At 59.2% G+C, this 120,167-nt stretch overlaps 1 protein-coding gene across 1 annotated transcript; it reads left to right on the forward strand.

Moving 5' to 3' along the window:
- Positions 1-28,162: 28,162 nt before the first annotated feature.
- ADGRD1 (adhesion G protein-coupled receptor D1) lies at positions 28,163-92,163 on the forward strand. Its single transcript, XM_036276826.1, has 26 exons — positions 28,163-28,281; positions 28,364-28,400; positions 35,436-35,519; positions 37,413-37,508; positions 39,440-39,562; positions 43,882-44,061; positions 44,878-45,132; positions 46,725-46,789; positions 47,455-47,610; positions 48,724-48,783; positions 49,378-49,495; positions 49,721-49,831; positions 51,452-51,527; positions 53,470-53,611; positions 67,654-67,727; positions 71,448-71,571; positions 75,596-75,699; positions 76,738-76,849; positions 78,248-78,401; positions 80,491-80,557; positions 82,489-82,555; positions 88,026-88,117; positions 88,727-88,853; positions 89,131-89,172; positions 90,115-90,207; positions 91,832-92,163. Exons 1-26 carry the CDS (start codon positions 28,219-28,221, stop codon positions 91,925-91,927), a joined length of 2,718 nt encoding a protein of 905 aa, XP_036132719.1. The 5' UTR covers positions 28,163-28,218; the 3' UTR covers positions 91,928-92,163.
- Positions 92,164-120,167: the final 28,004 nt, after the last annotated feature.

Consider the following 120,167-nt stretch of genomic DNA (forward strand, 5'->3'; position numbering starts at 1 on the left):
GTTGTTTTTCCTATGCCCTGTCTGCATCCTCCGGCAACCTCGTTGTCTTTCCTCTCCTTTTCATTTCTTAGTGGCTTGAAACAAACGCACTGTCTTGCGGACCTTGAGGTCAGAAGTCACAAGCAGGGGCAGCAGGGCCGGTTCCCTCGGCAGGCTCCGGAGTGATTCCGTTCCTTGCCCTTCTCAGCGCCCAGAGGCGCCCGATTCCTTGGCTGGTGGCCCTGTCCTCCGAGCCCTGCAAGCTCTACCCCCGTCATCAGGTCTTCTCCTCTGACCCTGACCTGGGGCGACACGGGCCACCTGGGTGGTGGGATGCTGTCCCACCTGCATGGCCTGGGAGGCAGCACCTCACAGATTCGGGTCAGGACGGGGATACCTTTGGGGGCTGTGACTCAGCAGGCCATGGCGGGGCGCCTGCCCTGCACCCTTCTGTGCCCACCTGTGCTGATAGGATAGTGCCACCAAACCCCCTCCCTCATGGTCTGCTTCTTCGCAATCCCAGCCGAGCCCCGTGACTCTGGTCCAGCGTGGTGTCACCCCCACCCTGGTCCCGCTCTGCCATAGCAGCCTCGAACGATGAGTTCACCAGCCCTACTCTCTTTTCTGTTTATTTCCATTCATCCCTTTAATACACGTGACCAAGAGCCTGCCCGGCCCTGTTCCCGGTGCTCGGGACCCTTCCCGGGGGACTTGCCTGCCAGGTGTGCCTTCTGCTCATTCCAAACATTACAGACCACTAGCCGGACCTTCGTGGGCACAGGGACCCCACCCACCTCTCCTCTGCGCAGTCCCAGAACACAGGCTCACTCGCGGATGGGACGATTCCTCCACACGCCACATGGGGGCAGTCACACTCCATGCTGGTGGCCACCGCGTGTGGGTGAGAATCCGAAAACTGGTCCAAGGTAACCATGCCTCCCGTTCACCTTCTCGAGAAGGGGACACGCAGGAGCCCCTTGTTATTCGTGTGGATCTGTAAGTTGCTAGGGAAGGGAGCCGCACCAGGTGTGTGTCAGGTGGACAGATGAGACCCGGTTACCTTCTCCTGGCTGACGAGACCCTGAGTATTCAGAGCTGCCCAGCTTGGGGTGGGCCGTGGGGGCTGCCGTGTGTGCCCTCAGCCACTGGGTGGTGGCCATCAGTCCGCCCCATGCCACAGCGGGGCAAGTTGTCCAGGAGGCTGTGTGGCTGGGCACCGCGGTCCAGCTGGTGCGGGGCTGTCCCCCGAGCGCCTGGAGTCCCGCGTCCTGTGCAGGGTCTGGGCAGACCGTCAAGCACGCTTGGACCAGAGCCCCGAGGGAGGTGAAACTGCGTCTCTGGCAGACCCGTCCCGAACGTGTACAGGCGGTGAAGCCAGCCGGACTGCTAGGTGCTGCTGAAGCGACATGCTTCTGGCCGCGTCATGGTGGCACCTTCACTGTGGGCACCAGGGAGTCACTGCCAGCCAGGCACCCTCCGCAGTGTCAGGGCGACAGCTCCGTCCAGCGCTGCAGCTCGGGCTCCCTCAGACCCTGCTCAGAACGGGGGCAGGGCAGGGTTTCCGCAGAAGGACCCGGGTGACAGCTGCAGCTCCTTCCTGGTGTTTCGACGCTTCTCCCGGGCCCACAAACACGGGCTCAGCCGGGCGCCTGTCCAGCTGCACCGCGCAGATTCCGCAGGTCAGGGCTGCGGCCGGGGACTCTGCATTTCCAAGCAGCCCTGCCACTCGGCGGCTGCTGCTGGTTCTGCGACCACACTTGGTGCTGAGGTCTCGGCCCATCCGGGGTCACTGAGCGCCCATATCAGGAGGCCCGACTGTCCCGGTGCCGGAGAGAAACGCTGAGTCGAACTGAACCTGGTCCCGGTCCTGCTGAGGCTATTGTCCTAGTTAGGGATAGAAATCATCGTGGGGGTGGGCAGGCGTGGGCTTCCAGTGCCGTGGCCAGGGACTCGCAGGGTGAACGGGGCTGATGGGCTGCAGGAGCCTCCCTGGTGGCGGGTGCAGGCCCTGCGGGGACGACGGAGGCGTGTGTGCAAAGGCCCTGGGCCGGAGGCGGTCGCACTTCCTGGAAGAACAGGAAAGTCCATGTAGCTGGAACAGACAGGAATAATCTGGGGTGTTGGGATCCCCCACCCCGAGTCCCGGGTCATCCTGCCTAGACAGAAAGCACAAGCGGGCTGCATTCCACGGGGACGGGAGCTAACGCCCTCTCTGGTTACAGGAAGTTGGCACGTCTGCCTCTGACTGACAGTCGTGCAGAGCCGAGCTCGGGTCACATGTCCACGGAAGCCGCGCCGGCGCGGAATCTCCACACGGGGGCAGCAGAGCGGAGGGCAGCTGGCTCTGCTGGTGAACCCGCTGAGGGGTTGCCGTGGAATTCGGACACCCATCCGGAGAGCCCGGCAGAAGCTGGAAGCCCACAGTTAGTTCGGCACCACGGGAGGGCGTGCACCTGCCTGGTCCGTGGCCTCACCGAGCCGGACACGGGCTCCCGAGCTGTGGTGCGCGGCGCCAGTGGAGCCTTCAGCCAGGTGCTGGGATGGCCATGGGGACAGGTGGCCACACGCCTCGCGTGGTGGTTCATCCCGTCTTAGAGGCGGCAGGCTGGCCGTCGCTCTGGGACGGTCCCGTCCTGTCCACACTTGGAGAAAGGCACTGACGGCCAGCAGACCCCCAAAGAGAAGGAGACAGGCTTCAGGTACAACTTACTGCCAGCGACCAACCTTCACTGTCAAGGGGACTGTCGGAACCAGGGTGCTATCTCAGGCCCCTTCAGAAGGGACATGTTTGTCCTGTGAGCAGTGTGGGGTGACTGATGCGACCCACACCGTACAGTTACAGTTACCGCACATACAAGGGGTCTCAGTGATTGGCAGCCCAGTGGGTGTGTCTGCAGCAGCGCCAGCAGACACACGTTTTGCTACATTGTTACCATGGCCACCATGTCCCAAGGCATCATTTTTCAGCTCCCTTGGTATCCTGGGTCTGGCTTTGACCGAAACAATGTTAGGCAGCGTGTAACTAGTTGTTTTCTTCTGTTTGCTGGCGGAGGTAGAGATACCAGAGGCTTTACTTTCCCCTTAATCTCAGCTCCGAGGGCCGGTGTGGAGGCCACCACACCAACATCCCACGGTTCATTGTTTTGGTGCCTAAAAAAACATGCCTGTGTTTCCTTGGCTGAAATGGGAGCGGCCCCACACCTCTCATCTGGCCTCCGGAGAGGACAAGCGGACACCTGAAACACCAGTCCCATCCGGTCCCTCCGTCTCCAGGCCCGGCCCTGGCTGGGTGAAGTGTGGAGACGGCTGTTTGCGGGATTTGCTCACTCCGGCCGGGGATCTCCATGTGGCGGGGTCGCTGTTGGCCCCTGCTTCCCCTTCTTGGTGGCCACAGGGTTTCATACCTGGCCTCTCGGGGTAGCAGCCCTGTGGAAGGTGAGTAGAAGTGACATGTGACACGTCCGGTCCTGGCCTGTGGATCTCCCCGTGGACCAGCAGCCGTTTCCCGGTCTTTCCCGCGGGCTCGATGTAGACGAGCTTTTCGGAGGGTCCCGGTGCCTGGATCTGGTGAGTAGGAGCCCTGTTTGGGGAGCCCTGAACTAGGAATACAATCTGTCTGTGTATTTGGGGCTTGCTTGTTATAGCATCTGGCGTGGTCCCCACCTAAACACACGGGTAGCTTTTCGCTTGTAAATGAAACTTGCTTTCAGTTACAGTGGGTGTCGTGGTTCGTCCCAGCGGGCGGCACTGTGAGCGGACAGTTACGCGGGGGCGACATGGTCCCAGGGTTTTCCAGCGTCCACCTGGCACCACGCGAGGCGGTGACAGTGTGACCGACCCCGCTCCGGGTGCTGTACTTCACGTCCTGGGACTGTTTTTATAGCTCGTGACTTGTGGAGAGTGAGTGTTCCGTTCAGATTCAGGGACATCAGGAGGAGGGTCAGCCCCGGGCAGCTTGCCCAGGGAGCCGGGTGGACCTGGCCTGGGGGCCACCCTGCAGGGCTGTGGCGTGACACCCTGATTCTTGAGGTTCCCTCCTGAGACGCCGTCTTCAGCGGGTGGCCCCGCTGAAGGCCGCCTGGCCTTGACCTTCATGGAATTCGGCCCCTCCTTCCTGGGTCTTTCTCTGCCAAATACTGACCAGGCCTGGCTGTTCGGCCTGTGCCATAAATTCACAAGTTCACGGAGACCTTGCCAAGGGCGTGCCCCTCGGCCTTGCATCACATCTGGTCGTGGGAGGAGGGGGAGGCGGGGGCGGCCGCTTGGCTGAGAAGAAAGTATGTGCAAACATTTTCTCCCCGAGATCGCAAGCGCCTTAGTCAGGGGCTGTGGACTGACTGAACTTTCGTGCAAGAAGGGAGTTTCTGGAAGGATAGTGAGAGGGTTCACAGAATCACTGGGGGGAGCTGAAGGTCAGATTGAGAAAACAGAACCCACCAAGAGGCTGCGAAGGCTGGACCCCAGGAGGCACAGCTGAGGCCAGGCTGTGATGACATCGCCGTCACCCTCAGAACCCACCTACCCCACCTCCCAGACTGTGCCCACGTGTGTGTGTGGGGGGGTGTTGTCCCCTTCAGCTTCCAGAGCGGGTAGCTTTCAGGAGGCGGGTGGGCACGCGTGTGCTGAGCGGGCAGTGTGCACTGGGCACGTTGCAGTTATACTCTTACTCGTTCCAGCATGACCCTCTGGAGTGGATACTCTTTCCGCTGTACAAACGAGAAAACCCAGGGGCCAGTAGCAGAGGGTGCTCAGGCCCGGGGCTTGCTCATTCCAAAGTCCCTGCCCCCTCCACCTCCTGCCCAGCGGGAGGGTCACTGGGCTCCGGCCTGGCCCGAAATCCACTTCACTTCTCGCTGGGAGGGTCTGGAATGTCCGCAGTTTGGATCGAGATAACCTACAGCCTATAAAAGTAAGCCAAAGGGGTCAGATGTCGGGTTTCCCCACCGGGAGGGGCTTTTGGGAAAAGCTGGAAGGGTTGGGGAACCGGGGAGGGAGGAAGAGGGAAAAAAAATCCTGGCTGAATTTGAGTGGTGACCACCAGCCAACATTTCCCTAATTGCAAACAAATAAAAATAAAAAAATGAAGGAAGGGAGGGATGCCCGGAGCGGGCTGGGCGTCGGCCGTTTGGGCAAAGCCGTCCGGGCCGCAATCACTGCCGGGAGACAGAGGAGCTGCCCCCACTGCAGGCTGGCATCTCTCCGCGTCTTGGGAAACACTGCACTCCGGAGGGGGCCACATCGGCTGGGGACGGGCGGGGGGCTGCCTGCCGACCGCTCTCCCTTGTAAACCCACGTGGCACCTGCCGCATGAGGGCTGAGGCAGCTTTCAGGAAGCCAAGAGCAGCAGCTGTCATTTCTGGAGTCGGGCTCCGTTTCCTGCGTGGAGGAGGGCGGGAGGGCGGGTCGGTGCTCACGGGATGCCGTCTGCTGCCGCGTTAGTAAGACTGACAGCGGAGCTGATCAGACTCAAGACTCTGCTGGGCCCTGGCCGGTTGGGCTCAGCGGTTAGAGCGTCGGCCTGCGGTCCAGAGAGACCCGGGTTCGGTTCCCGCTAAGCGCATGTACCTCTGTTGCAGTTTGTCCCTGGCCCTGGTTGGGGTCGTGCGGGTGGCAGCCATTCGATGTGTCCCTTTCACGTCGATGTTTCTCTCTCTCTCTCTGTTCCTCTCTCTCCCTCCCACTCTACCTGAACAAAAAATGGAAAAATGTCCTCGGGTGAGGATAAAAAAAAAAAAGAAAAAAAGAGAGAGAAAGACTCTGCTGGTGCTAGTCCACGGATGCGTGGACCTGCCGCAAGGTGACACTCAGCTCTCATGAGAGTCAATTAACCTCGGGCGCGGGTGGGGGCGGGGTGATGGCCTTGCGCCGGTCCCTGTGTTCGGCGCTAAACGTCCCCGATGATCTCTGACCCAGGGGGTGTCGTTTCTTGTTCAAACCCCTTTTGTCAACGGGTCAACACAGAGGTTGACAACTGGCCTCCTCTGACCTGGTCCATCTTTTCAGGATGTTTGAATTTGCTGTGAGTATGGAGAAGTCACAATTTTGCTTTACACAAGATTTAGAATTAGCAGCTTCTCTAAAAAAAACCTTGCCCAGAGGGTGTGGCTCAGTGGTTGAGCGTGGACCCTGCACCAAGAGGTCACGGGTCGATTCCCGGTCAGGGCACATGTCCAGGTTGTGGGCCTGATCCCCTGTAAGGGGGCGTGCAGGAGGCGGCCAATCGATGTTCCCTCTCATCGATGTTTCTCTCTCTCTCTCCCTTCCTCTCTCTCTAAAGTCAATAAAGGGAAGAACAAAACAAAACAAAACCTCCCAACAATCAGAACACGTTGCGAGCCCGGAGCCGTCGCTGTGGTCTGGCAGGAAGGACCTCACTCCCTGAGCAGATGCGTCCGCGTCCCTCCAGCGAAGTCCAGCCACGCGGGAGCGTTCACCCTCTCGCCCCCGCCAGCACTGGGGAGGTCGGTTTTGTGGTGAGTGCAGTGGAGAGCATCGCGGCCCTCATTTGCCTTTTCCTAATGACTAACGGCGTTGAGCAATCGGTCATGTGCTGTTGGCCTTTGCAGCTCGTGTCCCCCAAAGCGTCCCCGTCCTGGCCACGGCTCTGTGCCCCCAGCTTTCCAGCTTCTTCCCGAGCTCCCCGACCAGCTTCCGACACCCCTCCTGGGGCACCAGCCCTCGACGGGCAGCCCCTGTCCTCAGAGGGCAGACTCCCCACTCCTGGGGAACCCAACCGCAGCCAGAGGGCACGGCAGCCCTTGCTGAGATGGTCTTCGCAGGTTGGCTTCCTTTGACACCGAGCGCAGGGAAAATACAGCGTCGGGAGTTCGATGCCAGGGGAGCTGTGGGCACAACCTACAGCCTCTAGTGGCCCACTGAGCGTCGGCTCACGTCCGAAAGCAACCCTCTCCCCGTCTGTCATGCGCATACAGATAAGAGCACCCACTGCCCACCCCCACGGCACGCCATCCTCTTCCTCCCACGGATCATTTGCGGGGAGCAGACTTAAGGTGACTGCCCTTTGCCGGAGGCTGCGAATCGCATGCTGCTCCTGCGGCCTTCCTCTCCGTCCCGGGATCCATCCTGCCCCTCCAGCCAGGCGTCACCCGGCTGCCGGTCTGCGTTCCTGCTGGCCCCCAGCAAAGGACGGTGCCCGCGGGGGCCTCGCCTCTGAGAGATGGCCGGGCCCGCGGGTGCCGGCCGGCCCAGAAGTGGCAGCTGTGGTTTCACAGACACAGACGGGCTTCTTGCTGAAGGAGGCGGACGCTGCGGCCGGGCCGCCGGCCGTGCCCTCGACAAGCAGTTATTCATCCAGAGAGCCTCGTGCTAAATATAGAACAAGGTCAGGAGCTGTCCCAGCACAGGGCACCCTCTCATCTGCTATTTTAGTCTTCAAACGGGGACATAATAGCCTTTGTTTTCTGCTTCTGAGCAGCAGTGATGAGCATGTTCGGTTTCTGTGGCCTGGGACGGGCGGCGCTGCTTCTCCACTGAGTGGACTCAGATTCCGGAACGTCCCCAGGGCGAAGCCGTCTGTTCGGAGGCACGGAGACGAGGGGAATTCTCTGCGCGGCGAGCCGTTCCTCGGAATGAGGACCCTCAGGTGTGCGCCAAACATTTATGAAACGGTTTCTGTTTTTTTAACTCTTTATTTATTTATTTTTTTATCCTCACCCGAGGACATTTTTGCGCTTATCTTCAGATAGAGGGGGAGGGAGAGTGGGAGGAAGAGGAAGAGAGAGAGAAACATCGATGTGAGAGAGACACATGGAGTGGTCGCCACCCACAGGACCCCAACCAGGGCTGGGGACAAACTGCAACCGAGGTACGTGCCCTTAGCAGGAACCGAACTCGGGACGCTCTGGTCCCCTGAGCCGAACCGGCCAGGGCTGAAACAGGGTTATGATGAAGACGTGGGCTGTGAAATGTCCCATATGCGGCTGCAGGCGCCCCGACTTCCCGCCCCGCCCTCTGCTTTCCTGGGGCATCTGGGCTCTGACAGCTGCCCCTCCCTCTGCAGCGGCATCTTGGTGGATGGTTCTGAGACCCGGTAGCCACTTCTCAGCGGCTCCCCAGCACCGCAAGGCATGGCGTCCGTCCCAAATTTAGCCACTTCTGAAGCGTGGGGGCAGTAGGGGGGGCCACTCAGGAGACTCGTGGACGCACACAGCTTGACAGCTTGCTTCCGTGACCCGCGGTGAGTAGTCTCAGATTTCTTCACGCTTCCTAAAAACCCCTGTCCGGTTGACGATTTTCACAAAGGCGTCCGTAGCAAGTCGGGGTTCCTTTTTGGGAAAATGGCAGCACTCTGCTGCCCCCCACGCCGCCCTGGGAGCCCCCTCTCTCCTGTGTATTCATTCATTTGCTCAGATTAGTTTGTTGTTATTCCCTCCCAGTTCCTCTCCTTGGTGACTGAGGTGAAAATAATCAGTCACAACGACTCAGAGAGGGACTCCTGGCCGGGAGCTGTTCGCTTCTCCCCGCGTCTTCCACGGGAGAGGGTCTGAGAGCACAGCCGACGCTGGGAGGGCAGAGCTGTGCTCAGGACGGTGTCCGAGCTCCTGGATCCAGCCATGCCTGCAGCCAGATCACCACTGGCCTCTCTTTTCCATGGCCCTGTCCATTCTCCTTTTGTTCCTGTCAAAAGGGGTGGCAGTCTGCGACCCTCGGGGACAGAGCTTCAGCCCGTGTCGTCCCTCTCTCGGTATGTTTCCTTCTGGCTTTGGCTTCCTCCGTGAGCTGCTCCCTTCCTCCTCAATGTCTAGCCTCTCTTCACGCTTTACTTCAACCTTGCAAAAGACCAAAACGGCCAACAGTCTATATATACAGCTGCAGTCACCACTGCCTGACAGCACAGTGGTCGCTACGTGGACCCGGGTGTTAGTTTGTATCTGACCTAGGTGGTGTGGCAACCGGAGTCCCCCTCCCCCGTCTGGCCGGGGTTCTTGTCTCTGCAGCTATTCGGTCGTCTCCACTCCAGCATCCTGGCCAAGTAGCCGACGGAGAAGCCAGCTGCCTCCTCGTTCCACGCACGTGTCCCTGCATTTGTCATTCTTGAGCTGCTGCCAAGAGTCTACATCTAACGGCCTCCGCGTCACACTCTTCCCCTTAAATAAAACCGGCATGCGCCCGTAACCACTGCAAACACTCGCTCGCACCCGTAACCGCTGCAAACACTCGCTCGCACCCGTAACCGCTGCAAATGCTCGCGCCTGTAACCACTGCAAACACTCGCTCGCACGTCGGTTCTGTTTTCCGGCTCCACGTGGACCTGCGGGTTTAAAATCCTTCATCCGATGCCCCTGCCCTGTCTCTGCACAGCGAGGTTGAGTGGTCCCGGGTCTCTCCTAACGAGAAGACCACCGGGCACACACACGGGCCTGGGATGTTCGTGCTTTGTTACTGTGGCCAACAAGAGGGGGTGGCTGTTCCAAGGCTGGAGCAGGGCTGTAGTAGGAAGTGGTGTTTAAAAAAAATAGGATAAAGAGCTCAGCCTGTGTGGCTCAGTGGTTGAGTGTCGACCCTGCACCAAGAGGTTGCAGGTTCGATTCCCGGTCAGGGCACATGTCCAGGTTGTGGGCCCGATCCCCAGTGGGGGGCGTGCAGGAGGCAGCAGATCGATGTTCTCTCTCATCGATGTTTCTCTTTCCCTCTCCCTTCCTCTCTCTCTGAAATCAATAAAGGAGGAGGAGGAGGAGGAGAAGAAGAAAGAAGAAGAAGAAGAAAGAAGAAGAAGAAGAGGAGGAAGAGATGATCTAACCTACATCCACCAGGACTTTGCACTGTCCTACCTGGGAGCTGACCCGGTTGGGGACCTCCTCATTGTGAGGACAGAGACAAAAAATGTCTAAGAGCCAACTGAAAACATGCTTGTTGTTGAGAATCTCGGGAAGGTCGTGGTTCCGGGTCTATTTTCTCATTTTCCAGAACGAACGACGTCATTACTGCGGCCTCTTCAACGGCCCGGAGAGCTTAGAGTCCGTGTCCCCCGAACGCCATCCGGCTTGCTCGGCTGCAAGGTCGCTGTCCACCCGGGAGGAAGACAGGCCGGCTGTGGACACGGCCGTCCCTCCAGGTCTGAGTCAGAGGACAGGTCTGCGCCAGTGAACGTTCATTGGCTTCGCCGGTTTCTGATCAGTGATGCGTTTCTTTCCCACGTCACACCCTCCGGAGAGTTTCCCGCCCCTCCGAAGTGTCTTTGTTCTGATCCGGGAAAGACTTCTCTGGAACCGTCTGGTCAGCGTGTAGACTAGGGAGCCTTGAGCCCTGGGACACACCTCCGCCTTCAAACGGGTGTCGGCCAACCCACCCTCCCGGTGGGAATCGCAGCCCGATCTTCCCAGGACACACGGTTCAGGCATTGAACATCAGCCCTTTATGTAGATTAGAATGGCGTTATTTTCCACGTGCATAACGTTACCCGGCACCCTCTTTGTCTGATGACCCGAGTCCAGGGACAAGTAGGAAGCGTAAAAAGGACCGTTCCCGCCCTTGTGGGAATAATTCAATAAAGGGACAGAAGATGAGGCTCATGGGACACGCGCGCAGAGCATTGGACATGCCCGGGTTCGAGTCGCCTGTAAGAGATCACACTGAGGACGATCGCGTGACACGCGGGCTTGAATGGCTGCGTACACGGCGCGTTTCTCCTCCGCGCTCGGGGGCAACTGGCCCTGGTGAAGTGGAGACAGACGGACGGACGGGTTCAGGGAGTGATCGCTGGGTGCCGGCACACATTCCCCGCATTCCAAGGCGGCCGTTTCTGAGCGCGGGTTACAGACACCCCAAGCGTACCGTCAGGCAGATCCAGTAATGCGACGGAGACATTAACTCCGTGCGTCTCTTCCTTCTCGGAGGCGGGGGGCCCGGCTCTGTGGCAGCCGGGAGAATGTCCCCTCATTAACGTTAGTTGTCACCTGTCATATTTTCTGCGGTCCCTTGGGCGCCAGGCTGTTGAGCACTGTTTCATAAGCACCATTCAAGCGCTGGTATACCCCCCCACTCCCGGTCTCCCGTGTACCCCACACCTGTATGCACACAGTGGGAGCCTTTGGGCTTCGGGCGTGCCCCCCAAACCTCATCAGCAACGTCATGCATTTCACCACTGCATTTCTTCCCTCCAATGGGCGGCGCGTCTGACCCTCCTGGTCGTCTGCGGCACTGGTCACGTCATTTCAGAGACAGGGAGACAACCCGTGTTCTCCGGAATTTTTACGGGACGTCTTTACGGGAAATGAGGCCAATGAGGGTGGAACTGACCAGCCGGGAGCTGGTTACATTCTTCTCTCCCAGGACTGAACGAAGATGTTAGGACCGCAGCGCAGGGAAGCGTTCTACTGTGTCATCGACTAAATTCCATGCAGAACCGTCCTTTCTGCTTTTTCTAAAAATGAAACTGTCTTCTTTGGGATAAAGTGAGAGATTCAGAAACACTCACCCCACCCCCGTGAGGTTTCTGCCAGCCACAGAGGGGGGCTTAACGAGTCCCTCCCTTCCCTGTGGGAGTTGTTGGCTGGAATACCTTCCAATCTGTTGCGTTCCGATGGGGTTCGAAGGCCCCGCGGTTCCTATAGGGTCTCACCGTGCTCTGGGGTCTCCGAAGAAAAGATCAGTCCTGACCTTTGGTTCTGAGAAAACGGAGACAGGAAGGGCAACGAAGCCAGTGCCTCCTCCTTTTTTTTTTTTTCTTTTAAGTTACTACTTTTAAGGAACCGCCGCAGGCCAGCGGCCCCCTTCCGGTGCCGTCCTGGTGCCAGCCAGGCTGAGCTGTGGCCCTGCCGACCGGAGCCAGACCGGCTGTGACCGGGCAGGGGTGCTGGGTGACGTCAGGGGCAGTACACTGTCCTAGGCAGTTGGACAGACAGCAGAGTAAGGACAATAGGCAGGTACAGAAGGTCAGCAGGGCGGGAAGCCCCGGCTGCCTAGCAACAAGCAAAACGGAAAACAAAGACCTCGCCCCCAGGGTGACCTTTCCTCCCCGAGCGCCTGGCTGGTCACGTGGTTCAGACCCCTGACCTTTCCTCCCTGGAGATGACCTCGAGGCCTCACTGTGTCTCAGCTCCAGGCCCAGAAAAGCAGCAAAACCAGAGTCCCGGCGGCCTCAGGACCACGGCACTGACTGATGGCCCCTCCCTGGTGCCCACCCATCAGCGGAGACCTCGGCCCCGAGAGGACACACCTGGAGGGCTGAGGACATGCTACCGGGACCCTCCCTTGGGGCCACCCCTAAAATCTTCATCCTTCAAAGCTTTTAGGGTGGAGAACCCAGGTTGCTCTCCCTCTGGGGGCACAGCCTCCCCTCCCCCTCCCCCACTCTTCCCCCAGGCCTGTTACCTTTTTTTAAAAAAAATTTTTTTCTTTATTGATATTAGAGAAAGAGGGAGAGAGAGAGAGAAACATTGGTGAGCGAGAACATCGACTGGCCGCCTCCTGCACGCCCCCCACTGGGGATCGGGCCCACAGCCTGGGCAGGTACCCTGACAGGGAATCTAACTGGCGACCTCTTGGTGCAGGGTCGGCGCTCAACCACTGAGCCACACCAGCCGGGCCTGTTACCTTTCTTAAAAAGTATGTTTTATTGATTTTTTTGGAGAGAGGGGTAGAAACATTGATGTGAGAGAGAAACATCGATCTGCTGCCTCCTGCATGCCCCACACCGGGGATCTGGCCCACAACCCGGGCATGTGCCCTGACCGGGAATCCCACCGAGACCTCTCGGTCCGTGGGACAGTGTTCAGTCCACCGAGCCGCACCGGCTGGGAGGCCTGTTATTTTGATGCTCCTCTCTCGAGCTCCAAGGGCCCTTTGTTTGCCTCTGTAACTCGTTTCCTGAGCTCATGTCCTCTACCTCTGTGACTTTCTAAATGAACTTTCTCTTACAGTTTGAGTCTTGGTTCTAAATTCTTTCCTAAGAAAAACTCAGCTATCAAGGTTGCTGAACCCAGGTCTGGTCTGACCCCGCCAGTCCAACACCTGGTGCCCTTCTCCGGCCACCAGTGAAAGGGCCTCTTTGTTTCCAAGGGACCCAGGACGGTCAGAGCAGAGGCCCTGGAGCGAAGATGGACACACTTGGAGAGTCAGCTGAGAAGGGGATAGTCCCCCCCTTTTCCATGACTGACCAAAAAGCCAACAAGGACATGCAGCCATGCTAGCAGTTCCTGAGGTGCCCTGCGGGCAGCGCGTGAACCCTCGGGGGCTTCGCCAGCCTGCGATGTGGAGCAGACCGGCCCACTGCCATGTGGGATGCAGCCTTGAGATGTGGGGGCGCCAGGGGACCTACCCCGCCTCACGGCAGGGCTGCTCTGGGGTCCCAGGCAGCCAGGCGGTCCCAGAAGGACATCCACCTGTCCTGACACTCTGACCACCTCCAGTGAATCTCGCCACGTCCCTGCCGCAGGTCTGGGACGTGCCCCGTGTGCCCGGAAGGACCCACAGCTCCTAGCGGTCACCGTGGGAGACCCCGGGGAACAGGGCCACCTTGGAATTTGGTCATCTAATAATTCTGCGCTTCTGTCCCCTTGATTGCAGCCCCCCGGAATCAAGCGTTTCTTTTCAGCTTTGTTCTTCTTAACAAATTGCACCCCGCTGCTCGAACCCAAATCCTGGGAGTCAGTGTTGACCTCTCAGAGTCGCTCCTTGGCCTCGATCAATTCGCCCAGCCCCCCAGCTTTGTCTCCCAAGCCCTGTCTTGAACTGACCTCCTCCTCCCCCTTCCCATGGCCACCGCTGCCCCTTGGTGGACTGTCCTCAAAGCTTCTAGATGTCCACTTGCAGGGGTGCTGTGCTCCCCTGTAGTCTATTATCTGTACAGTGACCAGAGTGACCTTCTCAAAACGGATCAGCTCTCCCTGGCTGTGTGGTTCAGTTGGTTGAGCATCATCCTTACACCTGGAGGTTGCCGGTTAGATTCCCGCTTCCTGGTCAGGGCGCATGCTCGGGTTCCCAGCGTCATCCCCGGTGGGGGGAATGCAGCGGGCAGTGGATGGGTGTTACACTCCGTCGAAAGTTGATATATTCTGGCCTGAGTGGTCTGGGAGCTAATCATCTAATAAGAGAGTTAGATACAAAACCTCGAAAGTCAAGGCAGAACTTAAGCGACCGTAGGGAGGCACCGGTGTGACCCGAGGAGCCAGCCTGTCCGGGTCCAATTTCCTGTTCTCCTTCTTATGACCTGTATGATCTCTGGCAAGTTATATAGTAGCCTGTGCTTCCGTCCCTTTACTTATAAAACATAGAAATGATTAGTCCCCTCACCTCATAAAATTATTAGAAATATTACTCGAAATAATGTATATAAGACATGTTAATATTACATCTTCAATATGTGAGGTTGAGGATAGAGGTGTTTTATCCAAAAGCCAGGTGAGAATGTGAATTTACGAAAAAGATAAGCAAGGACATTTCAAGTGGAGCCATGGGAACCAAGGGAACAGGAAGGGGCAGGGTGGACAGCTGGCCATAGTTAAAATACTCAGTTTGGTTAGGAAAACAGGAAGAAAAAATGATAATGTTGGGAAATAATGGGTAGGGGCATGTTAGTAACCATCCTCTTTGGTGAGTAAGTCTGCCACCAAGGATGTCTAAGCAGAGAAATTCTTGAAATGCCTTAATGTCTGCAACAATTTACCTCCTTAGAAATCTTCAGTAATGTATAATGCCTTAGCAAAATGTATTTCTTCCCTTCTGCTTGATTGGGGTTCATTTTCCTCTTTCTTTTCTAGTTTCTTACCATGAATATTTAGATGATTAATTTGGGGCCTTCTCTTCTTTTACTAGAAGCATCCAGTGCTATACATTTCCCTCTAAACACTGCTTTAGCTATATCCCACACATTTTGATACATTGTATTTTCATTTCCCCTCAGTTCAAAATAGTCCCTAATTTCCCCTGAGTGTTCCTCTTTTATCTATGGATTTGGTTGGGACTATGTGGTTTCATTTCCAAGTGATTGGAAATTTACCTGCTTTTTCTGTTATTGACTTCTAGTTCAATTTGTATGAGTTCACTCCTTTGAATGGGTTAAGGTTTGTTTTATGGCCGAGGACACGGTCGACTGTGGCGAATGTCTCATGTGTACTTAGGGTCTGATCTTGGTGGGTGGAGTGTTTTGTAAATGCCAATTAGATCCAGATGGCCGATTGTGTTGTTCGTTTCTTCTAAATCCCTTGCTAATTATCTGTCTCCTCGTTTTAGCTGTTACAGAGAAAAGAGTGTCAAAGTCTCCATTTCTGTGGATTTGCCTATTTCTCCTTTAAATTCCATCCATTTTTCTTCATGTGTTTAAAAACTCTGTAGTTAGGTACATATACATATGATATTGTTCTGTTTTGTTATGAAGGGACTCTTTTATGGATATATTATTCCTCTCTCTCTTTGGTCATTTTCTTTATTCTGAAGTCTATCTTTTCTCTCTATGAACATAATCAATTCAGTTTTTGTTTTTGGGGGATTAGTGTGTGCATGGTATATCTTTTTCCATGTTCTTACTTTTTGCTTACCTGTCTCGTTATGTCTGAAGTGAGTTTCTTGTGGACGATGTATACCTAGGTTGCCCTATGAAAGTTAATATGACAGTTTCTGTCTTATAATTGATGTGTTGTACATAACTTAAATATTCATAAGTTTGGATTTAGGTCTATCATTTTATTTATTTTTTTGTTTGTTTCATTGTTCTTGTTCCTCTGTTTCCTCTTTTCTGACTTCTTTTGGTTCGTTGGAGTGTATTTTAGCATTTCATTGTATTCATTATTTTGATTTTGACTGTACCTCTGCTTACAGTTTCAATGGTTACTATAGGGATTATCTGATCCATCCTCAGCTTTTCAGTCTATCTGAAATCAACATTTTACTGTTTCCATGTGTGTGTAGAAATGTCACTCGGTATGTCCCTCATGTTCCCTCTTCACACAGAGCTGCCTTACCCTTCACGCCCGCACACGTCAAGACTCCATCAGTTGCCCTGGCCAGTTTGGCTCAGCCTACAGACCAAAGAGTCACGGGTTCGATTCCGGTCAAGGGCACGTGTCTCGGTTGCTGTTCGTCCCCAGCCCTGGTTGGGGTCGTGCAGGAGGCAGCCAGTCCATGTGTCTCTCTCACATCGATGCTTCTCTTCCTCTCCCCCTCCCTCCCACTCTAGCTGAAGATAGATGAAAAAATATCCTCGGGTGAGGATTTTTAAAAACAGAACGCGTGTTGGGATAGGCTGTCCCCGGAACAAATCCTGGGTGTGCAGCTCTGTCCTGGAGGTCTCAGGGAGCACTGTTGCTCTCTGTGATGGGGAGTGAAGTATTAATTCACCGCTCGTTTGTTGACGGTTCAGCGTGACTTCCTAGAGGGTGCGAGATAATTGATTGTCCTTTTCTCCGCTGATTTTACTTCTCAAGGGCAAATCACAGGGTTTGCTGGGTGATCTGTTAATCAAGTAATGATGGCGCAGGTAATGACCAGTGGTGATTACTTAGTGCCTGGCCGTCTGTCAGGGCTCCATCTGTTCATGCTGAGAGCTGTTCATTCCGCAGTTGCAGGCAGATGGAATGAACAACAGACTTGTAGCCCTGGCCAGTGTGGCTCAGTGGTTGAGCGTCATCGCTTGCACCAAAAGGTGGTCGGTTCGACTCCCGGTTGGGGCACATGCCTGGGCTGTGCTCCATCCCCAGTAGGGGGCGTGCAGGAAGCAACTGATAGATTCTTCTCTCTCTCCTTCTCCCTGTCTTTCTCTCTAATATAAATACAACCAAAACACGGACTTGTAAGCAGGGGCCCTGGGACTGTAAGTGCCCAGGTCAGTGTGTCCTACGGTATTGGTTGGACATGATTTTCTGGCACAGGTAACCAAATTCCTGGTGTGTCACCAAAGAGCGGGGCAGGTCTGGCAGTCCCATGATGTCAGCGAGGACCCCAGCTCCTTCTCACCTTTGGCTCTGTGGCGCAGGTTCATTTCGATATAATTCATAGGTAGAATTGGACCCTTTTTGGAGTCCAATTCTATGAGTTTTGACAAACAGAGCATGTCACCACCACCCTACGACGATACAGCTCAGGCCCGGTGCCCCCCAAACGCCCCCCTGACAACCACTGGTCTGTGTCTGTCTCCACGGCCTCATCCCTGTGAGAACACCATGACAGTGACTCACCCAGGGCGCAGAGTCTGAGCTGGGTTCTTTCTCTGGGGACAATGAATTTGAGATTCATGCTGTTGTGTGTATCAGTATCTTATCCTTTGTAGGAAAACTGAGTAGCACTGGACTTTATGGGTCTACCACGGTGTATCAATCCATTTGCTAGTTGAAGGACAATTGGGTTGTTTCCAGTATTTGGAGACAATGAATCAAGCTGTTCTTCAGGTTTTTGTGGGGACGTGTCTCTCTGTCGGGTAAGGGCCCAGGAGAGGGATTGTTGGGTCACAGGGTGGGTGTAGGTTTAGATTCCTGCAAAACTCCATTTATTTAGGGGCTTTTTGCACATACATTGTCAGATTGATAACTATCTTATTTTGGATGCTATTATAAATGATATTTTATCTTTTAGTTCAATTATTCATTGCTAGCATGGCAAAATACAGCACATGTTTTATGTCGACCTTGTTCTTCATGACCTCGATCAAGTCATTAGTTCTAGTCATTTTATACCCTATCAAGTTCATCCAAAGTGTACAATTCAGCGTTTATAGTGTATTGGCTGTTGGCTGACCGTCGCCGGAATCTAATTTGAGAACATTTTCATCCCCCCAAGTGCAGATATCTTTCTTTCCTTTGGATTTCTAGTTTAATTCCACTATGATTAGACAACATACTTTATGTGACTTCAGAATTTCATATGTGTTGACTTCTTTTCATGAGTCAGAAGGTGGTCTGTTTTGTTGAGTGTTTTATGGGCCATAAAGAGGATGTTGTTCTTCTGTTGTGGGCTGTCTCACTCCCGTACTGACTGCGGGTGGGTTGATGGTGTTGGTCAGGTCTCCGCGTTCTTAGCGATTTTCTGTCTGCTCATTTAATTGATTCTGGAAGGAGGCGTCCCCAAACGCGACTGGGCTCTGTCTGTTCCTCCTTCCGGGGACAGCGTTTCACAACGGTGCGTCTTGTAGCTCTGGTCAGCTGTGCGCACATTTAGATCCTTACGCACTGTCGCTGAATCCATCCCATCATCCGAGGGCGGCCACCCTCTCTCTCGGTGGCAAGGTCTCCGTTTTGAAGTCTACTCTGATAACAGAGCCCCGCAGGTTCCTGTTGATTACTGTTCACGCCTCCACCTCTTGTCGACGTACACTTTCGACCCGACTGTGTGTGTGTGTGTGTGTGTGTGTGTGTAAAATGTGTTTCTCGTAGACAGTAGACAGTTGGGTCTTTCTATTTTTGCCCAATCTGGAAGACTCTGTGTTCTATTTGGGGTGTGCAGATCATCTAAATTCAATGCAATAATTGATGGGATTGGAAGGAAACCAGTGTTCTCGCCAATTATTCTGTGTTCCATCTGTCCTTTGCCCTCCCTTTAGCCATTTTATTTATTATTTTTTGCTGCTTTTGGATTATTTCAGAATGTGCCATGATTCCATTTTATATCTCATTATTAGCTTATTACGCATGTCTCTGTAACGTCTTCCCACCGGTTGTCCTAAGGTTTAGCATGTGTTCCCCCCCCCCCACACACACACACAGTGGTCACCGTCCCCAGTGGGGATGTCTCTGGTCAGTCACACTCTACCTCCGAACCCTGTGACAGCGCCTCAGGGCAGGGCAGCCCCCACACAGCATGCTCCACCCCTCGGGGGGGTGACCTTCTCACACCGTCCGTTGTTACAGACCTACGCCAGCGCCCACAGCACCTGCTCCCCTCCACTAGACAATGTTTGCACAGCCGGCGAGAGGAGGTGTCCTCTCTGTGCGCCGCGCCGCCCTGGGCACCTTTACTTCTCCGTGCGGTGAGGTGTCGCCTGGGGACGTGTTTCTCTTTCTTTTTCGTTGAAACATAATTCATGTACCATAACATCCACCTTTCAGAGTGTGAGGTTCAGTGATTTTGAAACCATCACCACGGTCTCATTTCAGAGCCTCTTCACCACCCCCAGAAGGAGCTGGGCGCCACCAGCAGCCGCCCTCCGTCCCTGGAAGCGTCTTCCACACGCGGTGCCCCCGAGGCCGGTCCCCTCCCACCACACTGCCTGCCACTGCGCCTGGGCCCTGCGTGTCCCTCGCTGCCTTCAGGTTCTCGTCTCCGTCTGACTGGTGGCAGTTCGATGACCATGTGTCCAGGTGTGTGTTGTCTGTGTGTTGTGTTGTGTCGTGTTATGTGTGTCTGTGTGTTGTGTTTGCTTGTTGTGTGTGTTGTGTGTGCTGCGTGTTGTGTGTGTGTTGTATATGTGTGTGCTGTGTGTGCTGTGCGGTTGCTGTTTCTCTCCTTGGCCTTGTCCGAGGCTCTGCTGCCTGAGGCTGAACTGACTTCATCATCAGCCGTTCTTGGCCGTTCTCCCTTCCAACATTCCTCCGCCTCATCTCCCTCCTGCGTCTGGAGTTTCAGCTGCACACGTGTGCCTGTGTGTGCCTGTGTGTGTGCCTGTGTGTGCCTGTGTGTGCCTGTGTGTGTGCCTGTGTGTGCCTGTGTGTGCCTGTGTGTGTGCCTGTGTGTGCCTGTGTGTGCCTGTGTGTGCCTGTGTGTGTGCCTGTGTGTGCCTGTGTGTGCCTGTGTGAGTGCCTGTGTGTGCCTGTGTGTGCCTGTGTGAGTGCCTGTGTGTGCCTGTGTGTGTGCCTGTGTGTGCCTGTGTGTGTGCCTGTGTGTGCCTGTGTGTGCCTGTGTGTGTGCCTGTGTGTGCCTGTGTGTGCCTGTGTGTGTGCCTGTGTGTGCCTGTGTGTGTGTGCCTGTGTGTGCCTGTGTGAGTGCCTGTGTGTGCCTTGTGTGCCTGTGTGTGCCTGTGTGTGCCTGTGTGTGTGCCTGTGTGTGCCTGTGTGTGCCTGTGTGTGCCTGTGTGAGTGCCTGTGTGTGCCTGTGTGTGTGCCTGTGTGTGCCTGTGTGTGCCTGTGTGAGTGCCTGTGTGTGCCTGTGTGTGCCTGTGTGTGCCTGTGTGTGTGCCTGTGTGTGTGCCTGTGTGTGCCTGTGTGTGCCTGTGTGTGTGCCTGTGTGTGCCTGTGTGTGTGCCTGTGTGTGCCTGTGTGTGCCTGTGTGTGCCTGTGTGTGTGCCTGTGTGTGTGCCTGTGTGTGTGCCTGTGCAAGGTCACCCGTTGCAGCCACACTGTGCTTTGCTCTCCCTTGTGCTCGGCCTGGGGGACGCCATTGCCCACCGTGAGGCTCACGGACCCCCTGCCTGACAGGCTCCGGGAGGGATCCTGCCTGCCACCTGTTTTGTTCCCAGTGACAGCGTTTCCTCTGCAGAGAGACGCTCCTTCACGCCACTCCCACGTCTCTGCAGACGCCCCTTTGTCTGGGGTGCTGTCGCCTTTTCCCAAGAGCCCCAAACACTGTCTGACTTAGTGTCGTCGTGGCTTTGCCTCTTGACAGTGGAGACTTGGGTAAATGCTGTTCACACCAGGAAATGGACACAGCTCTTTCCTGCTCAGACATTAGTGTGTGCACACAGGTGTGTGTGTGCACAGGCGTGTGTGCTCATGTACGTGTACATGTGTGTGCCTGTGTGTATGTGTGTGCATTTGTGTGCCTGTGTGTGCCTGTGTGTATGTGTGTACACTTGTGTGCCTGTGTGTATGTGTGTACACTTGTGTGCCTGTGTGTGTGCCTGTGTATGTGTGTGCATTTGTGTGCCTGTGTGTGCCTCTGTGTGTGTGCCTTTGTGTGCCTGTGTGTGCCTGTGTGTGTGTGCCTCTGTGTGTGTGTGCCTGTGTGTGCCTCTGTGTGCTTCTGTGTGTGCCTGTGTGTGCCTGTGTGTGTGTGCCTGTGTGTGCCTCTGTGTGTGCCTGTGTGTGCCTCTGTGTGTGCCTGTGTGTGCCTGTGTGTGCTTGTGTGTGTGCCTGTGTGTGCCTGTGTGTGTGTGTATGTAGGTCAGTCCGTCCAGCGTGCGGCTGGGTGTGTCCTGTGGCTACAGTCACCTCCATGAGGTGCTGGCTCCAGCTCCCTGGGCACAGCCAGCACTTTGGGGGCACTGGGCTGGGCAGAGGGTCTCTGTCTTGCCCTGTTTTCAGGCTGGGCCTTTCTCATGTTCCAAATGCCTCCTCACACTCCCCTCCCCCAAGCCAGAATGAGGTTCTTGCTCGTCTGGAAGTGGGGGACAGTGGGGAGTCTGTTTTCCAGGTCTGCTCACTCGTAGGTGACCTGAGTCTTGGGCAGACTTTCCCGGTGGCTCTGCCCCTGTCCCAGTACATGGAGACCTGCCTGCCCCTCCCCTGGGAACGGAGGCTCTGTCTCCTCCAGCTGCAGAGGTTCTTGCCCTGTGCCCGGGGGGCAGGGGTCCTTCTGCCGGTGACTTAAGGACTTTGTTCCTTGGGGAGAAAGGTCAGGCAGGTGCCATGCCTTTGCCCAGTAGAAACACTGCCTTCTCCACCTGTGCCCGCTAAGAGGCTGGCTGCAGGCCCCCTGACTTTATCTTCCCCGAGTCCCTGCTGGGGTCACGAAGCAGGTGTGGGGGGGACAAGGGCTCCCCTGCAGTCACAGTGCCCAGGGCCCTGTGCTCTCTCTCCCTCTAGCCCACGCCAGCCTATCCAACATCACTGCAATTCTTCTGCTGAATTCTTACCTCTCTGGGCCACTTTCCTCCCATGTGGGAGCCAACACGCACGTCCCCTCTCTGCTTAGAGGCGCTGTGTTCCTGGCTGTCAGCTAGGTGGCTCCCCTGAAGCCCTGCTCGCTAATGGGCCCAGAAAAGAGGCGGCTTTGCAGCCAGCTGACTGCTGCTCTTTGAAGGTCGATGCACTTCCGAGCACCTGCACCCTCGGGCGCTCCGAGCCCAGGTCTCGGGCAGCCACCCTAGAGAAGGAAATAGACCTGTGAGGGTGTTTACCGTGTCTGCCACACACGTTCTTGCTCAAACCCCCTCACCAACAGAAACGTTTCTTCCCCCTCCTCTTCGGAGACTGAACGACAGCTGTAGAGTCCCTTCTCCAGGGGCCCCCAGGTGCGTTCAGGCACAGTGGCCTGCAAAATTCAGGGTGACGTCCTTGCCCCCTGCCTGAGCACCCGAGACGCACGGGGCCGACCCTTTAGGTGGGTTCTACCCCAGGCTCCAGAAGCAGAAGGGGGGCAAGGACTTAGTGTACATGGTTCCCCGTGTGTTCCCAGGAGGAACAGGTGGCTGGGGAGTGGCTTCCCCCGATGAAGCGGGGATGGGGACACTCATCCATGGGTCCCGAACCTCACCTGCCAGGTCCCTCCGGGGCATCCAGGTTCCCGCCCCTGTTTCTGGGGGCTTACCTTCACAGCCCTCATGGCATGGCCTCCATGAATTCACCCCTCAAACTGCCCAACCCCGTTCATTTCCACAGTACCCGTGCACCGTCACTGCCCTCCACCCGTGCTCAGGGACCACTGCTTTCCCGGGTCACGTCCACGGGGACCGCTGGACGGCTGCTGCAGCTCGGGAAGCTCCTGGCAGACGTGGTGTTGATGGAGGACACGTGGTCAGGGAGGTGCGGTTGGGGTGGTGAGAACTAGGCATCGGGAACACATCACCCCACAGCTTCTCCCACCTCATCAGCGTCTGGGAGGCCCTACCACTTCCGCAGAGGCTGTCCTGCCCAGCGGCGCGTGAAGAATCCGGGATGCCCCCACCTCCAGCTGCTTCCCACGTCACTGATTCGTCCCTGAAAAAGTCAGTAGAGTAGACACTTATCAGAACTAAGGTCTCTTTCTCTCTCTTTTATTTTTTCAACTTTATTGAGTGGTAATTAATTAAAAAGTAAAATTGAAATATTTAAAGTGCGTAACAGCATGATTTGATATTGAATGAATACCCTGTGTCAGGATTTTCACAATAGACTTAGTTAACACACCTGTCCCCTCTTATCCTCTATTTCTTCCTCCTCCTTCATCTCCTCCTTCTTCATCTCCATCTCCTCCTCCTCCATCTCCATCTCCTCCTCCTTCATCTCCATCTCCTCCTCCTCCATCTCCATCTCCTCCTCCTCCTCCATCTCCATCTCCTCCTCCATCTCCATCTCCTCCTCCTCCATCTCCATCTCCTCCTCCTCCATCTCCATCACCTCCTCCTCCATCTCCATCTCCTTCTCCTCCATCTCCATCTCCTCCTCCTTCATCTCCATTTCCTCCTCCTCCATCTCCATCTCTTCCTCCTCCATCTCCATCTCCTCCTCCTCCATCTCCATCTCCTCCTCCTCCATCTCCATCTCCTCCTCCTCCTCCTCCATCTCCATCTCCTCCTCCTCCATCTCCATCTCCTCCTCCTCCACCTCCATCTCCTCCTCCTCCAGCTCCATCTCCTCCTCCTCCACCTCCATCTCCTCCTCCTCCATCTGCCCTCCTCCTCCATCTCCACCTCCTCCATCTTCATCTCCTCCTCCTCCATCCTCATCTCCCTCCTCCTCCCCTCCTCCTACCTCCATCTCCATCTCCATCTCCTCCTTCTCCTCCATCTCCACCTCCTCCATCTCCATCTCCATCTCCTCCTCCTCCTCCTCCTCCATCTCCATCTCCTCCTCCTCCATCTCCTCCTCCTCCTCCATCTCCATCTCCTCCTTCTCCTCCTCCATCTCCTCCTCCTCCTCCATCTCCATCTCCTCCTCCTCCACCTCCATCTCCTCCTCCATCTCCATCTCCTCCTCCTCCATCTCCATCTCCTCCTCCTCCATCTCCATCTCCTCCTCCTCCATCTCCATCTCCTCCTCCTCCATCTCCATCTCCTCCTCCTCCATCTCCCCCTCCTCCTCCATCTCCACCTCCTCCATCTTCATCTCCTCCTCCTCCATCTCCATCTCCTCCATCTCCATCTCCATCTCCTCCTCCTCCATCTCCTCCTCCTCCTCCATCTCCATCTCCTCCTTCTCCACCTCCATCTCCTCCTCCTCCATCTCCATCTCCTCCTCCTCCATCTCCATCTCCTCCTCCTCCACCTCCATCTCCTCCTCCTCCATCTCCCCCTCCTCCTCCTCCTCCTCCTCCTCCATCTCCGTCTCCTCCATCTCCTCCTCCTCCTCCATCTCCATCTCCTCCTCCTCCATCTCCATCTCCTCCTCCTCCATCTCATCCTCCATCTCCATCTCCTCCTCCTCCTCCTCCATCTCCATCTCCTCCTCCTCCATCTCCGTCTCCTCCATCTCCTCCTCCTCCTCCATCTCCTCCTCCATCTCCATCTCCTCCTCCTCCTCCTCCATCTCCATCTCCTCCTCCTCCATCTCCATCTCCTCCTCCTCCACCTCCATCTCCTCCTCCTCCTCCATCTCCATCTCCTCCTCCTCCACCTCCATCTCCTCCTCCTCCACCTCCATCTCCTCCTCCTCCACCTCCATCTCCTCCTCCTCCACCTCCATCTCCTCCTCCTCCATCTCCATCTCCTCCTCCTCCACCTCCATCTCCTCCTCCTCCATCTCCATCTCCTCCTCCTCCACCTCCATCTCCTCCTCCTCCATCTCCATCTCCTCCTCCTCCTCCATCTCCATCTCCTCCTCCTCCACCTCCATCTCCTCCTCCTCCACCTCCATCTCCTCCTCCTCCACCTCCATCTCCTCCTCCTCCATCTCCATCTCCTCCTCCTCCATCTCCATCTCCTCCTCCTCCACCTCCATCTCCTCCTCCTCCATCTCCATCTCCTCCTCCTCCTCCATCTCCATCTCCTCCTCCTCCATCTCCATCTCCTCCTCCTCCATCTCCATCTCCTCCTCCTCCATCTCCATCTCCTCCTCCTCCATCTCCATCTCCTCCTCCTCCATCTCCATCTCCTCCTCCTCCATCTCCATCCTCCTCCTCCCCTCTCCTCCTCTCCTCCTCTCCTCTCCATCTCCTCCTCCTCACTCCATCTCCTCCCTCCTCCTCCTCCATCCTCCATCTTCCTCCTCCTCCTCCTCCATCTCCATCTCCATCTCCATCTCCTCCTCCTCCATCTCCATCTCCTCCTCCTCCATCTCATCCTCCATCTCCATCTCCTCCTCCTCCATCTCCATCTCCTCCTCCTCCATCTCTATCTCCTCCTCCTCCTCCATCTCCATCTCCTCCTCCTCCATCTCCATCTCCATCTCCATCTCCATCTCCATCTCCTCCTCCTCCATCTCCATCTCCTCCTCCTCCATCTCCATCTCCATCTCCATCTCCTTCTCCTTCATCTCCATCTCCTCTTTCATCTCCATCTCCTCTTCCTTCTTCCTTTGTTGGTGAGAACACTGAAGTTCTACTCTCTCAGCGAGTTTCAGTTATACTATACAGTTTGTCAGCCATAGTCACCATGGTAAACACTAGATTCTCAGACCTATTTACTTTACACCGGGAAGTTTGTCCCTTAACCAACACCTCCTTACTTCCCACCCCAGCTCCTGGCAACCTTTGTTTCTATGAGTTGACTCCTTTTCTTTTGAGATTCCACAAAGAAATGATATTAAGGTCCCATTTTAAATATTTAATGACATCTACCCCAGTACAAACCTGATATACTTAACCAAAGCATAACTGTTTTTTCGGCCCTTAAGTTAAATTCATATGCGCACATTTGAAAAATAGAATTTTGCCCTGGCCGGTTCGGCTCAGTGGTTAGAGCATCTGCCCAAGGGCCTAGGGGTCTTGGGTTCAGTTCTGGTCAAGGGCATGGGTCTGGGTTGCAGGTTGAATTGCTGGCTCAGTGGGGGTTGTGTGGGAGGCGGTCAATCCATGTGTCTCTCTCACATCGATGATTCTCTCTCACTCCTTCCTTTCTACTCTGTCTAAAAGTCAATAGAAACATATCTTCAGGTCAGGATTAACGACAGCAACAACAAAATAGAGTTTGAACATTGCATATTGAACACCTAATAAGCACTTGGCTTTGTCTTAGGGACCCAGGATATAGGGTGAACAAGACAGAGAACCACCTCCCGGCTCCCTGGGGCTTACCTTTTGGTGGGGAGAGATTGGTATGAAGGGCATCAGAGTGCAACGCGACCACTGAGAAGGAAAAGTGGGTCAGGGCTCGGGGGAGGGGACGCCTCAGTGTCCGCCGATACTGGGGACTGACCCGAGATGCGGCTTTGAATGAAGGTGGGCTCATCTGCCGTCAGAGCAAGGAGAAGTGAGGCAGGTACTGGGCGTTAGCACAAGCTCTGCCTGCAGACACCCGGAGGGCGGGCTGGCTCAGTTGGAGGACGTCAGTTTTGTTGCTGCCGCTGGACCAGGGAGCCTCCAGTGTCTGCTACGAACTTGAGTGTGAAAAGAGGAGCCCATTGGCTTTGTTCAGTGCTGGACTTGAGCGAGGTCCACATAGTAACAGTCTGTTTAATTCTTCCTTAGACCTGAACTGAGGAAATCAGCTTCCGAGGCCCCTCCCGGCTCCCTTTCCTCCCCCGGGCGGGCGAGGGGTGGCTGGGGAGAGGGGAGGGATGGGGAACTACAGAGATAAAGGCTGTAATTAGATTTCCCCAAGCTGGGTCATGCACAGGCAACAGGATGAAGGTAGGTGTGAGCCGGCCTGTGATTGGAGTCACGGCTTTCCGAGCGCCTGAGATGAAAGTTCCCGGGACGGCCTGGTACCTGTGCCCCCGCCGCGCAGGTCTGGGGGCCGCGTGGGAACGACAGCTCTCGCTTGGACATCCCGCGCTCTCCTCCCTCGCAGAGACTGGACGCCTTCCTCTTTAGGAAGCCTCCTCGAGCCGGCTCAATTCCCATTTAAAGTCAGGCGCGAGGAGACCATGTTCACTAACGTTTACTGGGTGCCTCTCCTACTTTGTAATCATCATCAGGACTAACATTTATAGAGTGCTACATTTTTTCCAGGCCCGGCTCTGGGAGCCTTATCTGTATCACCGTGTCTCGTTACAGCCCTGTGGAGGAGGACCCCGTGGTGCAGACACAGTTTGAAACAGAGAGGTTCAGGAACCTGCCTAAGAGCACACAGCAAATCAGCACAGAAAGGCCAGCACGAGTTGCCGCACAGGGCAGGCTGCAGCTGTGGTTCTGAGTGCGTGTGTCCATCCACATCCTTGAAGTGGGTCGAATATACTCTTGTCTTTTTTAAAAATATGTTTTTATTGTTTTTTTAGAGAGAGAGGAAGGGAGAGAGAGATAGAAACATCGATGTGAGAGAGACCCGTTGATCCGATGCCTCCTGCACGCCCCCCACAGGGGATCGAGCCTGCAACCCGGGCATGTGCCCCTGACTGAAAATAGAACCAGGACCCCTCAGTCCACGGGACGAGGCGCCATCCCCTGAGCCACACTGGCCGGGCTACACTTTTGTCTTGAGTAAACTGAGGCGTAGGCAGGCGGGGGGTGTGACTGCTGTCACGTCGGGGGCACCGTCCTGCATGCGGTGGGGCCACCCAGGGTCTGCTGCCGCTATGCAGTGTCCCCTGTAAACAGTCCCACAGTTTCCCTTTGCCTCTGGAAGGGTTAAAGAAAGAACTATGGGCAGCACGTCTGTGGCGGGCACGTGGGTGGGGCTTCTCTTCCTTTGCACCCACATATCACCTCTCTCTGTGGGCAAACAGGACGCGGCTCTCCAGAGTTTATGGCTTGTCGTGCCCTGTGTGTTGATTAATATTTACAGTGTCTCGGAGGTGCTGATAAGAGGCAGCCCGGCGTTCTGCAGATCTCCCCTGCTCTGAACAGGCTGGAGTTAGGACCCAGGAAGGAGAGTGCAGCCCAGGATATAAATAGGGGCCAGGACAGAACAAAGTTTGAGGAGGGAGCCTGACATCACCCCTTCTCTCCGCCCGGAGGGCGAGCCGGGGCTGCGAGGTGGGAGCTGAGTCAGACCAGGAGGACTTGGCCGGGCTCGGGACAAAGTTCCTCGGGAAGTCCTCTCGATTCCCAGGCTTGAAGGAAGAAACGTCGGTTCACAGCCCGCACGGAGACGCACGGAGGCTGAGCTCCCTGCAGCGCCGGCAGGGGCTGCCCTCGGCCGGACGGCTCGCCCAGGACCCATCTGGAGCGGGCTCCCCGGGCCTCCGCCGCCGCTCCGGTCTCTGCGATGCGTGGACTGATCACTGGAGACGCAGGAGAACCACGCACCGACTCCCGGGGCTTCAGAAACTTGAGAGAAATCGCGTTTTCTTCTCTCCGGGACCTGTGACGATGTCCCTCTCCCAGGGACGTGAGAGTTAGAGGGACACGTTGTCGCCCACCCTCAGGAACGCCGCACGGCTCACGGGCAGCCTCCCAAGCGCCATGAGGAAGCTGTGCTGCTGGGGTTGGCCCTCCTGGCTGCTGATCCTCTACTGTGCGTTTCAGGTACCGTCCCAGCCACGGGCACCAGGACAGCCGGGTGGTCCCCGCGCCGGGCCTGTGTCTCACACAACTGTTTTCTGTGCAGGTGCGTCCGGCCCTCTCCAGGTCGCAAGCCCATCCAGGTAAGGGAGCTTCCTTCTCGTGCGGGGTGCTACCTCCTCCTGCCTCGTGGGTTTGGGGTGCCGTCTCTTTGTTCATCTGTGGCCGTGGCCAGAGTGGCCCCACTCGGGCCCAGTGGGCTGCCCACTGTCCATGACCCTCCTGGCCACCCCGCTCATCCTCGGGGTCCAGCCTCCATGTCCCTGAGCTGTGGCTGGAGAGTCAGGTGTCACTTGAGACCTTGTGATTAAGAAAAGGGCCCTGGCCGGTTTGGCTCAGCGGTTAGAGCGTCGGCCTGGGGTCCGGAGAGACCCGGGTTCGGTTCCCGCTAGGGGCACGTACTTCGGTTGCAGTTTGTCCCCGGCCCTGGTTGGTCGTGCAGTGGCAGCCACTCGATGTGTCCTTTCATGTCGATGTTTCTCTCTCTCTGTCTCTTCCTCTCTCTCCCTCCCACTCTATCTGTACAAAAAATGGAAAAATGTCCTCGGGTGAGGATAAAAAAAAAAAAAAAAAGAAATGGGAGCGTTCTTGCCCCAGCCGGTTTGGCGCAGCAGTAAAGTGTCGGCCCTGAGACCATTGAGTCACAGGTTCGTTTCAAGTCAAGGGCGTGGACCTTGGTTGCTGTGCGTCCCCGGCCCTGGTCGGGGTCGTGCAGGAGGCAACCAGTTATGTGTCCCTCTCATGTCGATGTTTTTCTCTCTCTCTCTCCCTCCAACTCTATCTGAAGATAAATAGAAAAACATTCTTGCGTGAGGATTAAAAAAAAAAAGAAAATGGCGCATTCTCAGTCTGAACATTGTCGGTCTGTCTCACATTGTGTGTCCAGTGCCGGTTTAGTGGGGTGGACTTAGCGTCTCAGACCTTGCGCCACAGGGTGCTGCCCCCCCCCCCCGTCACCACCAGGCACAGTGCAGTCCCCCTCAGGTCACAGGGCAGCGGGAGGAACCCCCACCCTGCCGGCCTCCGGGCCCCTGTCCTTCGCTGTGCGAGTCCGTGGTCTCCAAGCATCACGGTGAGGACTTTGGGGGCACAGAGAGGCATGCACGCCGGCACTGAGGGCGTGGGGACCACCCGTGCAGATGGAGAGGCACAGGCACGGGAGGAGGGCACACGTGAGTGGCAGGGATTCACTTTGTGGGCACAGCCCCCCGTTTGCTCCCCGGCCAGCACGTGTTTCATGGAGAGGAACCCCACGCTGATGTCCCCAAACCCTTGCTCAGAAGCCCTAAGCACAACCCTGACGTCGGGGGCAGGCCTGTGTCTCAGAGCTGCAGGGGGCCTGGCAGGCTCCCGGTCACTCCCACCGGCCACCTCGCCCCTCTGGGGACCGACTCTCAGTGACCACAGAGGCTGTGGGCAACAGGGCCAGCCCTGCCCGGGACAAAGCCGGGTCCTCGGGCGGAGCCCCATGTGAGGGACGGATGCGCGGGGACCTGGGAGTGAGTCAGCCCCGGTGGGACTCTGCCTCCTTTGCTCTGTGACGCAGACCGGAGCCAGACGTCCTGACCCCTGTCACGGCCTCAGCCTATCGATGCGGAGGCAGAGGGGTGGCCGCTGTCTCCGAACGTCTTGTTAGCACACACCGTGTTTTGTTAAGAAAATGTCATTCCTGCCTTCCACACGGGGATTTCACATTTAAACCCTAGATCTCCGGCTCCTCTTTGTAAGCGGACGGCCTGGCGACATCGGGCCTATCGCCCTCGGCCATCGGGCCTGGCCAGCAGCTGCTCACAGACGGGACACCATCTTTCTTTCTTTCTCTTTTCTTAAATATGCGTTTATTGATTTTTTGGAGAGAGAGAGACACACATCGATGTGAGAGACACATCGATCAGCTGCCTCCTGCACACCCCTCACTGGGGATCGAGCCCGCAACCCGGGCCTGTGCCCTGACCGGGAATGGAACCGGGACCTCTCAGTCCAGGGGACAATGCTCAACCCACTGAGCCACGCCAGCCGGGCAGGACACCACCTTCAATGAGGCACAGCCAGGGTGCGCGTGGGGGGCGACAGTGTCCATGCTGGTCAGTGTGTGCCCCTGCCGTCCAGGTTGGTGGCGGTCCTGGAGAGCACCCCGGCCTCTATCCGGAGAAGTCTCGTGGCCGCTGGCTCCGTGCTATCCCAGATCGCTGCCCTCCCGTGGCTCGCCTCCGGCCACAGACAAGCTCAGTGTGTCTAGGTGCAGACATCGCAGCCAGGCCGTGGGCTGCTCAGCACCCTCTGATGTCCAACCCCCGTTCCCGTCACAGACAGCAGGGCGCGGAGAGCCTGGGGGGTCCTGCTGTGTGGACGACACCCTCCCTTTCTCCCGGCTTTGTCAGTGGACAGGACGGGGACACGGGGCTCACTTTGCGAAGAGGAAGATTCTGAGTCAACATCTGTTCCTTGTAGAACAGATGTTCTTCCCTCTTCTGACTTCTTCTCCCAGATGAATAGAATAACAAGTCAGGGCTGTTTCCTCCCGTCCCAAGAAACAGCCTCAATTTCAGAAAAGAAAAGGCACGGCAGGAGGAGAAGGGGTATTTCTGACATTGACCGTTCAGTTTCCCACTGTTGTGCGACTAGGGTGAGCCCTGCCCGGCGCATGGGGGACCTGGATGTGCGCAGCTGTTCAGTGTCCTGTTGACAAAAAATCAGATATTAGATTGGGGGGAGGGGCTTTAGTTTTCATCTGAAAATTTAGTATGGACATTGCCTATGGGTTATTCTAATTGTAAAGCAAGACTTAAAATACTTTAAAAATAAATATAGGTCCAAGCATTCAAGTAGAACACAGAAGTAACTCAATATAAAATATTACATACACCTCCAATCCCCCAATTTCCTGAGCTCCAAAACAGTGCTTTTGGGGCTCAGTTTGTAGGGTATTCAGCCAACATCTCTCTCTCTCTCCCTTTCTCCCCTCCCCACCCCCTGAACTGCGTGCCACGAAAATGGCTCCTGCGACACACCTGTCTCACCTTGACTTTCTCACTTAGCAGTGTAACTCGAGCTGTCTATACCTGCCCAGCTCTCAGCCCCGTGGTTTCGCCAAACCGCACGCCCGTCCATCACGGGGGCGCTTTGCCTTTGTTCAGCCAGCGCCCGCAGAGAAGCATCCATCCGGGCTGTTTGCAGGATGTTGATACTATGTATGAAAACCTGCTACAGTAGCGTTGCTCACAGGTCTTCTATCCCATGTGTGAGCTGATCCCCAGCGCAGTGATTGTCAAGCTTTTTCATCTCATGGCACATAAACTAACGACTAAAGTTCTGCAGCACACCAAACAGTGTGATATTTTTTTGCTGATCTGGACAAAAAAAAAAAAAATGGGTATAACTTTGATTCACTCCCACCGGACGGCTATTGTTATGTTGGCTGTTGGCATGTTTTACTCGACCGTCCGAGGGGAAGGAGGCCAGCACCCCTGACTAAGTGGTCGGGTATTTGTGGCATGTTTTGCAAACTCCAGGGTGAAGTCCTAGGAGTCAGACTACTAGGTTAAAGGGAACGTGTGGTTCCGATTTACACAGATGTCACCCCATTGCTCCCCGGAAAGGTAGCCCGATGTGAATGAATCCCGCCAAACATGGGGTAGAACTTCATACACCTAACTGTTTTGTTGTGGTTGTTAATCCTCACCCGAGGACATTTTTCCACTGATTTTTTAGAGAGAGAGAGGGAGGGAGAGAGGGGGAGAGAGAGAAACATCGATGTGAGAGAGACACATCGATTGTTTGCCTCTTGCACGACCCCAACCCGGCCTGGGGATCGAACCTGCAGCCCGGGTTCTAACCCCTGAGCCATACTGGTCAGGGCAATCCATCTAACTTTGTGTTTGCCGGTCTGTGACAGGAGTGCTCACTAGTTTCAACACTTTTCAAACCTAGGAGCAAACTTTAACATATTTTCATATATTTAAAAATAATACGTGGCCTGGCCAGTGTGGCTCAGTGGTTGAGCGTGGACCCTGCACCAAGAGGTTGCTGGTTTGCTGCCCAGTCAGGGCACACGCCCAGGTTGTGGGCCTGATCCCCAGGAGGCGACCAGTCGATGTTTTCTCTCATTGATGTTTCTATCTCTCTCTCCCTCTCTCTCTAAAATCAATTAAAAAAAACGCATATTTTAAGTCTTTAAAAGAATAATAATAATTTGCATTTCTTTTTCTTTGAACCGTTTCTGTCCTTTGGGTTGCAATTTTCTTTGTCATAGGAGTTTTACTCGTGTAACAAATGTAACACACCCAAAAGGGAGCCAGAACGTGTCTGTCCCACGTCACGTGACCACTGCTCCCCAGGCCTGTGTAACCTCATTTATTGTTCTGTGCAGACTTTTAAAAGTTTATGCAGCTGCATTTACAACCAGTTTCCCTCGGAAGCTTTTGCGTTTTATTGCGTTTTGCTCGGCTGGAAATGGTCGCGGTCAAGGGCGAAGTCTGTGGTCGGCTAACTTCTGAGACATTTTGTTGAAGAGGTCTCCTCTGGTTTGAAATGCCACCTCGATCATAAACTACATTTTCATATGTGCTTAGGGATGTTCATAGGTGTTTTCCCACAAACCGGTCTAGTTGCGTGTTGCACCAAATCGTATTTGTTACGTGGCTTTTCGACACGTCTTCCTGGGGGCCCGTCTAACCCCTGGTCCTCTCCCGCCCCTCGCTACACTCTCCCATTTCTCTTACTTCTTTATTTTTCTATGTCAGTTCCACAATTAACTTTCACACTCACACACACACAAACTTGGCATCTTTACAACAAATTTCCCAGTATGTACACATCAATGAAAGGATCGTTGGTATTTTTATGGTTCTGTTTCCCTTTCCAAGATTAGATTAAGCCCTTCACTTACACAGGGTTCTTTTACGTCCGCCAGTACTGTTTTCTTCATGAGAACTTGGTGCAGTTCTTACCTTTGGTCCGGGAGTGTTTTCTCTTTATTGGACGTAATTACCCCTGAGAACCTGCCCTCCGTGGTCGCTGGCGTGGCTGTGTGAACACAGGGAGACCCCTTGACGTTTGCCTCTTCAGTCTGCGTCCGCCTCCTCACCAAATTCTTTCATTGTTTGTAACAGCCTTTCACTCACCAAATTCTTTTCTTATTTGTAATGGTTTTTTCGTTTTCATTATTGGACACGCGTCGTTTGAAAATAATGATCCTATTATTTTCTCTTTAAACATTTTTATGACTGGGAATAACACAAAGGTTACTTTATGCAGTTTATCGTCTTCTGTGATCTGGCAGACGTTTGGGGCGCTTGGTGAGTATTTAGTCATCCGGGCCGTTGTTCCCCTTCTGGGAAGTGGTCCCGGAGAGAGATCAGAGGTAGGATCTGGGCTGAGTGTGGGTCAGGCAGCCCTCGGGGCCTGTGACCAAGCTCATCAGGGAGGCTGGAAAAAAGTAACTAAACAGAACAACTCACAGGGCCCGAAGGGAGAACCCTCTAGAAAGGACCCGTGTCTGCACAAAACTGTCTGTGCGAGGCACGAGGACCACGCAGGAAATTGCGAAACAATTACGATGAATGATGATGAACTCTGAGCGCGGAGGACACACAGATAACAGAACAACCGGACCAAACCGAGCGTGTGAGCCGTGTGAGCGTGTGAGCCGTGTGAGCGTGTGAGCGTGTGAGCGTGTGAGCCGTGTGAGCGTGTGAGCGTGTGAGCCGTGTGAGCGTGTGAGCGTGTGAGCCGTGTGAGCCGTGTGAGCCGTGTGAGCTGTGTGTGAGCCGTGTGAGCCGTGTGAGCCGTGTGAGCGTGTGAGCCGTGTGAGCCGTGTGAGCGTGTGAGCGTGTGAGCCGTGTGAGCGTGTGAGAGTGTGAGCGTGTGAGCGTGTGAGCCGTGTGAGCGTGTGAGCGTGTGAGCCGTGTGAGCCGTGTGAGCTGTGTGGTGAGCCGTGTGAGCCGTGTGGTGAGCTGTGTGAGCGTGTGAGCGTGTGAGCGTGTGGCCGTGTGAGCGTGTGAGCCGTGTGAGCGTGTGAGCGTGTGAGCGTGTGAGCCGTGTGAGCGGTGTGAGCGTGTGAGCGTGTGAGCGTGTGAGCGTGTGAGGGTGTGAGGGTGTGAGCCGTGTGAGCGTGTGAGCATGTGAGCCGTGTGAGCGTGTGAGTGTGTGAGCGTGTGAGCGTGTGAGCCGTGCTCGGAGCCTGGCGTGGACGGTGGCCGCGGCAGTGGCCTCGTCACTGCAGATCATACAGGGACCGAGGAGGTTAGTGTCGGGGGACAGAGAAAGGCTTTGCACAGCCTCATACAGCGTCTGGGACACAGGTGTTGGCTGGCCTCCTCCTTCTCCAGCCGTGTCCCACGCTCCGTCTGATTGCATCGGGCACTTCTAAACAACACGAACGGATCACAGGATGAGGGACACGCGTGTGTCTTTCCCGACGTTCGTGGGCGTGCACCCGAAAGGTCTGAGCGGCGGGAGGTCCCGTCCACAGCGCAAGGCCGGCGCAGGGCCAAATGGCTGTACTGCGGGCGCCTGGGCGCGGGCAGGCTGAGCCGAGACGGGCTCAGCCTCGAATCAGGGTTGGGGTGTCGGTTATATACCCCACTTTTAGCTTCCAGTAGTTCCTGCTGACGTACTTTATCCGGCCCGTTGTCCACCTTGCAGCAGGGCTGGTCTGGTACCTCGTCTGCTATCTGCTGGGTTATCTGTTGCCTGGCGGATAATCCGGATAATCCTCACTCCACAGAAGGCTGAGCAAAGGTCAGCACGCAACATGATTTCCACAGTTTCCGCCTTTTGCAAACTGTTACCTTCACCCTTTAAAACATTACTGACCCTCTCAGTACCTGCATCGAATGATTCAATGTGGCGATTCACTTGCTTTGGTTAAAAGGTTTTCAACTACCCCTATTTATCATACTAAAGAAATACTGATGCACTTTTATCTCATTAAGAGTTTTTTTGAAAAACCAGGAGAGAGTATGGAATGTATTCAAACGTCTTTTTGGTATGTCCTGAGGCCACTGGGCGACTTCCACCCCCTCCCCAACCCCACTTGCAGGCCGGTGGCCGGCGCTGCGCGCCCTTGGCCCCCTCCTCCCAAGTGGGGACTCAACATTCTCCTTCTTTGTCCCCAGGGTTCGAGGTCTTGCTCACTGCTTCCTATTACTGGCCCCTGGAGCACGTGGATGGGATCCATGAACTTCAGGAAACAGCTGGAGGTAGACACGGGGGGTGAGAACGCCCGAGGCCGCGGGGTGCGGGTGACTCGGGGATCGGGGCCACCGGGAGGCACGGGGGAGCAGCGTCTGCTCAGAAGCTAGGTCGGTGTGGCCCCCCAGTCATCGCTATTCCAAAGTGTCCGAGTGGATGTTACGTATTTTTATGATCGAAGGTCAGAACTGATGGTCAGAACATGACAACGGTGCCTTCCCGACAGCCTAAAGCCAGAAGCTGTCTTAGCTCTAAGCGGCAGAAGGGTCCAGGTGGGCATTTCCTGGGGACACAGGACAAGCGTCACCCCCGTGCCTGTCCGAAGGGGCCCATCGGAAACAAACCGAGGGCCGACAGCTGAGCCGGCTGAGACGAGCTCACACGTTCGTGGGTCACGGGCTCACTCACCCGCCAGTCACTGCTCCCCCACATCACGGCCCCTCCCCTTGGGAGAGAGCAGCACCTCCTGACACGCTTCCGACGGCCCCTAATTCCGTGGAATGGCCTCTGTCGGACCCAGCTCAGACACTGGCCAGAGGAGGAACCCCAGCCATTCCTGAGCACTTTTTTCTATGCCAAGCAGGACTTTTCAGAGCGTGCACGGTTGGAGTGATTCCGGACGCTTTTACATTTTCCTTTTTGCTTCCTTGATCGCTCTTGAGCGTCAGACGGCTGTGCCCACAGCGGGGCGCTGGGCAGCCGGCCTGGTGCTGCCCGGACCGCGTGTCCACGGGTCTGTGGAGCGCGTTAAAAGCCCCCGTTGCTGATGACCGTGCTCCCCACGCCAGCAGGTGGGTGCTGTCCTGTTCCCGTGACCTACTGTGCTCCACAAATTACCACCTACCGCTCTCGCCCATTTCCCCCAAGATTTGCAAATTGAGAAGCATCCAGCCGGAGTCCGGGCCTCTGGCGTCCTCAGGTGGCCAGCTGGGCGTTTTCTGCAAATAGCAGCTCCACGCTGCGGGACGTCAAACGCCCCATGGATAGTATCCGTCTCGTGGATGATATCCGTCTCGTGGATGATATCCGTCTTGCTTGGCTTCCAGTGAGCCGCTCCCCACTGCTCTGAAGTGATTTTTTCTCAGAGCCTTTATTTTATATATTTTATAGCCTTGGCAAGGGAGCCCTCCGCCAAGTGGAACTGCGTCCTCCAAACAGCTCACTGTTTAGGACTCTGAGGGGTCACGTCACACAAGAGCTCCCCGCCCCTCAGGTCGACTCATTGCTGTGGTCCAACCAGTCCCTTTCCATGTCTGGAAAACTTATACCTACAAAAAAAAAATCCTTCTTAGGAGGTGCCATGGTTCCCAGACACAATGGCACTGTGACCGAAGTGCGCCCGCCTGGTGCGCGCATCCCTGTCAGAGCCCCAGTGGACGGATGCGGGCCCCGAACCTCTCTGCGGACGGAGGTCCCGCTGCGGCTGTGCGTCCGCCCGTTGTGTACGGTGGTTCACACTGGTTACGGGCACAGCCGCGAGACGGCAGCTTCGGCATTCATTGTGGGTCCTCTGTTGTCTGTGCATCTCTCATCACATCACGTCCTTGTCTTCACGCCGTGTTTCTGTCCCATCCGCCCCTGTGACCCCACCGTGCCCCGTCAGGCTGTCGTGTGGGGTTTCCATTCCGTGTCTCTCAACTCGGTGTCCAGGTGGGTGCAGGAGCCAGCTAGCCGGGACCCGAGGGGGTGGCCAGATTCCGCGGCCGTCACGCTCTGGCTCTGGGACCCCACGGGGCCACCGAGTGTGAGCCGTGCCGAGCTGACCCACCAGAGGGGGCCGGCGAGGTCAGCCGGGAAGCCGGAGCGGAGGAGCCCTCCGGGCGGTGATGTTGGAGATTTGTCTGTTGCATCTGTTTCACGTGTCACTCATTTGATGTGCTTTCTCTCTCTTGTCCACCCAGCATGGCGAACCCACAACCTCTCCGTACTTCCCTCCCATAACGCTAGCTTTGTGCCCACCAATGACTCTGCCTACTCAAATTCCTCTGCGACCGTAGGTGAGCTCGCGTCCGCGCCGGCCGCGGCCGTCCGTGGGAGCCTCAGCCAAGGGCAGGGCCCCGGCTGGGCCGTGTGTGTGTTCACTGCATCACGGCCAGCGACACGCCGAGCGGGAAAGACCCGGGGTCTGGACCCTGGCTCCTCAGAGTCTCGGTTGCCGTGTGCAGGAAGGTGTCCGCGATCTCTCCAGGGACGGGGCTTGTCCAGACCAGCTGCTCGTTGTCAGAGCAGAACAGACCTAGGACCAGAGATTGTCTAAAAATAGGCATTGTTTGGGTTTTTACAGGGACTGCTTTCCTGGGGCAGGCAGAGCGAGCCCTGTGCATGGGAAGCCAACGTGGACTCGAAAATACCTCGTAAAACATCCCCGTTGGCTGGATTTTTTTTTTTTTTTTTAAATCATGCGAAGCTGTTTTATAAAACACACACCCACTGGCGTGATGGCGAAACTATTATCTCAGGGAATGACCGCCAGAAACCCTGTGCCTGAACACCGGCCACCGCGGCCAGATGACCTGCCTGTCCTGCTTTGATCTCGTGTCAACAAGGAGCCAATTGCTGCTCAGCTGGGAGCGTTTGGCTTCCAGGATTAACCTCGCCAAGGGCTGGGAGCAGTCGATTCAGTGACTCCCCGCCGGCCGGCAGGCGCATGCGGGGCGCCCGCGAGGTGCCCAGGCGACTTTGGCCCCGGTGACCATAAATGCCTGATCGCCCGGGTTTTAAAGTCCCTGCTTATCGATCTGGAAGCCACGGATGTGCAGCCTCTGCCACCTCACAGCACCTGTAAAGTAATTACTGCAATTCTGCCGCACACCAAAGTGTGTGTTTTTTTTACCCATCTGACCAAAAACAATTTTTTTTGATTCATTCACACCGGACGGCTATTGTTGTGCCGGCTGTGGTCATTTTTTTTTTTTTTTTTTTTTATTGACCGTCTCAGGGAAAGAGGCCCGTGCCCCTGACCAAATCCTCAGGCAGGGCGTGTTGTGGAATCCAGCGGCTCACCGCGAGATGTGGGCCGTCGACGTCACACTCACCCCATCAGGCACAGTGGCCGGAGCAGGGCCTCAGTCCTGCAGGTGGTGAGCCACCCTGGGGCGATTTGCAATGGGACCCTGGGTTTCCCTCTGAGAGTCAGAGAACAATTTTTTTTTTTTTTTATCCTCACCTGAGGACATTTTTGCATTTATCTTCAGATAGAGCAGGAGGGAGAGGGAGGAAGAGAGAGAGAAACATCGATGTGAGAGAGACACATCAACTGGCTGCCACCCACACGACCCCAACCGAGACTGGGGACAAACTGCAACCGAGATACGTGCCCTTAGCAGGAACCGAACCCAGGACTCTCTGGTCCGCGGGCCGATGCTCCAACCACTGAGCCAAACCGGCCAGGGCGAGAACGGATTTTTTAAAAAATCATGGGTTTCCAAGTCTGGGATTAGGGGGCTATCGATTAGAACTCCCAGAAAGATAAAGTTCAGCTGTAGCTTTATAGCCACTCCCGTATGCAGAGGGTCACTCGGGAACGTGACCGGGAGGAGGCCCAGGGAGGGTCCAGGGAGCCGCTGACGGAGTTGAGGTCGGGACCCCATGGATTATATACGGGCTATCACTATATTCTTCCCCGTGACTCAACCACTGGCAAATACAATCATTACAGTATCATTATAGTGTTATACATCGTATATACCAACATAATGTTAACTAAGATCGCTATCAATGGATATTCATGTGTCACTTACTATTCACACCAACGTATCACCCTGTGTAACTTAGTTATTCATAACGAAACACAGAGTGAGGCTGATACATCCCCTGGCCACGTGCACACTCTTCCCGCACGCACACGGACAGGCAGGGGTGTGCATGTGGGTGGTGAGCCCGACCTCGCGAGACCCCTAACGGACGGTGTCGCCTTCCGCTCACGCAGACATCGTCGAGGGCAAGGTGAACAAAGGCATTTACCTCAAGGAGGAGAAGGGAGTGACCCTGCTGTACTACGGGAAGTACAAGACGTCCTGCCTCAGCAACCCGGCCCAGTGTGGCCCCGACGGTGAGTGGGTTTTCTAACCTGTGGCGCCGCCCCTGGGCAGAGGCAGCTGTCACTGGGGTTCCCGGCCGTCGCGAATTAGTGAACGGGCTCGTTTTCACCCTCCGGTGAACGGCAACCGCTGTCTGGTACCTGAGCCTCAGAAACGTCGTCTGCCGTCCCGGGGGCTTCCCGCCGGCAGGTTCCTAAGCAGAAGGAGAATTTGGATTTCCAGGGGGAAGTGAATCCGAGGTGGGCCTCAGCACACTCGGACTTTGCTGTCCTCCGACGGCAGAAAGTTATTTCCGATGCTGAACTAAGTCTGTCCCGAGACACTCCCAGCACCGCTCTGAACACCAGCCCCCCAGGAAAGGCCGCCCCCTCCCCGCCCGTAGACACACCTGCCTGGTTCCCTCCTGTGCCGGGACGTGACCTGGTGTGACCCCGGGAGGCACAGGGGCCCCGGGCAGCAGCGGGATAACCCCAGCGCCACCCTCCCTTCTTGGCTGTGACAGGACTCAGCTCGAAAAGCTGTCAACTAAATGCTGGGGTATCTGCGAGATGCAGTTTCGGGATAGAAACTTCCAGAGGGGTCTGGTGGATGCGGGCGGTAACGGGGGCGCTGGGGAGCATGGGGGACAGGTGGAACCAGAGAGGGGTCATTCGGTGCCCCCACTGTGCAGATGGGGAAACCGAGGCCGCGGATCCCAAAGCCTTGTTCACAGACCAGAGGCCGCAGTGTCAGTTGCGTTAGAAGCAGAACTTCCCGGCCTCCAGCCACAAACGTCTCTGTGGATGGGGCCACGACCTTCAGGGGTCCTCAGGGACCAGGTCTCCGTCCTGCGAGTGTGTTTTGTTTGGTGGCATTTTGTGGGTTCTCACTCCACGTTGTTTTCCACGTGGGGGCTCTCAAAGCCTCACTCACCGTGTTCCCAGAAACAGAGCCTCCCATGGTGTTTTATTTATTTATTTTTTATTTTTTATTTTTTTTATCCTCATCCGAGGACATTTTTTTGTTTTGTTTTTTGTTCAGGTAGAGTGGGAGGGAGAGAGAGGAAGAGAGAGAGAGAAACATCGACGTGAAAGGGACACATCGAGTGGCTGCCACCCGCACGACCAAGCAGGGCCGGGGACAAACTGCCACCGAGGTACATGCCCTTAGCGGGAACCGAACCCGGGTCTCTCTGGACCGCAGGCCGACGCTCCAACCGCTGAGCAACACCGGCCAGGGCTGTCCTGGTGTTTTAGATTCGTATCCAACTCCTATATAAGAGAACATTTTGTTTAAAAAAAGAAAATTCTGAACTTCCCCTGGCCAGGTGGCTCGATTGCCGGAGCATCATCCCACGCGCAGCAAGGGTTGTGGGTTCGATCCCTGGTCGGGGTGAGTGCAGGGAGCCGATCGATGTTCCTCTCACACGTCGATGTTCCTCTTCCTCTCTCCCTCCCTCTCTCTCTACAAATCAATAGAAACATATCCTTAGGTGAAGATTTAAAAAAAATCTATACTGCTGACATCGCTTTAAAAATCAGAAAATCCAGCCCTGGCTGGTTTGGTTCAGCGGTTAGAGCATCGGCCTGCGGACCAAAGAGTCACAGCTCTGTGACAGGTTCGGTCCCGGCCCTGGTTGGGGTCGTGCAGGAGGCAACCAGTTGATGTGTCCCTCTCACATCGATGTTTCTCTCTCCGAAGACAAACAGAAAAATATTCTCGGGTGAGGATGAAAAATGCATATGTCAGAAAATCCAGCAGGACCCCCTGCTCACCTGGCTGCAACTGGTGGAGTAGGGGTGACTGTCCCTCCGAAGGGTGTGTCTTCTCGGGGTCCCTTCAGTCGCCCGCACTCCCTGCTGCCTGGAGAGAAGACAAAGTGGGGAGAGCCCTACAGGACCGGGGGTTTGAAGAAGGGATCAGAGAGCCTTTTCCGAGGCAGGGAGGGTGGACACGAGGCTCTGGTCTTCGGAAGGACATTGCGTGCGGTGAAGGACCCGGCTGGGAAGCCACCGGCATGTCCCAGCCATGGGCGCAGTCTCCCGCCTAGAGGTCTTCAGCGTTCACGGCTCGGTCTTGCACACGCGCGTGTGACCGACACTCCCTGCGCGTCTCTGCCACCACGTCAACTCATCGCTGACCCAGCATCCTTCCTGTCACTATGGCCTCCAGCTCGCCTTCTCCCCGTTTTGCCCTTTGTGGTGTCACTTCTCCCTCCTTCCCGGGCTATTCCCTCCTCTCCTCGGCTGGAAAGATAAACCTAAGGGGGTGCACGGAAGCCTCGCCAGCCCCCAGCTTCCCTGCTCCCCCACATCAGAGCTGGGGAGAACGATGCTCCAGCCGGGAGCTGAGAGGTTCAGTGTCCTCTCCAGGAATGTGGTCTCCGGGGTCCACACGGACCGTCCACGGCCGACGGCTGGTCCTCAGCTGCTCTGTGTCCTTAGGGCGAACGAGAAAGTCTTGGCAGCGTCTGCTTGTGTGTCGTGACGCCTGGGTCTCCTCGGAGTTGAGAACAGATCATGGTGGATGGAAACGTGCTGAGGAAGCCTGTGCCCCCAGACAGCTTCACCCCTGCCCCGTGACACGTGGCTCTGTCCTCCTTGCTCTTCGTCTCGTTGAGAAAGACCTTTCCTCGCTGCTTTAGATGGATCAGGACCCCGTGCGCATAAGAAGAAAACGGTGTTGAATTAATTTGTCAATATCGCACTTGGGAGTTTTCCCCGGAGAGGTTTCCTTTGTATTGACAATCTCAAGTGTCCACAGCAAATTCCCTCACGCCCGGAAGGCTTGTCATCGATCCGTGACCACGCGCGGAGGACGGACGCGGATGTTTAAATAGCGTCCGGTCCCTGGAACAGCACCTGCTCGTGCACACGTGACGAGCTGGGCTCGGGCCCCGCTGTCTGCCGTCGTCCACCTCCTCCTGCACCAAGTTGAATGTTTTATTTTTCTTCCTGGACAGAAAGATGTTTGGCCAAGACGGGGTTGAATGACACGGATTTCTAAACGCAGCCGAGGGTCTGGAAAAAATGACTTCCTCGAATCCCGCGGGGAATTCGTTTCATAACAAACATTTCGCAATGTGCTGTGTTCATCTCCCCGAGAAGCACTGAGACCGGTTGTTCCTGAGGCCGGAGAGGCCCGTCGGGGGCTCCATGGCCACCCCCACCAAGGCCCACAGGACGGGTGGGGTGAGCCCGCCTTGGAGGCTCAGTTGGCCTCCTTCGCAGGGAGTGGGCTCGGCGATGGCCAGGTCCCTCCCGCAGCTTCCGAAGCCCCTCTGTCGGGCTGACCACGTCGCAGGCTCTTCTGAGGAGGCTCCCCGTCCTCGGGGCCCGGAGCTCCTTCCCCTACGGCTTCGAGCCTCTCCAAGGTCAAGAAAGGTCCAGGCCCTTCCATTTGTTGTTGGGTTTTGTTGTTGTTGTTGCTTTGAGGTTCCTCTTAAAATTTTTTAAAAATGGAGAGATTCTAAACCAGGTTATAAAATTGTGTATGTCTGATATATTAAGCATGTTAGGGTTTTGAACCCACAGAAGTACAGCGCCCTACAACTGTCACGGAACGTGAACCCACACTCACAAGGCGTGACCATCAGGAGGGTGATAACGGCACCCAAGTTTATCATCGATGACAAGTGACTTCCTTCATTCAGTGACTCTCTGAGACCGCGTCCATAGTGCCATCCGAGACAAGGCCCAAAGTCTGAATTCGGTGCCATTTACATGAATTGGGCAAACGGCTGTCACCTCTGTCCTCCCACCCCCATCGCGGGCCTGTGCTGACCAGCTCTGGGCACCGTCCTCCCCCATGTCACGGAGCTCTGTCACCAAGAGCCCGTCCAGGTTGGGAAGCTGAGGCAGCTGAATTTATGTCCAGCCTTCACCCACCGGGTCCAGGCAGATGCCTGACTTAGCACACACATGCACATGCACACACACTCACACATATGCACACATGCATGCACACGGGAAGATGTGCATGCACACACACATGCACGCACACATGAATGCACACAGGCACATGCACGTGTGCATGCACACACTCATGCATGTGTGCACGCGTGTGCGCACTTGTGCATGCGCACACACTCACACATATGCACACACATGTACACATGCACACATGCACACACATTTCACTCTCGGGCAAAGAACAGGAAAGGTTGCCGGAGTGAGAGAAGCAGCCGGTGCGGTCTCTGGGACACGCACCCTCGAAGCTCTCGGTACATATTACCTGTTGATTCCGTCTGTTTTCTGGAATGAGGAAATGCTGTTTTCAATGAAACAGAACAGCGAGGTTACGTCCCCTCTGCTCGTCACCGAGAATGACCCCATGCCTCTCCCGTCCTCAGGTGTCACGTTTTCTTTCTTCTGGAAGACGCAAGGGGAGCCGTCCAGACCCACGCCCTCCGCATACGTGGGACAGGTCATTTCTGATGGGTTCAAAGTCTGCTCCAGAGGCGGCAAGGGCTCCGTGGAGCTGTACACGCGGGACAATTCCATGACGTGGGAGGCTACCTTCAGCCCGCCAGGTAAGGGCGCCGTCAGCCCGAGGGCCGCTGGGACACCCTCTGTTGACAGGGAGCTGAGGACCCCTGGCACGGAGCCCCTTCCCTTAAGGGGTTGCTTAGGAAGACTTCCTGCCGAGGGCAGGCGCCCCGGGGCAGGGGCAGGGGCAGGGGCAGGGGGGCAAGTCAGGTGCTGTGCCCACGCAGGTGGCTGTGGAGAGGCCAGCGTGGTTCTGTCTGGCGGCTCCTGCTTCCTCCTGGCTCCAGGCAAGCCGGGCGTCTCAGAGCGTGAGGTCGGGGGTACCGCAGGAAGCTAGGAGGGGGAGGTGACCCGACTGAGAGGTGTTTTGGGGTAGCCTTGGGGGTGACGAAGAAGGGAAGTGCAGAGGTGGAGGGGGCAGGGGGAGGGCCAGAATGGCTTCCTCCAGGAGGAAATGACATCTTGGAGATATTTCAGGAAAATTCATTTTCTGGCCCATTTAAAGGAGGCTGTGTGTGTCTCCGTTTAAAAAAAATGGATTCGTCCGGCCGGTGTGGCTCAGTGGTTGAGCGTCAGGTTTTTAATTTAGGATTTAAAGAATGTTCTGAATAACTTATAACCATTGGTATTATTTTAATTTAAAATAGCAAAGGGTCTCTTTGAACTGCTCCTGGGGTTTGGGGGGTGGGGGTCGCTTCTTTCCTGGGCTCCGGAGGACGGAGGAACGTTGGCTCTGTAGCAGGACCCATCGTTGGACGCACCCGAGGTGACAGGGACCAGCCGTCTGGAGCAGGGCTGTGCCCGACGCCGGGACAGGCACCCTGCTCACGGCTCAGAATGGCGACCTCTGCTCCTTGCAGGCCCCTACTGGACGCATGTCCTGTTTACGTGGAAACCCAAGGAGGGCCTGAAAGTCTACGTCAACGGGACCCTGAGCACCTCGGACCCCAGCGGGAAAGTGTCTCACGCCTACGGGGAGCCCAACGTCAACCTGGTGCTAGGCTCGGAGCAAGACCAGGCCAGGCGTTACGAGAACGGGGCTTTCGACGAGTTCATCATCTGGGAGCGGGCGCTGACCCCCGACGAGATCGCCATGTACTTCCGGGCGGCCGTCGGTCAGTGAGGGGCGAGGTGGGGCCGGGCTGGCGTCCGTTCCTGGGGGCACCCGAGTATCCCTCCCTTCCCAGCCCGTCTCTCCCCACCCTCCCCATGCAGCCGTCAGCCCTGCAGGGACGTAGCCTAACGAACCTCGTGAACACAACGGCTTTTAATAGAACGCCTGTCCCCTGAGACCAAGGGGTAACCATTTGCCAGGAGCACACAGAGATGAATCGTCCCTGACACTGGGGGTCCTCGAGGCTGGTGATGGGGTTTCAGAAAGTGTCGGGGAGCAGACATTCCAGGTCCATCCGTGTGTTCACCACCAACCCAGCCCAGCCCAGGCTCAGCTCTCCTGGGCTAAGGAGGGGCGATGAGGTCATCTCCCAGGTCACCCAAAGCAACCTTGAGGGACTGCCCAGAGGGAGAGGCATCGCGGCTCGGTGCTTGGTCTCCATGCTTTCGCTCCTTGTAACTATTCATAATTACTCCTGATCAACCAAATCAACAAGTTATCCGTAATTAACTATTTGTAACTATTGATAATTATTCATAATTAACCAAGTTATCCGTAAACTATTTGTAATTATTCATAACTATTCATAATTAACTAAATTATTCATAATTAACTATTTGTAACTATTCATAACTAACCAAGTTATCCATAATTAACTATTTGTACCTATTCATAATCAACCAAATTAACCAAGTTATCCATAATTAACTATTTGTAACTGTTGATAATCATTCATAATTAACCAAGTTATCCATAATTAACTATTTGTAATTATTCATAACTATTGATAACTAACCAAGTTATCCAAGTTATCCATAATCAACTATTTGTAACTATTCATAACTATTCATAATCAACCAAATTAACCAAGTTATCCATAATTAACTATTTGTAACTGTTGATAATCATTCATAATTAACCAAGTTATTCGTAATTAACTATCTGTAACTATTCATAACTAATCAACCAAATTAACCAAGTTATCCATAATTAACTATTTGTAACTGTTTATAATTATGCATAATTGTTATTCATAATTAACTATTTGTAACTATTCATAATTACTCATAATTAACCAAGTTACTCATAATTAACTATTTGTAACTTAATAATGAACTGAATGGACCCTGAAGAGAAAGAATAACGGAACTGTCCGGGAGGGGCTCGGGAGGCTCGTCCCCCCACTTTCTGGGCCCCTTCCTCTGCGGGGGGAGGTGATGGTGCGGTGTTCGTCCCAGGGAGCACAGTCTGTCTTTCACGTCTAACTACACCCACGCGCTTGAGGCCGGTTTCTTTCGGTTCTTATTCATTCAAGGTTGTTGAAAGTCACGTAAAGTCACCTTTCTGTTTGGTGACTCGCAGGGAAAGGTCTCCGATGACGCTGAGGACACAGATGGCAAACTAATCTGACTGGGGGTCCGTGGGGACTACCCATCAAGCCAACTGATTAGCCCTTTGCCTTCCCGGGGACATTCCTGCTAAAGTGTCCTCAGGTCTCTCCAAAGCTGGCGGGTTTTCAATGAGGACAGAGCTTCCTGGGGGTGAGCGCGGGGCCGTGGTTCGGCCCCTCACCAGCCCTCCTCGTTTTTCCAGGAAAGCACACCTGGCCGTCTTCCACGGCGCCGAGCTCCGTCATGACGCCCGCGGCCAGCACCCTGGTGAGCAGACGCCGTGCCTCTGTCCCCCGGGGTCCTCTGCGGGGACCCTGCCAGACCGAAACCCCATTAGACAGCCTCCGTCGGCCGTGGTATCTGGGAAGATGTGATGAGTGGAGGGGGGGCCCGTGAGGGGGCTGAGCTGGGTGCTGAGGCCCTGACGAGAAAACTGCTTCCTGTGGCCGGGGACTCGGGAGCTGGGAATCGAGGCAGCAGGCTGGCCTGGGGACCCGCGGGCACGGGGGCCTCGCCCTGGGCAGATGGCACAGTGCCCTCGGGCGTGGCTTCTCCCTGCGCCCTGTTTGAGGGCAGGGTCCGTCCACACAGACACGTTCCTGTCTGGAACTCGCACCTGTAACCAGGCGGCTTCCCTGAGACCTGCAGGGGAGACGGGCTGCACGTCGCGCACCAGCCGCTGGGTCCCCACCCTGGTTCGCACACGTATTCCCGCCTAACTCCCTGCGGGCTCAGCTCCCTGTGGGAAACGGGCGGGTGTCTCCTGAGGGTGGAGGGTGGATGTTATTACAGGTGACGTAGCCGCTGAGAGCTGGCGGGGGGGGCACCTCCACTGCCCCTGGGGGTGGTGAGCCCGAGACCCGAGGACCCGGGAACGTGGGGACATGTTGGCAGCAGCTCTTAGCAGGAGCTCATGTTGCTGGTCTTTTCAGATGCCCACCAACGCCTACCATCCCATCATAACCAACCTGACAGAGGAGAGAAAGCACTTCCAGAGCCCCGGGATCGTCCTGAGTTACCTTCAAAACGTGTCCCTCAGCTTGCCCGACAGGTCCCTGTCCGAGGGGACAGCACGAAATCTCACCGAGGTAAAGCCGGTGCCCGGGGCGGCGGCCGACGATCCGACCTGCCCGGAATTCAAAAGATCAGGAACCTTGACATCGAAGTCAGGATGTGGGGCTTGTGGCGAGCAGCCGGGTGCTGTGGCCAGTTCCAGCCGGTTCCAGCAGCTCCGTGGGGCCTCTGTCCAAGGAGACCGACCCCTGATGTACAGGCACCTGGCCTGGAGGCAGCAGGCTGGGCAGCTCCAGGGGTCAACTGGCCCGTGGAAGGTGGAGCTGGGTCTCTGGCAGATGTAGACATGGGGTCAGCACACTGGGAATTCCCAAGGTCATCTGAGGCCAGTGTGGAGCCACCGCGCCTGACATGGCCACCAAGGCATAGCTCCCTCGTCCCATTGTCCTCAGATACTTTCCAGGTCAAGGCAGGGGTGGAGCTCGGCTGGGGCGGCCGTGACATCTGTCTCAGCGCCGGGCTCTGGCGGGGGTGGAGAGAAGGGTCGCACCGCGAAAGCCCAGGGTTAAGAGCAGGTGTGCAGGGGCTGATGGCCGGGTCGTGTGCTGTGTGCCGTGTGCCCGCGGGCCCGTGACGTCACGCCTGTCTGCTTCCTGTGCTCTCCTGAGTCATGGCAGAGACGACAGTGTTACTCGCCTCCCCGGGGATGAAACGGGCCAGGAGGTGCTCAGAGCTGTGTCCACCCCTGGTGAGCGCTGTCCATGCTCAACTGGTCCTGGTCTCCTTGATGAAGACAGACCCGAACAAACGCAGGGAGACCACATGTGCAGTAAACCAAGGTGTCCTGGGGCAGAGGGAGGGTCCCTGGGCCATCCCGCCCGGGCTCCTCCGACCTCACTCCGGGTCCGAGAGCCAACTGTGTTCTGCTTCCGAGAGGCTCAGGGTTGAGCGGGTACGGACAGGCCACGGGGTCTGAAAGGGCTGTCCCAGGGTGTTCTGGGCCGTGGACGCCCAGCTGCGTCCCTGAGCGGGTTGTGCAACCTCGGACAGCCTCAGTTTCCCCATCTGCAGCATGGGGACAACCCGATAGCTGGGGTCTCATCTGTTGGCAGCGTAGCTAGGAATGGGGACTCAGGTCTTGAGGCCCGAGGACACACGCTCAGCAGTGTCGTTCTGTCTGCCTTCAGACGTTCCTGAAGACCGTGGGGGAGGTGCTGCTGCTGCCCAGCTGGACGGCCGTGTCGGAGGTAAGGGCACCGTCTGGTCGTCAAGATGTAGGTGCTTGGGAGCCCTCCTATCTTCCTGGAAGTGGCATTAAAAGGGCCCATTCACACCAGTCCGAATGCTGCCGCCTGGAACCTGGAACCTGGGCCTGGGCCGGGGATCGAACCAGCAACCTTTTGGTGTGTGGGATGATGCTCAACCAACTGAGCCACGCCGGCTGGGGCCAAATTCTTTCCCAAAAGGCACAATGCCGCAGGGTCCGTGACTTCCAGGGGGCGCCGTGTGCTGAGCTGGAGCCTGGGAGCCCCACCGAGGCAGCCGGTGAAGACTCCCCAGGCATGTTAGCTCCCTGAATGCTCCGAGCTGGGCGGGCCGCGCGGCCTCCGTGGTCACCTCCACGCCGGTGCAGTGGGGCAGTGTGGGACGCCCTCAGCTCCCCCTCCCCTGTGTTTGTGAGGACAGAGCTCAGCCCATAGCGGCCTGGCTGACGCCGGGTGTCTTCCTTCCTTTGGACCGATGTCCACATAGCGACATGCGCTTGATGTTTTGTGTTTGGTGTGTCTATCGCGCGTTTCCGAGCCGGGTCGGGTCACCGCTCTCTCCTGTGCTGTTCCCAGGACAACGCCATGGTGCTGGGCTTGATAGAGACCGTGGACGTGGTCATGGGCCACATCGCCTCCAACCTGGATGCCAATGAGCCCCAGGTGGCCATCGTGGGCTCCTCCTCCGTGGCAGGTGCTTGGTGGGGCCGTGGGCACAGGTGGTGGGGCCAGGCCGGTGGGCGGAGATGCGGGAGAGGTGGCCTGAACCCCACTTCTGTCACACACACACATGCACACACGTGCACATGCGCACGCACACACATGCACACGCGCACGCACGCACGCACATGCCACCTCGCACGCTGTGAATGGCCCGCCCGGAGGTGCTGACCGGCTCCTCTCTCCGGCCTCTGCGCAGAGTTCTCCGTGGCCAAGCTGCTGCCTAAGACCATGAATTCCTCCCACTACCGCTTCCCGGCTCAGGGCCACAGCTACATCGAGATCCCCCACGAGGCCTTCCGCAGCCAAGGTGGGTGCCCCAGGCCCTCAGGGGTGGGGGATCGCGCCACAGTCCTCCCTGAGCGCCCTGGGCTGCACTGTTCTTGAGGAGCAGCATTGTCCCTGGGGACGCAAGGGGCATTGCGGGGAGCTCCTGAGATGCTCACTCATGAGCTGACTCCCAGGCCACTCTGTCCAGCCCATGAACACGGCACCATGCCGGCTGGGAGCCTTCCACACAGGCTCTAGGGGTCTGGTCCACTGGGAAGGACACCGTGTGTCCCTAGGTGGTGGCACAGCTCCCAGTGGCTGTCTGGGAACAAATGGGGCCACCTCCCCTCCCCCGCTCAGGGCCCCGGTCTGGTGGGTGGGCTCAGGGCCCCGGGCTGGTGTGTGGGCTCAGGGCCCCGGGCTGGTGGGTGGGCTCAGGGCTCAGGCTGGTGTGTGGGCTCAGGGCCCCGGGCTGGTGTGTGGGCTCAGGGCTCAGGCTGGTGTGTGGGCTCAGGGCCCCGGGCTGGTGTGTGGGCTCAGGGCCCCCGGCTCTACTGCCCAGCAGCTTGAAGGAGCAGCCCAGGGCACCCTGGTCACTGTCTCTGACTCCAGGAGCTCCGTCTGCGGCCTGCATGGCTCTGGCCATTTTTGGTGCAATGACCACTCTCCCCTCTGGCCCCTTGAAAAGGGAACGTACATGTCCCAGGGGCCTCGGACAGTCAGGGAGGGTCGTGGACGCTCAGCTCCTGGCGCTCTGGCCAGAGGACATGCAGTCCCCGCGTTCTGCCCTGGAGGCTGGGAAGCAAGGCCAGCCTGGTGGGCGGGACCCTGGTGCCCTCCGGCTCCCACCTCTGCCCCTCTGCCGTCTTGCCCGTGTGGAAGGTGCGGGGGGGGCGGGGGTCAGCCATGTCCTGGCACCTGCTGCAGGGCTGGTCAGGAAGCCTCAGGCTTGAGAACCAGCCGGGTCCAAGCCTCAGTTTCCCCGCATACGGAAACGTCTCACGCTTGGCCGTGCCAGTCTCGGACCCCACCTCTGTGGCTGGGATCCCGGGTTCAAATCCTGGTTCCGCCACTCACGGGCCATGCAGCCTCGGGGGTTATGAGCCTGCCGTGCTCGTCTCCTCGCCTGTAAAACGGGGACCACGTTGGTCCCTGCCTGCTGCTGTGAGAATCCAAGGAGCCGTCCCTCATACCAGTGTGGCGTGTGATACAAATTGTTAACTACACTCCCGGAATTTTGACATTCTCCGCAAACATCCCCAAAGGATTCAGGACGTCCTCCGAGCATCCTCTCTACGCTGGTGGAGGAAAGAACAGAAAATATGACTCCCGGGAGGTTCCAAGGTTGTCACGGGAGGGAGGTGGGCCCGGCCGCAGGCATGAGGGACGGCCCGGTCACTGCCGTAAACACTGCGCGTGCAGACAGCAAGTTCGCGAGCACACCCCGCAGAGCTGCAGGCTGGCCCCCCCTCCCCCTGCTGCTGTGGAGTCCACACGGCTGGAGTCGGCTCAGGGGAGGGGCAGGCGGCCACCCTCACGGTCTCAGGAGGGCCCCTCACTCTCTTCTCCCCTGGGTCTCGGGCCAGGGAGTCTGGCTGGGGGCTTTCTCCTGCTTGTCACCTGGGATCCTGACGGGCCCCGGGCCCTCTGCTTTCCCCAGCCTGGACCACCATCGTGGGCCTGTTCTACCACACGATGCACCTTTACCTGAACAACATCCAGCCAGGCAGCACCAGGTGAGTCCCTGGGGCCACACAGCACCGAGGAGGCAGTATGTGTACATGTGTGCGCATGTGTGTACACATGCATGTGAGCGCGTCCATGTGTGTACATGTGTGTGCCTGTATGTGCATGAGTGTGTGTGCCTGCACTGCATGTGTGTGCGTGTGTGCACATGCATGTGTGTGCGTACATGTGTGTATACATGTGTGTGTGCCTGTGTGTGCGTGTGTGCACGTGCTCCTTTATGGCTGACCACTGTGAGGAACCCACCTCTCCCCATCATGGGTCACCATGGTCAACTCCCCTTTTTCCCCTCGGGGGGGCTCTGAGACCCATACAGGCAAATACTCCTCCCCTAGCCTCTGCCATGAGCATTAGCGACACCCAGGGACCCTGAGCCCCGCCTGCAGCACACCTGAGTCCTCACCTGTTTCCCTGAGGTCAAAGCAGAATTATTTTTCAATGATAAGAACACACTTTCCGTGGTGAATCCTGATGTCGGCACTTTATACAACAGTCACCTCTCAGCTCAGACATCAGGCCCCTCGCTCCCGGCTCTCTCCTGGGTGTGAGCAGGGCAGGGGGGGGGGAGCTGGCGAGTGGTGTTGGGGTCACAGCGCAGCTTCGGGTGCCTGACGCCCGACTTCCCACTCCGGCCGGGCACCCCGACCGCCACGTGGACTCGGGTGGACGCCTGGCGGCCCATGATTGGGGTGACGGTGCCCATTTCTGAGGGTCGCTGTAGGCACTCAGCGAGTTAATTGTTTAAATACGGCCCTTCGCCTCGATATGCTCGTATCATTTCACAAGATGATTGGATGTTCTTGACATTCTGCCTTGAGGATAATTCTCAAATTCCACGCGTGATTAGAAGCAGATCAGGAGAATTGCGGGATGGCTCCCTGGGGTCCCCAGCTGCCCATACAGCTGACTGCCTTCTGCATGGCAGCCTATGATCTTCATATGTTCATGGTTTGGGGGAGTTGAAAGGGGGCAGGGGAATCGTAATGTCCTTAACCCCCCAGGTGGGGGTGGATCTAAGTCAGCACACGAGTTTGATGCAGGACAGTGATGTCAGGGCCAGACGGACGTGCTCTTCATCCCCTGGGGCAGCGTGGACCGTCCCGGGTGGTGGTGGGCTTAGCCGGGTCCTGCTGGGCCGCCTGCGTGCAGAGCCCTCTGGGGCTCGCTGTCCCTGGCCCCGCAGTGATGGGCTGTTCTGCTCTCACTGATGCTCATGCCAGGCCAGGCCAGTGACTGGGATGGCCCCGCCCTCAAAATGGGACCAGGAAACCATCTGAAGCAAAAGGGTAGTTTATTGGGTCATGGAAGCCAAAAGGTACATGAGTAGATGGGCTTCAGGAGCAGCTTGATCCAGCATCCAGGTGATCTCACTGGGCCCCATCTAGATCTCCCTTTCCCGTCCTCGTGACGTAGCCAGCACCACATCCTTCAGGGCCCACACGTGGCACAGAGGAGTGACCATCTCTGAGCGTTTTCCACCTGAGTCTTGGCGTCAACCACAGAGCACATGGGCTGGGGGTGGGAAAGGGGGTGGTTGCCTGGGGGGAAACGGAGGGGCCTCTCTCAGGAAAACCTATACCAGCGGCCAGACAGCAGGGGTCCCCCACGCTGCCGTGCGTTGATAATTGGGGAGCTCAAAGTCGGGCAGGCAGGCCGCGTGCCGGTGGTCACGTGCGGTGAGTAGACCGCAGACCTCCAGGCTGTGGTGGGCACCATCCCCAGGGCTTCTCCTGCTGGATGGTGAACTGCGAGGTCAGGCTCCTCACCGGACGTACCAGCCTCGAGCCTTAAAGGGACCAGGCTCTGAGCCACAGAATTCGGCTGCGGCATCAGACAGCGAGCAGCGGACTCACCCCGGGCGCCAGCACCCGGCCTGGCAGGGGCGGCCCGCCCTCCTTCCGGCGATGCAGCCATCTCTTGTTCCGTTCCCAGGATCACCGAGGCAGCCGCGTACCCCAGCTGCCCGCTGTCCGCCGCCAGCTACCTCATCTCCCTGGAGGTCACCCCGCCGCCCACACTCTCCCAGAACTTATCGGGGTCCCCGCTGATCACCGTCCGCCTCAGGCACAAGCTGGTGAGTCAGGGGCCGCCCCGCCCTCATTTCTGTCTCTAGATTCGGTTTGCTCAGAGGAGCCTGCGTCACCTGCGCGGCTGTGTCGGGACCTGTGAGGAGCCTGTGCTGGCCGAGGGGTGCTTGTCCCTCGCCGCAGCTCCCGCTGGGGACCAGGTTGGAGTGTGGTGGGAAGCGCTGCGGACGGCCGTGCTGGCCGAGTGCGGGGGTGTAGAAAGGGCTCGAGGCGGCTGCAGCTCATTAATGTCCTTTTCGGAGGCAGCGGGGTGAACGGGCTGTTCTCGGGACCTCGACGCCGGCCATTAGCAAGATGAAGGCGCCGTCTCCCGAGCTCCGGGCCCGGGTGATGCGCGGTGGGTCCCTCACTGTGGCTCTTCCTCACTTCTTCGTCTGTGCCGATGGGCAAGGTCAGGGCGTCCTGGGGAGACAGAGGTGCCGCCGTCCTTAGAGAAAGGATGGCTGTCGTCCGGCCGAGACGGCGTCCTGAGTGGGACGTACCGGGGACCGAGACAGAGCTGTGGCCGTGGGACGTCCTGCGAGGTGTCTCCTGCCAGGTTCTCCGTTTCATTCCATCCGGTCCCATCCACCCCCATCCGCCCGAACACTGACTGAAGGCCTACTGTGTGCTGGCCCAGTGCTCACAGCTGTGGCCCCTCGGGGGTCCTTCCACCCTCCTCCAAGGGGGCGCGTCCCACCGGCTGAGTGAGGCACCGTCGCCTGCCCTGCGCCGTCCCCGCCACCTTCCCCCCTTCCCGTCCCGAGATGCGAGCCACCCACTGTCTGTGTTTGTGGGTTCCCGGGGGACGGAGAGCACCCGCCGCCCGTTCCTCCTCAGGGGCTCCCGGCTCCTGTGGACCCTCCGCCTCCCCTCCTGTCTCCGGGAAGGACGCGTCCTCCTTCCAGAGCCTTCTCCAGGGACCTGCCTCCCGCGGCCCCTCCCACGTCGATCCCTCCCCACGGGTCCGTCCACCTGCCTGCAGCCCGCCCCAGGCACGCCAGCGACCCCCCGAGCGTCACACACTTAAAGTATTTAGAAGTTCTCATAAAACACACACAACATAACATTTACCCTCCGAACCACTTTTCCCCCCAATCCTCACTCGAGGATATTTTTCTATGTATTTTAGAGAGGGAGGGAGAGAGAGAGAAACATCGACGTGAGAGAGACACATCGACTGGCTGCCTCCCACACGACCCGACCAGGGCCGGGGATAAACCGCAACCGAGGTACGTGCCCTTGGCCGGAATTGAGCCCGGGTCTCTGGTCTGCAGGCCGACGCTCTAACCACTGAGCAACCCAGCCAGGGCCTGTCCAAACCATTTTCAATTGCACAGCCCTGGGCAGTAACCGCATTCGCTGTTGCATGACCGTCACCACCACCACCACCCAGGACTCTGTCATCTCCCCAAACTAAAGCTCTGTCCCCCGACGACCCTCCCCCCCAGCCCCTGACGACCTCTGCTCTCTGTCTCCATGAACTGATGAGCCTGGGGACCTCCTGTAAGTGGAACCTTGCGGCATTTGTCATCATGACTGACCGGCGGAGTTCACCAAGCTCTGCGCCCCCCCAGGTTGGCCGCGCGGGGACAGAGCCGAGCCCCCGGCCCCACAGTAGCAGAGCCCGGCCGCGCCTGAGGGGCCCGGTGCTGTCTGTGGGTCTCTGTGGCTCTTCCTGGGGGACAGCTCACGGCTGGGCAGAGGCCGGTCCCCCCCGCCCGCGCGAACAACACAGACTCGGAAGGTGCATTGCTGGGTGGGGGCTGCGGAGGATTCCAGGGCTTGTGGCGCTGGGACTTCGTGTGCGGCCGGGAGACGCTGCAGGTGTGACCCGGCGTCCATGGCGGCAGCGAAGGCTGCAGGGCAGCTGGGGCTGAGGTGCTCGAGGGGAACGTCGCCCTGGGGAACGGGGTTGGGGGGACCACGAGAACCAGAGGCACAGACACCTGGGACGCCCTCGCAACGTGTGTGAAGGTGGCGGCCGGCGGGCGAGGTCTGAGGGCAGCCTGGCCAGGCCTGTGGGCGCTGGGCCTTGTCGGGGCTGGTGCCTCTGCAACCCTCCGGGGGCCCAGCGGCCGGCTGGTCCTGTGCGCCGAGGACGTGAGTCCCACACGGAGCCCGGGGTCCGGCGGCGCCGAGTGTGTGTGGCGCCTCCTGGGGGTGTCCCCACAGCCTCTGATGTTTGCGGAGAAGCCGTAAATCTGTTCTTCCGACCGCACCTCTGATGTGTTGTTTGCGGTTCATTCCGGCTCCTCAGGACGTCAGCCGCAGCAGGTCCGTGGGCTGGAGCCAGCGGCATGGTCACCAGCTACAGCCTCCATGTTTGGGGGTATTTTTGGGAGGGGTTGTTTTGCTTTTTATTTGAGACCATTTTAAACTTCAACATTGTAAACGGGGACCGAGTTCCCACATACCATTCACCCATTGGACCCTAATGTTAATATCCCTTTTAATTTTATTTTTCTTTCTTTTTATCCTCACCGAGGACATTTTTCCATTTTTTGTTCAGATAGAGTGGGAGGGAGAGAGAGAGAGAAACATCCATGTGAAAGGGACACATCGAGTGGCTGCCTCCCGCACGACCAAAGAGGGCCGGGGACAAACTACAACCGAGGTACGTGCCCTTAGCGGGAACCAAACCCGGGTCTCCCTGGACCGCAGGCTGATGCTCTAACCGCTGAGCCAAACCGGCCAGGACTTAATTTTATTTTTCAATTGCAGTTTATGTTCCATATCACTTTGTGTTGGCCTCAGGCATGCGGCAAAGCAGTGGGACCATCGGATACTTTACCCGGGGGTCGGTCACGCACCGGTCTGTACACAGAAGGGGACTGGAGAGCCAGGTTGCCAGCCCACGACCTCTCCTGTGACCCTCGTGTGCATTCGCTTCGCATCTGGACAGAGCATTTGGAGCTGCTGACCCCAGAGAACACGGAATGGATTTTATTAAAATCTCGCTACGGCTGTTGCGGTCCAGCCCAGTAGCAGTGTTGGGAGCGGCAGGGTCTGGACCGAGCTGCCCTGTGCGAGGGTGTGTTCAGGAGGGGCAGGTGCGGACGGCTCTGCTGGCTGGGACCCAGGCCCAGGCTCGGGAGCAGGGGGCTCCCAGTGGTCCCGAAGGTCACTGGGCTTCCGGCGAGGCGGGCGAGGCCGCATCCGGTGGAAAGGGTTAGGGTCCTGTGCTTTCCGGGAGCTTGACTTCTCTCGAAGGGCACCCCTCTTTCAGCCTGGTAAACGCAAGGAGCCAGGGAGAGCGGTCGGGAGAGGCAGCTCCGTCCAGGGAGGCTCTGGGCAGGGATTCTGTGGCATCATCTTCCAGGGTCCCTGCCGCTGTCTCACCCCAGGGGCGTCTCGCCAGGTCCAGAAGCCCGGTGAGGGCCTGCGGGAGGCCCGTCTTCCCAGACACAGCGGGACGGGGGCTCTGCGACCCGGCCGCCGCGCAGGGCGTTGGTGGAAGTCCGCGTGTCAGTCTCCCCGGAGCCGTGAAGGTGCCCGGAGAAGGAGGGAGGTGGGTTGAAGCGCTGCCCTGGGGTTATTTCTGAAGCCAGAGTTTCTGACGGAGGTGGGGCGCCGGACGGAGGGGTGTTTACCATTCCAGAGGGCGGTAATTGAGGCCTGCGGAGCCGGGCGCTCTCCGGGGCTTTGGGGTTTCCCTTTGAAGGTTGCTTTCACATTTCTGAGGACGCTTTGGAGACCCACTCTTTGGAGTTAAAACGGTCTGTCCGGTGGGAAACATTTGTCCGAGGGCAAGCCCGTGTGCTGTGCGGGAGAGCGGGCGCTGGGAGCAGAGGTGGACGCACGCGTGTCCCCGTCCTCGTGGAGGGGAGCCGGGCAGAGGCCGCCTCGGAGAGAGGCCGAGGCCCAAGGCTGAGACGCCCGGTTTGCCTGGCACGGCGTGGGTTGCGGCCCCGCGGGGTCCCCGGGCCTGTCCTGGGTCCCTCAGAGGGACAGACCTAAACCCTACTTAGACCACTGCCCGCCGGGGGTGCTGCCCACGCTCCTGGGACACGTGCGCCCGCTGCTCGGTCCTCGGCGAGTGCGTGAGTCTCACGGGACGGGCCGGCCACAGGGCAGGTGGGCTCGGCGTGGGCATGAGCTCCCCCTGCACCCTGACCCCAGGCTCTGCGATGGGGCTGCGACAGGGTGGGCACCACACCGAGGCTGCCGCCCCGCCCATCGGGGCGCCGCCACCCCTCAGGCCTTTCCCGGTGCCCCCCAGGCAGCTGGCAGGCCCATTCAGCATCCCATCCGAGCCATAGGCCCCCCTCCTCCCCGAGGGCCCGTCCCGTGTCTCGGGGGCACCGTGCGGCCGGCTGGCGTCTCCTCCTGGCCCCCTCCTTCCTCTGCCTGCTCAGGGCGGTCACACCTGTCAGAGAAATGGCGAGACTGTCACCGTGGCCGCCCCTTGTGTCCAGTCACTGTCCTCAGCAGTTAGTGTCGTCAGCCCTCCGTCCCAAGGAAGCTCCCGGTGAGGCCGTGGTAGTGCAGAAGCCTGGTTTCTCTCTCAGCCTCGTGGGGACAGCGCCCACCGTACCACGGAGCTCCCTGCCGAGTGGGCGGTGGTCCCGTGGCCACGCCCAGACGGCGGTCAGGCAGGACTCGCAGCCCCAGGGGCAGCTGGGACTTTGTCGGGGGAGGGTGTGGACAGGAAGGTCCAGGCAGGTGAGGGACGGGGCCCCCCCCAGCTCCTTTCTGTGCTGAGAGGGGTAGAGAACTGGGGGTCTGCTCAGGCCCCCGCCACTGTGAGCCTGCGTCCCAGGGGGGTGGACGTGCACCCACGAAGCCCTGATCTCTGTGATCGTGACACAAACAGTGGTGGCAGCAGCTCATGGCCACGGAGCTGCTTCCCACGAGGACCGTCCAGCCCTCGTCCCCCCTGGCCTGAGGACCCCGCGCTGTGACCGCCGGCAGCGGTGTGCCTTCTCAGGGCGCCCTCGCCTGTGCCAAGCGAACGCTCCGTGTGCTGGGGGCAGGGGTGCAGTGAGCACAGGAAGCCGGGTGCTGCCCCTGGGGGTCGAGTCCAGAGTCAGGCCTTGGGCAGTGCCCACGTGAGGCCCCTCTCTTCATCCTGATGGGCACCTCCAGGGCCTGACATTCCTGTGGACCCCGCACCTCGGGCATTGCGGGCGGGACGGCGGCACAGGGCCCCGGAGCGCAGGCACGGGCTGTGGACGCTGAGACACGCGGTGGGGGCCGGGGAGACCCCCCGGCAGGCCCCGCACGCCAGGGATGATGGAGCCTGAGCACCTCGGGGGGGGGGGGGGGCGGAGAGGAGCCCCACCTGCTGCTCTTGTTCTGAGAGGTCCAGGCCTCTCCTCCCCCACAGGAAGGGGGTGACCTCAGTGACAGCCTCCTGGGCAGGAGGCCAGGGCGGTGGGGCCGGATGGCGAGCGTTCAGCTTCAAAGGTGTGAGGAGCAAAGACTCGCCACCTCTGGAGAAGCTGCGGATTAATGGGACTCACACAGGGACCTGAGGTCCTACCTGGCCCTCCGAGGACACCAGGAGGTCGGGTGGGACACGGCCGAAGGACCCCGGGGTGGACATCTCCGTGCTGCCCCTCCGCACTGTCCGCAGCTCCGTCTGCCGTGTCTGTGCCCTGGGCTCCGGGGCTGAGGGCTGGCTGAGCCACTCCTCGGGGTGAGGGTCAGAGAGCAGAGGGCGCAGGCCCAGCCCCTGTGCTCCGTCAGCCCTGGTCCTCTCCCCCACCTGGCTCAGGTGTGACCGGACAGTGCGAAGGACACACAGCGCCTCTGGCGTGGCCCCTCTCTGTCCATCAGCCTGGGTGCCGGCCCATCTCTTCCCCTTGGGGCGCTGGGTGTCCTGACCCCGCGTGTGAGCTGCGGGGGCGCAGCCCAGGCGACAACGTCGTCAGGGGTCAGGGACGTGGGGCACCGGGCAACGTGAACGGGCGTGGGTGACGCGTGGCAGCATTGTGTCGGGGAGGCCCCGGGAGGTGGCCTGGAGGACCCGCCGGCTCACAGCAGAGCAGACCCGGGCTGCACCTCTGGTCTCAGGAGGGGCTGGGACACCAGGGGCCTGTGCCACCCGCCTCGTCACAGACGCTGGCTGCAAACCTCGCCCTCCGACCTCCGCCCTCCGCCCTCCTGTCCTGCCGTCTTGTGCGTGTCTGCCCCCCCGGGTCCTCAGAGGCGGGGGTGTCGCTCGTCCCTCTCACAGCTGCCTCGCTGGCCCGCAGTGGACACTCAGCAAAGGTTCGTGAGGAAGGAGGGAAGGCGGGTGGGCGGGGAGGTCACAGATCGGTCCACGTGGGTCGCGACGGCACACATTCTCCACCCGAACAGTGACATGACCATCGGCCACTTCCAGCCGAAGACTGTTTTGAAAGGGGACCTCGTCCTCGCGTCCCTGGTGGGCGCGCCCAGCCGCACGGGTCCCCCGGGTGGCTCATCAGCATTCTCTGTGCATGTGGCCAGGCCCTCGGAGTTTCTGGGTGACAGCATCTCCCTGGGGGCCTGCGGCAGTCCAGGGCGGACAGGAGAGCCTGGGGCCAGACCACTCACAGTCACACTGGCCGTCGGGAACTCCGGGCTGGGCCGCCGCATTCCTGGCAGATAACGCTCATGGCGGCGGCGGCGGCTCTGCCCGGGGCCCACCCTGCACATCCCCGGCCGCCCGGCCCTGTGGGGAGGTGGGTGTGTGAGCCCCGTTTCGGGGGAGCCGCCAGCTCTCACATGTCAACTCCGCGCCAAGCGAGGACTGATGTGAGGAGCACAGGCTGGGTCAGCCTGGAAACGGGGGGCTGGGCTCCCGGAAGCAGTGGGTGATGTCCATTCCTCCCACTGTGTCCCCACCCCGGTTCTGGGAAGGAGAGGGCCGTCCACCCTCCAGGGAGGTGAGCGCAGGGTTTGCGGGTCCAGTGGCACAAAGAACAGATGTCCACGGGGGACGGGCCAGCTGCCTTTCTGACTGTGAGCAGGGCCTGGACGGCTCGGGTGGACCCGGTCACCCCGAATCCCCTCCCCAGAGACAGGGTTCCTTCCAGCCGCCTGGGCTGCCAGCCCCTCCTGGGGCTCCACCAGGAGGAGTGGGGGGCAGCGACGCGCTGAGCCGGCTGGGGCAGGGGCTCTGGGCTGGGCTCTGTACGAGGCAGAGGGCCAGCCAGGCGCCGCCCCGCTGATGTCCGGGTCGTAATTTATCCCCGATGATGATAGGGCGTTGATCCTGGAACTTTTTATAGTTTGCATGAAAAATTCCCGTCTGCCGAGGAACCGGCCGCCTTTGTGGGCAGGAGGGATCCTTTTCGGACGGGCGCGGCCCCAGTGCAGGGGCCACACCCACGCCCATCCCTCGAGTCTGGAAGCGGGTCCTCCTGCTGGGCTGGGGGGCCCTGGCTCCCTTTCCAGGCCGGTCCCCTGGCCTTGGAGGCCTCCGGGTCCTTGCTGAGCTGGGCCCCGGCCACGGCGAGGGAGGGAAACGCGGACAGTGTCCAGGCCGCAGGTGGGGGTGGGCCGGCCAGCTTCTGCGGGGAGACAGAAGTCAGCATGAGCACAGCAAAGCGGGTCCCCCTCTGCCGGAGCGCGAGCTCCGGAGTCCACACAAGTTCGCTGTGTGACCCTGGGCTGGGCTCTGGAGGTCTCTGGTCTCAGCTCCCGCCTGGCACAGGGGGGCCTGTGCTGGCAGCAGAGGTGGGGGGGCTGCGGCGGAGGGTGTGGGCTCGGCCAGAAGGCGCCGGGCACCGTCCTCCAGCCCCTTCGCCCCCCTGCTGTGTTCCTCCCTCGCGGGGTCGGTCTCCACCCATGCCCTTCTCTGCTCTGCACCCATGAACCCCGTTTCGACCTCAGCACCTCCTCCCCTCTAAGTAGCCCCAGCATGAAACCCTGGGGAGAAAGTGCTCACCCCAGCATTTCCCCGGTCGGCACGGAGACGCAAGCCCAGTACGAGCAGGGTCTGTCCAGGCTCCAGCCCAACGGCCTGCTCGCCAGCTGGGCCCGGGAGCTGCCTCTGCGGATGCTGGTGATGGATGGGGTACCTTTCTGGTGACCCCCACAGCACAACCGTGAACCCCGTGCCGTGTGGGCGCTGACAGCGGGGACACAGGTAGCCCGTCAGGAACAGTTCTGCTGGAGAAAGGGTGGCCTGTCCTAGGCGTCGTGGCAGCCAGAGGCCCACAGCAGAAGGGCCGTGGCCGTGGCCGTGGCCGCCGTGGGAGGACCCGGACACAATTCTCCCTCTGCGCCGTGTGAGCACGGGGTCCGGAGTGTGCGAAGGCTGGGCCTCGCCACCCGTGGGGGCCCCTTGCAGCGTGCAGCCCCCCAGTTTTGGAAGAGAAGAAGCGTCGCCATCATCGCCTGGATGCGGCCGGACTGCTGGGCGGAGCTGCCGGAACTACAGTGACCGCGGGGACCGAACTCTCCGGCTGCCCCTGCTGCAGCGTTTGGCCTCTGTGTTCGGCTGGGGATGAAGGTGACGTCCGGACCGAGCGGGATCGGGGGCTGCGCTGACAGGTCCCCGGAACAGCGGGGCTCCTCACGTCCTCTGCAAGCTCCGCGAGAGCCCAGGTCCCTTCCCTCCGCGTCTGTCCCTGGGCCAGAGGCCGCCCGTGAGCACTTGCCTTGAAGGACGTTCCCATCCGCGTCCCCGTGTTGAGGTACATGGAGATCTCTGCAACCACAGATGCTTTTCTGGAGACGGGACCTCGGGCCCAGCGGTGGGTGTGTGATTCCGAGAGCTTCCTGAACGTCTCTGGACCAAACGCTGACTCTCCAAGGCAGACGGGGCTCTGTCTCCGTGGCGGCTGAGCGTGAGCTGAACTTGCCTGCGGACGTGCTCACACTCATCGCCCCACATGCACACGGTTCGCGTGGGGTCTCCTCCTCATGCTGCAGTCACGGCTGCTGGAGCCCAGGGAGCCCTGACCGAGTTCTAGCTCGTCCCGGCGTCTGTCTACCTGGCAGACCCATTGCTGGCTCAGGAGAGACCAGGAGAGAAGGGGTCACGGGGCAGAGCCGAGGGGAGGCTGCTCCCCATACACGGGCAGAAAAGCTTTGCTATGGAGGCTGAGCTCTGGGTGTTGCCTCTGGGCGGGGAGCTCACTACCTGTCTGAGGCAGGACCACACTTCCAGGACAGCCGAGGCTGCGGGCTACATGGGGGCTCTGGGGCAGGGGGGACCCTGACCGAGGTCCTTCCTGGGAGGTTCTTTGGCTCCAAGAGGTCCAGGGCCACTGACCAGCAGTCCATGCCACATTCAGGTCTCTGTCTTACCTGTCCCGAACTTGGCCTCCGAGTGAGCTCTGGGGCTGCACACCTTCCATGCTGAGCCACAGGGGGGTCTCTCCGAGGTGGAGGTACACTCCCGGTCATGGCCGTCAGGGAATCAAAAGACCCGGGCGTTCCTGGTGGCCGCGGCGGGATGGCAGGTCGGACGATCTCACTGAGGTGGAGTTGGAGAGACACACAGACACGCACGCACATCAGGGTAAATTGAGAGACACGGGAACAGGTGCTGAGCAGCCAGAGCAGTAGGACTTGAGGACACTGTCCTTTCTCGGTGGCTCTACGGGCCCGACGTAGGGAGGACGGCTCTGGTTCCGTGAGCTTGTTCGCAGCCGGAGGCGTGTGGACGGGGCACAGTCGGGGCATCAGCAGCTAGACCGGCCGGGGCTGCCGTCCCTCCTCCAGGGACGGAGCTTCCCCCACAGCGTGTCCAGGAGCCGAGTCCCAGCGCGCCTGGGCCCTCGTCTCTAGCATAGGTGTGTCGGGGGGGCTCTGCCCGGAACACGTGACATCACTGTACCCGTGCCCAGGGCCGGGCTGTCCTGTCGCTGGCACAGAGCCCGGCTGCTCTCTCAGGTCCAGGCTCTGACCCTCCCGCCGTCCTAGCCGCCTGCTGGTCTTCCACTGTGTCCTGTCCATCCTCTCTGGCCCCTTCCGCGGACTCGGCACCTGCCCGCCCGCTGCAGAGCCAGGCTCGCCCCTCGCACTGCCTCTGTTCCCACACTGGCACCTTCCTGTCCCCTGAAACTGTGTCCCCACAGGCAGGATGGTGGCATTTTCCTTCCTGCCCGCCCGCCTCCTCCCGCCGGCTCAGGAAGGCCCCTGTCAGCGAGAGCTCTGTGGGAGGCGCCCGTAGCGACGTGGGTGGGCCTGGGTCTCAGTCGGCCCTGCTGGTCTCTGACACCCGGGAACAGCTGAAGAACCCTGTGTGTACCCCTCAAGGTCAGGAGGCAGCCTCGCTCCCCTCCTCTGACCGGTGTGTCCAGGGTTCCCACTGAGATGTAAACGTGGTGGGGCGCAGCCCGGCCCAGTGAAGGACCCTCGCCCCGTGGGCTCGGCGGGCGGCTGTCTGCCCAAGCAGATGGCTTCCTGCCCTCCAGGGCCTTACATGTGCAGGACTCTCTGAACTGGTCCCTTGAAGTGACAGGAACATCTTAGCAGCTGCGTTGAAGGTGTGAAAGGCGTCTTTGATATTCTCGCTGTAGACTGAGAGCCGTGACTTTCCCCTTCGGAAAAGTCGTCTTTCAACACATGGGGAGGGCACTTCATGGGGAAAGACTTCTGTTAGCTCACAGAAGGGTTTACTTTTGCATGTGGGTATTTCAGGCCTCGAGAAATTTGGGCTAAACCAGTTTACTTATGAGCTTTTTCTTTATTGATTTTAGAGAGAGAGAGAAACATCAATGAGAGAGAACATCGATTGGCCACCTCCTGCAGGCCCCTCACTGGGAACTGAGCCCACAACCTGGGCGTGTACCCTGACCGGGCAGCGAACCGGCGACCTCTTGGTGCAGGGTCCATGCTCAACCACTGAGCCACACCGGCCGGACTACCTATGAAATTATAAAACAGAGGAGCAGCCCTGGCCAGTTTTGCTCAGCGGTTAGAGCGTCGACCTGCGGTCCAGAGAGACCCGGGTTTGGTTCCCGCTAAGGGCATGTACCTCGGTTGCAGTTTGTCCCCGGCCCTGGTTGGGTCGTGCGGGAGGCAGCCACTCAGTGTGTCCCTTTCACGTCAATGTTTCTCTCTCTCTCTCTCCCTCCCACTCTGTCTGAAAAAAAAAAAAAATGGGACAATGTCCTTGGGTGAGGATAAAAAAAACCAAAACAGAGGAGCAAAGAGTGGAAAGTGGGGGACAGGAGATTCACAGAACTATGAGCCCCCCACACACGGGAGAGTCCTGGCTTCCCCTTAGACACGCTGGAATGCACACTGGGAGGCCCCAGATCCCTGTTTTCTTTTCCACATAAAATCACTCACCTTTCATGGAAAATATCATCATTTTTAATGTGGTTTGTAAGCAGATTAGAGACCACAAATATGATGCCGTGTTATTAGCAGCCATGGAATTGGGCTATAAAATAGATCAGAATGTTATAACCTTCAAATTGCATCCCGTTATTCGTGTGGAAATGGGAATATTCCGCTCCCTGGGACACGCTGACGCGGCCCCCGGCGGGCCCCGCACTGAAATGTCCTGATCGCCTGCAAACCCTCCAGCCCACGCGTGTCCTGAGGGTTCTGTTTCGTGGTTTGCGCGGTGAAAAGCGGATTTCTTCCTCCCTTTTGCGACGGAGGCGGCGTCCCCTGCTCTGATGGTGAACGGTCTCCAGACACACATTTGAGGTTATACTTTATAATTCGGGAAGGTCCTCCGGCTGCGGGAAGAAATCGCAACGTGTGGCCTTGGAAATGAGACCCGATGAGGGTGGCTGACTGGGGACCCAGGTTGTGCCGGGATCTGGTGACCGTTCCCAGGTGGCTGAGATTTGAGGCGCTAAGGAGGCAGGTGAGGGTCATTGCCAATTGTGGGTGAGTCGTCCACAGTGATGGGCGTGTCATCTGCTGCGTGTGGTCCCGGTCACTGGCTTAGTGACCAAGTCCGTGTTCCTGTGCAGAATTCAGCAGGACCCAGGGTGGAGATGCCCCTTACCCACCGCTGGCCGGGCGCTGAGGCCTGTTCCCTGGGGCGGGGGGTTCTGGGGGTGCCTGGTGTCTCTGGGGTCACCTTGGGGGCGTTTGGGGGGGCAAGGTGTGAGGTCGGGTAAAGGTTAGTGATCCCGGGCCAGAACAGGCCCTCAACTACCTGAACCAAACTGGAGACTCAATTAAATAAAACTCAGCAGCCTGTGGCTTAACGGCTAAGGCACCCCAGCTGCCCTGGTCCGAGGGCCCTGCCTCCTCCCCGCGCCCGTGTGCTCTGCTCCGCAGCCGTGGGTCCCTCCGGCCCCCTCCGAGCCGGCACAGTTGGAAGCGCCACGCTGGGACCAGGCTGGGTGCCCGGGCTGCCTGTGTGGGTGCGTTTCCCTGACAGCGTCGCTGGGCATGGGGATGATTCGAAAACACTCTGTTCGGCTTTGAGGGGGGCTGATCTAATTCCAGATCCCATTAATTTCACAGGTTCTGATTGTCTTGTTCTTCGCCTGAAGCGTGAAAACAATTTCCTCTGTGCGTGCGCGTGTGTCAGGCCGCTCGCCGAGCGGAGACCGTGTGCACACCGGCGTCTGCAGGCTGCTGGGCCTCACGCGCCCCTGGGGTTCATGGCGGGGGGGTCTGGGGGCCCTCGAGGACCACCACCTGGAATTTAGTTCCCCCGGAGGGTCCCACAACCCCGCACTGATGGTAAAAATGGAAACGGGAGCTCCCAGGGCTGTGCCGACACCATGTTCCTGGGAGCTCAGACCTGGGCACGTGGGGGCATGTCTGGCCCGGTCCCAGGTGGAGACATTCCTGGGGGGCCTCAGACACAATCAGTGGGGCTGTCTGGTGCGGTTGGTGACCAGCCCCTCGCTGTCAAGCAGGGTCCCTCAGCTTCAGGACTCGGGGGTTCAAGGTGAATGTCACCTTTTCCTCAACCTGATGATGACACCCTCGTTTCCTGGTCCTGCGCCACAGGGTAACTGATGGGAATGCCCCCCCCCCAGGCACTGGGGGAGCTGATGGGCGGCCGGCCTCCCAGTTTCTCCAGGAAAGTGGCCGTGGCAGGGCGACTCCCTTCACCCTCCGCAGGCCACACCCCAACGTTCACATTGGCCCCGCCCTCGGCTCCCTCCCGGGAGACAGAGCACAGCCTTCCTTCCTGCTGGGCTGCAGACTCCGAACACACGCGGAGGCGTGTGTTTCCCACGGCGGAGCCGGCCGGGCCGTGGCCAACCAGATTCCCGCTTCGGGTGTGACCTTGGCCCAGCCCCAGAGAATGCTGCCCGCCCTCCGCCCTCTGACCACACACACTGGGCTTCTTGTGGTCAGGGCTGGATTTTAAGCCCCCCCCCCCATCGAGGGTGGGGACTCAGCCTCCGCCCAAGGTCACGGGGGAGGACAGCGCTCCATCCGCACGGCCCTCGGGGCCTCCCACCGCCGTCTGGGGTGGCTCCCTCCGCCCGGCTTGTGTTAACGTCTCTCATGTGCACACCGATGCACCTCCTTGTTCCAGGGACACAGGAAGCCGTGCTGCAGGGCAGGGTCCCTGCCAGGCCCCTATTTGTAGCTTCAACTGTGTCGGTGCCCGTGCCTCAGTTTCCCCCGTTGGCGATCTTCTTGGGTGCTAAGTGCCGCAGTCACGGGGCTCCCTCTGTCCGAGCAGAGTCTCAGCAGGACATTCTCCCGTCCGTCGGCTCCACAAACGTTTAACCAACGCCTGCTGTGTGCCAGCCGCCGGCCAGGCACTGGGTACAGTGAGCAAGCCACCCACAGGCCCGCCGGGCGCACCTCCCAGCAGGAGGCAGAGAACAAGCCAATGAGTAAACACACAGCAGCCGCGTGGTGACCAAGGCCACGGAACGTGGACGAGGGAGGGGGCAGTGCAGGTGGGTGCCGCCCTGAATCGGCGTCTCGCTGGGACCGCGCAGCAGAGCGCGGAGAAAGTGAGGTTGTCTTGGGGGAAGAGCTTTCTGAAGGGGGGCACAGCAAGTGCAAAGGTCCTGAGGCTGGAGCCCTGGCCTGCGGGCTGGCCCCCCTGACCATGACCAGGTGCGATGGAGCCTCAGCGGCCTGGCACGTCACCAACCTGTGGCCGTGCGGCTTGTGGGGGCGGCTCCCGTTTCAGTGTTGGGGACCTGGCGTCATGAAGCATGTCATTCTCTCATTTCAGACGAGCAGACAGCACCTCGAGGCCACCAACAAGACGAACCACGTCTTCCTGTACTGTGCCTTCCTGGACTTCAGGTACTGTCTGCCAGGGAGGCTCCGGGGCAAGGGGGAGGCACCGCTGGGCGCCGGATGTCCGGGCAGGCTCGTCACCTGCCATGTCCTGACCTTGGCCCTTCATTTCTGGGGGCCACACAGCTGTATCCTCTGTGGATTCAGGAAATGACTCAGCACACGGGCAGGACCTGGAGGAGGTGCTGGGACAGGCGTCTCCAGACCACACTAGGGCTCGTCAGGGCTCAGCCTCCCAAAGCCCGGGGTGACCTTCCAAACCCTGGCTGCTCACTGGGGCCCCGCGGCCGCAGAACCGATGATGCTTTGAGGTTACATCATGTGGGGAAACCGGCCCCTTCATCACGGTCCCCTGCCCTCTTCCTCCCGGGAAGTAGCTGTAATCAAGTTCACTTCATCTTCTTTTTAAATCCTCACCTGAGGATATGTTTTTATTTATTTATTTTTCTTTTGAGAGAGAGGGGAAGGGAGAGAGAGAGAGAGAAGCATCGATGGGACAGAGAAACACTGATGTGGGAGGGAAACATGGATCGGTGCCTCCCGTAGGCACCTGACCGGAGACCAAACCTGAAACCTGGGCGTGTGCCCGCCCAGGCATCCAGCCAGCCTGGGGGAGCCCAGCCGCTGAGCCCCGACCGGAGCGGCGTCTCCATGTCGATGAGCAAGTTGGTTTCTCAGTTCGCGTTTGCGGGTGTCTGCCTCTCCCCGCCCTTCGCTTTGGCTTCTGTAGCTCCACCTTCGGGGGTTCCTTCCGGACTGCCAGTGGCCGGGTCTTGGGTTTCTTTCACCCCATCTGAGCATCCCTGGTTTGAGTTGGCGTCTCAGTCGTCTGTGTTGAACGTGATTATCGGTGTACTTGACCGGCTGCATCCTGCCGGCTGTTTTCTAGCTTCTCTCTGTTCCTCACGGTGTCAAGTTCCTTCACTCAGATTTGGGGGCAGATGTTTTGCCATTTTCTTCTCCACCGTTGACGCCTATGATGTGTGTCCTCTAACTAGAGGTATGTGTGCGGTCCGCCCGCTGTCCTCTCACGGCACCTGCCCGATACTCCCGTCGGGCACCCCCCTTTAGGGTGCCGCAAAGACACCGCACACTGCTAGCGGGGTGCTGTAGATAACGGATGACCTTCTAGAGCATTGGTCAACCCTCCTAACGCCGTGGCCTTCAATACAGGTCCTCATGTCGTGGTGACCCCCCAACCATAAAATTATTTTCGCTGCTACTTCATAACTGTAATGTTGCTACTGTCATGTCTTAGGCGACCCCTGTGAAAGGGTCATTGTACCCCCAAAGGGGTCGCGACCCACAGGTCGAGAACCGCTGTTCTAGAGCCATCAAAATGAAACAACGGCTGCCTGTGTACCGTTGTTTTTCCCTTTGCTTTTCTTGGTGCAGATCAAATTTCCCATCGGCATCACCCCCGTTCACGTCCCTCGCGGGGCCGTCTGTGGGCAGCGCATCCCGTGTCTGTCTGTCTGTCTGTCTGTCTGTCTGTCTGTCTGTCTGGGAAAGTATTCTGTTTCGCTTTTGAAAGACGGTCTCATTGGGCATAGAATTCTGGGTCACTTTTCTTCTAGACATGCCCTGTAAGAAACTATTCAAGCAATCTATCAACACATTTCTCTTTTAAAGAGTAAAACACCAGCCCGGTTGGTGCGGCTCAGGGGTTGAGTGTCGACCCTGCACCAAGAGGTCGCCGGTTTGGTTCCCGGTCAGGGCACACGCCCAGGTTGTGGGCTCGATCCCCAGTGGAAGGCGTGCAGGACGCGGCCAATAGATGTTCTCTCTCATCGATGTTTCTTTCTCTCTCTCTCCCTCTCCCTTCCTTTCCCTAAAATCAATAAAGGAAAAAGAAATTTTTTAAGAGTAAAACACCATGAAAAAGCAGGCAGGCATTGTCCTCTTGAGGCTTATCTTCTCCTGCTCCCTCCCCCGTCCCCAGCAATGACCACGTGGGGACACTTGTGAGGGTGTTTTCCCAATAACTTAGACGTGACTCATATTTGTGTTCAAAGCGCCGCGGGTGGCGTTAGTGTCGCGTTGCTCGCGGTCTCCACCCGCCTCGCTGTGCACTGTGCCCAGCACGCCGGCATCCTCGCTCGCACCCCGTGTTTTCTTTAAGCAGGTGAGCTTTCCTGCCTCCAGGCGATGCCCAGGTCACGGAGCTGCACGCGTGTTCACTGCCGTTGGCGTCGCGTGGCCTGCCTTCCGTGGCCGGTTTATTTCTTCCCACTGGCTCCCCGGGAAGTGGATCTTTAGGCCACAGAGCCATGCCACGCAGGGCCCGCCCCTCTTGCTAATCAAGGCCTCGCCGCACTCCGTGGCCTGGGGGATGTGGTTTCGCAGCCCTCCACCCCAGCCACGCCGTGCGGCAGCTCGCATCCCCGTGGCCGTGCACACCGAGTTCCACGCCCGTTAGCGTCCGGGCCGCCCTCCGGGTGAGGTCTGGCCTTCCTGCTGTCAGCAGGGCGGAGGTGCTGTAGATAATGACACGGCGTGGTGGCCGGCTCCGCCGGGGTCCCGGGAAAATGACGCTGCAGGTCGCTTTTAGTCTGACGTTGTGAGTGGGATTTGCTGCTCTGACCAGCGTCTGCAGAGGCCCTGGCGGTGCCCTCTGCCAGGTGCCCCCACCTCCCTGGGCAGAGCTGACCGTTCGTCATGAAAACTGCCTCCAAAGCTGCTGTCCAGAGTCCCGGCCCTCCCCAGTCACCCCAAAATGCCCCCTCCCACCCCGCCCAAGGCTCGCCCACTTACAGTCGCACCAGGTGTGTGGTGCATTCACGGACACCCACAAAAGCGGTGAGGGGCTACCGGTCACCCCACCTGACGGCCCCCCCTTTTCATCGGCATGTTCATGGTCAATGTCACAGTTACAGCTGAACATAAAGCAGAGAGAAACCAGAGACTTCCAAACTCCTCAACTTTAGATCTTCCCCCACCCAGAGCCCCACCAAAGATTTGTCTTTGCTGATAACACAGTTGCATTTCTGAGAAGAACCATCTACATGTCTATTTTTGGATTTGAAAATACAGAGAGGTTCACAGAAGGGCGTCGTCATTAATAATCTCAGGATTATTAAAATAATCTGTGGGATGATTAACCACAGTTAACTGGAGCACATTTGCTTCCAGTCGTTCTTGTATCAGTTGGTACTTTAACAAATGATACAAATAATATATTGATACATTGTTATTTTTTAAAGTGAAACATTGTTTTAAAAAAGAAAATCTCTTCCTCCCTCCCTGGAGGTCTCCACTCCCAGTATTCTTCTCAGTAATGGACACAGAATTTATGGCTGTGGTCATAGAAAACGTGACCCCTTGCTTCATGCAGGAGACATGAGACATGATGTTCTGTGTCCACCCTGTCGGCGCCCATCCTGTGACGTGTGTTTGTCCCATTTTGTATATCTCAGGTCCCCAAGGTGGACATGGGGTTACTCTGTGTCCTCAGTGTCCCCATCCCTCAGTCAATGCCCGACGTGTCCCTGTGCATGGAGCTCACAGATGTCCTGGAAGGGACAGTGGGCTGTCCCATTAAACTATTTAGTGGACATCAACCCAGGTGCTTCCCAAAGTGATTGTGGCAAAGAAGACACACCGCCACCTTCTCCCGAGGGAGCCCCTGGTGTCCTGTGGCCACGGTCGGCTCTGGTCAGCCTGATAGGGACAGCTCTCCGCCCCAGGCCAGTGCCTCCCACTGACCATCTCGCTGTGTGTCCGCAGCTCCGGAGAAGGGGTCTGGTCGAACCAGGGCTGTGTCCTCGCAGAGGGGACCCTGAACTACTCCGTCTGCCTCTGCACTCACCTCACCAACTTCGCCATCCTCATGCAGGTGGTCCCGCTGGAGGTAAGAGCCCGACGGACCCCGAGGAGGTGCCCTTCCTGCGTCAGGTTGAAGTCAGGGTCAGGACGGTGCATCCTACTGGGCAGCACCCAGGGGGCTGTCCGCCTTGGGGGCAGATGGAGGCCGCCAGTCAGAGACCCTTGATCAGGGACACCTGTGAGGCTGTCCTTCTTTGGCGTCAGGTGGCCTCGGGCAGCCCTGTGCAGACCCCGCTCCCAGGTGTCCTCGGGCCACGCCACCAGACCCCCCTGCGTCCTGGGGCCGTGAGTGTGGGGGGTTTCGGAAGGTGATTCTCAAGTCAGGCCGCAGGGGCGCATGTCCCCCCTTCACCCAGCACCCTGAGTGGTCCGTCTCGGTGCGACACCCTAACAACCCCCGTGGGAGTGTTTTCTATAAGGGGTGCCATCTGGGGAGCAGCTTCTCCCACGTGAGTGAGGGGTGCCACCCTCACCATCACAGACAAGGGTAAGGGGACTCCCCCAAGGTCACCCGGGACAGAGCCTGGCTTAAACGCTGCTCTGCTAACCCTGAGCTCAGGCTGGGCCGTGAGCGGGGCGCCTCCAGGTCCCCGGCAGGAGCTGGGACCGGCTCACCCGGCCCTGCGAGGCGCTGGGTCTGCCTGCGGGCTGGAGGCAGGCGGGGGAGGGAGGCAGCTCCGTCCAATGAGCTAAAGCACCCCGAGTTCCCCGTCGACGACGCCAGTCCACCACCACTCGGTGCAGGGGACCAGATTCCGACTTGGGCGCCTCCGTGGAAGCGAATCCTGGCCGCTCGTGGCCAGAAGGTCAGTTCGAAACGGTTTGAGATGATCCGTGCCGAAAGCGAACCTTGTCGCGGACATTGAAAGAGAGGAAGGCAGTTGTCACAGTTGACACCAACTCGGGGAGCATTCGAGGGATGATGAAGACACAGGGACGGCTGAGCTCCCTGGTGGGGAGCTGGAGGGTCGCTGACCCCGGCAAACGCAGCCCAGAACAGCCTGTCACAGGCTGGTGCCCCGGGGGAACCTGCGCCCCAGGCTGAAGGAACGGGAAAGCAGGGTGGTGTCTAAGGGAGAGTGAGGAGTCTTTCTCTGTGGCCCCATTTAGGGGGGAAACAGCAAAGTAACAGACGTGCTAGTGAACAGAGATGGAGGATTGCGTGACTTCCGACACCTCTGCGCCGTGCACCTCCATGGTAACAGGGATGATTCATCAGGAAGTAATATGCACTTATTAAAGAATGAATTATAATTATGCCCACTGGCTTCAAGGGGTTTCCAAGTATCCCTATATGAAGGGCAGGTCAGGGGCAAGGGTGGGGGGCTGGGGAGGATGATGACGGGCCCACCAAGGCTGCACCGTGGGGAGGGGCAGCGGCCAGAGGAAGGTGGTGCTGGGCACGGGCCCTGCATGGGCAGAAGCCCCAGAGGCCCCACAGTGTGGCTGCTGTCTCTCCAGGTGACTGACTCCACCTGTGGCCAGGCCCACACAGCTCCCTCACCTGCCCTGGCTCGGTGGCAGCAGCCTGGGCCTGGCAGCTGTGGTGGCCGCAAAGTGCTTTGCCGGCACAGGTGCACCCGGGACAGCCGGCGCCCAGGACCCGGGGCAGAGCAGGCAGCCACAGGAAGGAGCCGCGCAGTGAGACACACACCGTGGTCTGGCAGCGGACCTTGGCCGGTGGACGTATTCCATTTAGCCCACAGAGGTTTAAAAAAAATAGTTGTTGCCTGGCCAGTGTGGCTCAGTGGTTGAGCGTCGACCCATGCACCAGGAGGTCCCGGTTCAATTCCCGGTCAGGGCACATGCCTGGGTTGTGGGCTCGATCCCCAGTACGGGGCATGCTGGGGGCAGCCAAGCAATGTTTCTCTCATCAATGTTTCTATGTCTCTTCCTCTCTTAAAAAAAAAATAAAAAAATCAATAAAACATATATATATTTTTTTTTATCCTCACCCGAGGACATTTTTGATATTTTGTTCAGATAGAGTGGGAGGGAGAGAGAGAGAGAGAAACATCGACGTGAAAGGGACACATCGAGTAGTTGCCACCCGCACAACCCAACCAGGGCCGGGGACAAACTGCAACCGAGGTACGTGCCCTTAGCGGGAACCGAACCAGGGTCTCTGGGGACCGCAGGCCGACGCTCTAACCACTGAGCCAAACCGGCCAGGGCAATAAAATATATTTTTAAAAAATAGTTGTCACCCTGCCTGGTTTGGCTCAGCAATTAGAGCATCAACCCACAGACCAACGAGTCATGGGTTCGATTCCAGTCAAGGGCACAAACCTCAGTTGCAGGTCTGATCCCGGCCCTGGTCAGGCTCACGCAGGAGGCAACGAGTCAATGTGTCTAAAATCGATGATTTGCTCTCTCCCTCTCTCTGCCCCTCTCACTCTATCCTCAGGAAGAAGAGTTGTCAATATTTCAAAATTCAGATATATTATCTAAAATTTTGGATTTCTGGTTTCTTAAAAGTGAAGAGGGTTTCCACTTCTGACTGAGCAGCCACTGCCCCCTGCAGGCAGGGCTGGGGACTGCAGGCCGCACCGTCCCCCACCCCCGGCGCCCTCCACCGGGAGCCGCAGCCCACCCTCACGTGTGCCCGGTTCTACTTTTAAAGAAGACAGTAAAGTGTTTTTTTTCTAGGGTGGGAAACATGTTTGCTAAGAGGGACTTTTGCGGGAAAAAATGGAAGACAAAGATACTTTTTGTTTACACGTCTTCACTGGCTTCACGCTCCCAGCTGGTCTCCGAGTTCACGTTGAACGCCTGGCGGGAGGCGCCAGGGCTTGTGGTCTCTGATTCAGAGGGGCCGTGTCCCGAAGCAAACCCAGGCTTTTCTGGGCATTTCTAAATCTGGCCGTGGGCTGGGAAAGGAAGGCCACCCCGGGGCAGCCTCCCGAGGACAGGCCCACTCCCCCACCCTCAGGGCCACGTCCACTCTGACCCTGGTTACAGGACCCGGCCAGGCACCACCTCCGAAGCCACTCAGCCTGGCCCGGCTGCCAGGGAGGCCGGAGGGGTTCAGTATGCAGCCCGATGCCCAGGCACTGAGCCGGGTTTGTGTCCAAGGGGGCCTCCTCCAGGGCCTCCGTGTGTGAGGGTCACTTACTCCAGCAACTTCTGACGAGCTCGTGGCTCGTTCCCCTGGCCGGGGTGCTGCCTCTGCCTCAGCAGACTCTCGGGGTCCCTCTGCTGACAGACTGCATGGCCTCAGGCAGTGCTGCCCTGAGCCTCAGCTTCTGTCTGTGACATGGGGGGCCCTCTCTTCCTAGAGCTGGAGTGGGGGGTCAGACACCTCTCAGCCCCCAATGCTAAATCTGCGCACCCAGCTCTGAGCGCCAAGCCCCGAACACTGAGCTCCGGGCTCCCATCCCTGCCCTGCGGCCTGGCCTGGGCCCCTGGCAGGCACTTGGCTGAGCTCTGGGACGGTGCTGCGTGAGGGGCCTGCAGGAGCCCAGGGCTCTTTCCAGGACCGAGATGAAGCCAGGGCAGGCTCCCAGTTTATGTTTCCTGTGAAGATGGTTCGTGGTGTGGGGACCCCAACATGGAGGGCAGAGGGTGAAGGCTGTTGCTGTCCCCTGTTCCCCGTCCGCCTGTCCCCCGTTCAAGCAGCGCTTGTCTGTCACTTCAGAGACAGCCTTCACGTGCGTAGCCCTCGGTTCTTCAGACAAAGTGACACGCTGAGGACCGGCGCTGTAGTCTGGCCATGCGGGGGCTGGGGGGGCGCACGACAGGGCGAGGCTCCCTGTTGGGAGCGGAGGGCTGGGCCGCAGCCGGGTAGAGGCTGGGTGGGTGGAGGAATCTGGGGCTCGGTGGGGCCCTGTGGAGATTTGCAATGCGCAGAACCAAGAGCCGAGTCTAGAGGACCGGCCGCTATTGGCAGCAACAACGGGGCATTTCAGGGAGAGGCAGGGTTTGGACGTCACTGCACATTCACAGCGGGGCCGTGGCTGCCTAACGTCCAGCTTAGCGCTGGCCACACTGGCCGCAGGGCCAGTCCCCGGCCAGGATGCCGGCTGACCCCTGCTCTGTTTTCCGCACAGCTCACGGGTGGACACCAGGTGGCGCTCTCGGCCATCAGTTACATCGGCTGCTCCCTGTCGGCGCTCTGCCTGGTGGTCACGCTGGTCACCTTTGCCATGCTCTCGTGAGTGGCCTTCCCCTGGTCGCCCTGCCCCCTCCACCTCCCTGGTGGCGAGTGCCTGCACCCCGAGTGTCACAGCTGGGTGGCTGCTCCCCAGCCACTTCCCATTTTGAGATCTGGGGTGCAGGGAGGGGACTGTGGGGTGCTGGGAACAGAGAGGAGAGACCAGAGGGGCTGTGGAATTGGAGAGCACCTGCTTTAGCTGACCTGGAAAGTTCTGGAATGGTCCCACAGGTGACTGGCCAGCTGAGGACCCCCACACACACACCCCAGCAATGAAATGGGAGATGCGTCCGGGCAGACAGGTGCAGCCACATGCCCAGGGCTCTTGTGTGTTACACATGCCCCCCTCCCTCTGGGGCTGCTGGTGGGGACCCTCCTGGAGTCCTGTGCCCCCTCCCCTGCTCGTCACCCCGTTCTGTAACTCTGGGGTCTGGGTTGATTGGTGGGGGGAACACAGGAGGAGTTTCGGGGGGACCCAAGCCAGGCAGGGGGACGAGCGCAGGTCTGGAGGGACTCTACCCTATGTCACACATTCAGTCTGATCCCCTGGCTCCTCAGCTGTGTGCTCCGCACAGTCCCCCTCCCCCACACACACCAGGCGCGGTCGGCTCTGAGGACGCAGCCGTGCCCGACGCAGATAAACAGTCTGCAGGGGCTGGCGATGGGCAGGGCGCAAAGGCACAGACACACGTCACAGCCCCCGCGTCAGGAGTGACAGTTACAGAGTGAGGACCTGGAGCTCCTCACAGGCAGGGACGTTGAGGCCCCCACGCAGAGACCAGAAGGGAGCTGACCTCGGAGGAACAGGGGGTGCCGAGGCCGGAGGCCCAGAGCCTGGGATGGGCTGGGCCATCCAGGAACCAGAAAGCGCCCCATCTGAGTGGCAGGCAGGGCTGTGTGGGCAGCAGGGAGCCACAGAGTGTTCACAGCCAAGAGTGAAGCATCTGGGCCAGCTTCATAGAGGCCTCTCTAGGGCTCTTGGGGGGCTGTCAGGAGTGCCCAGCCCTGGGCCAGGCCTCACCCGCCCTCTGCCCTCAGCTCGGTCAGCACCATTCGGAACCAGCGCTACCACATCCATGCGAACTTGTCCTTTGCCGTCCTGGTGGCCCAGGTCCTGCTGCTCATCAGCTTCCACTGCGAGCCGGGCACCGTGAGTACACCCTCTGCCTCCCTCTGATGTCACAGGTGGCCCCCTCTGCAGTAGAATTCCCCAGCTCAGCATTCAGGCCATGCGGCTTGGCCAGTGTGGCTCAGTGGACTAAGCATCGTCCCATGGACTGAGAGGTCCTAGTTTAATTCCCAGTCGGGGCACATGCTGGGGTTGTGGGCTCGATCCCCAGTAGGGGGCGTGCAGGAAGCAGCCGATCAATGTTTCTCTCTCATTGATATTTCTATCTCTCCCTTCTTCTCTCTCTAAAAAATCAATAAAGACAGCCCTGGCCGGTTTGGCTCAGCGGTTAGAGCGTCGGCCCGCGGACTGGAGAGTCCCGAGTTTGGTTTCTGCTAAGGGCATGTGCCTTGGTTGCAGTTTGTCCCTGGCTCCAGTTGGGGTTGTGTGGGTGGCAGCCACTCGATGTGTCTCTCTCACATCGATGGTTCTCTCTCTCCTTTCCTCCCTCTCTCCTTCCCACTCTATCTGAAGATACATGCAAAAATGTCCTCGGGTGAGGATAAAAATAAATAAATAAATAAATAAATAAATAAATAAATAAACAAACAAACAAACAATAAAAACATATTTAAAAAAGAAAATCAGTTCATCAATAGATGAATGGAGCCCTGGCCGGTTTGGCTCAGCGATTAGAGCATCGGCCTGTGGTCCAGAAAGACCCGGGTTCAGTTCCCACTAAGGGCACGTACTTCGGTTGCAGTTTGTCCCAGGCCCTGGTTGGTCGTGCGGGTGGCAGCCACTCGATGTGTCCCTTTCACGTCGATGTTTCTCTCTCTCTCTCTCTTCCTCCCACTCTATCTGTACAAAAGATGGAAAAATGTCCTCTGGTGAGGATAAAAAAAAAATAGATGAATGGATAAAAAAGCTGTGGTACATATACACAATGGAGTACTATGCAGCTGTTAAAAAGAAAGATCTCTTACCCTTTGAGAGGACATGGAGGGACCTGGGGAGTATTATCCTAAGTGAAACAAGCCAACCAAAGACAAATATCACACGATCTCGCTTATTTGTGGAACATAATGAACAACACAAGCTGATGAACAAAATAGACCCAGAGACATAGAAGAAGGGCACAGACTGACAAACCTCAGAAGGGGGGGTTGGGGGGGAGATAAACCACAGAACTTATATGCATGTACGCGTAACCATGGACATGGACAACAATGCTGGGGATGGGGGTGGGGATCAGGAGCAGGGTATAAATGGGGGGGGGGGACGGACATCTGTAACAAAAATAAATTAATACAAAAATTAAAAAGAAAAGAAAATCAGGCCATGTGACCAGAAGGTGCCCCAGAAATGGATGCTGGGAAGCTGAGACAGCAGGAAAGGCCTCGAGAGAGCTGACCTTCTGCCCCTTTGCTCTGGTCTCAGACCCCGTGCCAGGTGCTGGCCATGCTCCTGCACTACTTCTTCCTGAGCGCCTTCGCGTGGATGCTGGTGGAAGGGCTGCACCTCTACAGCCTAGTCATCAAGGTCTTCGGCTCGGAGGACAGCAAGCACCGCTACTACTACGGGATAGGATGGGGTAGGTGTGGGGGGCGTGGGCAGGGCGGCATGGTGCAGCGGGAGGGGCTTCCCCTTCACACCGCCCTGCCTTGCACCCTGAAGAGGCCGAGACGGTGCTGGCCAAACAGAAGCCAAAGCCTCGGGTCCCTGGGAAGGAAGCACTTTCTCCCAGCATCTCTGACTTATTTTGATGATCTTTCCAAAGATTGTATTGGTTTCATTGCTTTTCTCTGTTGCTTTTTATTATCTAGTTTGTTTATTTCCGCCATGATTTCCATGATTTCTTCGGCTGGCTCTTGGTTCAGGGCGCCTTCTTTTTTCCAGTGCATCCACGGGAAAGTTCAGGGTACTGATCAGACTTCCCGCCCTCTCTGTTCCGGTTACGGGGGGTTGGCTGGAGGAAGGGAGCTCTGATCCATCAGCTGCTCTTACCTGGACAGAGCTGCCGTGGCTGGGAGCTGAGGGCTGAGTGGCAGCCTGCCCCTGGTGGGGTCATGTCGCCCTCAAAGGCGTGCTGGTGGGACAGGGACCCCGTGTCCCTGGTCATACCTACTGGAGAGCTGCTTCCTTCGCGCTGAGCGGGGCGGGGCAGCAGGTGGCAAATGGGAAATTCCAGTTCGCACGTTTTAAACTGTGCACCATTCTGAGTAGTGTGATGAAATCTCGCACTGTCCCCTCCGTCCAGCCCTGGACGCGAATCATCCCTTTGTTCAGTGTCTCCACACTGTGTCCACTCCCCACCCATTCGCCACTTAGTAGCCGACTGTTATCAGACCCACTGTCAAAGCATCACGATGCCGGTGTTCCAGGAACCCCTATTTTGCCCGCTGGTGTGGCTCAGTGGTTGAGCGTCGACCCTGCACCAAGAGGTCGCTGGTTCGATTCCCGGTCGGGGCACATGCCCAGGTTGTGGGCCTGATCCCCAGTGGGGGGCGTGCAGGAGGCGGCCAGTCGATATTCTCTCTCATCCATGTTTCTCTCTCTCTCTCCCTTCCTCTCTCTCTAAAATCAATAAAGAAAAAAAGAAAAGAAAAAGAAACCCTTATTTTGCGGAACACTGCCACACCCGCACAGCTTCTATCACAGTGCGTTGTTATAGTTGCTGTTTTGTGGTTCTTGTGGTTGGTCTCTCACTGTGCCTGATTTCTAGATTAAACTTTATCGCGGGTGTGTCCGTGTAGGTGGACACAACGGCAGTGTCTACAGTGTTTGGTGCCGTCCACGATTGCAAGCATCCCCTGGGGTCTCAAAATGTCGCCCAGCAGATAAAGGGGGGCAGCTGCACTCAGAGGGTGGTGTGCAGCCAGGGCCGGCATCCCTCTCCTCCCCGGAGGCCGTGCACACTCAGCCCCGGGGGCCGGCGGACGGCATGGAGAGCTGCTGGGCTTTCTGTTCCCACCCCTCCCCCACCCTGTTATGCAGGAACAGGCAAGAGGCAGCTCTCTGATCTGAGGGGTTCTGTCCACTTGAGAGGCTCCGCGGGTGGCACAGGGATGCATTGCTGTCTCCCCCGCTCCCGCGTGGTCCACGGCAGGGGGAGCGGAGGGAGAGGCCGCTGTGCTCAGGGCGGCTGATCGGACGTGAGCCCTCGGGGTGCACGGCCCTCCCAGCAGCCAGCAGTGGGTTGTTTGCAGAAACAGAAATGCATTCATCACAGATATGCCTCAGAATCTGCGTGTGCCGGAAAGTGTGTGGGTGGGTGTGTAAACGTGTGTGCATGAACATGTGTGTGCGTTAGCATGTGTGTGCATGAACATGTGCAAATGTGTGTGAACGTGTGTGTTAATGTGTGTGAGAGCATGTGTGTGTGACCTGTGTGTGAACGTGTACATGAACATGTGCGTGGATGTGGGTGAACGTGGGTGAACATGTGCATGAACGTGTGTGCGTGAATGTGTATGAATGTGTGTGCGAACATGTGTGTGCGTGGACGTGTGTGTGAACACGTGTGTGTGAACGTGTGCCATCCCCGTTTAGTCTGTAGGTTCTCGGAGGACCAGCTGCTGTGTCCACACGCGGCACATGGTTCCTGTGTGTGTCAAGTGAACAAATGACCGATGAGTGACAGCAGCCTGGTGCAGCTGAAGTCCCCGCTCTGTCTCCCACAGGGTCCCCTCTCCTGATCTGTCTCATCTCCGTCTCGTGTGCCATGGACAGCTACGGAACCACTAACAAGTAAGTGTGGGCTCTGCCCCCCAAGCCTGTGATGGCAGGACTCCCACGGGAACCAGCTCCACCAGGGTCCCCAGGGCCTCCGCCCTCGTCTCCCCTGTTCCTCTGGGCAGGGGCGGCCCTGCAGTGAGAAGTCCGCAGGGAGTGAGGAGACGGCCCTGTGCCTGGGGCCTGCGCCCACCTCGACTCCAGCCACGGGGTTCTGATGGGAACTGTCTCACCCACGTGGTCTTCCTGGGCCTGCAGTCACCATGGAGCCCAAGTCTGGGCCCGTTAGCCCGTGCTTGGGGTGATCGGCAGGTGCTCAGTGACGACAGCGAGGTGAACACCGGGATGTGGGTAGTGTGGTGACACGCACCAGGCCGGGGTCCGGCGCTCAGGGTGCAGCGGATGGGACATCGCGATGGTCACCACGTCCAGCGACGCTCCCACCGCAGAGGACAGGCCCTGGCGGGACCGGGACGAGGAAGGATGGTGCTGTGGGCCAAGCCAGGCTCCGTGTTCCGGAAATAGATTTCCTGTCCCTACGAGCGCAAGGGGCTTCAGCGCGGTTGTCCCCGGGAAGCCCGCCCCTCCCCTGGCCAGGCCGAGCCGCTGGGCGCGCACAGGAAACCCGAGAGCGGGAGTTAAACCGTCACCACTTCCGGACGGGATGGATTTTCAGCCGAACGGCCAAACCGGGAGGAATCTGGCCTTTTCGGCTTCTGGGCGACAATGTTCCCGAGGGAAGTCTGGAGAGGAAGTGTCCTGTGAAGGGGACAGGACAGCCCCGCCTTTCCACCCCGGACGTTTTGGGAGGTGACGCATGAATGAAAAGAAGACACATCTTCTCACACGTTTCCGGGGCTCTTGTTCCGTTTCATCCCACCTGGAGCCTGTGGGTCTGTGTCGCGACTGCATGGCCTCGGGAGGGTCCCTGATCCAGGGGTCCCAGGCAGGTGCCCGAGGGCCGTCCTGGAGGAGGCGTGCTCCCAGACGAGGCCCGGCTTCGGAAGACACCCCTGGGCTTGACGCTCTGCCTGGGAACCGGGGAGCACAGCTTCCTCTGCAGCTGTCACCCTCGGGGGCCGTGGAGGGGCACCCCGCCGGCACCCCACTCAGGCACCCCGCCGGCACCCCACTCGGCCGCCCGGGCCTCCTCCATGTCAACGCTGCGTCCTCGTGTGGAGGTCTCTTCGCTCGGTGCTCCGGTGCCCGACAGGGACAAGCGACTCAAAGGGCCGTCACCTGTGCTAGCGAGGACAGTGCCCTCCATGTGGCCAGGTCCCGGGAGACGTGCCCAAGCCCCGGGGCTGCCCCAGGTCCAGGGAGGCGAGGTGTCCGAGGGACCCCCAGGCTCTCGGGGGGTCTGTGCTCTGGGGAAAGGGGGAAACGCGCCAGGAGCTTGTCTTCCCGCCTGAGTTCCCAGGGACACGCTTCAGAAGACGGAAGGAGCTTCTCACCCCCGGACTGAACCCTGCAGCCCGGACGAGGCTTCTCGGGAAGTCGGGGCCACTGCGGGGACCCGTGGGGACGTCTCCCCGGGTTAGGAGGCACCGCCTACAGGGGGGACTGACGACAGCTGAGCAGAGGAAACTGTCAGCCCCGTGTATGCGGGGCTCATCCCCTCTCCGGTCCCCGACACGTGACCCCGCAGGCCAGCGTGTGCACACTCTGAAGGAAAGCCAGGCGGGCCCAGGGCTCGTGGTTTATTCCTTTATAATAGAAGCAAAACCCACTTTGGCCCTTGCCCGGACTCTCCAGCGGTGTTCTCTCCTAAGGAGAGCCCGAGGAGACTGTTTCCCCTGAGCCAGGCTGCAAACCAGGACGTTCTTCCAGGAACGAGAGGCGTCAGACCGCTGGACAGGGGGACACGGTGGGGGACAGCCCTGGCTGCGCCCAGCTGGGGGCGCCCAGCACGGGGCGTTGGGTAACGACCCTGCTTCCCTCCGCAGCTGCTGGCTGTCGCTCCAGAGTGGCGTCATCTGGGCCTTCGTGGCCCCTGCCCTGCTGGTCATTGTGGTAGGTCCTGTGCCCTGGAGGGGGAGGACGGGCGCAGTGGGTGGCCCAGAGCTGGGAGGCGGGTCGCTGGGGCTCCGCAGCGATGGGCCTGGTCCCTGAGAAGCCTCCTCCCTGGTAAGCCAGGCTCCTCGGGGCGGGGCCCAGACTCCCACACGGGCAGGAGGTGGGCCCACGTCAGTCTCCAGGTGAAGCCGCAGGTGTGGGTCAGGCGGGGAACCGCGCAGACACACGGGTTCTGATCCCACCGTGACTTTCTCACCCGCGCCCCTCCTGGTCCGGGAGCCCCAGGACCCTGGGCTGCCGCGGGGAAGACGGGCCGACGCCTGTGGGAGCCACACGCGGCCGCTAGAACTCCTGCGGTCGCAGGGATGGGAACCCGCGGCGGTGGACAGAAGTGGGGTTTCTGAGCGGGCAGTCAGGACGTGCGCCGTCCCTGTGGGGCCAGGGCTCCGACAAGCCACCCACACGGGCCGGGGCTCCCTGCCTCCCTGCAGGCTGGCTCCTTCCTCGGGCGGGTTGTCCCCGTGACACACGCTGGGATCACAGGAAGTTCTAATAGCAACTGTGGCGCGGAAAATGCCTTTGTTCTCTCGCCGGGGCTGGGGCCCCGGAACACACTCGCTCTGCCCCCCAGGCCGGGACCCAGGCCTCTGAGCCCTCCCTCGGGTGGGCACCGATGCCGACAGGTGCCCAGGGGACGCCTCCCAGAGACACTTGCGCGTCAGGGTCCTCATCCGCCGAGGCTCCCGGCAGGTGTCCCAGGCTGCCCTGGTGGGGTTCGGGGGTCCTCCCAGCCCCGACGGCCCCACGTCCCATGTCCCAGAGAGGCCGTCAGCCGGGGCGTGGGGCAGCGCTGTGGGGGGCACAGCCTTCACCCTCCCCTCCCTGCCCCCCTGCTAACTTGAAAGTGCCTCTGAGTGTGTCCTGCACGGGGGGGGGGGGGGGGAGGACGGGGGGGGGACGGGGGGGCGGGTCCTGGTGCCTCATGATGCGTCGTGGACAGATGCTCAGACCTGGCTCGTTGCTTCTGGGTTAAACCCCCCCAGACACACCTGTGCGGCAGGAGGAGCAGCAGCGTCCGGTTGGTAACAGTGTCCAGGGGCACAGGGAGGGGACCCGTCGTGGGTCACATGTCTGTTTGGGGCAGGGGTGCTGCCCACCCCGCTTGGGGTCCCCTCGTTCAGGCTGCACGGACTGGGCTCCCCTCCACGCCTGTCCCCTGCCAGCCGACCTGCTCTGGGGTGTCCAAGGCGACGGGTGACGTCCTCGGTGCCGTGAGGCCCTGCCAGCCTCCTGGAGCCTCTGTGACCACAGTGCCCAGAGGACCGGGCCCTGGGGCCGGCTGTGCTCCCAGCTCCGGGGGCCGTGGGGTCCCAGGGGGGCCCTGGTTGGGGGGAACCACAGGGAGATGGAGCTGTGTGGACATCACCCCCTCCTGCCGTCCCTGTGCCCAGACTGCTCTGGACAGAGGTGGGCAAGACGCCTCGCCCTCTGATCTTGGGGGGATGGGCCCGTGGAGGCACCCGCAGGCGATCGGAGGGTAAGACAGTGAGGCCAGGTCCCCCCAGGCTCCCTGGCGCAGGGCTGTGGGCACCCACCCCGTCCATGGCTCCCCCCGCTCCTCTGTGTCAGCAGCTCTGTGTCAGCAGCGTGTTGCCGTGGTGACGTGTCACTGCGCTTTCTGGCTCCGGGCTGTCCCCTGGCCCCAGGGCTGCACAGGGCGAATCTGAAGCCCCTTTGCCACCGACCCCTTCAGGGTTCCGGGGGCTTCAGGCGGAGATCCTGGGCCCTCCCTCCGCTCTCGAGACGGAGGAGGTTTCTGCCCCAGACACCCGCCTCCTTCGAGGCCCCTGCTGGGCCGCGGGGAGGGAGAGTCATAGGGGAAAATAACGACAAGCTTCGAGCCCGGGCAGGGTCGGTCCGTCCCAGACGCGCCCTGTGATCCGGGTTTTCCTCTGACGTTGGCAGTGATGGGGCAGGTGTGGGGTCCTTCTTCACCCAGGGAGGTGTGGGGCCCAGACCAGGAGCCCCGTGTCCTCCTGTCCTCCGGGCTTCTGGAGCCCTGCTGTCCGTGCTGAGGGGCCATGACCTCCAGGCCCCTGGGTTTCAACAGGGAGCAGGTGTGAGGGCTGCCCGGCTCCGGGGAACCTGGAAGCAGGAACATGGGGGGCGCTGTGGGGAGGGCGGCGGGGGCCATGGGGGGACTGTGGGCGGGGCCGTGGGGAGGGCGGCGGGGGCCGAGACGCGGCTCACTGGTTTCACAGCTGGGTGCAGCTAGTGGCTGTTGTCCCAGGAGATGCCCAGCTGGCGACATACCCGGGATTCACGTCCCACGTGACCCACCTCAGGGTCCTGTCCGCGTGGCACCAGGCACAAACCAGGACGCGCGGCGTGCAGGGAGGGGCCGGGCTCTCCTGCCGTGTTTCTGTGAAACTCCAGGTCGGTCTTACGGCCGGCGGCCGGCTCCCCCTTAACTGCCAGCTGCCGGGGTGGGAGGCCCCCGCGCCTCCTCATCACGCCACAGCAAGTGTGCCGGTCCTGCTGGGGCGGAGGGCGTGTGCACAGAGAGCCAGACAGGCCGGCCGGGAGCGAGGGCGACGGAAACAGGCCCAGCACAGCCTTCGGAGAGACAGGGTGACGGACTAAAACCGACAACACAGCCGCTTACCCGCGACTCAGACACGTCCTCCTGGTCTCAGCGGCCGGGAGGAGCAAGGACCCAGAGAGTCACTTGCAGCATCATTATGTTTGTGAGACACTCGGCCGCTGGTCATTGGTTCAGGGACGGCCCTGGAGCCCTCAGCGCAGTCCGTGTGCAGGACTCTCCCCTACGGCTCACCGAGCGGCAGCAGAGGGCGCTGTCCTGAGACCGCGGGCCTCGAGGGTGCCGGGCGTTGGGTGATGGGCCTCTGGGCTCACATGAGGGGTCTGAGCTTCCCCTTAGGGGCTGCCCAGTGTCCCCCTCCCCGGCCCCAGGGTGTCCCCTCCCCATTTTGTGAATCACGAGGACACTTCACATGAAGTCTCTCGTTCTCCTGAGCCCAAGGACACTGTGACTTTCTCAGGGAAAAGGATTTGCATGATTTCCCTTGTAACTTATAATTTTTCCAAACTGAAATTTAGCTAAGTCACGTGGCTTTTGTTGTTTAGCACACGTGGTTGAACCTTTGAAAGAAAAGCGTCGTCACCCGTATGCACATTCTCTGTCCACATCTCTCTCTCCTCCAGGTTTCTGGCCCCCGCCCCCCGCACACACCCTGGTGCTGTCCCAGGGGCCTTATGCAGAGCGAGGGGACAGAGGTACACACGCCTCACTCCGGGTCTTTCCACACAGCGTCGAGGCCCCTCTGTTTTGGGGGCACCTGGGAGGAGCTGTCTCAGTCCGTAGCCCACCCAGAGTGGGCGGCACAGGGGTCCCCACGCCGCTGCCTGTTGGCGGGTACTCAGTGGTTCACGACCCATCGTCCTCGCAGACAAGGCCTCAGCTTCTGCTAGTGCGGGAGGGTCCGGGAAATCACCTCCAACGCGAAGGAGGCAGGACCTGCAGGCCCCCTCATCCCCCTCTCCGGACGCAGGGGGCCCCGGGTGGATCGTGCAGGTAGAAACCAGCCAGGTCAGAACGCTGCAAAGTGCCACGGCGTGAAAGCTGAGCACTCACACAGGGAGAGGCGACTGCATCCCGGGACAGCGGCAGGGTCTGTGGCCTTTGACTGGTCCCCGTCTCCGAGTGACGGACAACGCGCACCAGCCTGAGTCCACTGCTCTCAGACTTTCCATGGCCCCGGCCACGTGGCTCCGTGGTCCGAGCGGCCCGCTCCCGTCTGGCTGAGCGTGGCTGTCGTGGCTGGAACCCGGCCAGCAGTGAGAAGGGGTGCGGGGTGCGCTGTGGCCGGACAAGCCGTCACCTTCTCCCACGTTCCCTGACCTCGGGGACGCCAGGCCACCCTCATTTCACAGGCGCCTGAGGGGCAGCGAGGGGGTGTGAGAGCGGGGGGCCGAGCCCAGGTGCTGAAAGCAATTCCGGGTCTTTGTCGGCCTCTGGAGGTCAGATAACAGGGCCTCCCGGGACGGGGCTGGACCCAGAGTCCCTTTTCCCAGGAAAGGCCCCTGCTGGTAGGAGGAAGGAGGGGAAGGTGCCGGACGAGGGCTGGGGGTGGGGACGGCTGAGGGGGACAGAGTGGAGAGGGGCTGCCAGGCCCCCCGAGGAGGTGGTACCAGCCCAGACCCTTGGAAAAGGCCTCAGGCTCTGCCCCATAGGAGACCTCCAGATGCAGGTGCCCAGGCAGGTGTGCGCATGGCGTGGCCGGTGGGGTGGGGTGGGAGCTTCCTCCAGAGCCGGCCGAGCTCCGCTGTGCACGAGGTTGGGGGCGGGCACGACTCTTTGCTGTTGCCTGTGGGTCGCTGGAAGTTCACACGGGGTTCAGGTCTCACTGACTGTGAGCGACCTGAGTTCCCAGAAGCGAGGGAGAGGCTGCTGCCACGCCCCGAGTTCCGGCGTGGACCTCTCAGTGGAGGGCAGTGGGGGTGTCGTCACCCCCTGCTGTCACCTGCTCTGACCCAGCCTCTCATTCAGGACCCTGTGGGAAGGCACAGGTTGTTCTGTAGCCCTCGGGCCCCCACTCAGCCCCACAGACTCCAAGGGGAGCCTCCAGCAGGTTCTTAGCCAGAAGGGGGCGTTGGGCACCAGGCGAAGTGCCCGGGGTGCGGCCTCCAGCGGTCACAGCTGCAGGGCCGAGTGGGGCATGAGCCAGAAGGGGTGCGGGGGCCTTTGCGGGGGGCCTTGTCCTCTCCCCGGTCAGCTCGCACCGGCCCCGTTGCTCTTTGCTGTCCAGTGGGGACGTGAGGGTCAGAGGACGTCGTAAGCTCTCCAGGTGACGCGGCCACTGCTCAGGGAGCTGGAGCCCCAGGGCTCTGCCCGTGTGCTCGAGGGGACGGGACTGGGTGTGTGCTGCTGTCTCTTCTCTTTCACACACGTGAGCCCCAGTCACAGTTTTGCAGGCCAGTGGGCAGGTGCTCAGGAATGGGGTTCCAGCTCCAGGGTCTGCAGGGCCAGGTGGGCCAGGTGGGCCAGGTGGGCCAGGTGGGCCAGGTGGGGTCAGGTGGAGTCAGGTGGGGCCTGGTGGGACCTGGTGGGGCAGGTGGGGCAGGTGGGACCTGGTGGGACCTGGTGGGACCTGGTGGGACCTGGTGGGGCAGGTGGGGCAGGTGGGGCAGGTGGGGCAGGTGGGACCTGGTGGGACCTGGTGGGACCAGGTGGGACCTGGTGGGACCTGGTGGGACCAGGTGGGACCAGGTGGGACCTGGTGGGACCTGGTGGGACCAGGTGGGGCAGGTGGGGTCAGTTGCGGCCAGGTGGGGCCTGGTGGGGCCTGGTGGGGCCTGGTGGGACCTGGTGGGACCTGGTGGGGCAGGTGGGGCAGGTGTTCTGCGTCGCGGCTCCAGCCCTCACCTCCCTCCTGTCCCCGGGCAGGTGAACATCGGCATCCTCATCGCCGTGACCAGGGTCATCTCCCAGATCAGCGCCGACAACTACAAGGTCCATGGAGACCCCAGTGCCTTCAAGTAAGTGGGCCCTGGGCCGGCGCGGTGCCCACTCGAGGGCGGCTCCTCTCGGGGCCACGGGGCTGCTCCTGGACACGACGGACAGTGGGAGCTGGGTGAGGCCCTTGTCGCCTCTGCTCTGAGAGAACAGTGCGCACGTCAGCCATTCTGAACGAGTCCCAGACCCTGCGGATGACTGACGGCGGCTCCGGTCGCCTGGGCTTTTCCGGCTCTGGAAGCCGCGGCGAGCTGTGCCCCGTGGCAGAGGGACGGCTTGGCTCAGGGGTCACGTCCTGGCCAGAACATGAGCTGCCCATGAGGCTGGCCGGTCCCCCAGCCCTGTGCCCTCCAGCTGCAGCTCCCCAGGCCCTCCCCTTGGCTGGCGCTCACGCCCTGCCTGAGCCCGGCGCCCGCACTGGGGGCCACGGCTCCTGGGCCCAGAACAGCCCTGTGCTCAGCCCACCCCGGCTCCCTCCCGCGCTCAGCCAGCCCCTGGCCTCTGCTTCCTGGGACCCTCTCCCGTGTGCAGGTGTGGTCCGCACCCCTGGAGGGCCTCAGGCCCCTGCGGAACCAGGGCCGGTGGCCCGTTTGGCCGGCCACACCGGGGCGTCAGCGCCGTTCCTCTTCCAGGTTGACCGCGAAAGCCGTAGCCGTGCTGCTGCCCATCCTGGGCACCTCCTGGGTCTTCGGCGTCCTGGCCGTCAACAAGGAGGCCGTGGCCTTTCAGTACCTGTTCGCCATCCTCAACTCCCTGCAGGTGGGCGCCCGGGGCTGCGGGCGGGGCAGCTGTCTGCACCGCTGACCTGGGATCACCTGTCCCCAAGCCTTTGCCAAGTTGCAGCCCGGCCCCCTCTGACCCCCGGTCCTGGCCGCTGCCTGCCTCCAGGTCACCCCTCCCTCCTCACAGACTGCAGGGCACCCCAGCTCACGCCGGGCTCCCCAGTAACCGGGCTGCTCTGGAGCCTGTGCGTGCCCTTTGGGAGACTGTGTGACAACGCAGGTGGTTCTAACCGTCCCCTCCCCCCTCCTCCCAGGGCTTCTTCATCTTCCTCTTCCACTGTCTCCTGAACTCAGAGGTACGTCCCGTCCCGCCCCCGGCGCTGGGGAGTGGGCTCTTCATCTCTGAAAGGGCACTGAGCTCGGGCACAGCGTCGCCCTGTCCGGAAGGTGTCGGTGCCGAGTCCTGGGCGGTGGGGCTGCTTGCCGTCCGCCCCGTCTGTCTTCCTGGTGCTCAGCCAGCTCCAAGCCGCCTCCCTCGCCGCTGTCCTGCAGGGGTGGCGGGTTGTGTGGGGAGAGAGGAGGCTCAGGACCTTTGGCCTCAGACACAGGAGGGAGGTGAGGCCCCTCGGAGCCTCTGGCTCTGCCCTGGTGTCAGGAGCCCCCTGGTGGCAGGACTGAGCGGGGACACTGCTCCGTGCCCCCTGCGGGAGGGCAGGGCCCTTCCAGCCCCTGGGAGGAGTTTACCCTCAGATTGTGGGCGGCATTTTGTTCTCCGGCATTCGGGCCCCTGCTGGGCCTGGTGCTGGGGAAATGCCTCTGGGGTGATAGGTGGGAACAGGGCCAAAGCCACCCCCATCTGCCTTGCAGTGGAGACCGACCGAGGGACCGCACAGACCAGGCAGGTGGGGAGGAGAGGTGGGGGGACAGGCAGGGGTATCGCTGAGGAGGCTGGTGGTCAGTGGAAGAGGGTCCGTGGTTGCTAAGACCAGGCTGTAGCCCAGGCTGGGCCCTGACCCCAGGTCCCCGTGGCAGATGGGACGCGGTGGCCCCTGAGACATCTGTACTCACTGTGTCTTCCCCGCTGTCCCGCCCGGACCCCAAGCCCTCACAGCAGTGTCCCGTCTCCCCGCCCAGACCCGGAGGGCCCAGCTGCCTCTCCCCGCGCGGGGCCTGCGGTCTGCAGACGGCCCCCTGGGCTTCGGGGCTTTGTGTCGGTTCCCAGAGTCCTCGGGGGAGCTCTGCTTGCTACCGTGTCACCCTCCGGAGCTGTACTGACCAACCCCATTCCGCCCTCCAAGGTGAGAGCCGCCTTCAAGCACAAAACCAAGATCTGGTCCCTGACCAGCAGCTCCAGCCGCACGGCCAACGCGAAGCCCTTCAGCTCCGACGTGGTGAGTGCAGACGGCGCCCAGGCCTCCCAGAGCGCCGAGGCCCCGGCCCTCAGGCCCAGCACGTCCCTTACTGCACCTGGAAAGCGGCTGGCAGCCGGTGTGGCATCAGCACCAGCTTCGCTGACCACGGGCAGCCTCTGCCGTCTAAGGACTGTGTGAGCCGAGCCCTGGTCTCCTGCCCCTGCAGCCCCTGTGGATGTCCTGAGAAACGGGGTCTCCACGCACGAGATCCCGCCTTCCACCTGCTCCGCCTGCCTCCTGTGGGAGGCGGTGGTCCCTCTCTGTCCTCCTCACCCAGGCTGGGCCCCGGGCCCTGGAGCACCGACTCCCCAGCTGTCGTCCAGGGGTCATGGCCTCGGGAGTCCTTCCTGGACACACGGAACAAGGTGCTCCCGCCCTATGGCATCCACCCCTCCACCCCCCCTGCAAGTGTTTTGTTCATTTGTTTGCTAAATGGCCACCATCTGCCCCCCTCCCCTGGAATGTTAACAGTGGGGCCAGGACCTGGTTGGCTGTGTTCATTACTTGACCCCCTAGCCGACATCAGTGCCCCATCACGGGACACTCGAGACATATGGGGGGGGGGGGGCGAGTGTTTGAATGAACAGGTGCAGGAGGGGGATGGAGGATGGAGGATAGATGGATGGATGAATGGATTGATGGATGAAAAATGGATGGATGGAAAATGGATAGATGGAGGATGGATGGATGGATGGATGGATGGATGGAGGATGGATGGATGGATGGAAGATGGATGGATGGATGGATGGATGGATAGATAGATAGATAAATGATGGATGGATGGATGGAAAATGGATGGATAGATGGAGGATGGAGGATGGATGGATAGATAAATGATGGATGGATGGATGGAGGATGGATGGAGGATGGATGGATGGAGGATGGTTGGAGGATGGGTAGATGGAGGATGGATGGATGATGGATGGATGGATGGAAAATGGATGGATAGATGGAGGATGGAGGATGGATGGATAGATAAATGATGGATGGATGGATGGAGGATGGATGGAGGATGGATGGATGGAGGATGGTTGGAGGATGGGTAGATGGAGGATGGATGGATGATGGATGGATGGATGGAGGATGGATAGAGGATGGATGGAGGATGGATGGATGGATGGATGGTTGGAGGATGGATGGGTGGATAGACAGATAAATGATGGATGGATGATGGATGGATGGATAAATAGATAAATGATGGATGGATGGATGGATGGATGGATGAAAAATGGATGGATGGATGGAGGATGGATGGATGGATGGATGAAAAATGGATGGATGGATGGAGGATGGATGGAGGATAGATGGAGGATAGATGGAGGGTGGAGGATGGATGGAGGATGGATGGAGGATGGGTGAACACAGGGTAGAGTGATGGACGAATGGGTGGATAACGGATGTGTGAGGAATAAATGCACCGGAATCTGGAAGGTGGGAGAAGGGCGCCCTCTCCAGTTCAAGATCCTCGTTTCTGGGAGCTGCGGCTTCCATAGAGAGAACCTCACGCAACTCTTTGTCCCCGGCTGGCTTTCCACACTCACGTGGGGCTTCGGTCTCTCAGCCTGGAGCAGGGTCCTCACCCCCACTTCTCCGTGCTCTGCAGATGAACGGGACTCGGCCGGGAACAGCCTCCTCGAAGCTCAGCCCCTGGGACAAGAGCAGCCAGTCTGCCCACCGTGTCGACCTGTCCCCCGTGTGAGCCGAGGCCACGGACCCGGCTGGCCTGCCACTCAGAGCACCGCCCCCAAGCGCACCCGGCCCGTGGCAGTGGGACCTCTCCTCGTTGCTGCCTGGTTGTGGGGTCTCCAGGACAGCGGTCCCCTGTGTGACAGTGCCCACTGCTCAGCCGCAGCCCGGGGTGCAGCCCCGAGCAGACCCCTGGCTCGGGGCCCTGAGGCTGAGTGACTTCCCGGCGGTTCCCTGGAACTCAGCTGTCCCGCTGCTCGGGCCGCCCCTCACCACCGCAGGCACAAGCGCCTGGGACTCCGCGAGCACAGGCCCGGGGGCCCCACCCAGGAGGGTGGCCTCTGCTCCACAGTGGGCCTTGGGGCCACAGAGGCAGGTGCCTGTGAAGGGGCGAAGGTCCCCACACGCCCCCAGAGGGTGGGCCGAGGCAGATGGGGGCAGAGGGATGTGTCGACCTGCTGAATTCACCCCACGACGAGCTCCCTGGAGCCAGACTCCAGCCCCAGAGCCTCTTCCTGTGCGGTGGCGGCCGGGCAGCGTGAGGTCTGTGCTGGGGCCCCCACGGGTGCCCAGGCCGGGGCCGAGCCGCTGGCTGTGGGGCCAGGTCCTGCGGGGCTCCGAGGCCACCGCTGCGGGGGAAGCTCCCGGCCTGCCCCTCACGCGTGCAGATGCTCCAGGCTTGGAGTCGGCCTTCACGTGCCCCCTTTCTGGGCCTCCTCTTGTGTGTCCGAGGGGCAGCCCACCATCGCCCCGTCTGGATGTTTTCCGAGGCCTGACTTCCCCTCATCGCTTATGAACACTTTTGCGTCTCTATCGAGCAGGTCGCGTGGAGGGTGGCACAAAGGCTGCCCGCCACCCGCCCGGCAGACGGTCGGGGGCGCCTACCGCCGTGCCGTCCGAGTTGGTGTTCATTTGTGGACTTGGCGCCCGAGGCCACGGAATCGCAGTCCCGGTTCCACGTGTGGTCAGGGCCCTGCTGAACGCTAGGATTTGCCGTCGCAGATGGGAACCAGGCCACGGGGGGTCACGCGTGGCGACAGGGCCAGCCGGGCCCGTGAGCATGTACGGCGGGGTTCCGACCTGGTTCTGATTCCGGAAACCCTCCCTCAAACACTGTGACCGTGACAGCACCAAGCCCCCGCCCCACACCCGCCTTTTCTCATTCTGGGGACCTTCCCAGAGTCAACACCTTCTTCACGTCACTCGCTCTCGGCGCGGTGAGTGTGGCAGCCGCCAGAGGCAATCTACCGTGGGGGTCACTCAGAGCCGCAGGCCCACGGGGGTGAATTTTCCTCCGTCCAGACCAGCCCCTCGTGAACACGAAGACGCCCAGTAGCGGGGAGCAGCCCCATGGCTGTGCTGGGGACGCCCCTGGCTGGCAGGTCCCTGCAGAGCCCCCTCGTCTGGTGAAAAGTCCCTCGTGCCGGCCGGGCCCCGGCTTCTTCCCACGACTCAGAAACAGCCGTGTCCGGGAGCACCCCGAAGTGACAGCGCTGGACCCTCGGACCTGCACTCGGAATCGTCTTCTCCCTCGGCTCCTGGTGAAGCGGATGAGTAGGAACTGTCATTGGTTCGGGTGGAACTGTGTGCGTGACTCTGCCCGCGGTCGCTCTCCGCGCTGACACATCAGGACACGGGTGACCGGGCCTCTTCCTTCCCCGAAGGACAGCGTACTTCACTGTCGTCTGGCTTCTGCAGTACTTTCTCGCCTGCACGTCATTGGGCCGAAGACAAACTTGGAAAGAATCGTACGTTTAAAGTAGTTTGCGGCACAGAAAAGATGATGAATGCCCCTCGGTAGTGAAAACGTGTTGTGATTTTTATGAAATAAAACCTCACTGTTCTTAAATCGAGTGCTGTTTGACCTCTGTGGTCATGAGAGGTGAGAGGCCTGGGAGTCTCTCGACAAATCCAAAGAGAAACCCACGTGGGTCAGACCCTCCCCGGGACCCGCGCTCCGGTAGCCTGGGGACCCATGACGGACCCTGCCCCTCACCTGCTCTCGGGGGCCTCCCTGGGGTGGACATACCCAGCGACGGGAGGAAGGACAGGGAGGCAGTGTGCGGCCCGTCCCCAGGTCACTGTCCCGCCAGGTGGATAGTGCGTCTGCGCAGCAGGGGGAGGGTTTGGTCGCACAAGGAGACAGAACCCACATGGTCCAACACCGAATCCCCTATGCCACCGTCTGCCTTGAACTGAAGGGCTCCTGCCCGGCCGCTGTGGCTCAGCAGTTAGAGCGTCGGCCCACGGACCAGAGAGTCCCGGGTTCAGTTCCCGCTAAGGTCACGTACCTCAGTTGCTGTTTGTCCCCAGCCCTGGTTGGGATGTGTGGGTGGCAGCCACTCGATGTATCTTTCTCTCTCTTCCTCCCTTTCTCCCTCCCGCTCTATCTGAGGATAAATGCAAGAATGTCCTCAGGTGAGGATAAAAAATAAATAAACAAACAAACAAACTGAAGGGCTCCTGCCCGGCTGGTGTGGCTCAGTGGTTGAGCGTCAACTCTGCACCAAGAAGTCACCGGTTCGATTCCCGATCAGGGCACATGCCCAGGTTGTGGGCCTGATTCCCAGTGGGGGGCATGCAGAAGGCGGCTGTCGATGTTCTCTCTCATCGATGTTTCTATCTCTGTCTCCCTCTCCCTTCTTCTGTCTCTAAAAATCAATGAAAACAATTTAAAAAACACCTGAAGGGCTCCCCAAACCCTTTCCACATGTCTACATATTTTCCATCGTTATAACTGTGATGTAGATACATGAAATATTCCATTATATACTGCTTTACAGAAACCGGTATTATAACGAGGGGATGTCTATGCTTCTCTCTCATATACACATGTAATATACGGGTTACCAACGTGTTGCCTAGTGCTTTAATATATCTCTCTACCAGACTGATCAGTCAATAGGTTGATGTTTTTATGTCTTTCCGCTTATGGATTTTTCTTTCTTAAATGGAGTATTTTCCAGGTTAAAATGTCAAAACTGGGTTTCTGCTCCGAAACGAGTAAGTAACTCCACGAGCCACGAAACGTGGCCAGAACGATCGCCCGGTCGGCTCTCGCGGCCGCGATGGTGCATCGACGTTCCCATTTTTCAGAACTGTTGCCAGCAGGGAGTGTTGTCAGTATCTTTATTACAACTGTGTGAACTGTCATCACTGCGTCTTTGATTACTGACCACCAAGGTAAACGTCCCTTGTTTCTCCCCCGGACCCCGGTGGCTTTCCAAGCCTGGAAGCCGGGGTGATACAGGGCAGCCGGCCCGGGCACAGCTGACCCCGGATGGCCGTGGCGAGGATGGAGCCAGCCCACTGGGCCCTGGAGCCAGAGATGCTGCCCCTTGCCTGGGGCTGGGGAGGGGCTGGGGGCCGGTCCTAGGGGCACCCCCTGCTGCCCTGGTGTGTCCCCTGGCCGACCTGTGGCTGTCCTCCCACCCACAAGGGGCTCCCTCAGCCAAGGTTTAACCAAGAAAGTGATGGGCCCGAGGGAGGCTGTCGGACGAACGGGACCACGTCCTGACTCCCGCAAGCGGCGGTCACTATCCACATGCTGGTGTCCTGGAACGGCCTCTGCCGCTCCCGGTTAAAAGCTGTTTGTCCGTCAGATTGTGGGGGCTCTGTCCCTGGTTCTGCCCCTGGTTTTACTGATCTGTGGGGTTTTGAGAGGTTTTCCCTCACACGTGCATCGACGTTCTCTCTTCTCTCCAGGTCAGGCCTGGGGATGCTGCCGATGGTGTGACTCAGCCCCGCCCAGGGCCCAGGTCGCTGCTCCCACCTCGACCTTGTGGAAGACGGGACCTCGCCCATCACCCACGGCTGTTCACGAGTGCCTGCCTGTGGTAGGGAACGTTCTAGAAATTGTGGAGGGGACACTGAGCAGGTCTGACGGGGACGACGTTGGTGGAGTCACCGAGTCATGGACATGTGGCCCCAGAGGGTGACAGTGTTCTGAGGACAAAGAGGCCAGGCAGTGTGACAGACAGGTGTGTGTGTGTGTGTGTATATAGGTGTGTGTGTGTGTGTGTGTAAGTACATAGCTGTGTGTGTAGGTGTGTGTGGGGTGTGGGGGTGTGTGTAAGTACTTAGGTGTGTGTAGGTGTGAGTATATAGGTGGGTGGGTGTAGGTGTGTGTAGGTGGGTGTGTAGGTGTGTAGGTGTGTGAGGATGTGTGTAGGTGTGTGTAGGTGTGTGGGTGTGTGTAGGGTGTGTGTGGGGGTGTGGGTATGTGTAGTGTGTGTAGGTGTTTAGGCGTGTGTAGGTGTGTGTAGGCATGTGTAGGGGTGTGTGTAGGTGTGTGAGGGTGTGTGTAGGTGTGTGTAGGGTGTGTGTAGGTGTGTAGGGTGTGTGTAGGGTGTGTGTAGGTGCTGGTACGGTGGTGTGTGTAGGCGTGTGTGTAGGTGTGTGTGTGTAGGTGTGTGTATAGGTGTGTGTGTAGGTGTGTGTGTAGGGGTGTGTGTAGGTGTGTGTGTAGGTGTGTGTGTGTAGGTGTGTGTAGGCGTGTGTGAGGTGTGTGTGTAGGTGTGTGTGTAGGTGTGTGTGTAGGTGTGTGTAGGTGGGTGTGTAGGTGGGAATAGGTGTGTTTGTAGGTGTGTGTGTGGGTGTGTGTAGGCGTGTGTGTAGGTGTGTGTGTAGGTGTGTGTGTGTAGGTGTGTGTAGGGGTGTGTGAGGGTGTGTGTAGGTGTGTGTGTAGGGGTGTGTGTAGGGTGTGTGTGTGTGTAGGGTGTGTGTATGTGTAGGTTGTGTGTGTGTAGGGGTGTGTGTAGGGTGTGTGTAGGGGTGTGTGTGTGGGGTGTGTGTAGGGGTGTGGTAGGGGGTGTGTGTAGGGTGTGTGTGTAGGGGTGTGTGTAGGGGTGTGTGTAGGGGTGTGTGTGTAGGGGTGTGTGTGTAGGGGTGTGTGTGTAGGGGTGTGTGTAGGTGTGTGTGTAGGGTGTGTGTGTAGGGGTGTGTGTAGGGGTGTGTGTGTAGGTGTGTGTGTAGGGGTGTGTGTAGGGGTGTGTGTGTAGGTGTGTGTGTAGGGGTGTGTGTGTGGGTTGTGTGTGTAGGGGTGTGTGTGTAGGGGTGTGTGTAGGGGTGTGTGTGTAGGGGTGTGTGTGTGTAGGTGTGTGTAGGTGTGTGTGTAGGGGTGTGTGTGTAGGTGTGTGTAGGGGTGTGTGTGTAGGGGTGTGTGTGTAGGGGTGTGTGTGTAGGGGTGTGTGTGTAGGGGTGTGTGTGTAGGGGTGTGTGTGTAGGTGTGTGTGTAGGTGTGTGTGTGTAGGGGTGTGTGTGGGGGTGTGTGGGGGGGGTGTTTGTAGGGGTGTGTGTAGGGGTGTGTGTGTAGGGGTGTGTGTGTAGGGGTGTGTGTGTAGGGGTGTGTGTAGGGGTGTGTGTGTAGGGGTGTGTGTAGGTGTGTGTGTGTAGGGGTGTGTGTGGGGGGTGTGTGTAGGGGTGTGTGTAGGGGTGTGTGTAGGGGGGTGTGTGTAGGGGTGTGTGTAGGGGTGTGTGTAGGGGTGTGTGTGTAGGGGTGTGTGTAGGTGTGTGTAGGTGTGTGTGTAGGGGTGTGTGTGTAGGTGTGTGTAGGGGTGTGTGTGTAGGGGTGTGTGTAGGGGTGTGTGTAGGGGTGTGTGTGTAGGGGTGTGTGTAGGTGTGTGTGTGTGGGGGTGTGTGTGGGGGTGTGTGGTGGGGGTGTGTGTCGGGGTGTGTGTAGGGGTGTGTGTGTAGGGGTGTGTGTAGGGGTGTGTGTAGGGGTGTGTGTGTAGGGGTGTGTGTGTAGGGGTGTGTGTAGGGGTGTGTGTAGGTGTGTGTGTGTAGGTGTGTGTGTGCATGCTCTAATTCAGAAGGGCCTGGAAACCCCGCGGGAGCACCTGCTAAGGGGAGGTCTTGGGGAGAAGGGCACAGGAGGAGGAGGCCAGGAGCGGTGGGCGGGGCCGAGGCGCGGTGGGCGGGGCCGAGGCGCGGTGGGCGGGGCCGAGGCGCGGTGGGCGGGGCCGAGGCGCGGTGGGCGGGGCCGAGGCGCGGTGGGCGGCGCCGGCCCACACGCGGAGTCAGGGTGGAGCTTCCCTCTCATTCCTGCGAGGAGCCTGGGATTGGAAAACCCCCGTGTTGAGCTGTGATGGCGGACAGCGCCCACACACATGTGCAGCGTGTGAGCGATCAGTGCGCGTTGGAGTGTGCACGCCTGTGCAGCACCACACGGACGCTCGAGCTCGTAGACCCTCTGCTCTCAGCTCAGCTCGTGGACCCAGAGCCCCGCCTCCGGGCGCCCTCCCAGAACCCACGCCAGGACCCTCCCCACGAAGGGCTTCGGTGCCCACGGCCCCATGACTCCGACCCACCCGAACTGAGCGCAGTGCGTGGGCCAGTGGGCACAGGGTCAGGCTGCCTGAGCCCCATACGCCCCCACAGCCGCACCAGGCCCCGGCCAGGAGGGCTCAGCACCTTCCCAGTCAAGGCCTCTGAGGCCCCCAGGTGAGGACCCCCAGGATAGGACCTGCCCAGGGGAGGACTTCAAGTCAGAACCCCCAGGAAGGGGCCTCCAGGGGATGAAGGGATGAACCCCCGAGTGAGGACGCCCTTGGGTGAGGACCCCCTAGGTCAGGACCTTCAGGTGAGGGCCCAGAGGAGCTGCCCTTGGGGTTTGAGCTCAGGGGCTGCCTGGGACAGGGGACAGCTGGCAGAGGCTGGGGTGTCACCTGCCCGCCACTCACAGACCACCTCTCTGCCCGCGGTGCCCAGCGTGGAGGCAGCACACGTGCCCTATGTCCTTTCCCTGCACACGGGAGGTGCCGAAGGGCCAGCGCTGGGCTGGGGCGGTCACTGCGAGACTCCCAGGCTCTTCCAGCAGCTTGGAGACAGCAGAGGTCGTCTCCCCTGAGGACCGGGGGCAGGCGCCGCAGGCAGGGCTATGAGTTGGGGCCCGGGGCCCTCTCCCGCCCACAGGGATGCTGTGGCCTCAGCACCTCCTTTACTGCCCAGCCGCCAGCCGTGAGCCCCACCTGCCCTGCAGGCCCTGGGCTGCACCCGTGTCCGCCGCTCAGGAGGGTGAAGCGAGGCCGGGACACAGGCCACGTCCCTGGGCTGCATGTGGGAGAAGGTGTGTGTTTATCTCAGACGTGGGGTGTCGCTCCTACAAGTGAGAGGCTACTGTGCAGGAAAAACCGATCTTAGCGAGAAACCCCATCGTCCCGCCACCGCCAGCCCTGCCGGCTGTGTGCACGGATACGCGGGGTGTTCACCTCCACGGGGTGTTCACCTCCACGGTCTCGGCAGAACGCGTCAGGCGAGAGATGCAATCCGTCCGCCCTCGGATGGCGGCTCCCCTGCACGGGGTCAGGTTCGGCGGTGCGGGCCAGGAGGGTGACTGGGGGTCAGATCTCCGTGGGCAGCTGGACAGCACCGTCCCCCCGCGGCGGCCTTGCCAGGGGGCATCAGGGCGCCCTGAGGGAAGGGCTGGGTGCGGGAACAGCGTGTCTGGATGTGCAGGGCGCAGGGCAGCTGACCTGTGGCTCTTACAAAGCACACGCATGGCTGTCGTGGTGACGGAGGGAAAAGCAAAGACTGTTAGAGAGAGTCCAGCTGCCCAGCTACCCCTGGGACCCAGCGGGCACTCCTGGCTGCCACGGCGTGAACGTCTTAAGAAGCAACTCCTGTCTCCCTCCTGTTGGAGCTGGCTGTGGTCCGTTGGTTTTTAAGTTTTCTTTCTTTCCTTCATCCTCACCCGAGGACACTTTTGCATTTATCTTCAGATAGAGCAGGAGGAAGAGAGAGAGAGAAACATCGATGTGAGAGAGACACATCGAGTGGCTGCCACCCACACGACCAACCAGAGCCGGGGACAAACTGCAACTGAAGTACGTGCCCTTAGTGGGAACCGAACCCGGGTCTCTCTGGTCCGTGGGCCGACGCTCTAACCACTGAGCAACACCGGCCAGGGCTGTTTTAAGTTTTAAATATGCGTGCTCCCATTACTTAGGGATCGCCTGCACCTGAAATTCCAGTTGGTTTGCAATCACCTGAGTCCTCGTCCTGACCTGTCTGTCCACGGTCCCCTGGAGAGCGGGCTGGGTCCCGAGACATGACCCAGGCACGCTGAGCGTCACAGGACCAGACCTTAGATGTCAGCGCAGCAGGTGCCGCGGAGGGTCCCACCCCTGCCCCACGTGAACCAGTGGCCCAGAGGCACCTGCAGGGGGAGGGAGAAAATCCTCAATCATCCAGAAAAAGTATCTGCCGCCCTGATGTGATGCTATTCACCTGGAATCGAATCTATTTTCTTCTATCATTAGGCAGAGGAGGGCTCTGGAGAGCAACTATATTTAGTTCCCAGAGAATCAGGTTCTCCTACACGCTGCGTTGAAGACTCGGAGCTGTGCCGCTGGACTGACGATGGTGTGGGGCGCGGGTGTGGGGGAGCGGTCACCGCGGTGGAAGTAATGCCAGGTTGGCCTTAGGGCCCAGGAGACACAGGAGTCATGATGGATGTTTCTTAGCCAGGAAGTGGGGTCTACCCCGAGCTGAGGAGGCACCGTCTGGAGGGTGGGTCCAGGGTCATATTCAGGGACTTCAGGGGAGGGGAGCTGCTCACACAAGTTCTGGGAGTAGCAGCGCTGGGGAGGAGATGGGACAGACAGAGGAAAGAGGTTGGGAGAAGGGGGTGCTGGGAGAAGGGGGTGCTGGGAGAAGGGGGGTGCTGGGAGAAGGGGGTGCTGGGAGAAGGGGGTGCAGGGAGAAGGGGGGTGCTGGGAGAAGGGGGGTGCTGGGAGAAGGGGGGTGCTGGGAGAAGGGGGGTGCTGGGAGAAGGGGGGTGCTGGGAGAAACCACCACTGAGGAGCTGACCCCCTCCAGGTGGGGTGGAGGGAGAAGGAAGAACCAGAGAGGCATCTTAGACTCATAAAAGGTTACAGTTCATTGGTCCCTCCCTCCCTCCTCCCTCCAGGACACTGTGGTCGGTCCCCTGGGCTCCTGACACTGCGGACAAACGGAGATGAGGGCAGACAAGGTCCTGCCCGCCTAGGAATCGGGCAACAGACGAGCCAAGTATCACAGCAGGGACAGGGGGCCCGACAGCGGCTGCCGCAGGAAGAGGCCGCGGCCAGGTGGGCAGGACTTCGGGGGGCTTCCAGGGTCCGAGAAGTTCTCCGTGAAGGGACGTTCCTGCTGAGCATGGCTCAGGGGGAACACTCGAGACTGAGGGAAGAGCGGAGGCAAAGATCCGCGAGGTGGGGCAAGTGGGGAGCACGTCCCTCTGTCCGTCCGAGTCCGTGCAGAGGGCAGACGGGTGGGGCGTGGGTGGGAGTGAATCGGGTCCCAAATCAGCCTGGGCCATGACGCCTCGGTCCACTCGGGCCGTTTCCACGGGGCCTCGCAGACCAGAGCGGTGGGCCTGGGCCATGTCACAGAGCACCCCACGCAAATGTCCACTCGGCCTCACAGTGTCCACAGAGAGGCTGCCGGCTGGGCGGGAGGTGTCTGCAGCTGAAAGAGGGGCCTCCTCCCACCCCGCCTGCAGGTGGGCGCAGCTCTGAGCGGGGCTGGGCGGGCGCCCAGAGGAGGGAGAGCCCCCCACCCCGCTCCTGGGGAAATCGCATCAACCTCATCCCATCCGTTCCCCAAAGTTCAGCCGGTTGCGTTCACACCGGCAACTGCTCTGACTTGGGAACCGGCTTACTCCCCAGATCCCACCCTTCCTCCGGGAACCTGCAGGCCTGATTGGCTCGGCCCTCGGTGAAGCGCAGGGTCGGGGAGCAACCACATCGCAGGTGCAAGGACTCGAGGCAGGGGCGCCGTGGTTTCAAAGTGGAGGGAGGGACTCAGAACAGGCGGTGTGCTGTCCTGGGCCACGCGTGGCGCCTTCCACCTGACCGTGGATGGCCGCCCAGCACAAGCCTGCGGGGGGAAGGGGCCTGCCTTGCGTTCCTGACACCGGGGCCTCGGGAGGTGGCCCTGAACGCCGGCACACCTGGCCCAGGCGCGGTGCTGTGCCCACGCCCACAGTCCCTCTGTGCAGTCGCAACGCGAAGTAAGCTGCCAGCGTGCCCGGGGTGTCCTGGGGTGGGGGGGATCAGAGGCGAGAGCCCCCCGCGCCAGGTGCAGGAATGAACGTCAGCATCTCTCCACACACGGCTAGGACGTGTGACAGGTGACCTGGGGGGGGACAGGAACCAGCCGGTAAAGAGATTTTCACGCGCAGAGCAGTGGGCAGGGAGGGGATCTGGGCCAGGGACGAAGGGGGAGCCTTAGGGGCATGGGGGGCCCTCCTGGCTGGTTAAAGTCTAGTCTGTCCCTGACCACGCCACGTCCCTGACCGCACTGTCCCTGCGGGGTGTTCGGCTCCACGGGCAGTGACCCACAGTCCCCACAGCCCCGTGGTCTGATTCAGGCAGGGCCCAGTGGGTGCTGCTTCTGCTGCACTTGGCCTTGGCAGGGGTCTCAGATGCACCCAGCTGGTGGCTCTGCTGAGCTGGAAGTTTCTAGAAGGTTCTCAGGCACCCACCACAGTGTTTCAGCAGCACTGAAACCGGCCCAGGTAATCCACCAGCAAGGTCTCACGGTTTCCATGGAAACCGTTCTCTTACCGCGGGAGCGCTGGGGACAAGGACCCGGCAGGCGGGTGCGGCTCCCTCTCATCCCAGGGCCCCGGGGCTGAGCAGCCAGGACTCCTGTGATAAATCACCCCCACCTCCGACCGCAGACTTCAGTTCAATGTCTCGAATCTCTAGCCCGGGGCTCCCTTCCTCCTTCACGCACCTGGATCTCGGCGGCGAGAAGGGAGACTTGAGACATTTTGACAAAGACCGTGTTTGATGGGCTGAGTCCCAAGCAAAGGCAGGCAGAGAGCATTCGTCTGTGGGGTTTGGGGAGCTCGGCGGCCGGCTCCCTCTAACGCCTGATGCTTGTTGTGTGACGAAGCGACAGGTTTTCCAGTGAGCGACTGTGGGCTCGCTGCCCAGTGCCCCCCCACCCCGTGCCCTGCTCTCCCGCCACCTGCCTGTCCCCACGGGGAGCAAGCCCAGGCGTCCCATGAAAACTGTCCCTTCTCTGCCAAGCGCCACCTGTCACGGCAGCTACATTGTGTGTCCCACCCCTGCCCTGCAGAGACTCTTCCAGGGAATTCGTGCTGCGGGGACCAAGTGCTTTTCCTTCCCAGCTTCCCGTCCCTCCGGGCTCACCCCACCCGCGTGGTCTCCTCCGTCGGCCCAGGGAGCCTCCCCGGTGCTGCCCCCCATCTCCTCCAAGCAGACCCCATCAGGGTTAGGACACCCCCAGGGGCGTACGTAGAAGAAAAACAACTTGTTTCTCTGAAACGAGAGCTGAACTGACACCTTGTACTTTTATTTACCAGGTGGCTGACCTGAGCGGTCCCACCTCCTCCCTGAGTGTCAGCAGTTCCTGGGGAGATGCCCCTGGACCCTGACCTGCGTGGGTGGGCGCGTCCCCTTGGAGAACAGGCATCTAACCCGGCCAGGGAGGCTCAGTGAATAGAGCGTCGTCCCCTGGACCGAGAGGTCACAGTTCGAGTCCCAGTCGGGGCACATACCCGGGTTGCGGGCTCGATCCCCAGGGGGGGCGTGCAGGAGGCAGCCAATCGATGTTGCTCTCTCACATCGATGTTTATTTCTCTTTCTCCCTTCCTCTCTCTCTAAAAAATCAAAGAAATGGCCCTGGCCGGTTTGGCTCCGTGGTTAGAGTGTCAGCCCGTGGACCAGAGAGTCCTGGGTTCGGTTCCCGCTAAGGGCACGTGCCTCGGTTGCAGTTTGTCCCCGGCCCTGGTTGGGGTCGTGTGGTTGGCAGCCACTCGATGTGTCTCTCTCACATCAATGTCTCTCTTCCTCTCTCCCTCCTGCTCTATCTGAAGATAAATGCAAAAGAGTGTCCTCAGGTGAGGATAAAAAAAAATAGTAACAAAAAAAAATTTAAATATAAAATAAAAAATCAATAAAATGTATTTTTTAAAAGTGAAAAATAAAGAAGAGGCATCTGTACTGAGAGGTGTCGCTCCGGCCGGGGTCTCCTCCCAGTCCAGGGTCTGGTTGCCGGGTGTGTGGGCCTGTGGTCTGGAAGAGCCCATCGGGGTGCAGAGTGGGCCTGGGCTGGGGCACAGGGATTCCGGGAGGGTGGCGGCCAAGCCGGTCACTCATGGGTGACCTGCTCTTGCCCTTGACCTGATTCCAGCTCCAGCGGAAACTGAGTCTGGTGGACAAATCCTCACCCCGGAAACCAGCCAAGGCTGTAAACCACCCTCCCGGGGTGGCCGGGGAGACAGGACGAGGGACACCTGTGCCCTCAGGTGGGCGGGAGGGTGGAGCAGGCACCCTGGCGAGGACACAGCACTATCCAGTCAAACAAGTGCACGCACACCCTGGGGCCGGGGTCCCTTCCCAGCGCACACCTCAGGCAGTGTGTCTGTGGTGGCGGGAGCCAGGGGTACCCGGTGGGGCCGGGGAGATGGGACGGAGGACACACGGTGGACAGGCACCTCGCAGAGATGCCAGTGTGAAAACTGGGGGTGTAGTCCCCAGGGCCCACATACGTGCAAAGCATGGCTGTTCGTGAAACAGCGTCATCGGCAATGAAATGCACAGCACGCGTGTTTAAAGCGTAGGCCCACACCACAGCGACGGGCACTTCGCTAGAACGTGTGCGAATGAAAACTCCGTCACAGTCGAAGGGTTTCCTAAAGAAAATCTCAGAAAAGAACCTCAGCCAACACTTCCAAGCAAATAAGATGAAGAGTCAATAAGGAAAAGATTCAGCGAGACACAGGTTCATGAGGTCCTCCAGGCGGAGGAGGAGGAGTGGGGTCAACAGGGAACAGAGAAGTAATACAACCAGGTGGAGTCCGGGTGCAGACGAGGGGCGGATGTCACAGGCTGTCCTGGGACCGATTCCCCCGTTCCTCTGAGGTCCAATGGAGACGATGGTGAAGGAGAGGGGCTGAGACCCACGGAGCCGGTCCAAGGTGGCCGAGACTTTGTTCTCCTGGGCCCCTGAAGAATAGTGTGGCCCCGCCCTCCGGCACGGCCCTGCCCCTTTAGCTGCCCCGCCCTCTGGTTCCCTCCTGGGGTCCCCCCACCCCAGCACGGAGCACACCTGCACTGACTGAGCACAGGTGGTCTGACAAGGGGTGTGACGGCTTATGGAGTGGGGTCCAGAGCTCCACCCCCCATCTGTGCAGGCCTGGGCCAAGCTGGGGAGACCCTTCGCTGACGCTGGACCCTCCAGAGGGGACCAGCGTGGAGCTCTGGGTCCCCTGTGTTTGCTCCCCATTTCCACCTGCCCTGCTGCCTGCCTCCTGTCCCCTCCTGGGGAGGAGCCTGCAGGGGTGGGGTCCCAGAGCCTCCTCCCCCGGGCCTTGGTGCCGAAGGCTTCCCGGAGCCAGAGGACCTTGGCATTCTGAGCACGGAGGCAATTCTGAGGAGACCGTAAAGATGACGGATGGTGCTCGAAGCCAAGCCACTGGTGTCAGCATTTCTCCTTGCATTTCTCATGTTTGTTTCATTTCGCCTCAAACAGGAAGAATCAAGATAATGAGGCACCATCTGCGGAGGTGGCCCTGGGAGAGGCGGGGTCAGCGGGTGTGCGTCTGGGCGGGGTCTGCCTCCCGGTGAGCGGGGGGAGGGCGAGGAGAGAGCGACTGTGCCTCTGGGAACCTGGGCGTCTCCTGCTCACGTCCGCGGGGACCCACACAGCCCACGGGGGCCCTGTCCTAACGGGGGCCCGGAAGGCGCTTGGCTGAAGTCGCCTTTAACGTCTCTGAAATCACACATAAAGCACAGGACTCAATGGCTTTGCAAAAGGCATACGGAACAGATGCGAATACATCGAGAACACAAACATGCAGACTAAAATGAGCCGCATCTAATAAATAGCACAGTATTCTATCTCATTTTGCGGTTCCGTTTGACTCCGTTCTCTATTTTTTTCTCCCCAAACGCATACATTTGAATGCTTATGAATTCCACGTGGAGTGGGTGAGGAAGCAAACTCACTCCGTTCCAGGACGGCCAGCAGAGAACAGGCCTCAGCCCCACAGGTGCGCACCGCACACCCGCCCCAGGAAACGCACCACCTGTATCCCCACCCCGGCCCCCACCCCCGCAATTCTGCCGAGAAGGCCCCAGGTGTATCACCGTCGCTGGTTTGCTTACACCAGAGGGTAAGCACCTGTCCCGGGGAACACAGGAGTGAGCAGAGGAGCAGGGCTCAGACCACGTCCCTGCATCCGGTTTCTCCTCGGAGCCGTCTGGACGCCTGTGCGGTTCCAGCCAGAACCCCACTCGCGATTCTGTTCACGCTTTCCATCGGCAGCGGCAGCTGTAAGTAAATACGTGGATGGACGGACGGATGGACGGATGGACAGATGGAGGGATGGAGAGATGGACAGATGAACAGACGGACGGACGGATGGACATATTTGAGTCCTTGTCCCCCAAGAGATGTCTGTGAGCTGTGCTGAACCCAGGCAGCCCTGGGTCTTCAGGGATCGTTCTCTGCTCAGAACACACTCTCTGCCCCGCCCAGGGCCCACGGGGCTCGGTCACCTCTTGGCCAGGAATCTGTCTACGACTAACAACCACAAGTCAGGGCACGTCACCGCAGGACTTGTCTCTCCTGGGGTGCAGGTGGCCGGGGTGGTGGCTCTGCTCAGTGGGGCTCACTCAGGGGTCAGCGGCTGGCCGCGTGTCCCTGAGCACAAGGCGCCGCGGGCGGCCCTCTTCAGCCCGTAGGCCTGCCGTCAGCTCTGCGGCTTGTCGCCCACCCTCCCGGGCCGGCAGGGCACCGGGCGCTAGTCTGGCCGTACAAGCTGTCCAGCCCCTGGTGGCATCTGTCCACTGACCTCTCACTAGACAAAGCACGTTGATGACCAAGCCCACAAGCCAAGGGCGGACCCGTGTAGCCCACACATGGAGGTGGGGCCGGAGGGGAAGGGCCAGGGCACGGGGGCCGCTCTCTGCAGCACTGACCTCGGACACTGCAGCCCCCACTGCTCCTGACCCACCGGGCCTCCCTCTGCCCTCCTGCAATGACCAAAACAAGCACAGGGCGCTAGTGTCCCTTCATTGCAGGACACTGCCGTCTCCGCCACCCGCCTGGGGCCCCAAACCTCCCAGCTCAGTGCCGCCTTGATGATCAGAAATGTCTTCACCCGGCACGGGGCTGCTTCCCACACGCCTGTGCCACCAAGCAGCCTGTCCACTGAGGACGGTTGTCCTGGGGTAGGCAATGCCCTGACGACGCTGGGGACAGCCGTCTGCGGATCACCCTGAGGGGGGTGCTGGCGCATCTTTTTCTTGGGCTTCCCTGATCCAAGATCCCCTCGCCCACGTTGCAGCATGAAGTCTCCGGAAGCAGTGATTCAGAGCTAGCTGAATGGATCCTAAGTCACCGGGTGGGGGTGCTGCCCCCCAGCCGCAGGAGCCCTACTTCAGACTGTGCAACCGAGAGCAGTGTCCTCCCGCTGCAGGGGGGCTGGGGGGGCTCTGACTTCCAGAGCCAGTCCCGGGCTCAAACCCAAAATGCAGGCGCAGTGTGGGGCTCCGGGCAGGGAGGGGAGACCTGGGCTCTGGCTCAGGGCAGCCTGGGCCCTCACAGAGGGTCTCACACGTGGGGAACAGGGCTGCAGGGCGGTCCCCAAGGGGCACATCGGGACCGAGGGGCCCTGGGGGGAATGACGACCGCCAGCCTCTGGCCTGGACCACTGCCCACCCCAGGGCCAGGTCGGATGGGAGATGGAGAGGCTGAGGGGCGGGGACGAGGGGCAACCCCCCGAGACGTACTGAAGCCCCAGGGAAGAGGAGCGAGTCGCTCCAGCAGCCCTCTGAGTCTCCGGGGGAAACACATCGAGAGGAAAGTGCAGCGGAAAGGCAAAGCTCGGGGTACAGTGAGTTGTGGTGAGCCAAGAAAGTGACGCACTTGCTGTTATACACATTATCCAAAGAAGAAACACACAAATAAACAGAGCCAAAGGCCAGGTCGCCACAGCCTGTCAGCTGGGCGGCCAGGACTGGAATTCATCGTTGTAACTCAGGGAGACACTACGTCGCAGGAAGTGACATGCACGTTCAGCGTGTAGGCCGCACCAGACCCCGAATGAACATCTTACAGACCAGGAGACGGAGGGAAGATGAGAATGTTCTCAAGAGGCCCGACCGGCGTGGCTCCGGTTGAGCGTCGACCATGAATCAGGAAGCCAGGAGAAGGGCTGACGGTTTTTTTGAAGAACACACACATCACACACACACACACACACACACACGAACACACTCACACACACAGGAAACGGGCCCACACAGGAAACAGGGGCCCTTGTGGAGACAGCCCTGCAGAGCGGGTCCAGCAGAGAGGGGTTCTCCCTTCCCCCACCCAGCACCACTGCCCCCGTCAGGCTAATCCAGGGGAGACCAGCCCACTGCAGGGCCCACAGCAGCCCACGGGGTCAGCTCAGGACACAGGGGACAGGAGGGGAGGGGTCTGAAGGCCAACAGGTCCCGGGTGGGCACCAGGTCCTTACAGAATGACCGTTCAGGACAGACCAAGCATTCCAGAAACTTCCAGAAGCCCCTCATGACACTATTCTGAAACAGCACTTGACAAGTGAGACAGACGGCCTTTCGAAAAGCATCACTCCTCCTGAGAGCAACAGGAAATACGGTTAAATATAATCAAAACTCGGTTCTTGGAGTCTAGACATAAATAATGTGATTTGCTGGAATTATGATTCTGAGCGTGCAGTGACTGTTCTCAGAAGTGATTTTCTTCCCTAGAGATGGGTCCTCGGGACAGGCTGGGCCTGGGGACAACGGTGTTGACGGTTGAGCAGGGACGGAGCCCACGTGCCCAGTCTCTGTGCCAAGTCCCTCTGCTCGTTCACTCGGGGCACACGTGCCGTCACCACGTGGGGTCACGGCCGGTGGGCGGCGGCCAGTGGGGAGCCCCCTGCTGGCTCGTGCTCTCCAGGGGTCAATGCCGGTCCCTCCCGCCCCAGTGGGGAGCGGTGCCGAGCGCCCCTCCCAGACTGAGGCAGGAACCCACCTTTCTCATGGCCTGGGGCTGAGACTGCTCAGCTCAGGAGCCAGCCTACAAACCGCCCCCGTGGCTCGTGGACACTTGATTCTGTTGTGGCAACTAGGAAAGGGACCACACTCAGAGAGGGCGAGCCCCTCAGCACACGGGGTGCGGGGCTGGAGCCCCTGGAGACGGAATTCCTGGGTGGAAGGCACCTGAGAATCACAGAAACGTCCTCCGTAAGGTCGTTGCTCTGCTCGGGCCGCTGTCTGGGTGCCCGTCCTGTGTCCCTCCCTCGGCCTTCTGCCCCTCCTTTAAGGAGCAGGGCTGGCCCTCCGCCACCCCTACCTTCACCCCTCCTGCCCTGGAGGCAGCTGTGGGATCCCCAGGGGTCTGGCTCATTCACAGGCTTCTCCCCGCCCTGCCACTGTCTGCTCCCCCTCCTGGCCCAGCCCCTCGATAAAGGGACCAGAGGTCCTTGTGAGGAGGGGGCTGCAGCTGGGCCTTCCGGGGAGGGAGGGCGATTATAAAGGCCCTCAGAGAGCCACACAAGGCGGCTTTGTCTGGGGAACAGCCTCCCCACGCCGGGCACTGCTGTCCACGTGAGCAGGAAGGGTGACCCGGGGCCGCGGTCAGGTGGCCCGCACTGTGTGGGGTCACTGCTGATCTATTTCCAGCTCCAGCCTCTGCCCCAAAGACACGGGACGCTGAATGGAACTATTTACAGTACGAAACAGCCTTTCCCCCCTGGCCACCCTGCAGCTGTGACCTCTCCGAGGGCAGAGGTGCCGGCCTCAGGGTGGGCGGGGCGTGGGGGCCCAGCTGCGGGCGGGGTGGCTGAGCTCTAACGAACCCTGGGAGCCCTGGGAACAGAATGACCTGTCTTCGCCTCACGGTCAGGGTTCCAGCCCCTGAAGCGGAATCTCTTCTCCAAGCAGGTCCGGCCAACTGCCAAGCCCAGACCGATCGCCACGGGCGTGGGGGTTCTCGTCTGCACAGGCCGCTGTCCCAGACTACACGTGGGGCTGGAGGTAGAGTCAGCCCCACCCAGACCCGGTGGACAGAGCTGGGTGGGACCCCACAGGGAAACCAGGTGACCCTGCCCGGAAACCACCTACAGAAGATGGCATCATTCCACAGCCTGCCCAGGGTCCCCCGCTACCCCCAGCACCCATGATACCGACTGGGACTGGGGAATTGAACCTGCACCCCAGGCACGTGTCCTTGTTTGGGAATCAGACCCAGGACCCTATGGTCCGAGGGCCTGCGCTCTAACCGCTGAGCCACGCCAGCCCCCGGCCCCCGGGCTGTTTTCTGAGTGACTGCCCCCTCGCAGTGAGCCAGGAGAGGCACAATCCCACGACAGGGTGCTTGCTAATGAATGACTCAGCTGTAATTCACTCTTTTTTTTGTTTGTTTATCCTCACCCGAGGACATTTTTCCATTTTTGTTCAGATAGAGTGGGAGGGAGAGAGAGAGAGAAACATCGATGTGAAAGGGACACATCGAGTAGCTGCCACCCACACGACCGACCAGGGCCAGGGACTGCAACCGAGGTACGTGCCCTTAGCGGGAACCGAACCCGGGTCTCTCTGGGCTGCAGGCCAAAGCTCTAATGGCTGAGCCAAACCGGCCAGGGCTGTAATTCGCTCTTTAATAGAACAAAATCCGAGTACAGTTGAAGACATGATTGGCTTTGCAGAGCAACATATATCCAGAGACCAGAAGCTGTTCGGAGGGGCTGTCGAAATGGAAGGTTTTTACCGGAGGAAGGATGGCGGAGCTGTGGACAACAGAAGAAAAAGGATCCCTGGTTGGGCAGCTCGGAGCTCCGGGTTTGATCCCCGGTCAGGGCACGTACGAGACTCAACCAATGAGTGCATGAGTACGCGGAACAACAAATCTCTGCCTCTCTCTCTCCCTCTATCTTTTTTCTTTTATCCTCACCCAAAGACGTTTCTGCATTTATCTTCAGATAGAGCAGGAGGGAGAGAGGGAGGAAGAGAGAGAGAGAGAAACATCGACGTGAGAGAGACACATCGGCTGGCTGCCACCCACACGACCCCAACCGGGGCCCGAGACCATCGCAACCGAGGTACGTGCCCTTAGCGGGAACCAAACCGGGTCTCTCTGGACCGTGGGCCAACGCTCTAACCACTGAGCAACCGGCCAGGGCTCGCTCCCTCTGTCCGTACCACACACTCGCCCACTCACCCTCTGGTCCTCTGGCCATAGCAGCCGTGTGGCCGGCACACGCAGGCCTGGGCACAGCGCTGGCCGGAGCACAGCCCGCCACATAGCCTGTAAGCCACCTGGATCGTGACAAAGACTGGACGTGGGCTGGCCCCACAGCACAGAATGTCTGGACACGGGCCTTAGTTCTGGGCCCGAGGAGGACAAGACTGAACTTTCTACAGCGGAAGCGATGGAGGGGAAACACGGTAGCCTTCTCTTCGCCCCCGAAACACCTTGCCACGAAACCACAACCTCCCCCGCGTGGGTCCCAGATGCTTCCCTTGAGACTCCGTGAAAGGGGCCCCGTTTCCACCGGCAACAAGATGACCTGCTGATGCGTCGCTACTTCCTGTGTGTGTGGCAGGGATTCCTTCCCACGGCCCTTCTGATAAGTCCCCAGACACTGACTGTGCTGGGGCGTGTTCCCCAAAGACAGGCTGACGACATGCTCAGGGGAACCCGAAGTGGCAGAATGAGAAAAAAGTGGGGAGAGAATTTCTGTTTGGGGTTATTAACATTGACCCCTCCCTGCACGTGGATCTCAGCCCCAGGAACCCCTCTTCTTCCCACAGGCCCACCAACCCCTCACTTTGCCTGGAACAGCCCCCCCCCCGCTCCCCTCCCCTAACCCCTTCCCACTGATGACTCAGGTCCTGGGGACTCACCTGCCATCTCGGCTTGCAGGCTTCCCCTGGAGACCCCCAGGCCCTGGCCAGTTTGGCTCAGCGGTTAGAGCGTCGGCCTGCGGTCCCGAGACCCGGGTTCGGTTCCCGCTAAGGGCACGTACCTCGGTTGCAGTTTGTCCCTGGCCCTGGTTGGTCGTGCGCGGCCAGTGCCCTTCACACTTAATAATCCTCACTGGAGAATATTTTTCTATTTATCTTCAGACAGAGTGGGCGGGAGAGAAAGAGAGAGGGAAGATGGAGAGAGAAAAGCATCGACATGAGAGGGACACATCGATGGTTGCCTCCCACACGACCCTGACAAGGGCCGGGGATGAACCGCAACCGAGGTCCGTGCCCTTGACCGGACTCAAACCCACGACTCCTTGGTCTGTGGGCCGGTGCTCTAACGGCTGAGCCAAACTGGCCATGGCCACACTGTTATTTTTCAAGCAATCTATCTCCTCACCCATTTTATCTCCTCACACATTAAGATCTAATGCTTTTATTTAACATGTAAATACACTGTTGCAAAATTGTAAATACACTGTTGCAAAAAATATAATTCCTTATCTGTTACAAATATTGACATTTTAGAATCAAACTGCTACATCACTCTTCTCTCTGCATCTGGGGGGAGACAGAAGAACACAGAGATGTGTCATCCACTTAAAATTACATCGTCTATTTAAAATGACAGCTGGGAGGTGTATCCGCTCAACTCGTACTTCACCGAGTCTCATTTCTCTGTGAAGTTCCCTGATGTGTGAAAGGCTGTTATTGATGGCCAGATTATACTTCTCCATAACAAGAAAAAATATACATATATTTGAAGTTTAAATAAAATACATTTCGTGTCTGAAAAGCTCTAGGTGTAAACTATTCCTCCGGATTGAGTTGTCATCGCATTTTAGTAACAGACAATTTCTTCTAAACAGCATAAATAGATTAAATAATGCGTATGTTGATACCATATGTAAATATAAGTTGCATTTATGTAAGTATATAACATATATAATGTTATAGAATACACGCGATAAATACTGATATGCATAATACATGCATGTTATATATTTATGTATTTAACATATCAAAATGTTTATAATTATGAAGGTTTTAAGAAGAGAAACTGCCTCTCTATGGAAATGGGTTGAGGGATTTCCTGTCACCCGGGGGATCCCCTCCCCCCCAGGACAATGCAGCACAGCGACTCAGGAAAGGAGTTAGGCTGTAACTGGACGGCCCCCCATCTCGGCCCCCATCTCTAAGCTGCCGGGGCAGGGACCCTGGTGCCGACACACCGTGGGGCCTCTGCCTGGTGGCCCTGCAAACCCGTCCCCCAGAATCCCACGAACTTCACTGAAATTCCTGAGAACCCCATGGGGTACATCCCTCATGGAGGGCATTTCTCCACCCCTCCGCTGCTCTCCCCTCCCCTGGCTCCCCCCTCCCTTCAGGGTTCCCTCAGCCAGGCCCGGGTTGTCCAAGAGCTCACCAGGGCCTTTAACCCTTTCCTTCCCTCACAGAACTGGAGCCCCGATGCCCCTGCGCCCCGCAGCACTCGGACTGTGGTCCGCACACCTTTGGGGTGCCATTCACAGGAGCATCTCTGTTTCGGGTGGGTCGGGCGGGGCCTGTGCTCTGACACTTCTCTCGAGTGACGTGACGGAGATGCCAGGGGCCCCCAGACCACGGGCAGCTCCCCGGCCCACACCCTCGCGGTGGAAGTCACAGCGCATGTGCGTCTCATCTCTGCCCTGACGCTCTGTCCGTGGCCACCGGGAGATGTGCCGGGTGAAAGTCACCAAGAGCGAGCGTGCTGGGAGCCGGGTCCTGGGTGAGCCTCCGGGTGAACTGACCGGCAGCCTGTGAGCGGCTCTCCGTAGCTGGGGTCTCCTTTCAGGGAGTGGGGGGCAGCCAGGCTGCTGGATGCACCATTTCTGGAACCTCGATTCCCACGAACTTCCTCAAGGGGCTTCTTCAAGGATGGTTCTGGATGCGAGACCTCCTCAGCCCCGCTGCCCAGATGGCCCTCCTCCTCTCTGCCCTCCCAGGACTGCTCCCCAGGCCTCCTCAGGCTCCTGGCACCCCGCCAGGCTCAAGGCATGCAAAGCTTGTGGGGGGCTGGGCCCCAAGGCTGCTCAGCTGGTGTCACTCCCTCCCCCAGGGCTCTGCTGAGCTCCCTCTGATGTCCCTCCGCCCTGCCTCCCTCGACACCTGCTCCCGCCAGGGTGGTGCACCAGTGGAAGGCAGTCATGCTCCTGCTGCCGCCCACCCCTCCTCGGGTGACCACCCTGCTCTCCCTCCCACCAGTCCACGGGCTCAGGGGCGCCGGCCACACCCACTCTCAGATGCAGGGCGCACACCGCGCCCCGGCCTGGCCACATGAATCCCTCGTACCCTGGCCACCGGCTTGGTTCAGGGCTGGATACACCATCCAAGTCAGAGCACTGAGACCCATCCGGGGGCATCTGCTGGAACTCTGGTCACAGAGAGGCCCCGCCTCGCCAGCCCAGCTGCAGCGGCCAGCTCACCCGGGGGCCAGCCAGTGCTGCTCCAGGCCCCAGTCACCCCACAGCCGGGGCCTTGAGCTTGTCCCAGGAGGCAACACGCTCTGTTTTGATCACGCTAGTCTGAGATGGAATTCTGTGACTTGTAACCAAAAACTCTTGGCACGTTACTGTTTTTAACATTAAATAACAACAAAATGAGTTTATAGGAGCCCGGTGAAGATGGGCCCAGCCCAACACAGCCCTGGGGTCACCCTCCCCACCCCCTGGTGTCACCCAGCAGGGACAGGACACGCCTCCTCTTCCAGGTCCTGTCGGCACGGGGGTTCCTGCAGCATTCCGCTCGTGGTCACTGCTCGGACCCAGGGTCAGTCGTGGTCAGAGATGAGTCATGTGCGTCCCTGAAGTGACGGGAACGTCGGAACAGCAGGGGGATTTCCAGGAAAGGCGCTGTGGTTCGGACGGCTCCCAGCCAAGCGTGCTCCCTCCTGCTGTCTGCCGCCTCCCTCCTGCGGTGGCCCCTGGCAGTCACCTGAACCAGATGGAATCCGGCCACAGGAGCTGAGCAGGGCAGGGCGGCTGAGCCCGGGGCCTCCCTGGAAGAGCAGAGTTCCATCTGATGAGGCTTGGAGTCATCGAGAAAGGATAGTGTCAGTCGAGGTGGGCGAAGGCACTGCTGGGTCACACACAGGGCGAGCCCTGGCTGGAGGGCACCAGGCACAGCTGGGACCTGTTGGACCCGTTTTCTTCCCCCCCACCCCACCCCTTTACCAGGTGGCGGCACCATGGGGCACCGGGCACCTTCAGGCTCACACGGTTCTCTAATTTCTGAGAGACAGAGCACGCTTTTCTGCGAGGGCCAGCGAACAGGTGATCACTGGTCAAGCCGCTCATGCACTGTGGCCGGGGAAACCCAGTGTCCCCAGTGTCCCCAGTGACCAGGCTGGGCTAACATGCCCACCGGGAGGGCGGGGTGGATCTGCCCCATTTAAGGAAGGAACTCAGGTGGGGATGTGGCTCACGAGAGAGGCAGCCAAGATGTACACCAGTGCACACACATATATACACACACATGTGCATACATGTATATACACAAACACAGAACACACATGTCCATCCCAGAAAGAGCCCTGGGCTTGGGACCAGGGTCACCTTTCTGACGTGGGAGCCTCAGGCTGGCACGTTTTTGGGACACTCACTGCCCACCTGCTGATCAGGGTGGGGGATGGGCCAGGTGGGCCCTCTCCAGGTCTGACTTCCTGCCGCCCACAGCCGGGAGCCAGGACAGGTCGGGGCAGAGGGCAGAGTGGAAGTGGAGGACCCACTCCTCCCTGCCAGCAGAGGAGCCAGCATGGACATACAACCCCACAGCTCCTCAGGGCGCCCATGTGGGAAGAGCCCCAAGGAGCTTCCTCTCCAGGAGGGACTCAAAGACCAGAGGGCGACCAGGGGCTTCCGGGCCGCAGAGGCTGCTGCCTGCACACCACCTGGACCCTGGCCCTCGGCGCAGGGGGAGAGGAGGCTAGGACCTCTGGGTGTCCCTAGCAGGGGGTCCCGGGACAAAACCACAGCGAGGTTCACATCCCAAGGGCATCACCTGACAGTGATGCTGTTCTGATGCACGTCTGATTGCAGTCACTGGGTGCCAGTACCATGGTGACAGGTGCCATAGCAACCCCCTCCCCCACGCACGTCTGCAGAAGCCGTAGGTGGGATTACTGAGTTTGGGGTAATTTAGTGACGCAACTGCCCTAGAGAATCAGGGTCTAAAGCCCCTTAGAACACGGGGGCCTGACAGTCAAGGACAAGCTCTCGTGGGGTCAGGAAGGAGCCCCGTCCAAACCCCCACCTCCATTCAGTTCGTCACCACCACCACCTCCATGGCAATGGGCAGGGTGAAGTCCCAGGAGTGACTGGGCAGAAGGCGCAGGTCACATTCCGCGGTGCCCAGTGGTCCTTCAGATCTAGAGGATCATCAGGACAACCGCCCCTCCTGAGTCCCCCCAAGTTCAGTCCCCTCCCTCTGAGGTGACTGTGGTCCTCAGTCTGTGTCCCTCTCTGTCCGTGGCTTTATTTGCACTTGGACCCCATCCATGCTTCCCAACACAGACTCTACCATCGCTCTGCACAGTTGTCCAAGGAGGCGCCCAGCCGTGCCCGCACCCGCGCCCGCCTGTGGTTTGTTTGCGGAGAGCGTCCGCGGCAGAGCGCACCGAGCACTGAGCATGCGCTGTACCGGAGGAGAACCGTGCGCGATTCACGTATAGGACGGTTGGTTATCGGGACAGCTGACCACTCCACACGCGCCTGTCTTATCTGTGAGCGCTTCTATGAATGTGGAGGGTGCTGCCTACCTAGAGTCCATGACCTGTCCACCTGTCCCTGTGTCTGTCTTTCCACCTACCTACGCTGAGCAGTGCCTGGCAGGGTGAGCCACAGCCGAGTGTCCTCATTGCTACTGAGTGGGATCAACGAGAGTGCCTGACTCAGGTTGTCCTGGAGGCGCTGCCTGTGAACATACACTCGCTCACTCTCATGTGCACTCACACTCACATGAACACATGCTCACTCACACTCATGTGAACACATGCTCACTCACACCCATGTGAACACATGCTCACTCACACACGCTCACACTCATGAGCACACATGCTCACTCACGTGCACACACGCTCACACTCACGTGAATACATGCTCACTCACACACACTCACGTGCACACATGCTCACTCTCACGTGCACACTCACATTCACGTGAACACATGCTCACTCACACGGTCATGCTCACACGTGCACACACGCTCTCACGTGCACACTCACACTCACGTGCACAGACGCTCTAGCAGGGTTTGGGTTTTATGAAAAGACACCAGGGAACAGCATGCAGAGGGTGGCCCCATCTGTGGTCCAGACCCGTGAGAGGCCCCACAGGGAACCGGTCTGGTCATGTCCTGCCAGGCCCAGGGGCACACAGCAGGGAGGAGGGGTTGGGGGAAGTCTGTGAAGATGGGAGGAAGGTGAGCTTCTCGTGGACCCACAGGCATGACAGTGTCACCAGCCATGTCCTTCCACGGAGTCTGGGAGCTCCAGACGCATCAGCAGGCCCTCACCCCACAGGGATTGGGGGGCGGCTGGCTGACCTCAGGTTGGGGCCATGGACACATCCCACCAGGCCGCGAGGACCGCTCTGCTCTGCGGGAAGATCCTGCACAGGTGGCCCGGTGGCTCCAGCACGAGGTGGCTCCCCCCTCCCCCCCACCCCAGGAGCCAGGGACAGGCGGAGGCTGCCAAGGCCGTCTGCTGTCAGCGTTGGGAGGTGAGCTGTGGGCCCGCTGCCTCCTCACTGGCGTCTCCCTGCTGCTTCTAGACGCAGGCACAGCACGTGCTCAGCGACCCTGGGCCGTGGGGGACTGACTGCATCTTCCGAGGGAGGCTGGGGTGCGCCCGAGGCCTGACTCAGGTTGACCAGAAGAGGCTGTGGAGAAGGAGGCTCTGCAGCTTTGTTCTAGAACGAGCCAAGGAGCCAGCCTGGAGGAGCTGGCGCTGAGCCCGAAGGGGCTGCTGGGAGGGGCAGGACTCAGGTGGGAAGTGACAGCCTGTGCTGCTCTAAGGGGACTGCTCACTTCGCACGACTGCCCAGTGACATCAGCCCGAGGACGGTTTCCAGTCTACAGACGGTACACTGAGTCTGAGCCGTCATCCCATTGCCCTGCGTCACGCAGCTGTGAGGGCTGCATTCCAGCTCAGACGCGTCCCTCTGGGCTGTGCTCATCCCACAGGAGACGTGGCCTGCCAGCGTCCCCCGGACCTCCCGGCATGTGGAGTCCATCGGCCACCTTCCCAGGATCCCAGACTCTTCCCATGGGCCCCGCTGAGATTCGGGCTGTTCCTGGCCCCGCTGATCACAGGCCAGACCCCGGTGCTGGGCTGACCACCGGGCACCTTTCTGCCCTGGTCTCTGCACGTCCTACAGCACAAGGAAACAGCATCAGCCCTGATCCCGGGACAGGAAATGACAGGCCTGCCGCAGGGAAGGTGGGGGACTCGGGTCCTGAGTGACAGGACAGACAGGGCTTTGTCAGGGATCCCGCTTCCGCAGTCATCATGCCACAGCTGAGGTCCTCGAGCACAAAAGACGACTTGTCACTCAGGTGTGACACAGCCCAGGGCTTCCACCTCCCTCCACCTGTGCACCTGACGGGTGCTGTTCAAACATGGAACAGACTCCTGGGCTCATCTGGGACCCCACGGACCCAGGAAGGCTGGCAGGGGAGCAAGAATCAGCAGTTCCCGAGCCGCGGACGACCTTCCGTCAAGGTCACGCTCCACATGGACAGAGGTTTTCCTCTCCATGATCATCTTGGTGGGGCCCTCGCCTTTTCCTACTCGTGAATCCTGTGACTGGGTCCACCTAATGTGCACAGTCTCTCCTGGCCACGGCATTATTGGGGTTCAGGCATGTGACCTCATCTAGACCAATCAGAGTCCTATCCAACTACAGGGGCGGGGATCCTGTGCTCTTTTCTTTTTTTTTTTTTGGTTAATCCTCACTCCAGGACATTTTTAGATAGAGTGGCAGGGAGGAAAAGGGAGAGAGAGAGGAGAGAGAGAGAGAGAGAGAGAGAGAAAACAGTGATGTGAGAGAGACACACGGACTGGTTGCTTCCTGCATGACCCCATTCCCAGGGCCAGGGATTGAACCTGCAACCCAGGCACGTGCCCTGGACTGGGAATCAAAACTCATGACCCTTCGGGCCACAGGCCAACGGTCTAACCGCTGAGCAAACTGGCCAGGGCCTGTGCCTTCATGAGTGCATGAGATGGAGACCCTGCAGGAGTGACCAGGTCACAGCCAGACACCATGTGGGGGCTGAGGCTGAAGACCACGCAGAACAGGGAGAGAAGGAAGACTTCCTGCTGGGGGCAGAGGTCTGCACGCAGGCCCAAGGCTAAAACCGACTCCCTTATTTGTGAGCCAACCTGTTCCCTTTCCTCGCTGGTTCGAGCCCGAGTTTCTGCCACTTTGCACAGAACCTGGACCTGCTGGCACACTGCACTGACCCGAATGATTAACTACGGACGGTGAGGGTTTGTTGCCTCTCACAGGCTGTACCCCTCACGCGATGGTCTTTGGTTACGACAAACGAGCCTGCGATGGGCACCCCTGCACACGTGTTCTCGTGCACACGTAGCATTATTTTAGCGCACGCTTGGAATGCTAGGACAGCAATAATGCATAATCATGTATTTAATGGGCCCTTACTTTCTACCACTACAAACAGCGCTGCTATGACTATAAATCTTGGCGAACACCTCTGATGACTCCCTGGGATGCATTTCTCGAAGCAAGGGCTGGGTAAACACGTTTTAACCTTTAAACTGCTTCAGCCAATTTTATCTGGGGAGTCAGGGCTGCCCTGCTGGGGAAGGGGTGGGGGGAGGTCTGGGCAGCATTGCCCCAGGTTTTCAGGTTGCAGGTTTTTGTGAAGTCCTGGCAGAGTGATTACTTTGGGCCACAGTAAAGGGGGGGTGGTCCCCTCAGATCACTCAGACAGAGCGATCGTGGACGGAAACAAGCTCAGCGTCTCCTAGGACGACGATCCGGACAGGGCTCGGCTTGGGCTCCGGCTCGGTGGGAGAGGCCCAGGAGCGAGGGGGGCGGGAGGAGAGAGCCCCCAGGCTCGGGCCCAGCATGGGCGGCCGGCCCTTCCCGGGGACTGGCCGTTCCAGGGGACTGGCGCTGCCCGGGGACTGGCCGGGTGCTGCCCGTGCGCGTTTCAAAGCCCTGCTTGGGTGCGAATTGTCTCTTTTCAGACGACCAGTTTTCATGGTCACCTGTAGCCTCTCAGTCACCACCCCAGCCTCCTCGG

The sequence above is a fragment of the Molossus molossus genome, unplaced genomic scaffold (assembly GCF_014108415.1).
Source record: "Molossus molossus isolate mMolMol1 unplaced genomic scaffold, mMolMol1.p scaffold_m16_p_22, whole genome shotgun sequence".
In the NCBI taxonomy this organism is placed as follows: Eukaryota; Metazoa; Chordata; class Mammalia; order Chiroptera; family Molossidae; genus Molossus; species Molossus molossus.

Bases quoted from the DNA above. Each gene is read 5' to 3' on its own strand.
- ADGRD1 (XM_036276826.1), top strand. From the start codon at position 28,219: ATGAGGAAGCTGTGCTGCTGGGGTTGGCCCTCCTGGCTGCTGATCCTC. The intron at 49,496-49,720 runs GTGCTTGGTGGG...GCCTCTGCGCAG, and splicing joins GGGCTCCTCCTCCGTGGCAG to AGTTCTCCGTGGCCAAGCTG. The intron at 76,850-78,247 runs GTGAGTACACCC...CTCTGGTCTCAG, and splicing joins TCCACTGCGAGCCGGGCACC to ACCCCGTGCCAGGTGCTGGC.